The sequence below is a fragment of the Tamandua tetradactyla genome, chromosome 19 (genome assembly GCF_023851605.1).
Source record: "Tamandua tetradactyla isolate mTamTet1 chromosome 19, mTamTet1.pri, whole genome shotgun sequence".
Lineage (NCBI taxonomy): Eukaryota > Metazoa > Chordata > Mammalia > Pilosa > Myrmecophagidae > Tamandua > Tamandua tetradactyla.
In genome coordinates, this window is record NC_135345.1 from 672125 (window position 1) to 814711 (window position 142587).

General features: G+C 44.2%; 1 protein-coding gene and 4 pseudogenes across 1 annotated transcript; 1 reads left to right on the forward strand and 4 right to left on the reverse strand.

Moving 5' to 3' along the window:
- Positions 1 to 6717: 6717 nt before the first annotated feature.
- RNF212 (ring finger protein 212) lies at positions 6718 to 91025 on the reverse strand. The gene is made up of 11 exons (XM_077136198.1): positions 90838 to 91025; positions 86607 to 86668; positions 61368 to 61442; positions 37174 to 37230; positions 35502 to 35560; positions 20588 to 20640; positions 20433 to 20493; positions 18952 to 18997; positions 13220 to 13283; positions 8436 to 8508; positions 6718 to 7115 (listed from the first exon to the last, which is right to left on the reverse strand). Exons 1-11 carry the CDS (start codon positions 90944 to 90946, stop codon positions 6911 to 6913), a joined length of 864 nt encoding a protein of 287 aa, XP_076992313.1. The 5' UTR covers positions 90947 to 91025; the 3' UTR covers positions 6718 to 6910.
- LOC143663778 (U2 spliceosomal RNA) lies at positions 21011 to 21189 on the reverse strand (annotated as a pseudogene).
- On the forward strand, positions 61892 to 63398 carry LOC143663437 (nucleolar and spindle-associated protein 1 pseudogene; annotated as a pseudogene).
- A 34142-nt stretch (positions 91026 to 125167) lies between the features above and the next one.
- On the reverse strand, positions 125168 to 127273 carry LOC143663438 (E3 SUMO-protein ligase PIAS2 pseudogene; annotated as a pseudogene).
- A 3659-nt stretch (positions 127274 to 130932) lies between these two features.
- LOC143663439 (SRR1-like protein pseudogene) lies at positions 130933 to 131935 on the reverse strand (annotated as a pseudogene).
- Between the last annotated feature and the right edge of the window lie 10652 nt (positions 131936 to 142587).

Sequence of the window (142587 nt, forward strand, 5' to 3'; positions counted from 1 at the left end):
CCATGTAATATATTACACAGTTATAGACGAAATGAGATTGAAAAGTGACCCTTAAGAACGGACAGCCCTGCCCCACACGCCCACCCCCAGGGGACAGGCCAAGCCCTGACCGGTGCCATGGGTGTTCCGGCCGGTGCACGGACTCTTCTCGTGGCCTCCGTGTCTGTGGGCCACTGCTGCTGGCCCGTCACAGGAGGTGAGCTTTGGGAGGGGCCATCTCACCGGGGCTGTGCCCCACCACACACCAGCCAGGATTTGTTCAGTAGCTCCTGGGTGCATTTACATGGACTTGAGGTGGACAGAGGGAACAGCAGCTGGCGTTTCAGAAGAGGCACATGACCATGAACGCAGTGAGATGTGAGTGGATGGGAAGGTTGTGTCCGTGTCTGAGATCGTGGTGCCTGGAGTGCCGCCGGAGAGGTAGGAGAAGGTGGGAGGAGACAGAGGCCCAGGCCTCGGCTCCGCGGGAAGCTTCCCCACGTTCGCGAACACGGGCTACCGTCGACGCTGGCCTTGGGTGCGTGGTCTCCACATTCCACACCGCGTTTTGTCCAGGCCCCATTGCTGCCGGGAGCCTGCTCCCGTCTGGAGTCAGTGATCAGGTCAGAAAGCCAACGGCACGTGGGCCCCTCCCCACTGTCTTAGCTCCTGTGAACCGAGCCCCTGAGCCTCACCCTCTCGGCCAGGTTTACTCAGTCGTCTCCTTCGCCGGCTTGGGCTTTCCAGACGCCATGGCAGCAGGAAGGAGTCCAGCTCGTCAGCAAACAGCCACCGCCCTGGATCCAGGCAGGACGGAAGGCTTGGGCCTGCTGCCCTCTAGCGCGCCACAGCAGCGCTGCAGCCGCACAGCTGCTCCTCCAGGCGCTCCAGGAGCCCCGTGCCCCGAGGACCCACCATCCAGGGCGCCAGGCGCTCCAGGTGCCCCGAGGACCCACCCTCCAGGGCGCCAGGTGTCGTGCCCGTGCATGGCCAGCGCTAAGGCGCCCACCCGCAGGGACCGTGGGGTCACGTCTCCCCAGCGGCTGAGGAGGCCAAGGCTGAGGCCAGGCTGGAGGCTGAGGTCACAGGGCCCGCGAGGGGAGGGCTGGCTGAGCGTCAGATGGGAACTTGGGGGCACGACAGGCAGCGATGGCCACGGACCAGCTTCCACTGCAACAGCGCCAGGTGTGCCGCAGACCCCCTCCGCGGCGATGCTGGTGGACAGAACGACCCGGTGTTAACAGCCTGGAAATGGTCCACAGGACAAAGGGCAGCTGGAGAAACATGAGTCCAAGGAAACCCAACACAGTCTGGCAGGAAGAGCCTGCGGCACCTGAGCCAGGACGGCACCCTCTCTCCGGGCAGGGGTGGTGGCTGCCCTGCTGCTGCACCCAGGTGGAGCTGTGGGCAAACACGAGGGGTGTCATCGCCTCTGCTGCCCAGCCCCCTTGTGCCGACCCGGGCTCTACTCTGGGGGCCCCACTCTCTGCCCCACTTGCCCTCAGGGAGAGCAGCCCATCAGACGGCTCTATTCAAATCTCTTCCCAAAGAAAAAGTATTTTTGCCACAGACCCTGGGGCGCCGGAAAGAGGGGAGCTGGGAGGAGCTCCCGGGGTCAGGGCACATCTCAAACCCCGACCGCAGGACTACCGCTCCAATCCAGGAGAATTAGTCTGTTGAGGAGTTTATGTCCCAGGAGTAAACAGAGCAATCTGCTGGAACTAGGGGAGTTGAACAGCTGCATGTGGTGAGAGAGAGTGGAAGAGCTGGAGCCACTGCTGTCCCCGGGGGGCTGGGGACCCAGGCCACCCCCCATGTCTCCACCAGGACAGTCCAGCCAGCAAACAGACAAGAGAAAATAACAAATCCCAGGGTGGGGACAAGGACCTGGTGCTACTATGATACAGCATCTACAATGTCCAGTTTATGACAAAGAATGACCAGACATGCAAAGAAACAGGAAAGCAGGACCGTGCCACTGGAGGAAAATGCAGACAACCCAAACTGCGCATAAGAGCAAGCAGATGCCCAGGTCATCAGACAGAGCCTACAAAGCGTCCACTGTGAGTGTTCAAGAACGGAAGGGGCCACAGTTAGAGAAGACAAGGAAGGTGGTGGCCAGGTCAGACAGAGCACAGCAGCGAGGAGACAGAAATGACAGCAGAGAACCAAAAGGAGGCCCTGGAGTTGAGAAGCAGCACTGCTGAGACGAGAGCCTCCCTCGGGTGGAAAAGCATCGGCTTTGAGCCAGCGGAAGAACCAGGCCCGTGCGGACACCCAGGCAGCAGTCACGAAAGGGGGCTGCAAGAAGGTCGAAGCCAGAGCGGCTTGGCATGGCGCCAGGGCTGCTACGGTCACAGCTCACGAGCACGTGGCAGCAAGCAGACATCACAGCGACAGGGAGCCGGGCTGCACGCGGGAGACGGCTCCAGGGCACGTCCCCACCGGCCACCCGGCTGCCTCCCTCGCAGCCCCCGTCTCCGCGCCTCCCCCGTGTGGGAGCCCTGGGCCCTGTAGCTGGGTCTTGGCTATTCTTTTTTTTTAACTTTCATTTCTTAAAAAATAAACTTTCATGTAAACAGTTTTAGGGCATAAGAGCACATAGTTAATGGAATGAAGTTTGGAAACAGAAAAATGCCAGGTGGAAAAAAAAATGTAATGAACTCAACGGCGCTGATGCATTTCGGGCGCCGGTGCGCTGAACGGCCCCCACCTTCAGTGAGGCCCACCCTCGGCCCTGCCCTGCATGGACCGGCCACGTGCCACCTGTGACAGTAACGCTTCGGGGGGCGGGCCTTGCCTCTTAACACTTTTTATTTCCACACAACTTGCACTTTCCTACACTACCCATCTGTGCCCCGGACCTGAGGTTTCTCGGCTGAATTTGGGCTTTCATCCCCCAACTTAGGAAAGAACGTTCCGACCTGACACTGCGTGTCAGCCAAAGCCTGGACAGTGTGGTCACCCTTCCACAAAGCAGGGTTTATGCAATCATTTGGATATTTAATTAACATTTCACCTTCTCAATAAAAATATAAGGAAATGAAAAAGATGTGCTGTTGTTAGTGATAACAATTGAGATAGAAGAGAAATTATTCCAGGTGCTGAATGTGGCAGATGTTGAGCCTGTCAGATGCTCACCAGTCTCAGACCAGCTTCAGTGCCCAATTGTGAGAAAACAACAAAAGTCAAGAACATGAAATGCTAATAGTATCAAAATTTCTGTCTAAAAAAGCAAGGTGATGTGGTAGAGAAATAGCAAGATTTTCAAATTATCAATTGAATTATGGCTCGACAATCAATTACCATCCCCCACGCCCCGCAAATCCAGCGCCCCAGCACAGAGAGCAGACTGCCCAGGAGGCGAGAGGCGAGAGAACACAATCCTTGGAATTTTTCTTGAAAATTAAAAGCCCACAGGTCCTACTGCATCGGTTTTCCATCTGACTCCCTCAGACCCCTTCACAAAACCACTGTCAGCAACTCCATGTTCCCAATCTCAAAATCAAGTTTTCCGCTGCTGAACGCACAGTGATGAAAACAAGAGAATTAGAGTTTAAGGTAAGAAATTATTTAAGAAATTGACATATATCATCTATTTCACATTTAGTCCACCTTTAATCATTTGAAACAATCTTGTGTTCATTATATAACACTCAAATGGAAAGCAGTGCACACTATCATTAAGGGTTTTATAACATTTTTAACTTTCTGGGAACGGAACCAACTTATAAAATGCACACCTACTGTGCTACTCTGAAACTTAGGAACCCAGAAAGGCCAGGTTCTTTCCCTGATCCAGTCTTGTGGGGGCAGCCCTGTTGTTCAGGGTGGGTGCGCTGACTGCACTGTTTCCATGGAGATGTGACCCACCCACTCCAGGTGGGCCCTGACTAGTTGACTGGGGGCTCAGGAGAGGGAAAGGGCTCAGAAGCCATACAGACACAGGCGTCTGGAGGTGCGTGGAGTGCCGACAGAGAGCGCAGACACCCAGACATGGATGCGTGCAGACGCAGGACCCGGCAGACGTTGCTGTGTACCTTCCCAGGAGATGCTCACAGGCCAGCAGGTCCGCGGAATGACAGGCCGTTGGAAACCAGAAGCTGGGAGAGGATGCAGACTCCAGCCACGTGCCTTCCCATGTGACAGACATCAGCCTTTCTTTGGAGTCAAGGTATCTGTGCTGGTTTGAAAGACTTACGTACTCTAGAAAAGCCATGTTTTAGTCCACATCAATCTTGTGGGAACACGGTTTCTTCTAATCCCTATTCAGTACTAGAGGTTGGAAACCTGGTTATCTCCATGGAGATGTGACTCAATCAATTGTGGGGGTTAAACTTGACTAGACGGAGATGGGTCCCCACTCATTATGTGGGTCTTGATTAGTTTACTGGAATCCTATAAAAAAAAGAGACATTTCAGAGAGAGTTCCTTGTGAGAATAAGAAGAGAGCCACAGAACCACGAAAGGATGACGGGAGAACCAGAGTCCACCAGGTTCTGGACTTTTAGAGACGAAGAGGCCACAGGGGAGCTTCGTGCAGCAAGAGGCCGGGAGAGAAAGCCAGCAGACGTCGCCATGTGCTTTTCCTGCCGAGAAAGAAGCCCCGACTGTGTTCGCCATGCGCCTTCTCACTTGAGAGAGAAAACCTGAACTTCATCGGCTTTTCTGAACCAAGGTACCTTTTCCTGGATGCCTTAGACTGGACATTTCTATAGACTTGCTTTAATTGGGATATTTTCTTAGCCTTAGAACTGTCAACTAGCAACTAGTTAAATTCCCCTGTTTAAAAGCCGTTCCATTTCTAGAATATCGCATTCTGACAGCTAGCAAACTAGAACACCATCTTTCTCTGGATGCCTTAACTTGGACATTTTGAAGACCCTAGAACTGTAAACTTGAGACTTAATAAATCTCCTGTATAAAAATGTTCCATTTCTGGTATATAGCATTCCGACAGCTTTAGCAAATTAAACTTCTACCCATCAGGAGGGTTCTCGTACCCAATGTCAGCACACATTTCTGAAGCCACAAGCACGCGCAGTGGGGCAGCCTGTGCATGTGCCGTGCACCTTCTGGAAGGAGGGTTCCTTCCTGCCCAGCATTCCTGGGACTGGTGCGGCGTCCCGAGCACCTAGTGGGGACGACCTGGGAGGCCAGGTGTGGTGGCAGGTGGACTCGGACAGGTCACATCACCTTGAATGAGCGCTTGAAGGAGCAGCTGCTGGGCCTCAGGCCTAAGTTCTATGGGGTGGGGGGGCAGTCCTCTCTGTAAGACTGGCCTGAGAGAGAAAACAGAGAGGTTCTGTGCCCACTCTTAGGTAAACACAGCATATGGGAGTCCAAAGAACCAGACAAGTGTCGTCCTGGGGAGCGGGGGCCTGGACCCTGGTCTGGGACATAAGCGAGGTGGCCCTGTCTCAGCACAGGACACCGGGAGGCTGGTCTCTGCAGGGAAGGGCTGCACCTGGGGGAACCTCACCTGCAGTACTGGCCCAGGACAGATGTTTCTCTGAAAAAGAGACAGGGTCCTGAACGCCCAGCAGGGGACCTGCGCCTTCCAGAGGGTGGGCGCCGAGACACGAGGCTGCAGTGGGGGGCTGCACCTAGTGACTTTCCACTTCACGGCACCACCTGGCTGCACAGCACGAGGACAGGCGCGTGGGGACATGACAGGCGCGTGGGGACAGGACAGGCGCGTGGGGACAGGACAGGCGCGTGGGGACAGGACAGGTGTGTGGAGACAGGACAGGTGTGTGCGGACAGGACAGGTGTGGGGGACAGGACAGGCTCATGGGGGTAGGACAGGCACATGGGGGGACAGGACAGGTGTGTGCGGACAGGACAGGTGTGTGTGGACAGGACAGGCATGGGGTAGGACAGGTGTGTGGGGACATGACAGGCATGTGCGGACAGGACAGGTATGGGGGACAGGACAGGTGCGTGGGGACATGACAGGCATGTGCGGACAGGACAGGTATAGGGGGACAGGACAGGTGTGTGCAGACAGGACAGGTGTGTGCAGACAGGACAGGTATGGGGGACAGGACAGGTGTGTGCACACAGGACAGGTATGGGGGGACAGGACAGGTGTGTGTGGACAGGACAGGTATGTGTGGACAGGACAGGCATGGGGGGGTAGGACAGGCGTGTGGGGACATGACAGGCATGTGCGGACAGGACAGTGATGGGGACAGGACAGGTGTGTGCAGACAGGACAGGTGTGTGCAGACAGGACAGGTATGGGGGACAGGACAGTTGTGTGCAGACAGGACAGGTATGGGGGGACAGGACAGGCATGTGGGGACAGGCATGGTGGTGGGCCCGGCGTGCCGGGAGTTTTAGAGAAGGACTACAGTATCAAGAAGAGTGAATTTTCTAATATGTTGCAGACGCGCTGTGCCAGGGAATCGGGAAGAGACTTCCTTCAGTCACATTCCTTATTTCATCAAGGAGAAACCGTATCAGTGTTTTCTGTCTCGCATGTGTCGCTGGGCTGGCTGAAGAGCCGGAGGAGGGGGCCGAGCCCGCGGGCAGGCTCGTCCTGCCCCCACAGGTGCCACACGGCCTGGAGGCGCAGCGCGGGGCAGTCACCACAAAGGACACTAACTCGGCCTCTCAAAGGACTGCAGAAAATCTTACACTTTCTGAGAACATGAGAACAAAACGTCCAGTAGAAAATAAGTTGGGAATAGAATTAGCTTAAATATATATATTTATAAAGACTCAGATGCCACATTAATCTTTAGAGTATTATTAATTCTTATTTTAAGTCATAATGTAAAAACTCACAGTGAGTATAAAATCAAGTAATCCTTATTTTCTAAACTACTAACAGAATGCTCACACAAGCAGCTCTGAGAACGCTCACAGCGGTGTGCCTGGTGTAAGGCACGGTCCTCCGAGAGGTTTCCCAAGCAAAGCGTCCACTTCACAGGTCAGCAGAGCACTTGCCCAAGTGCTGCCTTTGCAGGAGGCCCGGGATGCTGAGGGGCTGCCTGGCCCCCGGGGCCTGGGGGGGATAGACTGGTTGGGGCCCCAGAGAGCTGGGTGTGTCCGCTCTGGCCGCTCGGCTGGGTGCCTGGGAAGCTGGCATGTGTGGCGGCCCCTTGTAGGCGGCCTGCAGGGACGGTAACCTAGGACAGAGTCATCACACAAAACCATTAACACCTGCAGACGCCTGTGGCTGCGGGATAGTTCGAGCTGGGCTACTTTTAGTTTTAAGGCATGTCCTGAGACCTCAGCAGCCCTGTGCGGTGGGGTTCTCCTGGGCACCTTTCCTTGGACCAGACCCTGCAAGGATGGGTCCTTTGCTTCCTGTCGCCTCCAGACTCACCCTTACCTTCTGGGCCAGCGCTGCTGCCCTCCCACCTGCTGACCCTCAATAGGGCTGTCCAGGCTGCCAAATCCTCATCAGGCATCCCACTCGGGCTGCCTCCAAGCCCCTCCAGGACGGCTTTTCTACCTGTAGACTGGACCTCTCCATTCATCCACTGTGACAAAACCAAACTCATCCTCTCCCTGACAGACCCTCTCTGCTTGTGTGATCATCCAATCCTGGGATGCAGGCACCCCACGCAGCCACCACTTGAGGGGCAGGGGCCTGAAACCACAGGAGCTGCCAGAGTCAGTGGGCCAGGCTGGCATCCATTGGGCTGGGGTGGAGGAGGGTGGCCTAAGGGATGGCCGAGGGCTGGGAGAGCTGGCCTCACACTGCAGGCCAGGAGCTACCAGGGGACAGCAGCTAGGGACTGACAGGGCCTCTGAGTGCCTGAGGAGCTCTGCATACAAAACCATCCAGTGTAGGCCCAAACGTGTGGCAGAGAAGGCAGGGGCCACCCAAATGTCTAAGAATCAGAGCACAGGGAAGTAAATCACGGCCTGCTCCAGGGGTCAGCAAACATGGCCCTCCACCTGCTTTTATTCGCATGGGCAGGCACAGGGAACCGAACCCAGGTCTCCAGCATAGCAGGTGAGAACTCTGCCTTGGAGCCACCGTGACCCCCATACCCCATTTTTGAACACTAAGCTTCCTTGGGACACAGCCATGCCCACGTGCTCACACGCTGGCTGCTTGTGTAGCACCACGACAGAGCTGAGCAGCTGTGACAGAGGCTGTATAGCCACGATACCCAGGACATTTACCTTCTCAGCCTTTACAGAAATGTACAAGGGGCTGCCTCCTGGCCTTCCTGTGATAAAATATCACGAAGCCCATAAATGGATTTTTAGTTTTTGGTAATAAGAAAAGTGCCTAATTCATATTTTAGCTTTAGAAGAAGGAAAATAAAAAGTATTACAATATAATCTTACCCCCAAAATATAAAGACAGGATTAAAAAAGAAACCGATTAAGGTTTCTACAGTTAATTGTTTCTGGGGAGGGGCAGGCAGAGCGTAAGCTGCCCGTGTTCTGACCCCCGGGCCTTCTCGAGAAGCAGGGGTGGGTGGTGCTACCTGAGCGCCGTGGGTGTGCTCGAGGGAACGGGCATCAGTCCCGGGTGCTGGGGGCCGCGGGAGGAGACGCTTCCTGTGGGGCAGAGGTTAGAAATCACGCTGGTCACTCACACATCATGGAACAGCCCTGGTGCGTCTCTGCACACACACACACCGTCACGGCAGGACGGGGTAGCCTCGGCAGCTCCGAACCCCCCACCCCAGTGTCTGCACCGCCAGACTCCACCGCCTCCGACACCTCGGAAACAGACAACACAGCAGGGGCTTCACAGCCACCTGCTCGTCCTTCCCCCTTATGCACCCTGGAAACTTAAAAAGCATGGAAAGCGTCACAACTAACTGCCAGTCTGTCCCTCGGGCCTGGAGCTGGGAATGGAGCAGTCTAGTGGCTTCTCAGCGGACACAGGGGCTCCGGGCTGCCTGGGCCTGGCCTGGCCTCCCCCGGGGGCAGCAGGGAACACATCTTTTCCCACTGGGCTGTGGGCACAGCGGCTCCTGGGAGAACCACGGAAGCGTGCGGGTGGGCACCGTGGGCCCGCAGGCTCTGCTCCCACGGCGAGGTCTTCACCCCCCGGGCTTCTGTTCCTTGCTGTACTCTGGGTTAACAGGAAGACTCTTTAAAAAAGTCACAGTCCTTTTCCATCCGTCAGTCACACTGCAGGAGAGACTGGAGTAGACTGCTTGTCTTCATACCAGAACTGCCTCGTGCAGGTTCACAGAGCAGAGAATTCTGACAGAACAGAGGCAGGGCATGGAGGGAAGAAAAGCACGTGGGGCACCGGCTTCCGGGCCCACACGGGTTAGGGCCCTACATACTCTTTCAAATCCTCCCCCTTTTATGACTGAAGACCCTGAATCAGAGAGGGTGAGCGGCATTTCCCAGGCAGCCGACCTAAGGCACAAAACCACACATGTCCAGTTCCCAGCCATCTGGACCTTCCCGTCCCAGAGCCCGCTGCCAAAAGCAGACGGCGAGGGACAGAGGCCCCGCGGAGGGAGCAGGCAGGAACCAGGCTGGCGACGAGGTGTGCAGAGATGCTGTGTCAGGACCCAGGAGACAGGAGAGGGCACATGAGCCACGGCCAGCGTCAGGGACAAGCAGCAAGCATCCCCGGCCTGCCTGGTCTCGCTGGCCTAGCCACACTCACCTACAGGCTGCGTCACTACGAGGAACACGGAGGGTCCCTGCCACCTACAACAGCACTGGGCGTGAAGCGCCAGCACAATGCCCCCCCAATTCTGCAGGGGACCAGACCTTCGGTTGACCTTCTCCCTCTGTCCCCCTGGCAACCTGAGAAGGACGGCAAGACAACCTGGTTGCATGGCAACAGCGCTGAAGGTAAAAACAACCCCTGGCCGGGAAGGCCATCTGGGGGGCTCTGGCTGTGGCCCGCCAAGCTGGGCATGTTTGTGACCGCCCAGTGCCCTGAGCGGTGCGGACGTCACAGAGGGTGCCGGCCGTGGGGCAGGCAGCCTCACACACAGCACGGGTGTCCCCTCCACCCAACGGCCTGGCAGGGGACCTGTGAAAGCCCTGTGGGTCTGTAGGTGACCCAGGCAGGCTCCTGGAAGGGCCCCTGCTGTAGACCTGGCTCAGCAGGCACAGCGTGAACAAGGATGTGCCGCTCAGCTGGCACGCTTTCCTATTTACTCTCTGACAGTCTGTGTGTAAAACTATTCTCGTCTGTGGACAGAGGAGGGCCCTGGAGGGCAACAGCACGTCCAAGGTCAGGGGCAGTGCTGTGAGAGGCCACCACATGGCCATGGGTCCCGGACCCCAGGGGCCAGGCGCTGTTATTCCATGACCCAAGATCAGCGCTTGGGTCCAGGAGTGTCTGACCACTTCCTGCAGACCCCATCCTGCAGGAAGTAACCTGGGAGAGGACAGCGGCCCAGAGCTCTAGGCCAGGCGCTGGAGAGGAGCCTGAGGTCGCCCTTCAGCCACAGGGGATGCTCAGCAGTCTCCATGCAGCACGCCAATGCCAGTTCGTGTGCTGTGGGAGGGTCTGCATTGGAAAATTTTAAATAAAAGCATTATGACACTGAGAGGGAGTTACGTCTCACTATCCAGGTAGGAAATGGATGTTATCTGTGGCAACACACTTTCCACTGTGGGGCTGCGACCATACTACTCGGAAGCAACTGCAACTGGAGAGGACATGAGAGACAGCAGAGCAGCAAGCGCCTCCACCAAAGCTACTGCACTGGAGGGGTGTCCCCATCAGCTCTTTGGGTGCTGGGATCCAGTGCAGCCCCAGGGAAGAGCGGGCAGAAGTGGCCGCGCAGCTCGGTGAGCACCAGTGAATTTACCCCGTGCAGCGGCAGGGACCTGGATGAAACGCTCAAGTCCTAGCAATGCGAATTATCTGCACGGACCGGAGGGGAACAGGAAATGTCCTCAGACCTATAACAAGTAGAAGAGTCACTCATGAGAAACCCCCACCGACAAAAGTCCCAGGACCACAAGCTCCACTGGTGAGTCCCACCAACTGTTTTAGGAAATATTAACACCAACCTTTCTCAAACTTGCCCAAGAAACTGAAGAGAAGGGAACATTCCCACCCCTAATCTATGAGGCTGCCATGCCCCTGACACCAAAGCCAGATAAAGACAGCCCAAAAAGGAGATTACAGACCAGTATTCCTTATGAAATACGGATGGAAAATCCTCAACAAAACACTGGCAACAAAATCCAGCACTACATTTAAAAGATGATATGCCATGACCAAGTGGAATTTACTCTAGGAAAGCAAGGATGGTTCAACACAAGAAAATCAATCAGTGTAATAGATATACTAGAATGAAAGGGAGAAGCCACAGGATCATCTCAATTGATGCAGAAAACATTTCAAAAATCCAACATCCTTACATAATAAAAATATTCTGAAAACTAGGAATAGTAGGGAACTTCCTCAATAAAGGGCATATGAGAAAAACCTGCAGCAAATACCACACATCATGGTGAAAAACTGAAAGCATTTCCCCTACAATTAGCACCAAGACAAGGATGCCCGTTGTCACCACTGTACTAGAAGTTTTAGCCAGAGCAATCAGACATGAAAAATAAAACAAAAGACAACCAAATTGGAAACCTATTCTTAGTCACAGGTGACATGAGCTCATGTATAAAAATGAAAGAATTTACAAGAAAGCTGTAAGAGATAAAAAGTGAACTCAGCAAGTGTCAGTGTACACAAAAAATGCACAAAAAAGCAGCTGAGTTTCTATATACTGGAAATTAATGATCTGTGAAGAAAATTAAGAAAACAATTCAATTTACAGTAATATCAAAAAGAATAAAATACCTATGAATCAGTTTAATCAAGGCGTTGAAAGACATGTTCACTGAAATCTACAACACTTATGAAAGAAATTAAAGAAGACCTAAATAAATGGGAAGACATCCCATGCTCACGGATGTTAGACTTAAAATGTCAGTATTACCTAAACCAATCTACAAATCAATGCAATTCCTATAAAAATTCTTGCAGTCTTTTTTTGCAAAGTGGAAAAGTTGATCCTCAGGTTCACATGGAATTGCAAAGGGCTGTGAATAGCTTAAACAATCTTGCAAAAGAGCAAAGTTGGAGGAATAATAAAAACCTTGAATAATGGTGCAAGGACAGGCTCATAGACCAATGGAACAGAACTGGAAACCAGGAAGTAAACCCAACTACTGATTTTTAATTGATCTGACATCGAGCCAAATTCCCGACCCTGGCCCTAGAAGCTGGCCTCTCCGTATATAAATATACACAGATGTATGTATATTTCCATAATTTAAAAAAAGAAATTAAAGATATAATGACAATGAAATGCAATATGTAGTACTGATGGACTGAAGGATGGAGGAGAAAAGGCTCAAAAGGACATTACTGGGAAAGAAAAACTGGAATACAGAAAGTAAGCTTTGCATCAACACTTAATTTCTTGACCTGGATGATTCTTTGTTTGCAAGAAACATACATGGAAGCACTACATGCTTATGAAATATAATCTGTGCAACCTGCTCTTAAACACTCAGAAGATGGACAGATGATGGCTACACAGACAGGTACACAGATGGCTGGACGGAAGGACACGGCAAAGGTGGCAAAGCGTTAAAACTGATGGATCTGGGTGTCTGTGGGGGGAGGGTGCTATAGTTCTCTGTATGGGGCTTGTACTATTTTTGGAACTGTCTCATAATTGTGAAATTATTTCAGAAACATATTACCTACAAAGGAATGAGATCAGGCTGCTGGGATTGCTCCTCAGGAGCCACAGGAGGCCCGCAGGATGGTAAGCAGTGCCCTTTGACTGCTGCGGGGCTCACTCGCAGCCAAGCCTGCGCACGCCCCTGCGGCCAGAGTGACAGGAAGGCCATCTCAGGGATGCCCACCAGTTGCTGCCCTCTGAAGCAATTAGGATATGAATCTTGGCAAGAATAAACACACGTCCGAGATGTGAGATACAAGAAGCAACGGCAAGAAGGAAAATAGAAAAGCTTATGAGTTAAGGATGTACAGGCACCGTCATAAATACAAAGACGTCCACAGAGACACTGAGGCAGAGATCCCAGGGGTGCCTGGGGGGCAGGCAGCGCCTGGCGAAGTGGACACAGAGGGAAAGCAGAGCCACAGACGGGAAGCACTCAGGAAAGCCATCCCCGTGCCAGCAGTGCCGTGCCAAGGGCACACAGGGTTCTGCTCTGGCTTTGTTGCTAAGTCCAACAGCTTCGAAGAGAACCTTACTTTTACAGGAATATATTTTATATGTGCCTCCACTTTGGGGATTTTACTCACCCATGCGTCCATCCTGAGGGGGACTGATCAAAGAGATTCTCGCGGGGCCAGCCGCTGTCTCAGGCTAAGTCACGTGGAAAGAAAACAATAGGTGAAATTGAAGAGCTGCCATCTATGAGAAGAAGCAGGTCATTCTTTACCATGCTGGCTTGAGCTAGCTGCAGCCTTCATGCCCACACCCACTCCTGCCTTGGGGGTCAGGGGCTTGGTTCCTGCCCTCCCCATGGGAGTGAAAGCTCACTAGGCAGGGCCGGCCGGCCAAGGCCACCTGAGTGTTGCTGAGAATTTCAGAACAGAACTGGAGTTCCCGACCGAAGTCAGACATTTAAAGACTCTGAGTAAAACCTCCTCATCAGGTTTCACGATTCCTGCCACAGTAAGACACCGGTGCCGAAGGCCACGGACACGGGGCGGTGCTGACAGTGACCGGGACTGTGAGTGGGCTGGGCGGCCTGAGCACAACAATCCGGGGGCATGGGGCGCTCGCCCAGGCTGGAGCCGACTCCATTCCCTCCATCCGGTCACCCCCACGGCCACACCCGGGTCTGGCATCTTTCCCCGGCTGCTGCCCACACCTGGCCCTCTTCCTGGCCAGACCCTCCAGTAACCGCGCTCCTTCTGAAATGCCGGTTCCCAGCGCCCACCCCGAAGGCCCTTCGGCCCTGCAGGGAGACTCTGACCCTCCACCTCTCTGCCCCTCCGGTCCTTGCACTCTCCCACCCAGCTCCGGGACCGCCCTCTGCACCCTGGCCTGCCCCTGGGCCCACACTCCCCAGCAAGGCCTTGGTGGAACCCAGACGCCCTTCAACCCATGCTGGCACGTAAGCAGTCATGTGGATGCAAAACTTCACCCAAGGGTTCTGAGTGGTCTTGCTGTGAGCCTGGGGCCACGCTGCTAAAGCTGCACTGCTTGACGGTCCAACATCAGCACTCACAGATGAGCCCTGCCATGCGGCACTCTCCCCAGCCCTTCACAAGCTCCCACACCCCCTTTTCTCCACCATTCACTTCAAGCTGATGCCCTCAATACACGCCAGCCAGCCAGGGCCTCCTGCAAGCCCACCCTCTGCATGCTGCCCTCCAAAGATGGGAGAGGCCACTCCGCTCTCAGCAGCAGGCACCATGCTTGTAGAGCCTAGCACTAGTCATCCCTTTCTGGACGATTCCCATGAGCTGGCATGCTTTGTTTTTTAAGCATGGGCAGGCACCAGGAATTGAATCTGGGTCTCTGGCATGGCAGATGAGATTTCTGCCAATGAGCCACCGTTGCACCACCCTGGCCTGCTTTTAATTAGTTCATCGTAACAGAAGTGTTCCTGCCCTCACATCCCGTCTAGCTAGTTTCATTTCACTTGTCACTTCCTGTCCATGTCAGAAGGCCTGGCCAGCCATGCCCATCCCAGGGGCTCCTCCTTTGCAGCTAATGGCCAGGTACCCAGGGGAGCTGCTGTCCACTGGGCATGCAGAACACAGCAGACAGGCCCTGGACAGTGACCACCGTCAGTGCAGTATGTGCCTTGACCGCTCACACCAGCCTGGACACTGGACGGTGCCCACCCTCCGGGCCGCAGTGCGGTGTGCACTGCCTGCTCACGTCCCAGCCGCTCCTGTCCATCTCCAACAGCTGCCTTCTGCCTGGCGCCCACTTCCAGGCTCCTCTCCAACCTGCTCTCTTATCACCCCTGGATTTGTAAAGTTTATGTTGACTTCAATAACTTGATACATTTTAAACTTTACAACAGAGAAAAATTATGTCCACGAAGTGCAGATAAAAATTACTAATGTACGTACAGGACTGGTTAAATCTCCTCTCACCTTAGCTGCTGCTAAGGAGGAACTTCTGTTTCTTGAGCAAGTTCCTGAGCCCTCTGGGGAGAATCCCCCACGGGTGACGAGGCCCACATGCCTGGGTTTCCAAGTCACACCAGGGTAACTGCTCGAACTGCTGCTGGTGGCAGGGCCCGGGCAGGGCCTGCGGAAAAGGCCCTGTGCAGGGACGCAGTGGGGGAAGGGCTGGAAGGTGAGCCTGAGGGCTGGGGATCGCCCTCACTGCCTTCAGATTCCGTTCTAATTTGCTGAGACTGCCAGAATGTGATACACTAGAGATGGGATGGCTTTTATAAAGAGAATTTATTTAGTTAAAAATTTACAGTTCCTTGGAGGAAAGGCTTATACCTGGGTTTCTCTGTCGCATGGGAAGGGAAACGGTGATGTCCCTTGGGCCTCTCTCCCAGCTTCTGGGTTCCAGCGGTTTTCCTGGAGGCGATTCCCTTCTGCATCTCCAAATTCTGCACTCCATCTCTCTTCTGACTCCTCCTTTTAAGCCTCCAGCTAAGTAAGTTAATGGCCACTCATTGTGGAAGGCACTTCCCTTAGCTGACCGCAGATATAATCAGTCAATAGGTAAATTTAAGTCCATAGCAAGAGGACAACTGGGCACCATCACATGGCCAAGTTGACAGCTGAACCTAACTACTACAGCTTCCAGTTTGGGCCTCTTGGAATAAGACATTCTGTCTAGAATGGACCACGGGAGGGGCACAGTCATTGGAGCACATTTTGGGAGTTACCATCTAGGATTTGGGGATGTGAACTGGACTCAGGAGTCCAATGGCTGCCCGAGTCCCACCTTCAGAGCACGTTTTGCACTTATGCCAGGCAGAGGGTTCGAAGTGGTGAAGAGCAAGACCAGATGCTCTCCAACACCAGGAGCCAGAGGCACTTGGGGTGACCCCAAAGTCAGGGGTTGCTTTGGGGAGAGTGGACATGCAACAAAAGAACAAGCTCTGAGATGATACCACACAGCCAGCTTCTGACTCAGTCTCAAGATGTATCCTTAATGCACAACAGACCTCCCCACGTTCTCTCTTCCTACTGGCACCCTCTCAGATGTTTCCATAAAGGCGGTGGCCACTCTGCAAACCCCCTCTGCCCTCAGCAGCCAGCTGCCGTCCCACCCCACCCCAATACCTCCGTGACTGCGTGCAGCCAGCAGACGGAATGGGCATGGGTCACAGGACAGGACTGACGTGCAACTTATTTTTGTCTCTGTGAAAACTTGTTCAGTGGAGAACGTTTCCCCATGCCAGAGAATAAAAGTTCTGGCTAGATCCATGACTCTCCTGAGTAGAGGAAAAACCGAAAGACTGTGACGTGGGCAAGGAGCTCATGGGGTACTCTGCCAACAGCAGGCAGTGTCTGAAAGCCTTCGGGGGTCCTGGATTCTGGGGGCGGGGGGCTGTGTCTTTTTCTCGAAACTCCTTTACAGAAAATGGTGGCCACATAGAGTTTCTCGTCCACAAAGCGCCAAGCGAGCTTTGACATTGACCACCTCCGGGGTGGGGGCTGCTTTTGCATGTGTCCGCACCCCTCCAGCATTCCTGACGCTACAGCATTCCAGATGCTATAGCAGGTGTGCTCTTTGGATTCTCCTTGGAACCTGGTTTTACATTTTACTGGCTTCCTTCATTAATGAATGAGTTAAATGAAATCTGTGACAAGTGTTCACTTACGTGTGTAAGTTTTAGAAAACTACCCACAATGCCAGTCACCTGTACAAAGTGCAAAGTCCTGTGCTCACTTAAGAGCCTGTGGACGTCATGCGGCCAGACCTGCCTGCTCACCTCCATTTCTGCCTTCACCTGAAGATGGGCCTTCTCTGCCCCCTGGCTTGAACCTGTCACTGGTGGCCGCCTGCAGGCAGGATGGTGCAGGGCTCTGCTGAGTCACCGCTCCCAGGCGCTGGAGTCTTCCGGGGCCCATACCAGCAGGCAGGCACGGCCCCTTCGGGTCAGGCTGCCTGCACCTCACCCCAACAGAAGCCCTCTTGAGCCCCACTAAGGCACCCACACAACCCTCGCATCATGCAGCCCTTCCAGGGGGTACTTGGACTCTTTCCTCTGGGGGTACTTGGACTCTTTCCTCTGCGCAGCAGCTTGCAGTACCTGACCTGCCGGTCAGAGAGTGGGACCCCTGCTCCCCGTGCCTGCAGCTGCTGTGTAGACACAGGTGTCACCCTGACACCTGCTCACTCCACCGCATCAGGGAGAAGCACCCCCCTCAGGGAAACCTTGCCATACCCCACTCGAAGGGGGCAAATGGTTCTCGATATTTTCTTTAAAAATGTACACTTTGATCTAGCCCACTGCCTTCTTTTGATCAGTTTTACTGGAAACACCACGGCCACTTGTCTCCGCCCTGTGCATGGGGCGTTCGCACATCAACAGCTCAGCTAAGCAGCTGACACAAAGCTGTCTGGCCAGCAGTCTGCAGCGTCCCTTTACAGAAAGCTTTTGCTGACTTGTGGTCTAGCGCTCACTTGGAATTTCAAAACAATGATCAGCTTCCTGGTCTCGCCCTGTGATTTCCAATGCAACCCCTCGTGGTGGTGACTTGTCTGGCTGGCCGGTCTTCAGTGTCCCTCTCCTACTCCAAGTGTGTGCATTTTCAAGGAAACTGGGCAGTTGCCCATTGCACCAGGTGCAGGGATGTCACCAATACTTCCCAGCCTCTAATGAGGCCACATGTGGACCCCACACCAGGTCCTGGCTGGCCCTGAGGGGCAGACAAAGGCAAGGGGAGCACCCCAGCAGCCTGTGAGCTTCCAGAGGGCTCTCCAGAAAGGCTGCTGCATGGAGGTTGAGGGTAGGGGCTGTGTCCAGGGGTGCCCTCCTGGCGTGACAAGGGGTGTATCCCATTTGGAGGTTCCTGGACTGGCCTGACCTGGACCTGGGGTGGGTATGGTGTGGACGCAGAGTGGGAGAGGTGAGTGGGTGGGGAGGCGATGGATGGCAGAGGCGGTGAGTGGGCAGGAGGGGTGTAAACAGCAGGGGTGGGGGAGTGGGCAGGAAGGGTCTGGACCCTGGCCACTGAGGACGGGCATCCCCCATCTGCAAAGCTTTCAGGAGCTCTTCGCTCCTGTTACATATTTAAGTCTGACCCCCTTCCCCGAGACTCTAGGCTCTGGTGATGCCTCTGGAAACCAGCCTGCTACTCCTGGACGAGCCTGTGAAACAGCGTCCATCCTGGCTCCCAGGATGACAGACTGACCTCGTCTTACGAAATGCCTGAGCAGTGTGGCTACAATGCCATCAACTGCAGTGCGACCCTAAAGGAGAATATGGATTAAATGTGCAACTACAGCCAAGTGTGCACAAATGAGCCCTTCCCTGGTGCTAAGAGCACAGTCCCCTGCTGTTCCTGCACTGGGCAGAGAGCTCACCCTGCGGTGGTCTCTCTGTAGGCGCCCTCCCACCCCACCTGCACTGGGCGTGGGTGCCCAAGGCCCCCCTCCCCCTCCCTGCTGGAGACCGTGGGCTCCTCTGGTCTTGTCTTCTGCAGCTGGAGCTGTCCGCCTGCAGCTTTCCCAACCGTCCTTCACTTTCTGACCTACTTCTTTTTCTGGGCTGCAGGGCTTTGTTCTGATGTCCTTCGACAAGACTGTGGTTGCTGCTCAGGACACAGGTGTCCGGAGACACTCTGCCCCGCTCCACCCGAGGCACGGCGCTTGCCTCAGCCCCGCCAATGCCCAGGTGCCCGGCCCGCTCAGGTAGAATGGAGGTACCCGCGACACCACGCGGACCAGGCTGAGCCCTCCCCCAGCTCACTGGCCCGCCAGTGGTGAGGCCAAGCAGACAGGGTCCTGGCGAAGGCATGGGCATGCTGCCAGAGCTGAGGACAATTATAAACACCAGGTTTCTGGTTTCTGGGAAAGAGGAAATGGCTGTACTTACTTTTCTCATCGGGGAAGGAGTAAGGTCAGCTTCCATCAACTCCACTCTGTTAAACAGCGAAAGACGTTAATCGAACGGGGCCTTGTCTATAATGAAAGGACACGGCTCTAAGCACATCTGTACATAACAAGGTCATCTGTAGTCACCCCAAGTCTCTGCTTTCAGGACACTGCTAGGCCAGGCCGGAGGGCTGTGCTGTCACGCTGTGGAACACAGCACATCGGGTCCCTGCCTGCCTCCGTCCTCAAACCCTCTACTGGTAACCCATTGTCTTTGACCTTAAACGCAAACTTCTCTGCACAGCCCAGAAACTGTTCACTCTGTCTGACCCGACTCTTGACCCTCAGCCTTTCCCAGCCCTGCCCTCCTCACCTGAGCCCCCCTTTCTCAATAGCCCATTTTATGGGACAGTCCAGCACCCTCACTGCCCAGAAGAAGGACCACGGGGGCCTGGCCCACCAGTGCTCAGCAAGTGTGAGCGCCTCAGTTAATTAGCACAAAGCCTGGTGGGGAGAAAAAGGGCAGAAAGAGGAACACGGACCGGGGAAGAAAGGGAGAGCTCTGAGCTCCCGAGTGCAGGTGCAGCGTAGAGGGGCTGGGGTCAGATGGAGGGCAGAGGGACAGCAGGGATCCCACTGACCACCACCAATACCTGCCTCAGGGGCTGCAGTTGGGACCTTTGGCTCCAAGCGACTACAACCCAAGACATTCTAAGAAGGAACAAAAAGGGGGAACGCGCCGGCTCCACAGCGGAAAGCTCCACAGACGGGCCTCCTCTGCTCGGGCTGGATCAGGGCCGCACGGTGCGGCCAGCACAGGCTCTCACTGTCCTTTCCTCTGCCTTGGATCGTTTCTGGGCTGGCCTTCTAACAGAGCAGGTCCCCGGGCCAGCTTGGCTGTCCTCAGAGCCAGTGGTCTCAGAGAAAAGTCAGACCCTCGTCTCTGCAGCTCCAGCAAGTTCCAGTAGGGACCACGCAAATGCCCCCAGGACGGCTGGGTGCTCTGGTGGCCCCCGAGCCTTGCCAGGAGAGGGGAGGCTGACCCAACACAGGGAACCGATGTCCACCCTGCCACTCTCAGCCACTGAGCCAGGCCACCTCACTCCACAGGCACTTGAGAGCTCACACACACGTGTCCATGTGATGTGCAGGCAGCCCCCCTTTCTTTCCTCAGCTTCCCTTCTACCCTGAGAAGTAAGGTAGCACCTGCTCCGTCCCCTCTGAGTCCTGGAAGATGCTACCCAAGCAGCTCTGCTTTCCCTATTCCACTCCTCCTGTCTCAAGGGGGCTGGAGCTACTGCTCATGAGTGGGCACTTTTTGACTGCAGCGTGGAATGTTCCATGAATCTCTGCATGTTTGGGTTCCTTAGGCTCAGGGTTCTGATGAGAAGTGAAATGCAGGAGAGTCCAAAGGAAGGACTTGGGATTACAGACGCTGGAGCAAGGGTTTCATAACAAAGAGCAGCCCCTCGGCGCACTCACCTTTCAGATGCTGACAACTCAGGTGGTGAGAAGAGATATCCATTTGACTTTGCGGAAGGAGCTACAATACAAAAACTTAACGTTAGGTATTATTTAGTGTATTTCAGCAGCATATATCTTTAAATTCCTTCCCTTTTAGGCATTATTTTACTTACTTGAAACTGAGGTTTTTATTGTGTTGAAAGTTGTTTGCTGCAATGATCTCATACTAAACAGATGGAGAAAAAGTATTGAATTAAACCATAAGAATTTACTTTCAACTAATTCATTTCAACTAAAAGTATAAGACGACTCTGAAAGAGCTGGATGTGTTTTATCACGCTTTCGTAAGGGCACTGCACATGGACCACTTCTCCAAACTGTTCTATGAGTCCGACCGCCGTGGCCCTCCCCACCTCAAAAACAAACTGACATTCATTACTGGTTCTTGAAAATGCAACTGTGGGTGGATAAATAGCCATTTGTGGTATAAAATGAAGTCAGGACAGCAGGAGATGCTAGGTTGTTAATCAATTTTTAAAAGTCATTGAATGAAGTACCATCACGGAAAAGCTACTTGGCCGTTTTTGTTTGTTGGTTCGTTTTGCACCATTCCTAGAGGTGCAGCTGATGCGTGAAGTGGATGGAGCAAGCTCCTATTCCATCTCCCTGCTCCAAAAACCATTTAATATATTATCCTTCGGCAGAGGACGATCAGATATTAAACTGGTAAGAACAGACACTACACTTCATCTTAGCCAAAAGGTCACGAAGCCGTAGTTGGTCATTTTTCAAAGTCTAGGAAAGTCCTGGGTCTACCTCCATGACGCAGCGAGTAATGGAGCCGCTGGTAGCAGAGGCCCCTGGCCTGAGGTCCACGGTTGGATTTCCAGCTCAGCACCTTTCTGCATCACCCAGAAGCGTCCTGCCCTGGGGGCCTCACCTCTGAGCTCCTTCTGGTCGAGGTGTGTGTCCTTGCCTGAGTCCCAGCTGGGGGCCCCTCTTTTGTAGGATGCCACACGAGGCAGACCGAGCAGAGTGGAGGAGATAACGCTGGGCTGCGAGCCCAGCACCCTGAGCTCCTGTCTACTCTGGCACAGAGTGGACTGCGAACGATGCACCCAAGACAAAAACTGTCCAGGCCCTCAGGAGCCCAGCTTGGGGACGGAACTGGCCCAGAGCAGGCACCATGCAACAGTCCTGAGTTAATGTTAATGTTAATGTTAATGCCAGGACAGCCTGGCACCCTGTCCCACTCACACTGTTTTTTCACTTACCTCTTAATTTTCTCTGATATGCAAAAAAGTTTTTAATTTTTATGAAGGCCATTTTATCTGCTTTTTTTTTTGTTGCTGTTTGTACTTTCATAGTAAAACCTAAAAACCTATTGGTTACTACAGGGGACTGAAGATATTTTCCTGTTTTATAGTATTAGCTCTTCTATTCAGGTACATTTTTGTACAGGATGAGTGGTAGGGGTCCACATTCACTCTTTCGCTTGTGGGACTTCCATTTGTCCCCATGTATTGAAGAGACTATTATTTCTCCATTGAAGGAAGCTGGACACTTGTCAAATGTCCACTGGCCATAGATGGGTGGTTTTATTTCTGGATTCTCAATTCTATTTCTATGGTCTACGTCTATCCTTCTGCCAGCACCAACTGCTCTAATCAATGGCTAAGTGTACGAAAGATGTGCCACATCACCAGCCTTTATGGAAATGCAAACGAGACTGTAGAGAGCAAATGTGTAGTAAGTTTTGAAATCAGGAGGTATGAGTTCTCCAATTTTGTTCTTTTTCAAGGTAGTTTGGCTATTCAGGGCTGTTTGCAATTTGAATTTGAGATCAGCTGTTTTATTTCCGCAAGAAAAAAAAGCTTCTACGATTTTGACAGGGATTGAACTGGATTTGTAGATCACTTTTGGCAGTATTGATGATATCTTAACAGTATTAAGTTTTCCAATACATGAACGTGGGATGTTGTGCCAGTTTGAATCTGCTGTGTACCTCCAGAGGGCCATGTTCTTTAATCCTCATTCAATATTGCTTTTTGATTACCCATGGAGATGTGACCCACCTAATTGTGGGTGGTAACATTTGATTAGGTGGTTTCCATGGAGATGTGTCTCCACCCATTCAAGGTGGGGCTGCTTACTGGAGCCCTTTAAGAAGGAACCATTTTGGAAAAAGCTTCAGTGACGACAGAGCCCACGCAGCCAGAGACCTTTGGAGATAAAGAAGGCAAATGCCCCTGGGGAGCTTCATGGAACAAGAAGCCTGGAGAGAAAGCTAGCAGACGTTGCCACGTTCACCATGTGCCTTTCCAATTGAGAGAGAAACCTTGAACTTCATCAGCCTTTCCTGAGTGAAGGTAACCTCTTGTTGGTACCTTAATTTGGACATTTTCATGGCTTTAGAACTGTTAACTTGCAACTTAGTAAATTCCCCTTTCTAAAAGCTGTTCTGCTTCTGGTATATCGCATTCTGGTAGCTTGAAAACTAGAATAGATGTCTTTCCATTTATTTAGATTTTCTTTAAGTTTGTAGTTTTCAGAATACAAGTCTTTCACCTTTTTGGTTAAATTTACTCCTAGGTAGTTGTTCTTTTTAATGCTATCGTAAATAGAATTGTTTTCTTGATCTCTTTTACAGAGTGTTCCTTACGGGTGCATAGAAAGCCCACAGACTTCTGCATGCTTATTTTGTATCCTGCAACTTGGCTGAATTTGTTTATTACTTCTAGTAGCTTTCTTGAGGATCCTTTGGGATTTTCTAGATAGAGAACCATGTCATCTGTGAATAGGGATGATTTTACTTCTTCCTTTCTAATTTGGATGCCTTCTGTTTCTTTCTCTTGCTGGACTGCTCTGGCTGGAACGTCCCGTGCATTGAATACCAGGGTGTAATGGTGTGGACGCTTTAACGACCCCAGAAGATCACGCTCTCAAAGCTAAGACGTTCCTGTGGGTGTAGACCGACTGGGAGTTCTGAGAGGTTATTTCAGAAAAGACATGCCAGGTGGACCTTAATCCTCTTACTGGAGTCCTTTATAAGAGGATGAAATTCAGAGAGGACACAGAAGAAGTACAGAGGCAAAAAGACAGAATCTGAGAGAAAGCCCCAGAAACAGAGAGGAAGCCAGAGATGGAAGCAATGAAACCTGGAAGGGAGGCAGAGTCCAGCTGCTGCTGCGTGTGCCTGGCCATGGGGCAGAGGGGACGAGCATCCTGGCTGCCGGCCTTCAGAAAGAAGGTACAATGATGATAATGCCTTCATTTGGACATTTTCAGGGCCTCAGAACTGGAAGCTTGTAAACAAATAAATTCCTTTTGTTAAAAGCCAGTCCAAATTGGTATGTTGGCATTTCAGTGTCAATAGGCATCCTTGTCTTCTTGCTGATCTTTGGGGGAAAGCTTTTAGAATTTAACCATTGAGTTTATTTGCTGTGGTAATTATCATAGTTTCATAAATTCCCTTTATCATGTTGAAGAAGTTCCTCTCTATTCCCAGTTTTCTGAGTGTTTTATCATGAAAGGAATACAGATGTTGTCAAATGCTGTTTCTCCATCAATTGAACATGTTTTTTTCTGTCATTCATATTAAAGTATATTACATCGATTTTCTTATGTTGACACATCCTTGCATTCCTGGAATAAATCTTACCTGGTAGTGGTGTATAATCCTCTTAATATACTGTTGGATTTGGTTTGCTAGCATGTTGTTGAGGACTTTTACATCTATACTCATAAGGGATACAGGTCTGTAACTTTTTTATGTGCTGTGTTTATCTGCCTTTGGCCTCACAGAATGAGTTAGGAAGTAATCCCTCCTCTTCTATTTTTTGAAGAGTTTGAGAAGGATTGGTGTTAAATCTTCAAATGTCTGACAGAATTCAGCAGTGAAACCTTCTAGGATTGGGCTATTCTTTGTAGGGAGGTTTTTAATTACTGACTCAATTGCTTTACTTGCTATAGGTCTGTTGAGATGTTCTACTTCTTCTTGCATCAGATTAATTTCTATGTTTCGAATAATTTGTCCATTTCATATAGGTTTTTGAATTTCTTGGCATATAATGTTCATAGCAGCCTCTTATAATCCTTTTTATTTCTGTAAGGTTGGTAGTAATGGCCCTACTCCACTCTCCTGCTTTTAGCTGTGTCCCCTGTGCTCTTCATTTTAAGTCTGGTTAAAGGTTTGTAAATTTTATTTTTTCAAAATAACCCACAACCTTTTCCTTTATTGATTTGCTCTATTGTTTTTCTTTTTCATTTCATTTATCTTTGTGTTAATCTTTACTGTTTCTTTCCTTCTACTAATTTTGGGTTTAGTTTATTCTTTTCGTTATAGCTTCTTTATGTATGAAGTTAGATTACCAATTTGTGATCTTTCTTCTTTTCTAATATAGGCATTTGGAGCTATACATTCCCCTCCGAGCACTGACTTCACAACATCCTGTAAGGTTTTGTTTTTTTTTTCATTTCCCTCATGATTTCTTCTAGGACCCACTGGATATTTAATTTCTACATATCTGTGAAATTTCCAGTTTTATCTTTATTATTTTCTATCTTTATTTCTCTGTGGTCTGAGAGGACACTCTGTATGATTTCAATATTTACAACTTAATTGAGACTTGATTTGTGGCCTAAAATGACCTAGCCTCGAAAATGTTCCACGTGACCGTGAGCTCTGCTACTGTCACACGGCGTGTTCTCCACAGGTCTAAGAGGTAAACTGGCACCAGTGCTGTGAGACCCCCCATTTCCTCCCTGATATTCTCTTTAGATGTTTCAACAATCACTAAAAGCATACTGACGTCTCCAACTATTATTGCAGAAATGTCTTTTTCTCCCTTCAATTCTGTCCGTTTGCAGCATACATTTTGGGGTTCTATAGTGACATGTATATATGTTTATAGTTATTTTATCTTCCTGCTGGATTAAACTTTTTATTGATATATAATATCCACCTATGTCTTATATAATCTTTTTTTTTAGAATGTCATTTTTTTATTAATTAAAAAAAATTAACTAACACAACATTTAGAAATCATTCCATTCTACATATGCAATCAGTAATTCTTAATATCATCACATAGATGTATGATCATCATTTCTTAGTACATATGCATCGATTTAGAAAAAGAAAGCAAGACAACAGAAAAAGAAATAAAATGATAATATAGAGAAAAAATAAAAATAAAAATAAAAAATACAAAAATATACAAGAAAAAAAACCAACTATAGCTCAGATGCAGCTTCATTCAGTGTTTTAACATAATTACATTACAATTAGGTAGTATTGTGCTGTCCATTTTTTTTTTTTTTAGAAATCATACCATTCTACATATGCAATCAGTAATTCTTAACATCATCACATAGATGCATGATCATCGTTTCTTAGTACATTTTGTCGGTTTAGAAGAACTAGCAATATAACCGAAAAAGATATAGAATGTTAATATAGAGAAAAAAAATAAAAGTAATAATAGTAAGAACAAAACAAAACAAAACAAAACAAAAACCTATAGCTTGGATGCAGCTTCATTCAGTGTTTTAACATGATTACTTTACAATTAGGTATTATTGTGCTGTCCATTTTTGAGTTTTTGTATCTAGTCCTGTTGCACAGTCTGTATCCCATCAGCTCCAATTACCCATTATCTTACCCTGTTTCTAACTCCTGCTGAACTCTGTTACCAATGACATATTCCAAGTTTATTCTCGAGTGTCGATTCACATCATTGGGACCATACAGTATTTGTCTTTTAGTTTTTGGCTAGACTCACTCAGCATAATGTTCTCTAGGTCCATCCATGTTATTACATGCTTCATAAGTTTATCCTGCCTTAAAGCTGCATAATATTCCATCATATGTATATACCACAGTTTGTTTAGCCACTCGTCTGTTGATGGACATTTTGGCTGTTTCCATCTCTTTGCAATTGTAAATAACGCTGCTATAAACATTGGTGTGCAAATGTCCATTTGAGTTTTTGCCCTTAATTCCTTTGAGTAGATTCCCAGCAATGGTATTGCTGGGTCGTATGGCAATTCTATATTCAGCTTTTTGAGGAACCGCCAAACTGCCTTCCACAGTGGTTGCACCATTTGACATTCCCACCAACAGTGGATAAGTGTGCCTCTTTCTCCGCATCCTCTCCAGCACTTGTCATTTTCTGTTTTGTTGATAATGGCCATTCTGGTGGGTGTGAGATGATATCTCATTGTGGTTTTGATTTGCATTTCTCTAATGGCCAGGGACATTGAGCATCTCTTCATGTGCCTTTTGGCCATTTGTATTTCCTCCTCTGAGAGGTGTCTATTCAACTCTTTTTCCCATTTTGTAATTGGGTTGGCTGTCTTTTTGTTGTTGAGTTGAACAATCTCATTATAAATTCTGGATACTAGACCTTTATCTGATATGTTGTTTCCAAACATTGTCTCCCATTGTGTAGGCTGTCTTTCTACTTTCTTGATGAAGTTCTTTGATGCACAAAAGTGTTTAATTTTGAGGAGTTCCCATTTATTTATTTCCTTCTTCAGTGCTCTTGCTTTAGGTTTAAGGTCCATAAAATTGCCTCCAATTGTAAGATTCATAAGATATCTCCCTACATTTTCCACTAAATGTTTTATGGTCTTAGACCTAATGTTTAGATCTTTGATCCATTATGAGTTAACTTTTGTGTAGGGTGTGAGATATGGGTCTTCTTTCATTCTTTTGCATATGGATATCCAGTTCTCTAGGCACCATTTGTTGAAGGGACTGTTCTGTCCCAGGTGAGTTGGCTTGACTGCCTTATCAAAGATCAAATGTCCATAGATGAGAGGGTCTATATCTGAGCACTCTATTCGATTCCATTGGTCGATATATCTATCTTTATGCCAATACCATGCTGTTTTGACCAATGTGGCTTCATAATATGCCTTAAAGTCAGGCAGTGCAAGACCTCCAGCTTCGTTTTTTCCCCTCAAGATGTTTTTAGTAATTCGGGGCACCCTGCCCTTCCAGATAAATTTGCTTATTGGTTTTTCTATTTCTGAAAAATAAGTTGTTGGGATTTTGATTGGTATTGCATTGAATCTGTAGATCAATTTAGGTAGGATTGACATCTTAACTATATTTAGTCTTCCAATCCATGAACACGGTATGCCCTTCCATCTATTTAGGTCTTCTGTGATTTCTTTTAGCAGTTTTTTGTAGTTTTCTTTATATAGGTTTTTTGTCTCTTTAGTTAAATTTATTCCTAGGTATTTTATTCTTTTAGTTGCAATTGTAAATGGGATTCGTTTCTTGATTTCCCCCTCCGCTTGTTCATTGCTAGTGTATAGAAATGCTACATATTTTTGAATGTTGATCTTGTAACCTGCTACTTTGCTGTACTCATTTATTAGCTCTAGTAGTTTTGTTGTGGATTTTTCCGGGTTTTCGACGTATAGTATATCGTCTGCAAACAGTGATAGTTTTACTTCTTCCTTTCCTATTTTGATGCCTTGTATTTCTTTTTCTTGTCTAATTGCTCTGGCTAGAACCTCCAACACAATGTTGAATAACAGTGGTGATAGTGGACATCCTTGTCTTGTTCCTGATCTTAGGGCGAAAATTTTCAATTTTTCCCCATTGAGGATGATATTAGCTGTGGGTTTTTCATATATTCCCTCTATCATTTTAAGGAAGTTCCCTTGTATTCCTATCCTTTGAAGTGTTTTCAACAGGAAAGGATGTTGAATCTTGTCAAATGCCTTCTCTGCATCAATTGAGATGATCATGTGATTTTTCTGCTTTGATTTGTTGATATGGTGTATTACATTAATTGATTTTCTTATGTTGAACCATCCTTGCATACCTGGGATGAATCCTACTTGGTCATGATGTATAATTCTTTTAATGTGTTGTTGGATACGATTTGCTAGAATTTTATTGAGGATTTTTGCATCTATATTCATTAGAGAGATTGGTCTTTTGTTTTCTTTTTTTGTAATATCTTTGCCTGGTTTTGGTATGAGGGTGATGTTGGCTTCATAGAATGAATTAGGTAGTTTTCCCTCCGCTTCGATTTTTTTGAAGAGTTTGAGGAGAGTTGGTACTAATTCTTTCTGGAATGTTTGATAGAATTCAGATGTGAAGCCGTCTGGTCCTGGACTTTTCTTTTTAGGAAGCTTTTGAATGACTGATTCAATTTCTTTACTTGTGATTGGTTTGTTGAGGTCATCTATGTCTTCTTGAGTCAAAGTTGGTTGTTCATGTCTTTCCAGGAACCCGTCCATTTCATCTAAATTGTTGTATTTATTAGCGTAAAGTTGTTCATAGTATCCTGTTATTACCTCCTTTATTTCTGTGAGGTCAGTAGTTATGTCTCCTCTTCCATTTCTGATCTTATTTATTTGCATCCTCTCTCTTCTTCTTTTTGTCAATCTTGCTAAGGGCCCATCAATCTTATTGATTTTCTCATAGAACCAACTTCTGGTCTTGTTGATTTTCTCTATTGTTTTCATGTTTTCAATTTCATTTATTTCTGCTCTAATCTGTTATTTCTTTCCTTTTGCTTGCTTTGGGATTAGTTTGCTGTTTTCTCCAGTTCTTCCAAATGGATAGTTAATTCCTGAATTTTTGCCTTTTCTTCTTTTCTGATATAGGCATTTAGGGCAATAAATTTCCCTCTTAGCACTGCCTTTGCTGTGTCCCATAAGTTTTGATATGTTGTGTTTTCATTTTCATTCGCCTCGAGGTATTTGCTAATTTCTCTAGCAATTTCTTCTTTGACCCACTCGTTGTTTAGGAGTGTGTTGTTGAGCCTCCACGTATTTGTGAATTTTCTGGCACTCCGCCTATTATTGATTTCCAACTTCATTCCTTTATGATCCAAGAAAGTGTTGTGTATGATTTCAATCTTTTTAAATTTGTTAAGACTTGCTTTGTGACCCAGCATATGGTCAATCTTTGAGAATGATCCATGAGCACTTGAGAAAAAGGTGTATCCTGCTGTTGTGGGATTTAATGTCCTATAAATGTCTGTTAAGTCTAGCTCATTTATAGTAATATTCAGATCCTCTATTTCTTTATTGATCCTCTGTCTAGATGTTCTGTCCATTGATGAGAGTGGTGAATTGAAGTCTCCAACTATTATGGTATATGAGTCTATTTCCCTTTTCAGTGTTTGCAGTGTATTCCTCACGTATTTTGGGGCATTCTGGTTCGGTGCGTAAATATTTATGATTGTTATATCTTCTTGTTTAATTGTTCCTTTTAGTAGTATATAGTGTCCTTCTTTGTCTCTTTTAACTGCTTTACATTTGAAGTCTAATTTGTTGGATATTAGTGTAGCCACTCCTGCTCTTTTCTGGTTGTTATTTGCATGAAATATCTTTTCCCAACCTTTCACTTTCAACCTATGTTTATCTTTGGGTCTAAGATGTGTTTCCTGTAGACAGCATATAGAAGGATCCTGTTTTTTAATCCATTCTGCCAATCTATGTCTTTTGATTGGGGAATTCAGTCCATTGACATTTAGTGTTATTACTGTTTGGATAATATTTTCCTCTAACATTTTGCCTTTTGTATTATATATATCATATCTGATTTTCCTTCTTTCTACACTCTTCTCCATACCTCTCTCTTCTGTCTTTTTGTATCTGACTCTAGTGCTCCCTTTAGTATTTCTTGCAGAGCTGGTCTCTTGGTCACAAATTCTCTCAGTGACTTTTTGTCTGAGAATGTTTTAATTTCTCCCTCATTTTTGAAGGATAATTTTGCTGGATATAGGAGTCTTGGTTGGCAGTTTTTCTCTTTTAGTAATTTAAATATATCATCCCACTGTCTTCTAGCTTCCATGGTTTCTGCTGAGAAATCTACACAGTCTTATTGGGTTTCCCTTGTATGTGATGGATTGTTTTTCTCTTGCTGCTTTCAAGATCCTCTCTTTCTCTTTGACCTCTGACATTCTAACTAGTAAGTGTCTTGGAGAACGCCTATTTGGGTCTAATCTCTTTGGGGTGCGCTGCACTTCTTGGATCTGTAATTTTAGGTCTTTCATAAGAGTTGGGAAATTTTCAGTGATAATTTCTTCCATTAGTTTTTCTCCTCTTTTTCCCTTCTCTTCTCCTTCTGGGACACCCACAACACGTATATTTGTGCGGTTCATATTGTCCTTGAGTTCCCTGATACCCTGTTCAAATTTTTCCATTCTTTTCCTGATATTTTCTGTTTCTTTTTGGAATTCAGATGTTTCATCCTCCAAATCACTAATTCTATCTTCTGTCTCTTTAAATCTATCATTGTAGGTATCCATTGTTTTTTCCATCTTTTCTACTTTATCCTTCACTTCCATAAGTTCTGTGATTTGTTTTTTCAGTTTTTCTATTTCTTCTTTATGTTCAGCCCATGTCCTCTTCATGTCCTCCCTCAATTTATCGATTTCATTTTTGAAGAGGTTTTCCATTTCTGTTCGTATATTCAGCATTAGTTGTCTCAGCTCTTGTATCTCATTTGGACTATTGGTTTGTTCCTTTGACTGGGCCATATTATCAATCTTCTGAGCGTGGACAGTTATCTTCTGCTGCTGGCGTCTGGGCATTTAGTCAGATTTCCCTGGGTGTCGGACCCAACAAGGTTGTAAGATTTTTCTGTGAAATCTCTGGGTTCTGTTTTTCTTATCCTGCCCAGTAGGTGGCGCTCGTGGCACATGTCTGTCCGCGGGTCCCACCAGCAAAAGGTGCTGTGGGCCCTCCAACCCCGGAAAACTCCCGCCGTCCGGGAGGTCCGCCAGCCGAAGCGGCCTGAAAGAGTGCCAGCCGGCCCGGGGTCTGAACGCGGGGAGGGTCGCCGGCCGCCGCAGCCCGGGAAAGCGCCCATCCGAATTTCCTAGTCCGCCCGGGGCGTCAAGCTTGGCGGGAGGGCGCCAGCCGCAGCGGCCCGCCTGGGAGAGTGCACGTTCCCGGGGAGTCACGGGTTTGGAAGGGCCCCCCCCCGTCGCCGTTCTCCGCGGCCTGGGGATTTCCGATCCAATTCTCTCAGTTGGTCTGGGGGGCCGCGCGTGGTGTGGGCGCCAGCCGCTGCGGTTTGAGGGGACCGCCTGTCCAATTCTCCCAGCCGGCCGGGGAAGGGGGAAGGGAGTGACTCCGGCCGCTTGCCACCCCGCCCGGTGAAGCCCGCGCCCCTCGGCGATCTCACCAGAGCGGGTTCTCTCAGCCAGCCAACCGTTCCAGGATGGGGTACGCTGTCTTTTTTTATCTCTGTCGTGGCTTTGGGAGCTGTTCTGTATCGTTTCTACTCCCCTAGTAGCTGTCCTGGAGGAGAAACTAAGATCCGCGCGTCTTACTAAGCCGCCATCTTCTCCGGAAGTCTTATACAATCTTTTTTGACTTAAACTCTATTTTGTCTGACAATAATATTTTGTCTGGCAATAATATGCCACTCCACTTTCTTTTTTAAATTTCCAAGTACATTTCAACAAGTAGTTAGGTGACAGTTCCACAATTTTTCATTTTTTTGTCTTTATATAGTTACTATGTTAGATGACATCTTTATCTATTGTATGGCCTTTGATATAGGTTTTAATTTTACATATTTGCCTGTTAAATCATATGGAAGCAGTTCCAAACCCAAAGTACAATAATACAGGGTTTTATATTTACAGATGCAGTTACCTTTAGCAATGTTCTTTATTTTTTATTATGCCTTCAGGTTACTGTCTAGTGCTTCTTTTGTTTCAGCCTGGAGGCCTTCTTTTAGCATATCTCATAGGGCAGCTTTCCTGGTAATGGATTCTTTCAACTTTTATCGTAAATGTCTTAATGTCTTCTTCATTTTCTTTTTTTTAACATGGGCAGGCACCGGGAATTGAACCCGGGTCCTCGGGCATGGCAGGCAAGCACTCTTACCTGCTGAGCCACCGTGGCCCACCCTTCTTCTTCATTTTTGAAGGATAATTTTGCCAGACAGAGAATTCCTGGTTGGCAGTTTTCCTCTTTAAAGACTTTCAATATGTCTTTCCACTGTCTTCTGGCCTCCACAGTTTCTGGTGAGAAATCTGCCCCAAAACTTATGGGGCTCCACTGTATGTGACAAGTAGCTGCTGTATTGCTGCTTTTAGAATCTCCTCTGTATCTTCAGATTTTGATATTTTTGACATGTCTTGGTGTAGAACTCTTAAGAGTCTATCCTGCGTGGAGTTCTTTGTACTTCCTGGATGTATGTATTCATGTCCTTCATCAGATTGGGAAGTTTCAGCCATCTTTTCTTCAAAGACTTTTCCTACCCCTTCCTCTGCTGTGCCCTCCTGGAACTCCAGGGACACGCACTGGCCTGACGGTGTCCCACAGGTCTCTCAGGTTCTGTTCATTTTTCTTCACGATTTTTTTCCTTCTGCTCCTAGCACTGAATAATTTCAATCATCATACCTTCATGTTTGCTGGTCCTTTCTTCTGCCTTTTCAAATCTGCTGCTGAATCCCTCTAGCTAGCTTATTTTTCTTCCAATCACTGTACCTTATAGCTTCAAAATTTGTTTGGTTCCTTTTTATAACTTCTTTTTATTTTGTTCAGACAGAGTTTTCTTAATTTCCTTTAGTTCTTGGTATATAGATTACATTAGCTCGAAATATTAGATCTAAATATTTAAAAAATATTTAAAACAGGCGATTTAAAGTCTTTGATAAACAGTTACAAAGCATGAGCTTCTCTAGTGATGATTTATGGCAAATTCTTTTCCTCCCTGTGAATGGGCCTTATTTTCCTGTCTCTTTATGTATTTTGTAGAGATTTTTTTGTTGAGTTTTAGACATACTGTGTATTACATTGTTATAATCCAGCTCTCCTATTCCTTTGGGTTTGTTAGTATTTAAAAAAATTCTTGTTGAGGGCTGGAGCAAAGTTTTCCACATTATTTTTGCACCCAAATAGAGAATGGAAAAAGAAAAGAGAAAAAAGGGGGAGAAATTACAGTCTTTTTAATACTTCTCTCCTTCTTTTGCCTGAGGAGGGCCGGAACGACGGCTGCCCTCAGAGCAGGCCCCCAGAGATCTAAAGCAGCTGGTCAAAAGCAGTCATCAGTGATCAGACCATAAACCCCCGTACCTCTGGACTCTGGAGGATTAGGTCCTTGCAACCCACCCTGGCACCAGCAACCTGCCCCAGTAATCTGGGCTGGTGGGTCCACTTCTGCCTGTGAGGGGGCTGGGGGCTGCGGTGTGGGAGCCTCTGCGGGAACAGTAAAATTCACCGGTATTTACAATTTATCAGCCTCTGCATCCACTTCTTTCTTGAATGCCACAATGTTCCATCAGACTCCAGAATTCCAAAATAGTCGATTCAGGCAGTTCCTGCAGATCACAGTTGCTAAGTGGTGGGAGTGATTCCTGGAGCTTCCTACTCTGCCATAGGCCCATTGTGGTAGTTAGATTTCAGTGTCAACTTGGCCAGGTGAAGGTACCTAGTTCTGTTGCTGTGGACATGAGCCAACAGTATGTGAACCTCATCTGTTCCTGATTACATCTGCAGTTGGCTAGGAGGCATGCCTGCTGCAATGAATGATGTTGATTTAATTGGCTGGTGCTTAAATGAGAGAGCGCAACATAGCACAGCCTAAGCAGCTCAGCACACCTCATCTCAGCACTCACAGCTCAGCCCAGGCCTGTGGAGGTGCAGAAAGAAATCACCCCGGGGAAAGTTGTTGGAACCCAGAGGCCTGGAGAGAAGACCAGCAGAGATCGTCCTGTGCCTTCCCACGTAAGAAAGAACCTCAGTTGAAAGTTAGCTGCCTTTCCTCTGAAGAACTAACGCAATAAATCCCCTTTTATTAAAAGTCAGTCTGTCTACGGTGTGTTGCATTCAGGCAGCCAGCAAACTAGAAAACCCATAGTTCTTTGTAGGTACTCATTTCATTGTATTTATTTTAACAACCCTTTAAAAATGTTAAAGTGATTCTCAGTTTTGCTGAGGTAGATCTCAGTTTTGCAGTTTGCTGACCCCTAGAAAACATTGTTCACAGAATAAGCACACAGAAACTCTTGTAATCCCACATAACAACGGTGGAAACAGCCTTTTATCCCAGACAGAGGCCAGCTCCACCCTAAAGCAAAGACCGGGAAGCAGGACCACGAACCCAGCGACAGTGTGTCCACAGGCTCTCCTTCCGCCTTGGCTCCAGCACTGCCCATGCTCTACTCACTGCAGGGCGGAATGCTCACGGGATATCCTGGCCCAGGGCGGGGCATCACTGCTGCGACTTTCAAGTTCAGACTCGACCTTGGACCCACCAAATCTGGACTTCGGGATCTTGAACACGTTAAAAATGTTCAGCTCAACATTTTATAAAATGTAAGACCTCACTGACTCCTCAAGATGCTCTGTATTTATGCAGCACTATATTAACTGAACTATGGCATGTTACTGATTCCAAATTTCAGAGATATTTGATGGAAAAAACCAAAAAGCCCATTCAAAACAGATGCAATATGGAGAAGCATTGATTAGCTAAAATGGACAAGTGAGTATTGAAGTATCTAGATTTTCTGGATATTGGAACTAAATACTTTCAGTCACTGGATAACCATTTTTGGTTATCTTTAGCAATTTTTGATGTCTTTCTAAAACACATCCCCTACTCACTGTAGTGCCGTTATAATGAAAGCATTCTGAACATATCAACCCTTCCAGAAATGGCTAAACTTCCTGGTGGTTTTAAAGTGGCTGAGGGGTGTGTGGTGCTCTCTCTCCCACCCTCCCTCTCTGTCCCCTCCAGGTCTGCTAGCCCCCCTCTCGCTACCTTGTTAATCACTGGAGGTCCTACCCACCCTCAAAAGGCTCCTCTCGCGTTCCTCCCCTTCAGCTTTCTCTCAGCACTTTGACTCTGATCCGTTTCTAGTAAATGAAAATGCTGTTTTCTGCTGGCTCGGTGCGTGGCCAAGGCTGCGTTTGCAGTAAGCTCTTAGGTGCCCATCATCTCAGGTCTGCTGCCACTGAAGATGACATGTTTCACCTGGACTGACAGTGGTCCAGACCACGTGGTGCGACAGACATCCCAGGCTCCATGGCAGCCGCTCATGCTGCTTGCTTTGTGCCCCTGCTGCCCCACGTGCCCGAGGAGGACCTCACCTCTGCAGCTGTTCCATCTGGAGCACTGACCTCCTGAGGGCCTCCTCCAACCGCGAGATCTAAACATCATAAATGGTTCCAGTTATCAGGACAGACTACGTGAAGGAGCGGTTTAAAGAAGTCATCCTGGCCCTCTGAACTTCTTAAACCACACGTCAGTGTGTGACATCAAAGTTGCCCCCAGGCTGTTTATAATAAATTCACATCGAGCTCAACACCTGAAGCATTGAGGCAAGTGGCCTTCGGCCCCCTCGATGCCAAGCACACTCAACCTCCTGCTCGAGATGTCCTGTGCCTCTAAGACCTGCAAGGAGGAGCTGCATGAGCTTCACCTGCCAGGGGTTTATTACAGCAAATAAAACAGGCCCCAGTGTCTCAGAGGTATAAAGGCCTAATACACAGGCTCAGCGTAACTCGAGCAGGTTTGGGTGCTGGCTCTGCGGGGGGCACTCCCTTAGTTCTAATGGTCTCCCGACCATGGCCCTATCCACTGAACAGGGCTGACAGCATCTCCCTGCTGTGCCTGCTGTGGGCAGTGAAAAGACCCTGACATAAAGCGCCTGGCCAAGGCCTGGCACGCGGTACAGAGCCCCAGGAGAACAACACGCAAAGGACATCTGCAGGCTTCCAGGCCACAGCAGTGGGGCAGGGCTGGCAGTGGGGGGCTGGATTAAACTGCAGCTGTGACAGGAAGGGCCGGGACAGAGCAGTGACTTGTCTCCTCCCGGGAACTCTCTCTGCTGCAGGCCCTCCCATTCTGGGCTGGCCTCAAGGATGCTGAGGGGACGGGGCAGGTGGACTGTGGCAGTCAGAAGAGGGGTGGCCACAAACCCCTGGCCCAGCCACCCAGCCCCTCACAGAAGGGGCTCCAGCAGGATTCTGGGGCTCCAAACCTGTCTCCTTAGCTTTTCATATTCCAAATCCTTCAAATTTCTCACACACAAAAAGAGCTTTTATTTAAAAAACAAGCAAGCAAAGGCTGGCTGAACATAGAAGAACCCCACTTGTCCTGGCAATGAGCACACACAGAGCAGAGCAGCTCTGTGGGCTACCACCTCCCCAGCCTTCCCACCTAAGCTCCACTCGCCCCCCTTGGCTGTCCACTCGCCCCCCCACAGAACAGTCCAATCCGAGCCCGGGAATCAAGGCAGGAATGAGCATTGAGGGGGCCAAAGGCACTTGCCTCAATGCTTCAGGTGTTGCGCTCGATGTGAATTTATTATAAACAGCCTGGGGGCAACTTCGATGTTACACACTGACGTGTGTTTAAGAAGTTTAAAGGGTTGGGAAAAAATTTTGTTTCCCTCTTCTAGTTTGAAAATCAAGTTCGGAAACTATTTCATAGCACAAATGAAGAGGCATTTCTAATTTTCTTTTGCAATGACTGGCCAGAGCAGACCGCAAAGCTACAAAGTAAGATAAAGTATAAAGTAAGTTTTAGCTGTAATGATGGGTCCACATTCCAAATAACTAAATCTCAGCATTCCCCACGGCAAAACTGCACGCAGGTCACCAGACTGCAGGGGAAGACCCCATCGGGTCACGCCGCAACTGGGCCAACCCCAGGCAGATATTGTACAAGCAGGCCTCGTGGGTCAGGGTTAGATACCAAGTCTGCCATTTAAATCAAAAGGTCAGAAAATTCAAGATGCAATAAATCAGCCAGATTTACCTTTTCTCTATAGAAGGCTAACAATCTCTTCCTGTGGTTTTCTTGAAATTCTGAAACCTGAGAAGAGAGCACACTTCAGTGGCCGACACTGCATGTCCCCTGCCTGTCATGGAAGAAGCAGTGTGCCCCGTTCTACAGATCCTGTCCCTGACCCCAGTTGTCGGTCCCACAGCAGCAGGAGCTACCTGGCCACCAGCTTCCCAGCACCCGCCCAGAGGAGAGGTCCAGGCCTCGTTCACTGAGTGAGGAGGCTCAGTGCAAATAAAGCAGGGCGTACTTGCTCGACATGGGACCTCACCAAATGCCCGTGCCTGTTTCCGTCTCCCCGCTGGGGGGCTAGAGAGGGGCTCCTGACCCACACAGGTCAACGAGGGCACGCTGTCTTTGGCAACAGTGACTGGCTTATGCAATGGCCTCCTGACCAAACAGTGCCCACCTGAAAACACTGCTGGAGCTGACTGAGGGACCCCACCTGAGCAGTCGGCTCCTCCCACCACAGGAGCCCACATCCTGCTTCTGCTCTGTATGCAAATTCGAATTAGGTTTCTAAGAGTGCCAAAGTAATTAAAACAGTGTTATATTCAGAAGAGGAAGGAGCTATTTCATGTAAATTCTCAGGTCATGAAACTTACCCTCTTACTACTGGGTAGCTTCCTAAGCCCCAATCTCACTATTCTCTGCCCACGCGCCACCGCTTGTGCCCTGCGGCTGACAAGGGCTGAATGCTAACACCCTACACACCTCTCACCCACCTCACTCCAACCCGAAGGCGGCTTGTAAATCCTACGCACTAAGGAACAGACTGCATCTGCGTGCTCTCTGGTCCAGCGCACAAGACTGCCCAAAGAGCCCCAGAACGCCCATTTCTTCCTCTGGCAGCAGTGCACTGCGATGTCTCTGAAGGAGGATGCTGCAGGTAACGACACCATCCCAGGAGACAAAGCAACCCCACCTGCACATGACCCGGAGCCTCCTGACTTCTCCATTTCCACAATTACTTCAGAGCTCTCAGGGTCTCTGGACACTAAGTTGTACCTCGCTTCTTGATGAAGCCCTTTCCCCTCTGCTAAACCAAAGTGCACACATCCGAGGGGAATGGGATGACAGAGAGGCCACTGCTGCCACTGAGAAGGGGCCCTAGACTGGGGAAGGAGGGCACAAAAGGACTCTGCTCCCAGGAAACCTTTCGCGGCTGGACCACACCTTCCCGACGCCTGTCCCCACCAGGTGAGGAACTTTCACTCATCCTTCAAACCTGCTCAGATGTGACTTCCGTCACCCAGCCTTTCAGCAGTGCCCTAGCAGAAACAGCTGCTCCTTTTGCCAGGGGAGGGACACGTGGGGACTGGACCTGCAGCTCCTGCCCTTTTCCTTAACAAGACTGCTCCCCTGGAGTTGGGGGACACTGCCCAGGTCCCAGCTCTGGACTGGTGGAGCTCGTCCACTTTAGGACTGGGACCAGGGAGGGATTTGCTCGTTTCCCTGTGGCAGACCTTACAGGCAGGCAGCCACCTGGGTAAGTGCCGAACTTTCCCTCAAGAGGGCATCCGAGTTCTGGACCTCAGGCAGGTGCAGCCAGGAGATCTGAAGTCACACTCCCCAGCTGCCTCTGACAATAAGGAGACTGATGGCTTGGTCCCCGCAGCCTGCCTCTCACGTTTCCTTTCTCAATGGGTTCCATGCTTGAGTGGGAAGAAGGAAGGGTTATGTGCTGATTCTAAAACCATGACATCTTGGTGCAGGCTCCAGGCCCTGAGAACAAAAAGCACTAGCATCTGGAGGCACTCACGAGAGTGAAGTTTCTGGTGCAGTGCAGGAGCGTGGCGTGTGCCCATGCCTCCGTGTGCACACGGGGACTTGACACTTGACCCTGGGGCCATTGCAGCTCAGCAAGACTCAGACAGGAAGAGCCCAGGGCAGCGTGCAGGCAGCACAGACGGGTCGGCTCCACGCATGCTGCTTTCTTCCACACTGGGACCTGGATGCCTCTGACCGAGTGCCTTCCAGTTGGCTAAGGGTTCACTGGGCAAAACTCAGAAGAGGATGTCAGCTTCACAGACTGGAGACTCTGGCTTTAGCCTTGGAAACACAGATACTATTAATGAAACCAAACCATACCTAACAAGGGAATAGGAATCTTTATTTTAGAGACTCCCTCCTGTTGGAATGAGATGGAAAACATGAAATTATTACAAAACCTAAAGGCCAAGTAAGCAAAAAGGCTGAACTTAGATTAGGGTCCCTGGGCCAGGCCTGCTGAGACTCAAGAGCCGAGTCTGCCTGCTCTGGTCAGGAAACGGTAGGTGAATGGAAAGAGAATGGGGGCAGTGAGGCTGAGTGGACTGGACAGAGCACTGTCCTTGGCGGACATGTGGCCTGGAGAGGCGTGGGGAGGGCGCCCCGACGTCGTCTACACACCACACACGCCAGCTGACCTGCTCTCCCCTTCCCCACAAATGATGCCGTGTGAGCATCTGCACGCTGACGCATGCACCTTCACTCACTGGGACCAGTGTGTGGGCTGCAGATGCAGGGGTGTCGGGCCCTCCAGGGCAGACCAGAAACAGAAAAGGAGGCATTTCCGGATCGTAGAAAAGCGATCAGGAACAAGGAACATTTTACATTCTTCTAAGCTAGATAGATCTGAAAGGGTGACTACACAGTCACATTGTAAAAGTTATGTCTTTACACAATCATCTTCAAGAAACAAGGCTACTGGGACACAGCTCTACAGTTTCAGGTACTTCCCTCTAGCCACTCCAATACACCATAAACTAAAAACGGATAGCTATATAATGCATAAAAATAACCTCCAGGATAACTTCTCGACTCTGTCTGAAATCTCTCAGCCACTGACACTTCATTTTGTCTCATCTTTCTCTTCCCCCTTTTGGTTGAGAAGGTTTTCTCAACCCCCTGATGCTGAGTCCCAGCTCATTCCAGGATTTCTGTTCCACGTTGCCAGGAAGGTCCACACCCCTGGGAGTCATGTACCATGAAGAGGGGGAGGGCAGTGAGTTCACGTGTTGTGTTGGCTGAGAGAGAGAGGCCACATCTGAGCAACAAAAGAGGTTCTTTTGGGGGTGACTCTTAGGCCTAATTTTAAGTAGGCTTAGCCTATCCTTTGTGGGGATAAGTTTCATTGGGGCGAATCCCAAGATTGAGGGCTCAGCCTATTGATTGGATTATCCCCTGCTTGTGAGAATATCAGAAATTCTTCAAATGGGGAAGTTGAGTATTTCCCCCTTTCGCCCCGTTCCACCAAGGGGACTTTGGAAATTCTTTTTTATTCACTGTTCAAATCACTCTGGGATTTATTAGAGCATCACACTAACCTGGACAAACCAACAAAATCTCATACCCTATTCAAGGTTCCATTTATTTATAGTGTTCAAGTAAACTGATCATACAAGTTAAATTAGGAAATGCACTTGACAAAATATAAATTTTGCACCAAGTAAACATTTCTCCCTTTATTCTCACACAAAAGTTGAAGTTTTAAAGTATGAATGACCATCTCACTGTCAGCACCCTGCAGTACTGACACTTCCTTGTTTCTCCTCGTGCACAAACATCTTTTACTTTGCACATTTAGTCACTAAATTGTACTCTTCAGACATTCCTAGATTATACCATCTCAGTCTTTATTGCTTGTCTTTCCTTCCAGTTTCCTATGTGCTCCCAGCCCTTCTCCTTCTACCATTCTCACATTCAGCTTCATTCAGTGTACTTACATTATTGTGCTATAATCAAGTAGTATTATACTATTCATTTCTGAATTTTTACAAAAATCCTGTTGCACAATGTGTATCCCTTCAGTTCTAGTTACCCAATCTCTACCCTATTTCTATCTCCTGATAAACTGTGTTCTTAAATGAAATTCTCCAAGTTCAGTCATTAATGTAAGTTCATATCAGTGAGACCACACAGTATTTTTCCTTTTGTTTCTGGCTAATTTCACTCAGCAAAATGTCTTTGAGATCCATCCATGTTGTTTCCTGTTTCATGACTTTATTCTGTCTTACAGCTACGTAATATTCCATCATATGCATATATGACAGCTTGCTTAGCTGTGGATGGACATTTGGGCTGTTTCCACCTCTTGGCAATTGTAAATCATGCTGCTGTAAACATGGCAAATGTGTAAATGTCTGTTTGTGTCCTTACCCTTGTGTCCTCTGAATATAACAGATACCTAGCAATGGTATTGCCGGATCCTCTGGCAATTCTATATTTAGCTTTTTGAGGAACCGCTAAACTACCTTCCACAGCAGTTGTACCATTTGACATTCCCACCAGCAGTAAATAAGTATGCCTCTTTCTCCACATCCTCTCCAGCACTTGTCTTCTGTTTTGTTGATAATGGCCATTCTGGTGGGTGTGAGATGATATCTCATTGTGGTTTTGATTTGCATTTCCCTAATAGCCAGGCAAGCTGAGGATCTTTTCATGTACCTTTTGGCCATTTGTATTTACTCTTCTGAGATTCCACACCTCACTAAGCTTCATCTTGCCTTCTCCTTTTCATCTTTTAAAACCTGTGTGGCAGGGCCTCCTAATAGCCTTTAAAAAAAATTTTTTTTTAATTGTATAATGTAACATATATACAAAGCAAAGAAAGAAAAAAGTAATAGTTTTCAAAGCACTCTTCAACAAGCAGTTACAGGACAGATCCCAGAATCTGTCATGAGCTACTATACCATCATCTTAGATTTTTTTCCTTCTAGCTGCTCCAAAACATGGGCGGCTAGAAGGAATCAATATTTTATTACAATCAACTTTTTTTCTTTTCTGAGTGTAAAAAACAATATATATACAAAAAAAAGCAATAAATTTCAAAGCACTGCACAACAATTAGTTGAAGAACAGATCTCAGAGTTTGGTATGGATTACAATTCCACCATTTTAGGTTTCTACTTCTAGCTCCTCTAACATACTGGACACTAAAAGAAATATCAATATAATGATTCAGCAATCACATTGAGAAAGACCAAAGATGATGGTGGAATTATACAGAGAAGGTAAGGTTTAAAAAGTGAATGTGATTTTTAAGCCCTTTTTAAACCCTACCTTCTCTGTATAATTCCACCATCATCTTTGGTCTTTCTCACACTCTTTAGGGTTTAGGGGTATTTGGGCTATGCCCATTCTAACTTTTCACATTGGAAGGGCTGTCAATAAAATGGTGTAGTGAGGTGGAATTAGCTGATGTTCTGGAGAGGCTCGGCCCTCTAGGTTTCAGGACTTATCTAGTTCAGGGACCCATGTGGAGGTTTTAGGTTTCTGGAAAGTGACCCTAGTGCATGGAACCTTTGTAGAATCTTATATATTGCCCTAGGTGTTCTTTAGGATTGGCTGGAATGGTTTTGGTTGGGGTTTGGCAAGTTATGATAGGTAGCAATGTCTAACTGAAGCTTGCATAAGAGTGACCTCCACAGTAGCCTCTTGACTATATCAGAACTCTCTCAGATACTGATACTTTATTAACTATAATTCTTTCCCCCCTTTTGATCATGATGGAATTCTTGATCCCATGGTGCCAGGGCTGGATTCATCCCTGGGTGTCATCTTTCAGGCTGCCAGGGAGATTTTCACCCCTGGATGTCATGTCCCACATCGGGGAGTGGGGTGGGCAAGGATTTCACTTGCAGACTTGGGCTTCGAGAGTGAGGCCGCATCTGAGCAACAAAAAAGGTCTTCCAGAGGTAACTCTTAGGCATGTATAAGAGTAAAGCTAAGCTTCACACACTTTGTTAATTGTTATTTACAAATACTCCATATCCACCAACCACAGACAGAGCCCTTGCTCCATGCTTGGTGAACTCTAACATGTTTCCTGTCTCTGGAGATCTCCTGTTTCTAGACATCTAAGTGACTTCATGCATATTTTGTCCTTACGTATCTTGGTTATTTCATTGAGGATGTTTTCAAGATTCTTCCATGCTGCATCTTCTCAGAACTTCCTTCTAATGGCAGGATAACATTCCACTGTGTGTATATATCACATTTTGTTTATTCACTCACTTGCTGATGGTCATTTGGGTTGTTTCCACCTTCTGAGTATTACGAATAATGTTGCTATAATCACTGGGGAACAAGTATCTGTTTGAGACCCTGTTTTCACTTTTCTTGGGTAGATATTTGGAAGTGGAATTTGCCAGGTCATTTAGTAACTGTATATTTAACTTTCTGAAGAACTGCCACACTGCTTTCCATCATGGATGCATCATTTTATCTTCCCACCAATAATGTACTAGTACATTATTTAGTAATGTATAGTAATATATATATATTAAGTAATAATACAATTATTATATTTATATATAAGTATATATAATTTAGTAATTATATTACTAAATAATGTACTAGTATCTTCTCTAAAACTTATTTCCTGATTTTTAAAAGTGATAGCCATCCTCATGGGTGTTAAGATGCTGAGGATCTTTTCACATGTTTATTGACCACTTGTTTATCTTAGAGAAAATGTCTACTCAAAACCTGAGCCAATTATTTTTTAATTCAACATAACAACATACAAACACATTCTTACCATATGATCATTCCATTCTTGATATATAAGCAATAACTCACAATGTCATCACATAGTTGTACAACCATCATCATGATCATTTCTTAGAACATTTGCATCAATTCAGATAAAGAATTAAAGATCAATTGTCCATAGATGAGAGGGTCTATACCTGAACCCTATTTGATTCCATTGGTCAATATATCTATCTTTATGCCATTACCATGCTGTTGTGACCACTGTAGCTTCATAATATGCCTTAAAGTCAGGTAACGTGAGACCTCCAACTCCAAAACAAAATTCACACATACCATACCCCTTACCCCTCCCTTTCATTGATCACTAGCATTTCAATCTAGTAAATTTATTTTAACATTTGTTCCCCCTATTATTTATTTATTTTTAATCCAGATGTTTTACTAGTCTGTCAATAAGGTAGATAAAAGGAGCATCAGACACGGTTTTCACAATCACACAGTCACACTGCAAAAGCTGTATCATTATACAATCATCCTCAAGAAACATGGCTACTGGAACACAGTACCTGAGCCAATTTTTAAATTGAGTTTTTTTGTTGTTGTTGAGTTGTAGCAACTGTCTATAGTCTAGATTTTAAGCCCATATCTAATATATGGCTTGTAATCATCTTCCGCCATTATGTAGGTTGTATTTTCACTTTCTTCATAATTTCCTTTGATGCACAAGTTTTTCATTTGGATGAGGCTGAATTTATCGATTGTTTCTTTCGGTGACTGTGCTTTTGTTATCACATCTAAGAACCCATCACTATCAGGTCATGAAGATCTGCCCTTATGTTGTCTTCTAAGGGTTTTATGATTTTAGGTGTTATATTTGTCCCTGATTCATTTTGAGTTAATTTTTGCATGTGGGATGAGGAATGGAGATCTAATTTCACTCTTTTTGTATGTGTATATCATCTTCCCAACATCATTTGTTGAAATGACTATTCTTTCCTCATCGCATATACATTGGTCTATCGGTCTGTATTTACCCCAGTTCACAGTGTCTTGATTTCTGTAGCTTTGTAGTACAATTTGAAGATGGGCCATTTGAGTTCTGTAGCTTTACTCATTTCAAAACTGTTTTGGCTGTTTGGGGTTCCTTGCAGTTCCATATGAATTTGAGGATCATCTATTCCATTTCTGCAAGAAGGCTGCTGGGATTTTGATAGAGACTGCACTGAATTTATAGGTCACTTTGGGTAATACTGACTTCTTAACAATACTGAGTTCTCTGATCCATAAACATGACATTATCTTCCCATTTATCTAGTCTTTAATTTCTTTCATCAGTGTTTTGTAGCGTGTAGTATACACATCTTTTACATCCTTAACTAGATTTATTTCTAATACTTTATTCTTTTTTTCCCCAAGATTATACCACCTTTATTGTCAATCTTTCCTTCTGATTTCATTTGTGCCCCCAGGCCTCCTCCCTCTATCATTCTCACATTCAGCTTCATTCAGTGTTCTAACATTATTGTATTACAGTTAGGTAGTATTGTGTTATCCATTTCTGAATTTTTACAATCAGTCCTGTTGTACAGTCTGTATCCCTTCAGCTCCAATTACCCAATATCTACCGTATTTCTATTTCTTGATGGTCTCTGTTACCAACTGAAATTCTCCAAGTTCATTTGCTAATGTCAGTTCATATCAGCGAGATCATAACAGTATTTGTCCTTTTGCTTTTGGCTAATCTCACTCAGCATAATGTCCCTTAAGGTCCACCCATGTTGCTACAAACGTCATGACTTTATTCTGTCTTACAGCTGCATAATATTCCATCATATATATATATACCACAGCTTGCTTAGTCACTTGTCTGTTGATGGACATTTTGGTTGTTTCCATCTCGTGGCAATTGTAAATAATGCTGCTATAAAACACTGGTGTGCAAATGTCCATTTGTATTCTTGCCCTCGTGTCTTATGAGTAGATAACTAGTAATGGTATTGCTGGATCATATGGCAATTCTATACTTAGCTTCCTGAGGAACCACCAAACTGCCTCCCACAGCGGTTGTACCATTTGACATTCCCACCAACAGTGGATAAATGTGCCTCTTTCTCCACATCCTCTCCAGCACTTGTCATTTCCTGTTTTATTGATAATGGCCATTCTGGTGGGTGTGAGATGATATCTCATTGTGGTTTTGATTTGCATTTCCCTAACAGCCAGGGAAGTTGAGCGTCTTTTCATCTGTCTTTTGGTCACTTATGTTTCCTCTTCTGAGAAGTGTCTGTTCATGTCTTTTGCCCATTTTGTAATTGAGTTGTCTGTCTTTTTGCTGTTGAGTTGAACAATCTCTTTATATATTCTGGATACTAGACCTTTATCTGATATATCATTTCCAAAGGTTGTCTCCCATTGTGTAGGGTGTCTTTTTACTTTTGTGACGAAGATCTTTGATGCGCAAAAGTATTTAATTTTGAGGAGTTCACATTTACTTCTTTCTTCAATACTTGTGCTTTGGGTGTAAGATCTAGGAAACCACCTCTTATTATAAGATTGATAAGATAATTCCCTGCATTTTCTTCTAAAAGTTTTATGGTCTTAGATCTAATGTTTAGGTCTTTGATCCATTTTGAGTTAATTTTTGTATAGGGTGTGAGATATGGGTCTTCTTTCATTCTTTTGCATGTGGATATTCAGTTCTTTAGGCACCATTTATTGACGAGACTGTTCTGTCCCAGGTGAGCTGGCTTGACTGCCTTATCAAAGATGAATTGTTCATAGATAAGAGGGTCTATATCTGAACACTCTATTCGATTCCATTGGTCAATATATCTATCTTTATGCCAGCACCATGCTGTTTTAACCACTGTAGTTTCATAATATGCCTTAAAGTTAGGTAGCGTGAGGCCTCCAACTTCAATTTTCTTTCTCAGGATATTTTTAGCTATTTGGGGCAGTCTGCCCCTCCAGATAAATTTGGTTATTGGTTTGTCTATTTCTGAAAAGTAAGATTTTGGGATTTTAAAGTATTGCATTGAATCTGTAAATCAATTTAGGTAGAACTGATATGTTAATTATATTTAGTCTTCCAATCCATGAACATGGTATGCCCTTCCATTTATTTAGGTCTTCTGTGATTTCTTGTGGCAACTTCTTGTAGTTTTCTTCATACAGGTCTTTTGTATTTTTAGTTAAGTTTATTTCTGTGTTAGTTAGATTTAGTTGTCAACTTGGCCAGGTGAGCATACCTAGTCTTGTTGCTGCAGACATAAGCCAATGGTACGTGAACCTCATCTGTTGCTAATTACATCTGCAATCGGCTAGGAGGCGTGTCTGCTGCAATGAGTGACGTTTGACTTAATTGGCTGGTGCTTAAATGAGATATCGCAATGTAGCACAGCTAAGCAGCTCGGCATTCCTCATCTCAGCACTTGCCGCTCAGCCCAGGCCTTTGGAGATGCAGAAAGAAGTCACCCTGGGGAAAGTTGTTGGAACCCAGGGGCCTGGAGAGAAGACCAGCAGAGACCATCCTGTGCCTTCCACGTAAGAAAGAACCTCAGTGGAAAGTTAGCTGCCTTTCCTCTGAAGAACAAACAAAATAAATCCCCTTTTATTAAAAGCCAATCTGTCTCTGGTGTGTTGCATTCCGGCAGCTAGCAAACTAGAACAATTCCTAAATATTTATTCCTTTGGTTGCAAATGTAAATGGATTTTTTTCTTGATTTCCCCCTCAGATTGTACATGACTACTGTATAGAAACACTACAGAGTGTTCAGTGTTGATCATGTAACCTGACACTTTGCTGTACTCATTTATTAGCTCTAGTAGTTTTGCTGTGGATTTTTCAGGGTTTTCGACATATAGTATCATATCATCTGCAAACAGTGAGAGTTTTACTTCTTCCCTTCCAATTTGGATGTCTTGTGTTTCTTCTTCTTGTCTAATTGCTTTGACTAGAACTTCCAACACAATGTTGAGTAACAGTGGTGATAGTGGACATCCTTATCTTGTTCCTGATCTTAGGGGGAAGGTTTTCAGTTTTTCCCTGTTGAAGATGATGTTGGTTGTGGGCTTTTCATATATTCCCTTTATCGCGTTGAGAAAGTTGCCTTCTATTCCTATCCTTTGAAGTGTTTTCAACAAGAAAGGATGTTGAATTTTGTCAAATGCCTTTTCTGCATCAATTGAGATGATTATGTGGTTTTTCTGCTTTGATTTGTTGATATGGTGTATTACATTAATTGATTTTCTTATGTTGAACCATCCTTGCATACCTGGGATGAATCCTACTTGGTCATGGTGTATAACTTTTTTTAATGTGCTGCTGGATTCGATTTGCAAGAATTTTGTTGAGGCTTTGCATCTATATTCATTAGAGAGATTGGTCTGTAGTTTTCCTTTCTTGTAATACTATTGTCTGGCTTTAGTATGAGGGTGATGTTGGCTTTGTAGAGTGAGTTAGGCAGCTTTCCCTCCTCTTCAATTTTTTTGAGGAGTTTGAGCAGGATTGGTACTAACCCTTTCTTGAATGTTTGGTAGAATTCACATGTGAAGCCATCTGCTCCTGGACTTTTCTTTTGGGGGAGCTTCTTAATGACTGATTCAATTTCTTTACTCATGATTGGTTTGTTGAGGTCATCTATTTCTTCTCAAGTCAATGTTGGCTGTTCATGCCTTTCTAGGAAGTTGTCCATTTAATCTACATTATCTAGCTTATTAGCATAAAGTTGCTCATAGTATCCTCTCATTACTTTCTTTATTTTTGTGGGGTCAGTGGTTATCTCTCCTCTTCCATTTCTGACTTTATTTATTTGCATCCTCTCTCTTCTTTTTGTCAACCTCACTAAGGGTCCATCAATCTTACTGATTTTCTCACAGAACCAATTTCTGGTTTTGGTGATTTTCTTGATTGTTTTCATGTTCTCAATTTCATTTATTTCTGCTGTAATCTACAATATTTCTTTCCTTTTGTTTGCTTTGGGGTTTATTTGCTGTTCATTCTCTAGTTCTTCCAAGTGGACAGTAAATTCCTCAATTTTTGCTCTTCTTTTTTGATATACGCATTTAGGGCAATAAATTCCCTCTTAGCATTACCTTTGAAGAATCCCATAAATTTTGATAAGTTGTGTTTTCCTTTTCATTTGCCTCGAGATATTTACTGATTTCTCTAGTAATTTCTTCCTTGACACACTGGTTGTTTAAGAGTATGTTGTTGAGCCTCCATATGTTTGTGAATTTTCTGGCCCTCTGCCTATTGTTGATTTCCAGCTTCATTCTGTGATGATCTGAGAAAGTGTTTTGTAAGATTTCAATCTTTTTAAATTTATTGAGACTTGCTTTGTGACCTAGCATATGTTCTATCCTTGAGAGTGATCCATGAGCACTTGAGAAAAAGGTGTATCCTGCTGTTGTGGGGTGTAATGTTCTAAGCATGTCTGTTAAGACTAGCTCATTTACTGTAGTATTCAAATTCTCTGTGTCCTTATTGATTCTCTATCTAGATGTTCTGTCCATTGATGAGAATGGGGAATTGAAATTGCCAACTACTATGGTAGATGTCTCTATTTCTCTTTTCAGTGTTTGCCTCATGAATTTTGGAGCATTCTGGCTCAGCGGATAAACATTTATGATTGTTATGTCTTCCTGCTGAATTGTTGCTTTTATTACTACACAGTGTCCTTCTTGTCTATTTTAACTGTTTTACATTTGAAGCTTAATTTGTTGGATACTAATATAGCTACTCCTGCTCTTTTCTGATTGTTGTTTGCATGGAATATTTTTTCCTAACCTTTCACTTTCAACCTATGTTTGTCCTTGGGTCTAAGATGTATTTCCTGTAGATAACATATAGACAGGTCCTGTTTTTTAATCCATTCTGCCAGTCTATGTATTTTGGTTGGTGAGTTTAATTCACTAATATTTAGTGTTATTACTATATGGGCAGTACTTTCTTCCATCATTTTGCCTTTTGGATTTTATATGTCATATCTAATTTCTCTTCTTTTTACTTTTACTGATAGTCTTCATTTCTATACTCTTCTCCACACCGCTCTCTCCCATCTTTTCTTATCTGTCTCTAGTGCTCCCTTTGATATTTCTTGCAGAGCCAGTCTCTTGGTCACAAATCCTCTCAGTGAATTTTTGTCTGCAAATGTTTTAATTTCCCCCTCATTTTTGAAGGACAATTTTGGTGGATATAGAATTCTTGGTTGGCAGTTTTTCTCCCACTGTCTTCTTACCTCCATGGTTTCTGCTGAGAAATTTATGCATATCTTACTGGGCTTCCCCTGCATGTGATGGATTGTTTTTCTCTTGCTGCTGTCAAGAATCTCTCTTTCTCTGTGACATCGGACATTCTGATTAGTAAGTGTCTTGGAGTATGTCTATTTGCATCTATTCTATTTGGGGTAAGCTGCACTGCTTGGATCTGTAATTTTAAGCCTTTTATAAGAGTTGGGAAGTTTTCAGTGATAATTTCCTCTGTTAGTTTTTCTCCTCCTTTTCCCTTCTCTTCTCCTTCAGGACACCCACAACACATATATTCATGAGCTTCATGTTGTCATTCAATTCCCTGAGTCCCTGCTCATATTTTTCCATTCTTTTCCCTATATTTTCTTTTGCTTGTCGGATTTCAGATGTCCCATCCTCCAGTTCACCATCTCATCTTCTGCCTCTTGAAATCTGACATTGTAGGTTTCCACAGTTTTTTTCATCTCTTCTCCTGCGGCTTTCATTCCCGTAAGTTCTGTGATTAGTTTTTTCAGACTTTCAATTTCTTCTTTTTGTTCACTCCTTGCCTTCTTTATATCCTCCCTCAATTCACTGATTTGATTTTTGATGAGGTTTTCCATGCCTGTTTGAACATCCTGAATTGTTTCAACTCCTGTATCTCATTTGAATTGTTGGTTTGTTCCTTTGACTGGGCCATATCTTCATTTTTCCTAGTATGATTTGTTATTTTTTGCTGGCATCTAGGCATTTAATTACCTCAATTAGTTTATTCTGGAGATTGTTTTCACTTTTATTTTCTTAGGACTTTCTTGCTGGATGACTTTGTTGTCTATCTGTTCTTTGACATTCAGTTCAGCTTATTGTAGTCCTCTAACTTAGGTTTTGTTCAATTGATCTGAATTTTTCAGTTCTTGTCTTTTTGTTTCTTGCCCTGCCTGTACGGTGCCTTTCCCCCACCCCTTAGAAGGGTCTACTTAGGTGTTACAGACCCCAGTCAGATTTTCCCAGACCAAACTGGTCACCTCTCAGGAAGAAAGAGTCATCTGTCAGTTTTCCCTGAGGGTGAGACCCAGTAGATTAAAAGGCTTTCCTATGAAGTCTTTGGACTCTGATTTTCCTATCCTGCCCAGTATGTGGTGCTTTTCTGCCTGCAGGTCCCACCAGTATAAAGTGATGTGGTACCTTTAACTTCAGCAGACTCTCCCTGCTGGGGCATGGTGGAGACAGAGGAGAGGTTGTAGGCTGGCTTTAATCGCTTTCCTTTTCCAGACCCTGGGGTTTGACTTCCTTGAGTGAGGGATTCCACCTGAGCTGGACCCCACCCCTCTCCTGGGGTAGGCACAGGCTTCAGAGAAGCTCTCAAAAAAGCCTCTTTTTGCCTATGCCTGGGGCAGTGGAGCCCGAGAAGCCTTGCAGCTGTATCCAAATAGTAATCAGTCCATAGAAACACAGCCACGAAAGAGAAAAAGAAAAATTCTTTTCAGAGCAGGACCCTGTTCCTCGGGTTTGACAGACAAGAACTTATGCTGGTACACTGTTTTGTTTATCTCCAGGTCCTATGTGCCCTCTCCTTTCCTGCAGGGCCCAGACCTTTTCAGATCCAAAAAAAAAACCTGCTTTTTTTTTTCTTTTTTTTCTTTTTTCCTTCTTCCGTCAGCCACCCCTGGTCCCTCTGCACCGGGGCAAAAACCAGCGACCTTGGCTTTTACTCAAGGTTCTGCTGAGCTGGGGGCCTATTTTTAGTGGTCAGAATTTGTGAATTATTTCCATAATTAGCGTTTGGTTGTACTCAGCCTCTGCTGCTAGTAAAGTCCCTTTCCCTTCCTTCTGGGAAGCAGCCTGTGAGGGAGGGGTGCTGGCCACCGCAGCTTGGGGAACTCACGGTTCTGGGTGGGCTCGCAGCCGGTCCAGCTGGTCCAGAATGGGGTACTGGTCTGTACCCCTGGTGTGTCTGGTCACTGACGTGGCTCCAACAGTTGTTCTGTATTGTTCCTGGCTATTTACTAGCTGTTCTGGAGGATGAACTAAATCCTACACCTCGCTAAGAAGCCATCTTGTATCAGACCAATACTTTATTCTTTAAGATGCTATTGTAAATGGAATTGTTTCCTTAATTTCTTTGAATTTTTAAATTGATTGTAGATAGCACAATAGATTTCTCTGTGTTGATCTTGTACCCTGATATTTGGATTTTTAAATTGATTGTAGATAGCACAATAGGTTTCTTTGCGTTGATCTTGTACCCTCATATTTTGCTGAAATAATTTATTATTTATTAGGACCCCTTTGGATTTTAAGAACATAAGCTTTATCAAAATAGTTTCACTTCTTCCTTTCAAATTTGGATACCTTTTGTATACTTTTCTCCCTTATTTTCTCTGGCTAGATCTTCTACTACAATATTCAATAGAAGTCCCGAAAGTGGGCATCTTTGTCTTGTTCTTCAACTTAAGGGGAAGGTTTCAAGTCTCTCACCATTAAGTATGATATTAGCTGAGGACTTTTCATAAATATCCTTTATCGTGTTTAGAAAGTTCCCTTCTATTCCTAGTTTTCTTAGTGCTTTTTTTCTTATCAAGGTACTTGATTTTATCAAATGCTTCTTTTGTATCTATTAAAATAATCACGTGGTTTTCCCCTTCACTCTATTTATATGGCACAGTACATTGATTTTCATATATTGCATTTCTGGATTAACCCCAGATGAATAATCTTTTTAATATGCTGTATGTTTAGTTTGCTAGTATTCTGTTTCATTCTTGCATCCATACTAATAAGGGAAATGGGCCTGAAATTTTATTTTCTTGTGCTATCTTAATCTGCCTTTTGTATTAGGGTAATGCTGACCTCAGACAATGAGTAGGGTGTAATCCCTCCCCTTCTATTTTTGGAAGGATTTGAGAAGGAATGCTATTAGCTCTTTCTTATGTCTTTGGTAGAATTTAACAAGTAAACTATCTGGTCCTAGACTTTTCTTTGGTGGAAGGTTTTTATTATGGATTCAATAGCTGTACCTCTTACATGGTTTGTTTTCAGGTTTTCTATTTCTTCTCGAGTCAATTTAGGTAATTCAGGTGTTTCCAGGATTCTTTCCTAGATTTTATCTAGATTTTCTTATAGACAGTTTCATTTCTGTAATGTCAGTAACAATAACATTTTAATTTCTGATATTAGTTATTTGCATCCTTTATCTTTCTCTTTGGCCATCTAGGCTAAAAAGTTTGTCTATTTGACTGATTTTTTCAAAGATCTAACTTTTTGCTTTGCTGATTCTTTCCAGTGTTTTTCTATTCTCCATACCATTTATCTCCACTCTCTTTATGTCTTTATCTGTTAGACCTAGTTCATTTATCATATCATTCAAGTTCTCTGTTTCTAGACTGATCCTGTCTAGATGTTCTATTGATGAGAGTGGTGTATTGAAGTCTCCATTATTATTAGAGTCACCTATTTCTCCCTTCAGTTTTTTCTGAAAACAGTTTTATTGGAATACATTCACATGGAACAATCTATTCAAATTATACAATCAATGACTCACAGTATAATCAGAGTTGTGCATTCACCACGGCAATCAATTTTAGAACATTTTCATTACTCTAAAATAGGAAAAACCCATACTCTTTATCCACCCCAGGCCCCATTACTGACCCTTAGCATTGATGTGGTAATTTGTTACAGTAGCTTTTTCCCATGTACCACTCTATTATTAATTCCTTGTAATAGTGGCAAACATTTGGTCTGCTTCATGAAAGAACCTTCTTATTTGTTCTATGAATCACAGTCATCATCCATAACAGGATTCACTGTTTTACAATCTATGTTTGTTCTAGTTTGTACCTGTCGGAATGCAACACACCAGAGACAGATTGGCTTTTAATAAAAGGGGATTTATTTCGTTAGTTCTTCAGAGGAAAGGGAGCTAACTTTCAACTGAGGTTCTTTCTTATGTGGGAAGGCACAGGGTGATTTCTGCTGGCCTTCTCTCCACTCCAGACCTCTGGTTTCCAACCACTTTTCCTGGGGTGATTCCTTTCTGCACCTCCAAAGGCCTGGGCTGAGATGCGAGTGCTGAGATGAGGTATGCTGAGCTGCTTGGGCTGGGCTACACTGCGCTCTCTCATTTAAGCACCAGCCAATTAAATCAAATATCATTCATTGCAGCAGGCATGCCTCCTAGCTGACTGATGTAATCAACAACAGATGAGGTTCACGTACCATTGGCTCATGTCCACAGCAATAGATCTAGGAACCTTCACCTGGCCAAGTTGACGACTGACTCTAACTACCACACTGTTTTACCCTTTAGGTTTCTTTCCAGTGACATGATGTCCCTAAACTTCCCCCTTTCAACCACAATCACAAGTAGTATTCAGTGTTCTTAATTACACTCACCATTATGGGCTACCATCACCTCCATCCATTTACAAACATTTACATCCAACCTAATTAAAAATTCTGCATAAATTAAGCAGCCTCTCTACATTCTCTACCCTCATTCTATCTTCTGGCAAGCTACTTTTAAGATTTTAACTCCATGAGTTGACTTATTGTAAACAGTTCATGTTAATGAGATCACAGAACATTTGTCCTTTTGTGTCTGACTTATTTCACTCAACCTAATGGCCTCAAGGTTCATGCATTTTGTTGCATGCATCATTACTTCATTTGAATAATATTCAATTGTATGTATATACCACACTTTATTTATCCATTCATCAGTTGATGGACACTTGGGTTGTTTCCATCTTTTGGAAACTGTGAATAACGCCGTTATGAATATTGGTGTGGAAATGTCTGTTTGCACTCCTGCTTTCAATTCTTCTGAGTATATACCTAATAGTGGGATTACTGGATCATGTGGCTGTTCTATACTTAGCTTCATGAGGAACTGCCAAATTGTCTTCCATAGCAGCTGCACCATTTCGCATTCCCACCATCAGTGAATGAGTTTTCTATTTCTCCACAACCTCTCCAACATGCGTAAGTTTTCTGTTTACTAATAGTGACCACTCTAGTAGGTGTGAAATATCTCATTATGGTTTTGAGCTAGAGAAGTTGCACCTACTGCCATGTGCTTTTTAGACCTCTGTTTTTCCTCTTCAGAAAAATGTCTATTCAAGTCTTTTGTCCATTTTGAAACTGGGTTGTCTTTTTATTGAGTCTCCCTTCCTTTTGGCAGTGTTTACCTCATATATTTTGGGGCACCCTAGTTAGGTGCGTAAGTATTTATGGTTCTTATTTCTTCTTAATGGACTGCCCCTTTTACTAACAGATAGTGTCCTTCTTTGTCTCTTATACCAGTTCTGCATTTAAAGTCTATTTTGCCTGATATTAGTATAGTTATCCCAGTTCTTTTCTGGTTACTGTTTGCCAGGAACATATTTTTCCAAACTTTCATTTTCACCTACTTGTGACCTTGGGTCAAAGGTGAGTTTCCTGTAGACAGAATATAGAAGGATCATACTTTTCTTTTTGTTTCTTTTTTTTTGCAGGAACAGACTCTGGGAATTGAACTCAGGTCTCTGGCATGGCAGGTGAGAATTCTGCCACTGAGCCACCATCGCACCACCCTTTTTTTTGTTTTTGTTTTTTTTAGTTGTTTTTGGGGATCATACTTTTTAAATCCATTCTGCCCATCCATGCCTTTAGATTGGGGAGTTTTACTCCATTAACATTCAATGATATATTATATAGCCAGTACTTAATTCAACCATTTTGTCCTTTGGTTTTACATGCCATATCTTATTTTTGTCTCTCCTTTTACCCTTTTAGTTACCATTACTGATAATCTTCATTTCTACACTCTCCTTCAAATCTCTCTACTGTCTTCCTTCCAGCCTGCAGAACTCCCTTTAGTACTTCCAGTAGGGCAGGTCTCTTGTTAACGAACTTCATTAGTTTCCATTTATCTGTGAATATTTTCAACTATCCCTCACTTTTGAAGGACAGTTTTCTGGATAAAGAATCTTTAGCTGGCAGTTTTCCCTTTCAGCACCTTAAAATATATCATCCTACTGCCTTCTCTCCTCCATAGTTTCTGATGAGAAATTGACATTTAGCCTTGTTGCATTTCCCTTGTATATGCTGAAGCACTTTTCTCTCTCTGCTTTCAAGATTCTCTCCCTATCTCTGGTGTTTGCCTTTCTGATCAGTATGTGTCTCAGAGTAGGTCTATTAGGACTTATTCTGTCTGGAGTATGTCAGGCTCCTTGAACACATACACATACATGAACGTATACATATATTATATCCTTTTTAATAGTTGGAAATTTTTCGGCCATTATTTCCTCAAATATTTTTCTCCCTCTTTTCCCTTATATTCTTCCTGGGGACACCTAAAATGTATATTTTTGCTGGTTTGAAAGTGTTATGTATCCCAGAAAAGCCATGTTCTCATAATCTTAATCTAATCCTGTGGAAAAAAACCTATTGTTTAGGGTAGGACCTTTTGATTAGATTGTTGCCAGAGAGAGGCAACACACTCATTGTGGGCGCAACCTACTGATTAGATTATTTCCATGGAACTGTGGCCACCCCCCTCCTCCATTCAAGGTGGGTCTTAGTTTACTGAAGTCCTTAAAAGAGCTCATGGATAGAGAGAGAGCTCAGAGCTCAGACAGATGTAGCCAGGGGACAGACGCTGGGACATGGTAAGCTAAGAGATGAAATCCAGAATTGTCCCAGAAGGAGCTAAGGGAGGACCAACAGACACTTGGAATGCCACTGGTATCAGAGCCATTTGAAGCCAGAAGCTGAGGGAGAAGGACAACAGACATTGCCATGTGCCTTCCCATGTTTCCCCCATAGAGAAATCTCAGACCACATCACTAGTTCTTCAGAATCAAGGTATCTTTTACTGGATGCTTTGTTTGTATATTTTCACAGCCCTAGCACTGTATATTTGTAAATCACCTTTGGAAAAGCCAATTCATTTCTGCTTTACTGCAGTCCAGCAGCTTTATGCTTGTGAACTTTGTGCTGTCATTCAAATCCCTGAGACCCTGATCATTTTTTCCCATTAATTTATCTTTTGTTCTGTCCATAAGATTTCAACTCTCCTGTCTTCTAGCCCACTGATTCTTTCTTTTGCCTGTTCATATCTACGGTTGTGCCTATAGTATATTTTTAATCTGTTCTATTGTGTCTTTCATTCCCATCATTTGTTATATCTTTTTATGCTTTCAAATTCTAGTTTGTGCTCACGTACTGTCCTTTATCTCTTCAGACATCTCCCCCCTTCATCACCTTGCACTGATGTACAACGTTTGTTTGAACATCTTTGATGAGTTTCAAATTCTGTATTTCCTCTGAAGTTTTAATTTGTTCCTTTGCCTAGACCATATTTTCCTGTTTTTTAGTATGGCTTGCAGTTTTTTGCTGCTGTCTAGGTATCTGATTATCTTAATGAGTTTACTCTGGAGTTCAGTTTCTTTCTCTTGATTGGGATTTTCTTGTTGATTGTTAAGGCACTTATTTGACACTTGGTTCAATTTATCATAGACCTTTAGAATAGCCTGTTTAACTGGCCAGATTTTTCAGCTCTTATTCATCTGATTCTTGCTGTAGATATATGGTACAGTTTAAAGACTGCACTATTTGTGCAAACACTTTACCTCCAGGAGAAAGCGTCCTTTCCCCTGTTCCTTCTCTGGGAATGTCCGTCTGGTCTGTTTTTATTTGCCTCCATGTGTTTTTTAACACCCACACTGTTAAATAGTTCAATAGCTGCTATTGTCTGGAGGGCAAATTGTGGGAAGGGGGCACCCAGGAAAGTACTTTCTCAGGTCGGCATTTCCCAATCAAAACAGGGTCAGGAGCCCAGGAAGAAGGTACAGACTGGCTCCAACGTGCCCTGGAGAGGAGAATCGGAGGGACGTTGAGCTTCTCTGCGGCTCCCGGAACCTGGGCTTCCCCGCTCTGCCCAGCAGATGGCGCTCTCCACGGCCCTGGGATCCTCACCCACCCGCCCCTCCTGGGGGCGTGGCTGACTGGGGTGGAGGGGAGGGAGGACAGAGCCCCGCCCCGCTGCATCCGCTCCTGGGGAGAGCTGCCCCTCAGCAGACCGCCTCTTGCTGCCCTAAGAAGGCACAGCGTCTCTGCCCGTCTCCATCCTTCTCTGGGTGGGGCTGCCCTGCTTCAGCCCTGGATGGTGGAAACTGCAGCTGCCCTCAGGGCTGGGTCACAGTGTTCCAAATTCATTAATCAAAAGCCATGACTGGTGCTCGATACATACAGTGGGTTCTATTTTAAAATAAATGAATATATTTTTTCCCATATAACCTCTTTGTTGTTAACACTTTGCATTAATGGATACCTCTGTTAAAGTGATGAAAGAATATGAAAATTGTACTATTAACTATAGTCCATAGTTTACATTATGGTGCATTTTTTTTTTATTACATTAGGGTGTATTTTACTAATAAATATTTTTAATGCTCTCATGTTTAATTTCTAATAAACAGCAATAGATAAAGTCCAGGTAGATTCTTGCCGGCCACGCTGGAGACCCGGATTCAATTTCAGGTGCCTGACCATGTTTAAAAAAAAAAAAAAATCCAGGTAGAAAAGCTCTGTGGAGCCCATACTAAGACTGCACAGCAAGTCTGAGATAAGAACTGTGAGTTCTACAGCACAAACGCAAAACGGGGTAGGAAGTTTTAGATATTCCAGCCCATCCCGGTTGAAAAAGGGATTGGAGCTGACTAGGCGGAAACCCTGGCACCAGACTGGGTATTTAGAACAGGATGGACATCCTGGGGGAAGCAGGAGCCTAGGGCCCAGCTTCCGTCAGTGAATGCTCAAGCCAGTGACCAGCCACATTCCCAGCACTGTGACAGTGGCTGTGGCAGTGAGCCTGGATTCCAGGAGTGACTTGCCTCTTCCAAAAAGTTGGGGTTGAAGGTCATAGGTGGTGTGGGAACCTTGAGGGGCCAGCAAAGCTGTTCATGCTGAGTTCTGCCCTCTGGGCAGCAGTGGCTTCCAGCCTCCCACCAGCATCCACCAAGAAGTGAAGAGGCAGTGTACTTAACTGTGCTTTTTGCCTTCTGTGGCATGTTCCTTGTCTGAAGCATCACAGGCCTGGTGCAGATACTGGCCGTGGTTTTGGCCCTCTGTGCAGCAGCGACTCCAGGCCTCTCTGGGAGGACACCCCTCCTAGGGTGTGCTCCTGCCAAGAGAGCAGGGCCTTGTGATGCGGAGACCATTCTGGGAATTCCACTTTCTGACTCTGTTCCAGGAGCCGGCTGCCTGATTCCTGAATGCTACTGGTATAGGGCAAGAGCTGTGACGACTCTGTACACCCCACAAACGCACAAGAACCCACAGGTGGCAACGTTGGGCCCTGGGGACGCAGCAGTGAGTGAGGATGCAGGATGAAGGTGCTCAGTGCCGTGAGCCACTGGGCTGCAGCCAAGCCGAGCAGGCTGCAGGCAGGGGTGCTGGGCGTCCTTCAAGAGCAGCAATGAGAAAGGGCGTGTTCTCATCTGGGCCCAGCTCTGCCAACACTCTCTGGAGCTTCCCCACCTGACAAGTGATTCTAGGGCATGACCCCTGTTGAGCCTGGCGGGACTGTGGGGGCAGGCACAAAATGACAGGACAAACTGAGGCCAGTGAAACCGGGGGTTGATTTCAGGCCATTTCAGATCCTTCTGGGAGTTTGGTCAAAGAAGCAATGGCTGCCTGGAGAGCAGCCTCTCAGAAAAGGGAGACAAAGGTTGTGATGCCTGGCTAGCCATAGTCTGAGTGTGTAAGCCAGTGGGTCAAGAATATCCATGCTGGGGACGGTCAGGTGAGACCGATCTTCTGGCCACTGCTCTCCTGGGAAGGGTCTCGGCTGGTGGGTGCCTTCTGGTCACGCTCCCCATGCAGGCCTCCTCTCCACAGAGTGCAGGAGGGAGGTGGCCACTGTACCACGGCGCAGCTGCCAGCTGACAGCCAGCTACCAAAGGGTGCACACAGCAGGGACTGGACCACTTCCAGAGAGGGGAAGGAAAGGCAGGCTGGAGGCTGGAGGAAGGAGGCCTCCTCACCCTCCCTGACCACATCCCTGTCCACCTGAGGACCTGGGCCTCCGTGCGCAAGTGCAGACGGTCAGATGCATGACGTGCAATCTGGGTGGCAGGGAGCTGTCATCAGAGATTTCAGGGTCCTGATGTTCAACACCGGAAGCTGGGGTCGGGGGGAGTGTGCAAAAGGGCAAGAAGTGAGGGGGAGAGAGGGAAGGGCATGACGTGGAGCCCCCTATGTTTTTACTGATCCAAAACATCTCCTTGGATCCAAAACAAGTGACAGTTACAACACAACTTCACAACTTCGCGCATGGCAACTCACCAAAGGAACGTCCAAGCAATACTTTCCGTGTTCCTGTGAGCCCCAGAACACACACGAGCAGAAAGTGGTGTGTACACGGCGCACTGGGGCATGAAGAAAACATGGCCTTATCTGGTTGTCCTTACACCAGCAGTCAGCACTGGCTAACGGGTTTTTGGCACCAATGTGCTTTCTGCTGATATTTCCACCTGACAGCATTTATGACGTGTGACCGTGCATGCCTCGCACAACATGGAGGGATTAAATCTGACTCTGGTGAATATAAATACACAAGGAGAAATATCTGACCGTTTAGATTTGAGCACATTTGAAAAATTAAAGGCATAAAATGTTAAAATACACAGACACGGAAAGGTATCTCCCTGGTTTGTTTCCTGGCTCAACTTGCTCAGCTCCTGATTCGAGTGGGTTGGTCAGTATTCCATCATTTCTACCCTGAGAGCCCAAGAGGCGACAGAGAGAAAACCTGAGAGAGCGAGCAGCATCACGAGAGTAATGGGAGAGTGTCTGGGGAGGCGAGCACAGTACTGAATGTTGTCCCAGGGTCAGAAAAACAACGACTAAAAGAGGGATGTGAGGTCTGGTGTCTGAAGGTCCTGGTGACCATCAGAACGAACCATTTCAACAAGAAATCTGTTGCCATGAATCCAGAGGGCTCTGTCCTGGGAGGTCCTTTCCAAACCCAAAATCTAAAGTGGACTTCCCTCTGGAAGCAAAACAGTGGGGGGTCTTGACCAAATGACTGAGAACTGAACCAAGACAACCTTTTTTTTTTCCTTTTTACATGGGCAGGCACCAGGAATGGAACCTGGTCTCTGGCATGGCAGGTGAGAATTCTGTCACTGAGCCACTGTCGCACCACCCAAGACAATTTTTAAGATGTGTGGTTTCAGTATGACACCAAAAGTTCAAACAACCACCACAAAATAAATAAAATGTCTCATCATCCAGAAAATGAAATCAATCCACAGGACAGAATGGAGTATTTCCAATCATCTATCTGAGAAGGGGCTGGTATTCATAACATGCAAAACGCATGGGCTGAGATAATTTACCCTGGGTCTTAAATGACTCTGATGGGCAGACAGGAGCCAACCTGAGGATAAAACACCAGGCCCACCACTCACCTGGGAGGTTTCTTTCGAATACTTCTTACACAGGCCATCTATGCCCATGAAGAATGCTTGAATATCTGAGTCAGTCTGAAAAGAAAAAGAAATGGATTGCTCACCTTTACTGCTTCCACTAAATGACGCTGGTTAAAAAAACGTACTCCAAGCTTTAGAACTGGAAAACCACACATGCACAAACCAAGAGCATTGGTACAGTGTCTCTAAGATGCACTGGGAGGGTTCATACTTGCTTATCAGGATGGTCACACATCCTGCTTCCCCAACCAGTTGTGGCAAGTGAGGGACACAGCCACCTCCTCTAAGGCCTGTGCAGGGCAGTGTTTTTTATCTACCATGTGGAGGTAGAATGGCCTGGCAGGTGACTGAGCCCCTCTGGCCAAGGCTACCCAGCCTTACCCAGCTTTCCTTCAGTGAATGCCCAGAGCACAGGACACATTACCAGGCTCATAACCAGGGGTGACACAAGCCGGTTAGCACAATGTGCCACTAGTCACAAGTTAAAAGTCACTTGTAGTTTTGAACTGTGCTGTAGGGAGTGCTGACTGAGACTGCCTGGTCGTCTGGTTTGCAGATCGCGATGACCGTCCCCTCCCTAGAGGAGCTGGACTCCTTCAAGTACAGTGACCTGCAGAACCTGGCCAAGAGTCTGGGCCTCCAGGCTAACCTGAGGGCAGACAAATTGTTAAAAGCCTTGAAAGCCCACCTTAAACATGAAGCAAGAAAAGAAAATGAGAATCAGGATGAAAATCAAACTTCTACATGCTCTTGTGATGAGACTGAGATGCAGATTAGCACTCAAGAACCAACTGAAAGCAAGAGGGTTAGCTATACCAGCAAAAAGAGGCGCAAGACATTCCAAGGGCATCCTGCCTCCAAGCAGGATCATTCAGAGATGAAAATAAGTGATGCCACTGAATTTCAGAATCAGGAGCAGGAGGAAAACCAGACTCTCGAAACGGTTGCAGAGGCTCCTCCAGATGAGAGCCAAGGAGATGAGAATGGAGTATCCATGGAAAAAAGTGAAATAAATGATTTAAGTAATAAAGATTCAAAGCTACCTTCAGAAAGAAAGAAGTCTCTCTATACTGATGTTTTTTTCAAACCGAGAAAAAATAAGAAACCTGGTAGCAATACTCCAAACTTTAAGAAGCTTCATGAGGCTCGTTTTAAGGAAATGGAGTCCACTGATCAATATATGGAGAGAAAAAAGAAACATTTTGAAGAACACAACAATTCATTTAATGAATTAAAGAAGCAGCCCATCAATAAGGGAGTGGTCGTGACTCCAGTTCCTCCAAGAGAAAAACCATCTCTGGCTTACACTCCCGTCAGCCAGCAGTGCTCACATCAGTCTCTCACCGCTGCAAGTCAGAGCATCTTGTGTTCAAAGCGGTCACTCAAGCCCTCTGCTCTCTCAGCAACCAAAATGAATGTCAGATTTTCAGCTGCTACTAAAGATAATGATCAAGACTGCAGCCAGAAAGTCTCCACATATGATCATTTCTGGGAGTACCCCAAAAGGCCAGACTGTGCTCGGGACACACAAGTTAAAGGTTAAAGAACACCAAGGGGGATTTGGCTGCTGTCATGAGCCCACTCAGGTTGACAGCTGAGGCAATGCAGACCCCAGTCACCAGTAAGAAACCAGTGTTTGACTTCAAAGCAAGCTTGTCTCGTCCCCTCAACTATGAGCCACACAAAGGAAAGCTGAAACCGTGGGGACAGTCTAAAGAAAATAACTCTCTGAATGAACATTTAAACAGTTAGCCTCCACAAGAAGACTTACAAACAACCTCGTCTCCAGACCAGGGAAGAGCAACGGAAGAAGCATGAACAAAAACGAAAGGAGAAGAAAGCGAAAGTTTTGGGAGCTCGAAGAGGCCTCCTTGGGTCTACAGATCAATGATGTTTTAACATTCTGTAAATACTCTTTTATTCCGAACATTTCTTTCTTTTGTAAATATTTTTGTATTGTCTTCCCTACTTGAGTCAAAAGACCTTTTTCTGCTCCTAACTTTTAAAATAATCTGTGTAGTGTCTGTGGGCTCTTCACCTGCTATACCGCTGAGAAGATACTAAGAACTTGAAGCTAACAAATATCTTTACCTACCTCATAGTACACCTCAGTTTTCTAATAAGATCTACCCTACAGATTGCTGACCTAGATTTTTAATGTGCTGACCTAGATTTTTAATGTAAAGGTCCCTCTGCTGGTTCTAATATTAACAGAATGCATACCTCTTCTAGGCAAAAGCGTTTATCTAATCTCAGCTAATTATACCACAAGCATCAGTAGAAATTTAACAAGTTAAGAATAGGGGAAGGTGAGATAGAAAGGCCACCTCTTCATCTAAACTGGAGACTGTACTAATCTTAATCTTAAAACAAAATTCTATGGCCCATTTTAGCCTTCCTTTTTTGAAAATAAAAGATGCAGGGACATATGGAAATTGGAGGTTTGCTACTTTAAGGATTACTATGCTCTGTCAAGATAGCCTCTTATTCATTTAATTAAAAAGACTACAGTTGCATAGCATCATATTCATGTCTGTTGCACCTCAGTGCGCTTCTGAGTTTCATAGTGCTTTTGATTTTCATAAATAATTTTTTTTCTCATTTTGGTCAAAAAAAAAAAAGTCACTTGCAATGGGGGAAGCAACCCAGATGAACAGATAAACAAAACATGGCCTGACCACCCAATGAAGAGTACTCAGTCATAAAGAGAAATGAAGGTCTGGCACAGGCTACGACATGGGCAAAACCTTGAAGACATCATATTGAGTGAAACAAGCGAGATACAAAAGGACAGTATATGTGGTATCTAGACTAGGTAAGTCCAGAGGGGCAGAAAGCAGAGTGGTGGCTACCAGGGCTGGGGTGGGGGACATTACTGCTTAACGGGCTGGAGTTTCCGTTTGCGATGATGTGATAACAAAGTTCTGATAACAGTGCTGATGGTTATACATTTTTGGGAATACACAATGCCACTGAATTGTATATTTATATGGCAAATTTTAAGTTATATATATTTTACTATGATGAAAATCATTTAAAAAGCAAGCATCTCACTGTTTGCAGATGACATGACTGGGACATATAGAAGGTCCCAAAAAACTTACAGCAAAGGTACCAGAGTTAATAAACAAGTTCAGCAAAGTGGCGGGCTACAAGTTCAACATGCAAAAATCAGTGGGATTTCTATACACTACCAATGAGCAATCTGAGAAGGAAATCAAGAAAAAATTCCACTTACAATACCAACTAAAAGAATCAAATATCTAAGAACAAATTTAACCAAGGACGTTAAGGACCTACACACAAAACTATGAAACATGGCTAAAAGAAAGTAGGGAAGACGTAAATAAATGGAAGGACATATGTGTTCATGGATTGGAAGATTTAATATAGTTAAGATGTCAATTCCACCCAAAACTGATTTATAGATTTAACACAATACCCATCAAAATCCCAACAACTTACTTTGCAGAAATAGAAAAACAATAATCAAATTTACTTGGAAGGGCAAAGTGACCTGAATAGCTAAAAACATCTTGAAAATGAAAAATTAAGTTGAAGGTCTCACTTCCTGACTTTAAAGCATATTACAAAGGTACAGTTGTCCAAACAGCATTTATTGGCATAAATATAGATATATTGACCAACGGAATCAAATTGAGAGTTCAGAAATAGACGCTCAGATTAATGGTCGACTGATTTTTGGTAAGGTGACCAAGTCCACTCACCTGGGACAGAGCAGTCTCTCCAATAAATGGTGCTGGGAGAATGAAAGAAGATCCCTATTTTACACCTTACACAATAATTAACTCAAAATGGATGAAAGACTTAAACATTATAGCTAAGACCATAAAACCCTTAGAAGAAAATGCAGGGAAATATCTTAAAGATCTTGTGGTAGGAGGTACTTTCCTAGACCTTACACCCAAAGTGAAAGAAGAAATACATAAATGGGATCTCCTCAAAACTGACTACTATGTGTGTAAAAGGACTTTGTAAAGAAAGTAAAAAGGCAGGCTACTCAATGGGCGAAAATATTCAGAAATCACATATCTGATAAGGGATTGTGCTGGTTTGAAACTGCTGTATACTCCAGAAAAGCCCTGTTCTTTAAACCTTATTTATTACTGTTGGGTGGGATCTTTTTATGCTTGATTAAGTAGTTTCCATGGAGATGTGGCCCACCTAATTGTGGGTGGGACCTCTGTCTCCACCCATTCAATGTGGGTTGCTTATTGGAGCCCTTTAAGAGGGAATCATTTTGGAAAAAGCTTCAGTGCTAACAGACAGAATGTTTGGAGAAACAGAAAGAAAATGCCCCCTGGGAAGCAATTTAGAAAGCTAGTGGCACATATGCCTTCCCAGATGAAAGGTTATCAGCCCTTTCTTAAGTCAAGGTAGCTTTTTCTGGATGCCTTAGTTTGGACATTTTTAAGGCCTTAGAACTGTAAACTTGTAACTTTAAAAATTCCCCTTATTAAAGTCAGCCCAATGTAGCCCACTGCATTTCCAGCAGCATTCACAAACTAAAACAGGGTTTAATGTTCCGAATTCATAAAGAGATCCTAAAACTCAACAACAAAAACACAAACAACCCAATAAAAAAAAATGGGCAAAAGACATGGACAGACGTGTTTCCAAAGAGGAAATACAAACAGCATATGAAAAGATGCTCAATTTTACTAGCTATTAGTGAAATGCAAATCAAAACCACAATGCAGTATCATCTCATACATACCAGAATGGCCATTACAAAAAAAAATAGAGAACTATAAATGCTAGAGAGAATGTGGAGAAACAGATAGTTATTCACTATTGGTGGGAAGGTAGAATGGTGCAGCCACTCTGGAAGGTAGTTTGGCGATTCCTCAGGAAGCTAAGCACATCACTGCCATGTGTTCTGGCAATCCCAATACCAGGCATACACTCAGAACTAAAATCTGGGACATGAATAGACATTTGCAACCAATGTTTATAGTGGCATTATTCATGACTGCCAATAAATGGAAACAGCCCAAATGTCCATCAACTGATGAGTGGATAATGAAACAGTGGTATAAAATATGATGGAATATTATGCAGATTTAAGACAGAATAAAGCTATGATGCATGTGATAATGTAGATGAACGGTGAGGACACTATATTGAGCAAAATAAGCCAGAAACGACAGGATAAATACTGTATGCTTTCACTAATATGAACTAACTATAATGAGTAAACTCTGAGAGTTAAAGTTGAGTGGACAGATTATCAGGAGCTAGAAAGAGGAGAGAGATTGGGCAATCGATGCATAAGGAGTGCAGAATGTTTAACAGGGCTGACTGGAGAGGTTTGGAAGCGGACTGCACAACACTGTGTGAGGGAAACAACCTTGTGTGATTCAGAAGGCTGTGCAGGAGAAGTCGAAAGAGAAAGGCCAGAGCAGAGCACATCACCAGAAGGAAAGCAGAGGGAAAAACTGGGACTGCACCACGTAGGGAAGCCTAGAGCAGGTTAAGGTGGTGGTTAACTGGACAAATCTAAGAAAGAACTTACATGAACTAGAACAAATGTACGTCAATGTTACAAGGTTTTAATAATAGGATAGTGTATTAGCTAGGATTCTCTACTGAAACAGAATCAGCAGGAAATATCCACAGATACAAAATTTATAAAAGTGTCTCATGTAACCACGGGAACATAGAGTCCAAAATCCGTAGTGCAGGCTGTGAAGCTGAGGACTCCAAAGGAGGGTCTGGATGAACTCCACAGGAGAGGCTTGCCGGATGAAGCAGGAATGGGGCCTGTCTCCTCTGAATCCTCCTTAAAAGCCTTCTGGTGATTAGATTAAGCAATGCTCATTGCAGAAGACACCCCCCCTGGCTGACTACAAATGCAATCAGCTGTGGATGCAGCTGACGTGATCATGATTTAATCCTATGAAATGTCATCATGGCAACAGACAGGCCAGCACTTGCCCAACCAGACAAACAGGTGCCACCACCTGGCCAAGTTGACACATGAACCTGACCAGGTCAGGCAGTATATGGGAAAGTATAATTAATCCAAACTAAGGCTTATAGTTAACAGTAATACTGTAATATTCTTTCATTAATTGTTACAAAGGCACTATACTAAAGCTAAGCATTAATAATACAGGATGTAATGGAACACACTTCACAGCAAATGGAGTGCGGGAATGGGCACATGCTCATGGAATTCTCTGGTCTTACCATGTTCCCCATCATCCAGAAGCAGCTGGATTGATAGAACAGTGGAACGGCCTTTTGAAAAGTCAATTATGGTGCCAACTAGGTGGCAATACCTTGAAGGGCTGGGGTAATGTTCTCCAGGAAGCTGTACATGTTCTGAATCAGCGTCTGCTGTATGGTGCTGTTTCTCCCATAGCCAGGATCCATGGGTCCAGGAACCAAGGGCTGGAAATGGGTGTGGCACCACTCACTATTACCCCTAGTGATCCACTAAGAAAATTTTTGCTTCCTGTCTCTGCAGCCCTGAGCTCTGCTGGTCTACAGGTTTTAGTTCCAAAATGGAGAGTGCTTCCTCCAGGAGAAACAACAATGATTTCACGGAACTGGAAGTTAAGACTGCCATCTGGTCACTTTGGACTACTTATGCCACTAGATCAACAAGCCAAGAAGGGGATTACATTATTGTCTTGGTTGACTGACCCTGACTATCATGGAAAAGTAGGACTGCAACTACATAATGGGGGTAAAGAAGAGTTTTCTTGGAATATAGGAGATCCCTTAGGGCATCTTTTAGTACTACCATGTCCTGTGATTAAAATCAATGGAAAACTACAACACAATCCAGGCAGGACTATCAATGGCTTTGAAAATTCAGGCATGAAGGTTTGGGTCACCCCACTCCTGGTACCAAATCTGTTCTACTTTGCTAGCTGCCAGAATGCAACACACCATAGACAGACTGGCTTTTAATAAAAGGGGATTTATTTTGTTAGTTCTTCAGAAGAAAGGCAGCTAACTTTCAACTGAGGTTCTTTCTTACGCGGGAAGGCACAAGGTGATCTCTGCTGGTCTTCTCTCCAGGCCTCTGGGTTCCAACATCTTTCCCCAGGGTGATTTCTTTCTGAATCTCCAAAGGACTAGGCTGAGCTGTGATTGCTGAGATGAGGTATGCTGAGCTGCTTGGTCTGTGCTACATTGCACTCTCTCATTTAAGTACCAGCCAACTAAGTCAAACATGTTTCACTGCAGCAGGTAGCCTCCTAGCTGACTGCAGATGTGATCAGCAACAGATGAGCTTCACATGCCATTGGCTTATGTCCACAGCAATAGAACTAGGCACCTTCACCTGGCCAAGCTGACAACTGAATCTAACCACCACATGTCCACCCCTTGTCAACTTGGCAACTACATGCATCAACTTAAAAATATTAAGGTGCAAAAAATTCTCTTCTAGCTGTGGACCTATGAATCTCAAAACAAGTTATCTGGTGCCAATATGCAAAGGACAACACAGGATACAGGTTTTCATTTCCATGGGGAGAAACTGGAAGGAACACAAGAGTCACAAGACCCAAACAGTTCTGAAAACCTGCAGGGCAAACGCCATGGGATTTCAAAGTCTGAAACTCATTTATCCTTCGGTTTAGAAAGTGGCAGTCCCACCCATTCCAAGGGCCTTTGCAGTGGCCCACCTCTTTCCAAATTAACCTCAGGGGACACTGAGGAGATCACCTTTTTCTCGGCTCCACTCTCTCCAGGCATCAGGGCCACCCCTGGGCTCTCTGCCACTTCCGGGGCACACACTCAACCCCTCCATGTGGTGGCAGCCAGGCTCTCCCCAGTCCCCAAGGAGCGTGCTATACTTCACAAAGGCCTGAGGCAGCACAATTCTTCCACTGCAACAAGACTGGAGACTCATCCTCTGCCCTGAGGGCAAACTCACCCTCTCCATGTATATGGGTGGGTCCACTCTCCTGGCCCGAGGTTTCTTGGCTTCAGACCCAAACTTCCATGGTTCTCATTCTGCAAACTCCAATTTGTCCTTTTTGTGTCCCTCTTTGTCCAGATTGGCAGTGGCTCCGTTTACACCAACAGTCTCTTCAAGCACTCCAGGACTTCTCCATCATTCTCTTCACAGTTCCTCCAAAATCTTCCCCTTATCCATCCAAAAAACTGGTCCAACATGACTGGTATTTGCAAACTGCAGCAGCACCCCACTTCTGTTATCAAATCTGTTTGAGTCTGCTAGCTGCCAGAATGCAACACACTAGAGATGGATTGGCTCTCAATAAAAGGGGATTTATTTACTTAACATATAGTTCTTCAGAGGAAAGGCAGCTAACTTTCAACTGAGGTTCTTTCTTACGTAGGAAGACATACGATGGCCTCTGCTGGCCTTCTCTCCAAGCCTCTGGGTTCCAACAACTTTCCACGGGGTGATTCCTTTCTGCATCTCCAAAGGCCTGGGCTGAGCTGCGAGTGCTGAGATGAGGTATGCTGAGCTGCTTGGGCTGTGCTACATTGAGTTCTCTCATTTAAGCACCAGCCAATTAAATCAAACACCATTCATTGCAGCAGGCACACCTCATAGCCAACAGCAGATGTAACGAGCAACAGATGAGGTTCATGTACCATTGACTCATGTCCACAGCAACAGAACTAGGTGCCTTCACCTGGCCAAGTTGACAACTGAATCTAACTACTATACAGCCCATCCATTTACCTGCTCATGCTCTCCAAATACCACTGAAATAATAACATTAAGCTTCAGAAAAAGGCACTGGATCAGTGGTAGAAAGCAGGAAAGGGTACCTTTATTTGGCCTGGACTCCTTTGACAATTTCTAGAAGATGTAATATATACGGGCTCAGTTTAAGGCAATGCTTAAGACTTAGTTTAAGTCTTGGCAAATGGAAGCCCTCACTCCTGAGGCCCAGAAAATTCCCAGGTCGGATAAGCAGGGCTTGGGGTGCCACAGGCAGCCCTGGAGCTCCTCATCAGCCCCAAAGGGAGACAGCTCAGCACCACTCCCCAGCCTCAAGGACACAGGTGAGGCAGGAGGCCAGGGAAGTGGGCTCTTCCAGACGGCCAGGCCCAGTGGAGGGGAAACCAGGCTGGGGTGAGGACAATGGTGGAGGGTCCTGCACACTCACCATGGTCCATACACCCCAGGGGCCTGAGCGGTATGCTGCAGGACAAGGATCACCAACCCAGCTCCCAGGCAGAGGCTCCAGCTTTGCACCCCCAGAAAGCAGGAGTAGCACTGGCACTGTGCCAGGAGGCTGAGGGGATGTCTGAGGGATGCAGATGTGAAAAGTGCATCAACAGTCTCTGATCTATACTACTATTTAAAACTACATTTAAAAACCTGAGCTGCACCTAGACGCAAGATGAATAGCCAGACAGGACCAGAAATGGAAGCAAAGGGAAGATGCTGCCATAGACGTATCAGGGTCCAAGGCCTGAAAGCAGAATGAAACTGTTAGGCACCCCAGAAAAGCCAAGTTTTTTTAATTCAATCTTGCTGGGACCGACCCAATGTTGGGTGGGAAATATGATTAGGTTGTTTCCATGGAGATGTGACCCAGCCCATTCAAGTTCTTAATCCTTTACGAGTCCTTTCTGGAGAGTATAAAAAACAGTACAATTCCAGGGAGCTTAGAAAACCCCCCCAGAGGAGATCTTCAGAGGGCCACTGAAACCAGAACCTCCTAGGTAGGAGAAAAGGACCACCAGATACTAACTTGTACTTTCCCATGACAGAGGAGCCCTGGATGCCAGCAGGCTTTCCTCAAAGAAGGTATATTTCTCTTGATGCCTTAATTTGGAAACTGTCATGGTCTTCGAACTACAAATTTGTAAACTAATAAATCATCATTGAAACCCATTTCTGATATGTTGTATTCCAGGAGCTTTAGTAAACCTAAACGGTAGCCATTGCAACTGGCATGAAATGGCATCTCATTGTGGTTTTTATTTGCATTTTCCTGATGGCTAATTTTTTGAAGGAGTTTGAGAAGAACTGTTGTTAGTTCTTCTATATACGCTTGGTAGAATTCAGCAGTGAAACTATCAGATCCTGGAATTTTCTTTATTCTTCCTGAATTTAGGTAATTTGTGTGTTGCTAGGAATTTCTCCATCTCATTTCAGTCTAATTTACTGGCATACAATTCTTACAGTGTTCTAAAATGAATTACATTTTATTCTTCCAAGCCATTATGCATGATCCGTGATAAAACATACACATAACACAAAATTTGAAAGCTTGTCAGGTCATGCTTATTTAATAAACACATGAAAGGTAAACTACATGATAATACTGTGAGGAGAAATCATGGTTTCATTTATTTTCATAAGAGGCAGGCTATAAGTACATGATGGAAAAGCTTAAAAGCCATCACCAAACTGTGCTAAAATCTAAGAGATTATGCAGGGAGAAAGCTGTGCAAATTCACCTTCTTACTCAGTATCAGATGGTAGGGGGGAAAAACAGTATTATTTCTTTAAACAGTCTGGCTTATATTCACACAAAATACATTTGAAAAATTGAACAAGTAAATATCTGTCCCTTCTTTATGATCAAATAACAATACCAACAAAGGAGATTCAAAAAAAAAAAATGAGATGAAACAAATCCAAATAAAAGTCAACATTGCTTGTGCTGGTTTGAAGCTGCTCTGTACCCCAGAAATAGCAGTGTTCTTTCAGTTCCTGTCCGGCAGACCTATCGTGGATGAGACCTCTTCGTTAGGTTATTTTAGTTGAGATGTGACCCAGCCCATTCAAGGCAGATTTTCTTATTTTTTTTTTCTCCAAGGTGGGTCTTAATTCTTAATTAGAGCCATTTATAAAAGGATAAAGGGCAGAGATTGTCCTGCAAACTCAGAGAAACCCCCAGAGAGAGACAGACAGCTCAGAGAGAAATGTCCAGAGGAGCTGGAGAGCCACTGGAATCAGAAACTGAAAGCAACAGAATCAGGGAGTGGTGGGCAGCAGACGCCAGCCATGAGACAGAGGGGCCCCAGATGCCAGCAGCTTGTCTTCAGAGAAAGTATCTTCCTCTCGATGCCTTAATTTTCACACTTGTAAACCAATAAATCTGCACTGTAAAAGTCAACCCATTTCTGGTTTACGCATTCTGATAGCTTAAGCAAACTGAAACATTGTCCAAAAGGTCCCGCAGGCTCTGTACATTTTTCATTTTCTTTCCTTTTCTTTTTGCTCCTCTGAATGGGTTATTTCAATTGTCTTCCAGTTTGTAGGCCATTTTTTTTTTTTTGCCTGCTCAAATCTTCTGAATCTGCCTAATGAGTTTTTCATTTCAATTAGTGTATTCTTCAGCTCCAGAATTGTTTGGGTCCTTTATTCAGACAATATTTTTCTAATTTACTTTTGTGCTTGGTCCATAGTTTCCTGCAGCCCACTGAAAATAGTTGATTTAATGTCTTTGACCAGTAGTTCCAAGGTATGAGCTCCTTCAGGGATGATTTCTGGCAAAATTTTTATTCCTACAAATGGGCCATATTTTCCTGCTTCTCTATGTTTTATAATTTTTGCGTTAAGAATTGGACATCCTGGGTATTATGTCATGGTAACTCTGGAAATCAAATTCTCTCATTCCTTAGGAATTATTAATATTTCTTGCTGAGGGCTGGAGCTATCAGTTTGTAACTTTTCCAAACATTTTTTGATCCCAAAAGAAAGGGGAGAAGAAAGTAATGTCTCCACCAATCTAAGACTTGCTACTTTAGCCTGGAGGGGTTGTAACACAGCTCAAAAGCAGTGATCAGCAATCAAATGCACAATCCTAATCTCTGGAGGAAAAGGGCCTTATCATCCACCCTGGCACCTGCAGGCCACATCAGGAAGGCAGGTTACACACGCCACAGCTGCCTGCCAGGAGGCTAGGCATTAGGGATAGTAGGTGCTGCTACAGAAAACATGAAACACACTGAAATTTACCAGCCACTTCATCCAGCTCTTCCCTGGAAAATGCAAACGTTCAACTAGACTCCAGAACTCCTGAATAACTGATTGAGATGGTTGCTTTGTGCAAACACTGACTCCAAGATTTCCTACCCCAGCAACCTCCCATAATCCTCTTCCAACAATTTCACCATATCCTTTACATCATACTCAATAGGACAAAAGAAAAAACTTACATTAATATCCTCTATATAGATGCAAAAATTCTGAAAAAGCAAGACTGTTTCTTTTATAACCCCTTCTTGTCCCTTTCGATACATTTCTGTACTTGAATTCAGTTTTCAGAGATTAAAATGACCAATCCTAGCTTCTTTTTCTCTGCATTTGTCTGGTCATCTTGTCCAAATTATCAATTCTTAATACATATCTTGCCTTTAAATAAGTAAAATATTTCTAACATTCTATAGAAAGTTATTGGCAAACAGATACCCAATAATACGTAAATATGGAGGCTAAAAAGGTTTTGATGAAACTAAGGAACCATTCCTAATACACAGTCTTAAGAACAGAAGTGGAATGGATGGACATTCAATCTTCATGATAAATGGTATTTATCAAAATCCAAAAGGTAATTTCACATTAAAGACCAAAGTACTAAAGCTATTTCCATCATCAGGAAATAAAATTAGAATACCTTCCATCAGCAGTATTTTTCAGCATTGTTTTTATTGTTCAGTCACATTTAAGGTAGTGGTATAAGTACTGGAAGAAACAAAATTATATTTATTTATACGTATTACTACTGTATGCCTAGAAAAACTAAGGGTCTAAAAATCTAAAAAGCCAGGGGAAACAATGAGCAAATTTGGTAAGGGGGTTGATTCAGGGAAAATAAAAAATAACCAGTAACTTTTTTTTATACTAGCAATAAACAGAAACATAAATAGGAAAATATATCCTATTCAAAGCAGTAACAAAAACTATAAAATACCCAAGAATAAATGTATTAAGAAAGACCCAAGACTTCTAAAGGCAACTAAAAATTTTTGTAGGACATAAACAAGACAAATCATACACAGGAGTGCTTAATATCACAAAAATGTGGATCTCTGCCAAGGAAAGTTGGCTCTTGCTATCTAAAGCCACGAAAACGTAGACTGCAGTAAATCTGCAGATGGATCCCTTTCTGAACTCACACAATCCACTATGAAAAATTTAACAGCCAAATGCAAATGGAATTCAATGCAGTATATCTTACGACTTATATTTGCTATGTATATTCTCAATATCAGAACTTAGAAAAGGAACAGATCTGAAGAACAAGAGATAGGTGTAAATTTAAGGTAATTCCAATCAGAATCCCAACGAAGATGTTTTTGAAAATGGGTAAAAAGCAATTTAAAGTCACTGTCTGAGTAAGAAATAATATTTTGAAAAAGAATGAGAACTTGACTTATCAGGTATCAGAACTTATTTTAAAATCTACTGCAATTCCCCCTGTCTAAGTGGACATGACTCCCAGGGGTGTGGACCTTCCTGGCAACGTGGGACAGAGATCCTAGAGTGAGCTGAGACTCAGCATCACGGATTGAGGAAAACCCTAGAATGAGCTGAGACTTAGCATCTAGGGATTGAGAAAACCTTCTCGACCAAAACGGGGAAGAGTGAAATGAGACAAAGCGCCAATGGCTAAGAGATTCCAAACAGAGTTCAGACGTTATCCTGGAGGTTATTCTTATGCATTAAGTAGATATCATCTTGTTATTCAAGATGTAATGGAGAGGCTGGAGGGAACTGCCTGAAAAATGTAGACCTGTGTTCCAGTAGCCATGCTTCTTGAGGATGACTGAATAATGATATAGCTTTCACAATGTGACTATGTGATTGTGAAAACCTTGCGTCTGATGCTCCTTTTATCTACCTTGTCAACAAACAAGTATAACATATGGAATAAAAATAAATAATAGTGGAACAAATGCTAAAAAAAAAAAAAATCTACTGTAATAAAAGAACGTTGTATTAGCACAGTGTGATGACTGGTTTAGGCAACTTGGCCAGGTGATGCCGGTCAGACAAGCACTGGCCTGTTACTATAAGGACATTTCCTGGTGGTTAATAAACCAGTAGGCTGTTTTATTAAGTCATCAGTCAGTTAGTTGATTCCATCTGTGACTGATTACATCTACTATAAACTAAGGCTATGTCTTGCACAAGGAGAGAATCCAATTAATTGAATTTAATCATATCAGATTAAACCTGGGAGAAGAGAGAATTTCCACTTCTTCAGCCAACTAGCCAGACTCTCCTGTAGAGTTCACCAAAGAACTTCATTGGAGTTGTGACCCCCATGACCTGCTCTATGGAATTTAGACTCTTATGTCCCCATGGTTGTGTGAGACACTTCTATAAACCTTGTATTTGCAAATATCTCCTGCTGGTTTTGTTTCTCTAGAGAATCCTGATTAATTCACACAGGAAATGAGAAACAGATCAGAGTCCAGAAGCAAATCCAAGTGTTTCTGAGAACCTAATAAAAAAGAAAGCATTGTCATTCGAGGGAAAGCGAGTGGTTTAATAAATAGCACTGGCATTACTGCTGTCCACCTGGAAGAGAACAGTCAGATCCCTATTCAACACTAAACAGAAAACGAACTCCAAATGGAAATAAAGATTCATGCCATAAAAGTCACAATAAACACTATTAGAAAAAAACTTTGTAAACTATTTGTATAACTTTGGAGTGGGTGAGCTTAGAAAAGGCAGGGAAGACAGATGCCATAAAACAGATAAAGACATATTTGATAATCTAAAATGAAAATGTTAAAAGGGGGGCAAAAGAAGCTATAAACACAATTGGAAAAATCGAGTGTGTGTGTGTGTGTGTGTGTGTGTGTACATAAATATCCATTCCATGGTTGTTCTAGTTTGCTAGCTGCTGGAATGCAATATACCAGAAACAGAATGGCTTTCAAAAAAGGGAAATTTAATAAGCAGCAAGTTTACAGTTGTAAGGCTGAGAAGATGTCCCAATTAAAACAAATCTATAGAAATGTCCAATCTAAGGCATCCAGGAAAAGATACCTTGATTCAAGAAGGCTGATGAAGTTCAGGGTGTCTCTCTCAAGTGAGAAGACACATGGTGAACACAGTCAGGGTTTCTCTCTCATCTGGAAGGGGACACGGCAATCGCCGTCATCTGCTAGCTTTCTCTCCTGGCTTCCGGTTTCATGAAGCTCCGGGGAAGTGTTTTCCTTCATTGTTTCCAAAGGTCCTTGGCTTGTGGACTGTCTGCTTCATGGTGCTGCAGCATTCCTTGTTCTCTCCGAATCTCTCTCATTCTCCAAAATGTTTCCTCTTTTATACCACTCCAGAAAATAATCAAGATCCACCCAAAAGGGTGGAGACATGCCGTCACCTAATACAGTTTAACAACCACTCTTGATTAAATCACATCTCCAGGGAGATAATCTGATTACAGTTTCAAACATACAGTATTGAATAGGGATTATTCTGCCTTTATGAATTGGGATTTAGATTAAAACATGGCTTTTCTAGGGGACATACATCTTTTCAAGCCAGCACAATGGTGAATATCTACTGAGCACCTTCTCCATGCAACTTTTAGTTAAGGAAGATACAGCAGTACACTGGTCTCAGGAAGCTTATGTTCTAAGTGGTGAAGACAGGTGTATTACCATAGGCAACTTTCCTAACAATCCCCAAATATCAGAGGCTTAATGTGGAGGACATTTGATTTTTACCCAAAGAACATTCCAGACAGTGGTCTGACGCTGCCTTCCTCCATCTGTGGCTCAGCTCTGCTAAGGCCTCAATATGGAGCCAGCAGAGGAAGGAGTGAGGGTGGAGGACTCCTGGAATGTTGCCTGCACCGTTCGGCCCCCCAAGTACCTTTCATCCACCAGCACACACAGCATGCCCATCAGGGGAAGGCAGGCCGGGAGACTGCATACAGCTGGGTGTCCAAGAAGAAAGGGAGAGCCCAGGAGACACTACCCACCCTTGCCAAAGCCTCTCATTCTGGTCATCCATTCCACACTTTTCCCCCAGTCAGTGTCCTTGTCAGTTTAGGTTTTCTGCGTAATATATGTTCTTTCCCCTGGGGTCTTAGTTTGATCCCACAAATTGTAAACTAGAAAGACAAGTACCATGTCCCCATCCCCAGTTTTAATTCCTTGGGTGCTCAAGCAAATACCATGAAATAGGACCGGTTAAACAATGGGAATTTATTTGCTCTTGGTTTGATGTTGGGAAAAGTCCAAATCAAGGCATCATCAAGGCAATGCATTCTGCCTGAAGACAGTGGCATTCCGGGGCTGGCTGCTGGACACTCTTGTACTTTAGCTTGTCATGGGGCAAGGCATGTAGCAGCATCTCCTAGTCTCTCCCTTCTCTTCCCGGTTCCACTGATGTTCAGCTTTTCCCGTGGCTTTCTCTCTCCACATAAATTTTCTTCTCTTATAAAGGTCTCCAGTAATAGGGTTAAGACCGTGCTGATTGAGGTGAGCTACACCCTAACTGAAGAAGCCACATCACAAGGTCCTGCCAACAATGGGTTCACATCCACAAAACCGGATTAAGGTTAAGAACGTGCTTTTCTGGGGTACACCATGACCCAATGTTTAGTGGTGAAGAGGGACAGAGCAACTGCAACAAACACTCCCACGGACAAAGGAGGAACAGGAGAAATCATGCAGGTCACAGTGGACAGCAGGCTTTCTGAAGGCCCCTCCTGGGGAGGGTCTGGGGAGCCTGCCACCCTGCTCCCTCGGAGGAACCCTCTTGTCTAACGCGCTCCGGACCCCTGATTCCACCGCTGGAAGACTTCTTCCTTGTCTCCTCTTCTTCAAGTCCCTCAGTTGAAACTGCATTAGGAAAAGTGCCCAGCTTAGGGCCTGTCCAACTTTCACAGCCAGGTTTCTCCTTGTACACATTTAGGGATCCATAGATTGTTTCAAAGTTTAAAGTTTTAGAGTCAGGTTTATCATTACAATTCTCTCAACAATAAATGAGGCTGCTGATCTATTTCTTTAGAGCCAGTTCCATGAGCCAGTAAAAACACACAAGATTCTTTCCTAGATATTGTTCTGAAGCCTTCTTTGCTTCCTTGATTATACCCTCACTAAACTAAATGAGGCATCAATAACTTTAGTTAGAAAAGTGATAGGATTATAGCAATGTCATGCTTAAAATATATAAAAAACAGAGTTCCATAAATCATCCTATTATTAACACCTTGCATTAGTGTCTACATTTGTTACAATTCATTAAACATTTTAATAATTGTACTATTAACTATAGCCCATCATTTACAATAGGGTTCATTGATTGTACAGTCCTATGTTTTTTCTTTTAATTTTTATTCTAGTAATGTATACATGTCCTAAAATGTCCCTTTTTAATCACACTGACACATATAATTCAGTGGTGTTAATTAAATTCATAATGTTGTAGTGCCATCACTATCATCCATCACCAAAGCCTTTCCAGTCAACCCAAACAGAAACTGTACAATTTAAGCATTAACATCCCATTCTCTACCTCCATCCGAACCCCTAGTAGCCTATATCCTAGAATAAAACTCCATGAGTTTCCGTATACTTACTTCATATCAGTGAGATTATATAGTATTTTTCCCTTTGGGTCTGACTTCTTTCACTCAGCATGATGTTTTCAAGGTTCATCCATGCTGTCTCATGAATCAGACATTCCTTTTTAATGCTGAACAATATTCCATTGTACGCACATACATTTCACTTATCCTTTCATCTGTTGATGGATAGTGGGTTCTTTCCATCTTTTGACAACTGTGAATAATGCTTCTATGAACATGGTGTGCAAATATCTGTTTGAGTTCCTGCTTTCAATTATTCTGAGTATATACCTAGTACCAGGAATGCCTGGTCATACAGTAATTCTATGCTTAACTTTTTGAGGAACTACCAAATTTTCTTCCACAGCAGCTGCACCATTTTACATTTCTACCAACAATGAGTGTTCTCTATTTCTACACATCTTCTCCAAGATTTGTACTTTTTTTTAAATAGTAACCATTCTAGTGGGTGTCAAATGACATTTCATTTTGGTTTTTTGATTTGTAGTTCCCTAATAACTAATAATGTTAGCATTTTTTCATGTACATTTTAGCCATTTCTATATCCTCTAGTAAAATGTCTGTTCAAGTCTTTTGCCCCCCTTTGTTTTTTCTTTTTTCTTTTTTCAGCATAGGCAGGCACAGGGAATCGAACCTTGGTCTCCGGCATGGCAGGTGAGAACTCTGCCACTGAGCCACAGTCGCACTGTCCTGCCCATTTTTTATTGTTGAGTTGTAGGACTTCTTTATATACTCTGGATATTGAACTCTTACTAGATACTTTTTTCCCCATATATCTTCTACCACTGAGAAGGTTCCTATATTAGCTAGGGTTCTCTCAAGAAACAGAATCAACAGGAAACACTGGCAAATATAAAATTTATAAAAGTGTCTCACCTGACCGCAGGAAGGCAGAGTCCAAAATCCGCAGGGCAGGCTGTGAAGCCGACGATTCCGATGGAGGGTCTGGACAAACTCCACAGGAGAGGCTCACCGGCCAAAGCAGGAATAGAGGAATAGAGGAACTGTCTCCTCTGAATCCTCCTTAAAAGGCTTTCAGTGATTAGACTAAGCATCACTCATTGCAGAAGACACTCCCCTTGGCTGTTTACAAATGGAATCAGCTGCGGATGCAGCTGGTGATCATGATCTAATCCTATGAAATGTCCTCATCCCAAAAGACAGGCCAGCACTTGCACAACAGGCCAGCACTTGCACAACCAGAGAAACAGGTACCACCACCTGGCCAAGTTGATTCATGAAGCTGACCATGACAGTTCCCTTTTCACTTTCATGATAAAATCCTTTGATGTGCAAAAGTTTTAAATTTTGATGTGGTCCTATTTATCCATTTTTTCTTTTGTCGCTTGTACTTTGAGTGTAAAGTCTAAGAAACCATTGTCTAACAGAAGATCCTGAGGATGCTTCCCTACATTTTCTTTTAGGAAATTTTATAGTCCTGGTTCTTATATTTAGGTCTTTGATCTACTTTGAGCTCATTTTTGTATATGGTGTGAAATAGGGCCCTCTTTCATTCTCTTGCATATGGATGTCCAGCTCTCCCAGCACCATCTTTTGAAGAGAGTCTTCTTTCCCAACCGAATGGCCTTGGCAGTCTTGTCATGTTATCAACTGGCCATAGGTGTGAGGGTCTATTTCTTACTCTCAATCAGATGCCACTGTTCTACGTGGCTAACCTCGTGCCAATACCATTCTGTTTTGACCACTGCAGTTTTGTCATAAGTTTCAAAGGCAGGAAGTGTGAGTCCTCCAACTTCAATCTTCTTTTTTCAGATAGTTTTGGCTATTCGAGATCCCCTGCCCTTCCAAATTAACCAGCTTTCCCATTTCTGCAAAACAGGCTGTTGGAATTTGTTTGGGGTTGCCTTGACTCTGTAAATAATTTTGGGTAGAACTGGTATTTTAACAATATTTAGTCTTTCATGAGCACAGAATGTCCTTCTATTTATTTAGATTATCTAGCAAAATTATGTAGTTTTCCATGTATAAGTCCTTTAATCCTTAAATTTATTCCTAGATATTTGATTCTTTCAGTCTCCACTGTAAATAGAAGTCTATTATTTTCTCCTGAAGGTGCTCATTATTAGTGTGCAGTTAACATTGCTGATTTTTGCATTTTGATCTTGTATCCTGCCACTTCACTGAACTCATATTTTTTATCTGTAGAAGCCTTTATGCAGTTTTTTCAGGATTTTCTAAGTATAGGATCGTGTCATCTGCAAATGGTAAAAGTTTTATTTCTTCCTTTCCAATTTGGTGCCTTTTATTTCCTTTTCTTGCCCAATTGCTCTGGCTAGAACTTCCAGAACAATGTCAAAGGACAGTGCTGACACGGGGCATCCTTGTCTTACACAAAATCTCCTAGGGAAAGCTTCTAGTCTTTCATCATAGAGCATACTATTAGCTGTGCACTTTTCATAATGCCCTTTATCATGTGTGGAAGAATCCTCATATTCCTATTTTTAAGTGGTTTCTTCAAGAAAGAATGCTGGATTTTGTCAAATGCTTTCTCTGCTTAAACTGAGATAATCATGGAGGTTTTTTTACTTATGTTGTATTAAGGTGGTCTATTACATTAATTTATTTATGTTGAATTACCCTTGCATACTGGGGATAAATCCCAGTTGATCATGGTGTATAATTCTTTCAATGTGCTATTGGATTTGGCTTGCTAGTATTTAGGATTTTCGCATCTATATTCATAAGGACAAATATCTATAATTTCCTTTTCCTGTAGTATCTTTATGTGGCTTTGGTATGAGGGTGATATTTGCCTCATAAAATGAGTTAGGTTGTGATCCTTCTTCAAGTTTTTGGAAGAGTTTGAGCAGGATTATATTAATTCTTAGAATGTTTGGTAAAATTCACCTCTGAAGCCATCTTGTCCTGTCCTTTTCCTTTTGGGGAGGTTTTTTATGACTAATTCAATCTCTTAACTCACAGTTAATCTGTTGAGATCTTCTATTTGGGGTATTTCTAGAAATTTGCCCATTTCTTCTGGGTAATTTGTTGGCATACAGTTGTTCATGATATCCTCTTATGATCCTTTGTACTTCTGTTGGGACAGTACTAATGGCCCTCTCTCATTTCTGACTTTATTTGCATCTTTTCTTTTTTTCCCTTGTGAGTTCAGCTAAAGGTATGTTGGTTTTGTAAATGTTCTATTATTTTTTCATTCTCTATTTCATCTCTTAATTTTTTAAAAAATTTTATTTATTTATTTACATGGGCAGGCACCAGGAGGTGAACCAAGGTCTCCAGCAGGGCAGGGTGAAACCTCTGCCTGCTTAGCCAGCAGCCCACCCCATCTCTAATTTTTAAACTTCTTTCTGCTTGCTTACTCTAGCTAAACTGCTAGCTAAATTCTTGCGCTATTCTGTGTGCTGTCAGGTTTCTGATATGATCTGCTCTTCTTCGTTAACGTAAGCATTCACGGCTCTATGTCCCTCTGAGCATTTTCTTCACTGAGTCTCATAAGTTTGGATATGTTGGGTTCTCATTTTAATTCCTCTCAATATAGTTACTGATTACCCTTGTGATTTCTTTTTCTGACTTACTGATTGTTAAAAAGTACGTGGTTTAACTTCCATATTTTTGTGGATTTTCCAGTTCTCCCTCTGTTATTCATTTCGAGCTTCATTCCATTGTGGCCAGAGAAGATGCTTTGTATAATTTCAATGTTTAAAAACACTGAGACATTTTTTGTGGCCCAACCTGTGGTCTGTCCAGAGAATGACCTATGTCTACTTGAGAAGAACGCATGTCTGGCTGTACCGACATACAATGTTCTGTACATGTCTGCAAGGTGAAGTTTAACAGATTATTCAAGTTTTGTTTCCTTATTGATTTTCTGTTCTAACAGATGGTCTATCTATTGGGATCATGATTTGAAGTCTCCAACTATCATTGCAGAGGTGTCTGTTTCTTCCTTCGATTTTAACAGGGTTTGCCTCTTGTATTTCAGAGTACCAAGGTTAAGTGTATAAATATTTGTGATACGCTATTTCTTTTTGATGGATTGCCCCTTTTGTTAATTTATAAATTAATAAAAGCTTGTATCTTGTAACAGCTTTTTTACTTAATGTCTATTTTGTCAAATATGTTAGCTACCCAAGATCTTTTTTTTTTGGTTACTATTTGCATGGATTATCTTTCTTTCATCCTTTCACTTTCATTCTACTTGTGTTATCTGCATCTAACATGAGTCTCCTGTAAATAACATATATCCATTCTGCCAATCTGTCTTTGGATTGGTATGGTAATTTGAAGTTGTATGTACCCCACCAAAAAGGATTTTCTTTCATGCCTGTGGGTATAAATCTATTGTAGATGAAAACTTTTGATTAGGTTATTTCAATTGAGATATGGCCCACTTCATTCAGGGTGGGTTTTAATCCTCTTATCACATTATAAGAGGATAAAAGACAGAAAAAAGCCCCCCTGGAGCAGCTGAGAGAGAGGACCACCGAAACTGGAAGCTAAAAGATATGAAACCCAGGAGAGAAGGACCAGCAGACATCACCAAGCGCCTTGCTATCTGACAGCGGGGCGAAGCTCACTGGCAGCCAGTCTTCAGAGAAGTTATCTTCCTGTCGATGGCTTAATTGGACATTTTTCACAGCCTCAAAACTGTAAACTTGTAAGTTAATAAATCCTCGTTGTAAAAGCCAACCCTTTCCTGGTATATTGCATTTTGCCAGCTTTAGTAAACCGAAACAACTGCGGAGTACAGTCTATTACTATTTAGTGTTATTACTGTAAAGGCAGTAGTTTACTTCACTCATTCTGTCCTCTGATTTTTATGTCATATCCTTTTCATCTCTTTTCCTTTACTGCAGCCTCCTTTTCTGCAGAGTTGATCTTTTGTGATGTATCTAATTTATCCCTCTGTCATTTCTGTTTCTATGCTTTAAAAACTTACTTTGTGGTTACCCTGGGGTTTTTTAATATCCAAATTACACCTATAACTTATTAATTTGAAAAGATACCAACTTAGCTTCAATAGCATACATGTTCTCTGCTCCCATATGCCTCCATTTCCCCTTTTTATTTTGTTTTTGTCCCACTCGCCTATTTTTCTGGGATGGCCAGTTTTTGTAGCTGAGGGCTGGAGCCGTCAATATGTAACCTTTCCTAACTACTTTTGCTTCCAAATGGGGAAGGGGAAGGAAAAGAGAGGGAAAAAATGGTACCGCTTCTGTAAGACTTTCCTGCTGGAACAACGGCCCCTCCAAGATCTGAAGTAGCTGTTCCAATGCAGTATCTGCAATCAGATCACACAACAGCAGAATGTGGAAGACTGGGTCACCTGGTACAGCAAGTCGGACCAGGGGTGACAGCCTCTGCACAGAGGGTAAAATTCACTGACACTTCCCAAAACGTACCTGTCTCTTCCTCCGGCTCTCCCCTGGGTACTGCACAGTGTTCCACTAGACCACAGGGTTCCAAAATAGTTGATTAAGATAGTTCCTGCCAGTTCAACAGTTGTTTTGGTGGAGGGACTGATTCCTGGTACTTTCTACACTGGCATCTTTCTGTAATCCACGAGCAGAGACGTCTTATTAAACATAATGTTCAGGCCATGGGAAACCGGTATCACAACTTGCTGTGTTTTATTGTACATAAAGAAAACAGGTCAGAATAGAAGCTATCAGAGGGAACTGCATTTAGTCAGGGAAGCACTGTTTTGGGAAACCTGTTTCACACATGTGCACATATGGATGCACGTGCATAAAGCATCAGCCGTGTCACAATATCACATGTGCTTCCCACTACATGTCATGATCGGCGGTACCACTGTGACAGCAGTCAGAGAAGGTGTGCTAGTGCGATACGAGAGGCCATGTGGGAAGAGTGAGGGTCAGGTGATGAGAAGCAGCAGCTTGGCTCACTGTAGAAGCAACAAGGAGGCCAGTGTCTCCGGATGGGACCCAAACAGCAGCCAGAGACCATGGTACGCTGCCTTCCAGGCTGTGAGAAGACCTCAGTTCTCATTCCTAGAAAGGGGGGATGCCATGAAGGAGCAAACGTGACTTCCTTTTAAACAGACCCTCCAGCTGCTGGGTGGAGGACAGATTCTAGCAAGGAGAAGTGAGCTCTAGAAGAACCGACCGTCAGGAGTCCAGCAGTGACAAGAGCTTGAACAAGGACAAGCACTGAGAGAGGAAGACACGGATTCTGAATGCAACATTCTGACGATTCAGAACACAGGGCCTGGGCAAAAGGGGAGTCAGGAACTACTTCGGTGATTCCAGCCAGAATGATTCACTCACTCTTTCTCTGTGACACACACTTATACACAGAGGACTGAACAAAAAAATACACATTTTCAAACACCCAAGGAACATTAACATTAAGCCACAATGAAAATTTCGATAATTAAAAAAGGAAACCATATAGCCATATTCCCTCACCACAATGACATAAAGCTAAAAATTAACCCCCAAGTTATAGTGAAGACAAAGTCTAACCACTCAGCAATTAAAGAATATTCTTCCAAAGAATTCTTGACTTAAAATGAAATAAAAACAATTAGACTACTTAGAACTAAGAAGTAATACTCAAAATGACTTAGAAAAGCAGTGCACAGAAAGAACCAATGATCACAAACACTGTAATTTGGAAACAAGAAAGAAAATTGATGAATCAACATGCAACTCAAGAAGCCAAAGAAAGGCTAAAGGAACCCTCTCCCCATTTCAAGCCCGAATGCTGTGAAAAAGGCTTGGGTTTACAGAGATGGGCAAGTAGAAGAAATAGGGACTGCCCATTGTGAGTTTAAACTGAATTTAAGGTGAGTTTAATGTTTAAACTGAGTTTAATGTGAGTTTAAATTGGCATGTCTGAAAGGGAATAAAGCAATTTCTAAATCTTTTGCCCTGACTTTTCCATTTTTAAGAATTTGTGCTTGTGAAATATTTCTATAAATATGCACAAATATTGGTGAAACATCTTCACTTTAAGACTCTTCAAAAATAGGGGAAAACTGAAGGAAAAAACACCCAAGTGTTCACTGATAGGAAAATAATGAAATACTATGCAGTCACTCAAAAAAAAAAGTGTGGTTGAGTCAAAAATAGAACATTGACTGAGAAAATATCATTTTTGTAAAAAGGTAAATAATTATAACACATACAAATTAGATACCAAACTACTGGCTGTTGTCATTTTTGGGAAAGAGGATTTGGGGCACCTTCAGATTTCACACTGATTTTTTTGTACTGTTTAAATTTTGTATAACTTTGTATTAAAATATAATTTTAAAAAGCAGTTATATTTTAAAATGTCAGATCAAATACACATTTTGGAGGCTAATCTCCAAGAGAACAATCATTTGTAACTAAGTAACTAAGCTTCCACCAAGTAACAAGATTAACTGATGCATTTTATAGATGGGAAAAAGGCATTGTTTTATGCTTACTGCCGCAGTAATCCATTTTAAACTTACTTGCTGAACAATCTTCTTAATTATATACAACTCTTATTTTAAAAAACCAGATCTTATCACCCTGTAAAGAAGTTCATATTGTACTAAAGAAATTTACCTAACCTCATTTCCATCTTCAGGTATATAGCACTATCTAACAAGCAAAGAATCCTGCCAAGCTATGGCTAAAACAGAAAGTTCTAAAAACTAAAAGGAAATACTACGGTGATTAATATTTAGATACTACAGATTCCAACTTACATGTTTTGAAAGTAAAACTGTGCGACAAGGAACTCTACAAATCAAGCATTCATCCTTTTTACCTATAAAATAAAAGCAATTTTTGTATTACACTGATTAGTGCTTTTAAATACATGTAAACACAGACTCTAAATTACAGTGGTTCTTCAACAAATATACAGGAATAGGTCTTGGACCTTTTCATTCATGTCCAGACAGTGGATGAGAATTGGGTATGGACACAGCTGAAGAGATCTATACAGCCAACAATTTCTTTCTGCTTTGCAAATAAGCTCCAAAATAGTGACCACAAGAATACTTAATTAAACTTAAATCTATTCCAGATATTTGGGGGGATTAGACTTTGTAGTGATATCGTAAACATTTTTAATTATTCAAAATGAAAACCGCTCCTCCACACCCACCCACCCACCAGAAAAAAACAAGTTTGTTCTGCCCCTTTCTGTCTCAGCCCACAGCACGGCAGGAGGCGTCCGAACACTCAGGGCAGAACACTCATTCACTCACTCAACAAACATGCTGCTCAGCTTCTGCCACACACAAGGCAAGCGCCGGCATCAAAGAGTGGAGAGGACAGTGGATCCAGCGAGCACCCGCACCAACCTCCGGACCTTCCCCCAGACCCAGAGCGATTGCTAGCCCCTACTTCTTCTCTCCATGAGATCCTAAGCAACCCCAGAAAACCTCGACCTTGCAGTTCCTCATCGCCTCTCACCCGGGACGGGGCCTGTGCTCACTTCCCACCCCGGAGCTACCTGAATCAGCTATTTTTAGGATGCCTGTGGTCTAGCGGAACGCCCTGGACAGAAGGCGATCATCCCAACGCTCAGAAGCCCTGCTCTTCCACGCCTCACGCTCTAGTCCAGTTAAGCGGCTCCCTCTTTGAGAGCAGCAACCCTCCTCTCTGGGCCTGCCGTCCTCTCACGCCTTCCAAGGGTCCCTTCTTCGCCACCCAGCCTGGGTCCCAGGACGGGCCACATGGGCACCACAGTTTCTTAGTTCCCTGTCCTTCCAGGGAGTACCCACAGGCGTGCTCAAACCGAGATAAGTCCATCGATCTGCTTTCCCCTCCTTTTGTGGTCTAATGCAGCCAATAAAGGGAAAAAAATCAATTAACTGAAAAGTGAATTTACAGATTCATAAATTCCAAAACTGCTGAGTCTTGAATGCAGTGCACTGAGAATCTCTCCACTCCTTCCTTCCTCCATTCCCCGTGGGGCGGCTGTTAAACAAACCCCTTTATCTTCTCTACAGAGGAAAAAGAAGCCCCCAGTCATGACCTACCTCAACGTCCCTGCTCTCTCCTCTGCTGACCTACACAGAACAACAGCCTCTTCCGTTGCCTTCCTGCCGTCTTGGGGGAAGGCGCCTTCTCTAGCCTGGTCCTTCATCTTGGTGCTCAGAATCATCTTGTACGCAGAGCACCTCGCATACAGAAGGCGCTAAACAATGGCACCCTTGTTGTGGAATGAGTGGATTCTAACACCTTTCCTCTCTTCCTACAGGATGTTCAAGGGTCCCCCATCCTAGCAATAGCTATCCCTACAGTATGCTGCTGCCGCTGTATTTCCCTCAAGTGCTGATTCTGCTGAAAGGACGGCCTGAAGCAGAGAAACCCCTCCTATGCACAGTCAATCAGAAGCAGGGAGTAAAAGAGCAGAGCTGAGTCGTAAAAACCTACAAGTTTTGTTGGGGGGAGGAAAGATTAAGAATATGACAGGGAATCATTTAATAGAAAAAAGAGTTGACATGATATATAAATAGCACTTACAATCAATTTTAAATACCCCTCCAATAAAAGGATGGGAAAGGACCTGAATAGGCAATCAGCAAAACTACAAACAACCAAGAAATATATGAAAAAAAATCAAGGTCACTAATAAAAGAGGTGCGAAGGGGGAGGAAAACAACCACTCACATAGGGACACTAGGGATAGGAAGCGGCACACTTTTCAGGAGGGCAGTTTGGCAATATGTGTCCATTTTAATGTGCATCCCCTCAGTCTAGCAATTCTACCTCAATGGATATATCTGAAGGAGAAAACCAAGTAAGTGAACATTTCATGCAGGGCTGTTCACTTAAGTGGTGTTTTAATAGCAATATATTTTAAAATTTAAGTGTATTTTAATAGAACAATTAAATTAAGCATGGCACTGTAATTAAAAGATGTACTATGCCATCTGAAAAATAATGATATGGATTTATTTTTAAAACTTTTCCCTTTTTGGTACAGATGTATTTTAATATAGAGAGACAGCCATATCCTATTAAGAACTAAAGTACACTGCTAAATATTATTCATGCAACGCCATTTTTGTTTCAAACCTCTCACCTCTGTGGAAAAGTCTGGAAGGAAATGTGTTGAAGCTCAACGAGGGCCTGTCTCTGAGCAGCGGATTTCTGGATAGCCCCCACCAGGGCCTCGCGCAGGCCCATCCCTCCTCACCAGTGCCGTGTGTCCTCGCACTCAGTGTGCTTCCAACAGCCACAGTCATCACCAGCCACCCGCCAACATTGGGCATGGCACAGAGCCCCTCCTCGGTGTCTTTCTGCACCCCAGCCCTAGGAACTGCTCCTGTCCCCTCCAACCAAACAACAGAACTGCAGGTCACTGTGGCCTGCGCATCCCTAAACCAGTGGATACTCGTCACCACCTTGGGGTCTTTGACTTCACTGGGATGCCTGGCTCACCAACAACTCTGTTTTCTTTTTCCCCAACAATCTTCACTTAACTTCTTTAAAAAATGCTCTACCCATGTTTGTCCACCAGCAGCCCTCACCTCACTTCAACATCTTCAATCATTATCTACCTGCTAATGGCTGGCCCAGCACATTGCTGATGTCTTCATTTCTAGACCCGGAGACTCAGCGGGCTCCCCTGCCTCTCCACTGGGACGGCTCTTGCAGGCATCTCAAGCAGTGCCCAAAGGTGAGCTCATCAGCCTCACACTCCATCCTGCTGCCCTGTCTCCAGCAAAAACCACAGTATTTACTTCTGCTAGTGAGGAACCCAGCTCCCCTCCTTGACTCCTCAGGTCTGCTGAATCTACCTAAATTCTCCCTAACACATCACATTTGTCCCTTTCCGCTGCTCCATCGTCCAGCTCCCCTTCAGCTCCCATGTGTTCTGTCGGCAACCTCTTCTGCCATTTCTACTTCCTCCCAAACTGTTCTTCACCTAGCAGCCAGAGAGGTCTTTTAAAACAATACACACTGGAGACTCAGCAATTCCGTTCCTAGGGTGGTACCCAACAGACACGTGTCCCTGTGCTCTCCCAAAGATGTGAACAAGAAGGTCCTAAGCAGCATTTCTGGTGACAGTCCCAAACTGAAAACAACCGAAATACCCATCAACGGCAGAACAGAAAGTATTTTAATGCATCGGAATACTATACAGCAGTGAAAAGCTAGCCGACTATAATCATATATAAATACATGGGTAAGTCTCATTAATATAACATTGCTCAACAAAACCCAGATACAGAGTCATGTTGTATTATCCCATTCACGTAACATTCAGCACAGTTTCAGCTAATCTAGACGGCTGGAAGTCAGGACAGTGGTCGTGGTGGGGGTGCCGATGGGAAGAAGGCAAAAGGAGCTTCTGAGTGCTGAAGTGCCACTTCTTAACCTGGGAGATGGATTCACAGAGAAGCTCACTTTGTAAAAACTCGTCATGCCTACACGTATGCTTTCTTCCTAAGCAGATCAACGGTTTCCCGCAGCCCGCGGGAACAGGGCCAGGCTCACGGTCCGGCGGGCTGTGGCTTACTCGGCGGGTCTCGGCCCCGGCTTCCCGGCAGCTCCTCCAGCGGCTCCGGCCTTGGCCTTCCTCCCCGAGGCACGCCGCCCCTTGCAGGCGGACTCCCGCACCCCTGGGGGCCCGGCTTCACCTTCGCCCGACCTGGGAGAACGCGCCAGTGTCCCCATTTACCGGCTGCCTTCCCAGCGCGGCAGGGAACGCGACCAGTCACCGCCACATTTCCCGGGCCAAGGCCAAGGCCAAGGACCGGCGGGCGGGCAGGCGCCCCGGCTCACGGAGCACAGCTTCCAACCGTCGTTCCCACTAAGTGCCCCGCCAGCCCGAGGAGCCGCTGACGGGCCCAATGGGACACGCTGACCTCCAGCCCGGGGACAGCCACCCAGAGGCCGCCCCCGGCCCGGCCGCCCCGCCCCGCCTCCGCTCCCTAAACGGCCCCACGGGGCCCCTGAGGCCCTCGCCCTACTGACCTTTGCCCAAGCAGCTGTGGCAATACACGTGCCCGCAGCTGGTGATGCTGAAACGCGAGGCGCTGCAGGGAGGCTGGAAGCAGCGATTACAGAACACCCAGCTCGCCATGCCCAGCCGGACGTCCCTGCTCTGGAGGCCGGAAACAGGACCGGACACAAAGGCGGGCAGCACACCCCCGCGCCTGCGCCCAGCCCCGCGCCTGCGCCCAGCCCCGCGCCTGCGCCCAGCCCCGCGCCTGCGCACACCCCCGCGCCTGCGCACACCCCCGCGTGTTGGGACGCACCAGTGTGAGAGGGAGAAAGGCCTGGCTTTGGTTTTCCTTCCCGTGGGTTGTTTCGGCTGAAGTACGGGGTGGAGGAGCACGCAGAAGAGAATCTGCCATCTGCCACCCCGCCTCGTCGTCCTCAGCTGTTCTGCCATGACCAGCCTGTGGGAGTGCGGCCCCCCTGGCGTCGTGCGCAGGAGGCTGCGGGTGCATGGCGGCCAGGCCTCAGGGCCCGGGCGGAGAGGCGGGCCGGGGCGGGCCTGGGGGGCAGCGGGGTGGGCGAGGGCGAGGGCTGGGGGCACTGGTGGGCCCGGTTGGGAGGGCCCGGTTGGGAGGGCCGCGGAAGAGCGGGGCCAGGGCGAGAGTACCTGGGAATGGGGTGCCAGGGCGGGTGGACCTGCGAATAGGGGTGCCAGGGCGGGTGGACCTGCGAATAGGGGTGCCAGGGCGGGTGGACCTGCGAATAGGGGTGCCAGGGCGGGTGGACCTGCGAATAGGGGGGCCAGGGCGGGTGGACCTGCGAATAGGGGTGCCAGGGCGGGTGGACCTGCGAATAGGGGTGCCAGGGCGGGTGGACCTGCGAAGCGGAAACTGAGCCCGAGGACCGGGGGCACCAGGACGGGAGGGACCAAGGCCCGCCAGGCCGAGAACCGGGGTGCGAGGACCCGGGGCACTGGCTGGACTGTCCAGTGAAGGTGGACCACAGCAGGGCAGAGGCGGCCGCTTGATCTCACGTGGCTGCACGAGGGAGCCGGACGTGGAAGAGACTGTTTCCCTGTTAAAAGTAATCGCTCCGTTGGAATTACCATCCGGGGAAGAGAGGGCAGGGGCCTTTGTACTGTCAGTGCAACTCCTTGGGAATGTAACTGTTTCAAAGTTAAAAGTTTAAAAAATTGGTGGAACTTACTTTTTATAAAGTTTACACTTTGGCTTGCTGCTCCCCACGCCCACCCCCACTGATTAGGAAGGGTGGCGTTTCCACCCGCGTTTACACGGGTCTAAAGCCCAGGGACGCCCTTGTGATCAAAACCTGGTCCAGGACAGCCTCTGCCCTTTTAGTGGTGTTGGAAAGCAGCTGCCCTGCTTATGGGGAAACGGGATGAGAAGGCAGAGATTCGGAGGGACCGTTCTGAGCCGTGGGCAGCAGCCACAGTGTGTTCCTCCACTGAGCCCTCGAAAGGTGGCTTGTCCCATCTGAGATTTGCCAGGAGTGTAAACATGCGTGGGGTCCCCAGAGGTAGTGTGAAAAAAGAATGTGACTCTGCCAAGACGTGTGTATTGATTACGTGTTAAAATAATTTTTTTGATATGTTGGGTTAAATAAAAATCACTAGGATTGATTTTACTTTTTTGTTTTCTTTTACCTTTTTCATGCAATTACCAGGAACTCTGAAATTACATATAGCACACATTTTATTTAAACTAATAATTAGGTCATGTGTGTATTCTGTCAAATTCAGAAACTACATTTTACATTAAAATGTTAAAATAACATTTTGTCAATAGTACAATGCTGATTAATTAGAAATTAATTTCAATTGTTGATGTGTTAGAGATCACTTAAAAGAAATGCAGATTTACGGTCATGTTTTGACCTAGTAACACAAGTATGCAAATTAGCTGTTAGTTCTTTGCCATTGTTATTAATTTTTTTTATTAATTAAAAAAATTAAAACATTTAGAAATCATTCCATTCTACATGTACAATCAGTAATTCTTAATATCATCACATAGTTGCATATTCATCATTTCTTAGTACATTTGAATCGATTTAGAAAAAGAAATAAAAAGACAACAGAATAAGAATTAAAACGATAATAGAGAGAAAAAAAAAACCTATACCTCACATGCAGCTTCATTCAATGTTTTAACATAATTGCATTACAGTTAGGTAGTATTGTGCTGTCCATTTCTGAGTTTTTATATCCAGTCCTGTTGCACAGTTTGTATCCCTTCAGCTCCAATTACCCCTTCTCTCTCTTTTTTTTTTAATTAACGGAAAAAAAGAAATTAACCCAACATTTAGAAATCATACCAAGCTTCTCAACTATAAAAGAAGTCCTTAAGGTATTTCATTTGGAAAAGCCCACCTGAGACAAGTATTAATGTTGGTGGGAAAGCCTAGCATAAAACTTTGCCATTGGTTTCTTCACCGGTCATTCAGAAGTTTTCTTCCTGGTTCTATAGTGAAGCGGAGGTTTAGTTTCTTGACATACTTCAGTATTTGACTGATTGATTGATTTTGTCCAGAGTACTTTATTTAGCTAAGTGTCAGAGAGGAAGAATCAACCTTAAAAAACACACATTTTGGTATAAAATATCCAGACTGATGTAATTACACATTTTCTTCTGCCTCCATTGGGCAAAGCAAGTATTTGTGTGGCCCATTGCCCAGCAGCGATGGGTTTTGATCGTGCGAGTCCTTAACCTGCTATCTGTCCAGCACCGGCACACCTTACTGAGTGATCACACCTGTCTTCACTTTAGTTTCAGACGAGTAAATGGTGGCTCAGAGACGACACTTGTAGAGTATTGACTGGTACAGAAAACGGGGTTTACTTCGAAGTCCACACGAGCCTAGGGGTGGCGTTTGTGTTGCTGAGAAGGTGTGTGGGAAGCAGTTAGTTGTCCATTCTATAGTTAATGCTTCTTAGGCTCAGACGCGCTGCTGCAGGCATTTGCCTGACACGGGATAAGAGGGTGAATGAGTCGCACGCCTCTTTCCTCGAGGAGCTCTCAGTCCAGCAGACAGAGGGACAGACGGCTGTCTCCACCCCTGTGTGTCTGCTCAGGGGAGAGGACCCCGGAGCACGCAGTTCACTCTCCGTGCTCCAGAGGCTTTGTCTCGGGCGGTGCTTTCCCGGCATGAAGAGGAACGAGGAGGTAAAATAGCTGAATAAGCACACTGACCCTCTGACAGTTTGTTCTTTGCTGCTGCATTTGCTCAACGAGGTGCTCGAGCTCGATCCTTTTCACTGCGTCAAAGTCATGTTCCCTAGCCGGGACATCCAGGTGGACCTGCTGTAGACAGACAGAGGAGAGAGCCATGATTTCAAAACAGCACGGTGCCCTCGCCTTCCTTTTCCCCGTTCTCCCCACTCCGCCCTGCCCCCTGCCTTGATGGACAGAGTTTTGGGTCCCTGAAGTTCTCCTCTGCTCTGTCGCTTTTTCTCACTGCTGCTCTATGCCCTCTCTGCCCAGCCGTTTTTCTTTGTAAAAATAATGCACTAAGTAGTAACCTGGACATCAAATTTGCTATTAGGCAAATGCCTTTGGCGTGACAAAATTTTGATTAATGGTCTTAGGACATTTGTATTTATAACTCATGCTGAAATAAAATTCTCATAGTCTATTCTCAACCCATTTAGAAAATAGCCCATCACCACCACTGTGTACGTGTTTCATTTATTAGAACTCCTTAAGCCACCCTTCAGTCTTGTTTTCAGGCCTCAGTAATCAAAGTTCTTTTACCTTTCCTCAGAGTTTTTATTTTCAAACCCTTTAATCAACTTCCTGGCTCTCCTTTGAACCCCTGCCAAACTCTCCCGCTCCCCCTTTCGTTGCTGTTGCCAGATGTGGACACGGGGCTTTCGTAAGTATCTGGCCAGTGCACCTGTGATGGCACTGCGCGCTACTGTCAGGCTTGGGACACGGGACTCGCACCCTCAGCTCACTCCTCCAGATGTCACGAGCGCTGTCGGGGTAGATTCTGAGCAGATGATGTGCTTGCCAGGTGAATGGGAAGTAAACGAATTTTCCTTGTGGGCCACATCACTTGAAAGCAATTCCTACAATTGGAGGATTTCTATAGTTCAACTTTATCAATCTCTGCTTTTTGTTTTTAAATACAAATTTCCCCTATATCATCCAGTAAAATTGTGCAAGTCCTAAAGAAGAATTCAAGTGGGCAAAAAACATGAGAATATATTTCGCCTTGCTTGTATCAGCGAAGGAAGAGCAGCCATAAAACATCCCTTGTTCTTTATCAGATTGGGAAAGAGTAAGGTGTACACAGAGGTACCGTGCAGAAATGTGCATTGCCTTGGCACTGTTGGGAAGACCAGCTTTGGAGAGTGACTTGACATGTGTCTAAAATTAGAATGCACATAAGCATTGACCCAGAGCGGTTCTACCTGCAGGCATTTACCCTTGGAAATTCAGTAGTGGACAAGGCTCTGTGCAAAACACACAGTTTGATGTCATTTATAATAGCAAAATTGCAGTTTTGAAATAACTTCAGTGCCTTTCAGTAGAGAATTAAATACATTTAGGCAAAGTGTTATTGGAGCTTTGTCTGCTCTTGAGGAAAGGTCCTTTTGCAGAGCAGTCCGTATCGTATCCTATTTTTGAAAAGCATAGTGTTTGATGAAGTATATGTGCTACTATATATATATATATATATATATATATTTGTGAGGGAACTATGGTAGTCATATTTGTGGGGGAACTTTGATTTTCTGCTTAGTATATTTCTGTTTTTGGAGTTTTATAAACAGGTATATATTATGCATAGTCAGAAAATACACTAAAGATTCTACATTTTTTTTAAAAAGTCTTTCAGTTTTGATTTGGAGAAAACAGAAGAATCTTGCCATGTTCCCAATTCTCTTTTGCTTGCTGCCTTTTTTCAGTGCTGTACACTAAATATATAAATATTTTATAAATGCTCGTTAATGAGTGCTTGCATCCTGTATTCAACACTTTTAAAACTTTGTAGGGATGCAGGGTGTGTTCATACTTAGCAAATGAAAGATTTTTTTAGAAACATAAAGAATGTTTACCTCATCATTGTAAGCTGTAAGAGTCACAAACGTTCCCGAACCTGGAGCGGATTTGAGGAAATCATGTCTGCCTCTGTCCCACCGCTGTGCCTTGAAAGTCCCTGTTTCAAAACATATAAGACTTTTCTCATACAGTAAACGTAAGGCAGAGTAATTGGTGGTTCTGCTCCTTATAGGACGTGCCTTTTCAGTTTCTCCGAATCACACCCTATGGAGGCAGGGAACAGCTCCCGTCCTGGTGCTAGAGTCGTGAGGGAGCGTCAGCTGATCTGCAATACAGAGGGGCCTTGAGTCTCTCGGTCCATTTCTTGCTGTGGTTGACCAAGCGACTTGGAAAATCACTCCACTGGTCTAAGCCTCAAGTTCCTGTTCAGAGAAATGGATGCCTCACAATTCCTGCCTAAGTCTCAAGAGTCGTGAGGGTTGTTGAAGGTAGGCTGGCAAAAGCTTTCCACCTGGAGTGGACACACCCCAAGCTCCTCGTGGGCTGGGATGAGCCCTTTTCTCACTGGCCTCCTGATCGTCCTTCTGCCTTCCCATAATTATCTTCTATCCTTCTGGCGGTATTCTAGTTTGGTACCTGCCGGAATGCAATATACTAGAAACGGAATGGCTTTTAAAAGGGGGAATTTAATGAGTTGCTAGTTTACAGTTCTAAGGCTAAGAAAATGTCCCAATTAAAACAAGTCTATAGAAATGTCCAATCAAAGGCATCCAGGGAAAGATACCTCGGTTCAAGAAGGCCAGTGAAGTCCAGGGTTTCTCTCTTGGCTGGAAGGGCACATGGCGAGCACAGCGTCATCTGCTAGATTTCTCTCCTGGCTTCCGGTTTCATGAAACTCCCTGGGAGGCATTTTCCCTCTTCATCTCCAAAAGTCGCTGTCTCGTGGGCTCTCTGATTCTTGTGGCTATGTCGTTCTTCTCTGCTCTCTGAATCACTTATTCTCCAAATGTTTCCTCTTTTATAGGACTTAAGAAACTAATCAAGTCCCACCCGAATGGGTGGAGACATGTCGTCACCTAATCCAGTTTAACAACCACTCTCGATTGAGTCACATCTCCAGGGATTAAACTTCAGAAATTAAAGTTTCTAACATACAATGCTGAATAGGGATTAGAAGAAACAGCTGCCTTTACAAAATGGAATTAGGATTAAAACATGGCTTTTTAAGGGGACATGCATCCTTTCAGACCAGCACAGACAGCATCCCTTCCTGAAGCAAAGGTGGAGTCCCGGCCTGGCCCCTGCTAACTGGGGATCACTGAGTCTCCTCTGCTTTTTGTCTTTAGATTCTGATCACCAGCCTGGGTCTTAGCTCCCCCCTTGTTGCCTAGAAAACTGCAGTGGAAGGAAAATGCAGCTGAAGTGGTTGTGCTTGTATTCCTCGCCCAGGACTCAGCTGAGAAATCAACCGCATTCCCTCATTTCATCTCGAGATGGTGTTGGAAGCTTTATTCCCTCATTCACCCAATCATTGGACGAGTATAAATGAGCACCTTCATGGAACAGTCCCTGATCAGAGAGCCTGGGGTACAGTCGTGAACAAAGCAGACTGTATCCCTGCCCCGTGGATCTTTCACACAGGCAAAAAACAGACAGGCAAGTCTCTGACATAATGTTGAGGTGTGAAAAATGCTCACGGTGGCACCTGTTTGTTACAAACTTAGGAGTTTATTGTGGTGACCACATTAATTAGACCTTTTTTTTGTTATGCCTTTAAAATTAAAAAATTTTGTGTGCGTACTTGTTTTTTTAACTTACTCCAAGGAGAACAGTGACTCTTTAGCAGCACTAGGACAGAATCGCACACTTACACCAGCCTGCACGTTTGCTCTTTTCCTATTTGTTTGAAGTGTGAGCCAAGCAGCACCAGTCTGCCACGAAGTTAACATTATGGAGATGCATAATCATTTCTTTTTTCTTTCAGTGCTTAGTGATGAAGGGGGTGCTACATTAGTGGTAGTACATTTCTGGTTTAACATAAATTAAGGCCATTTTCTAGTTGTGCAGGAATGCTGATGATTGAGTAACCTTTGATAATTGTTTAAGTATGTAATGTTAAGGTCAGGTTTATAAAAAGTCTGGGTCTTTGGAGGTAGGATTGAGGCTCGTGCTGGGGTCTCTGCAGCACCTTGTGGGAAAGTCAGGGAAAGCGTCTGCCGTCTGAGTGGGACCTGGGGACGTGAGGAGGGGGATGGACGTGTGTGCAAATGTATATCTGTATTTGTGTGTAAAGGTATGTGTTTCTGCATGTGTGAATGTATGTGTTGTGTGAATGTGTGCATGTGAACCTCTGTCTCTGTCTGAGTATATGTGTGTATAAATGTCCTTGAGTGTGTACATTTGCATGTGAATATGTGTAAAAGTATATATTTGTGTGCATATACATGTTTGTGTCTACATATGTGTGTCTGTGTTTGTGTGTGAATATATTTGTACATATGAACACGTGTGGGGGGTGCATGAGGGTTGTTTTACTTTCCTCGGTTGCTCAAGCAAATACTATGACATGGGTCAGGTTAAAAAATGGGAATTTACTCGCTCAGGGTTTGAGGCTGGGACAGGTGCAGGTTCAGGTGTCATCCAGGCGGTGCCCTCTTCCTGAGGACTGGTGTCCTGGGGCTGGCCGCCGGCCCTTGGTCCTGAGCTTGGCAGGGGCCAGGCACACGCGCCGCTCCTGGCCTCACCCTTCTCTTCCAGGTCCTTGAGTTCAGCCTCTTGCTTCCCTTGGCTCCCCGACCCCCCTGAACATCATTCTCGTACGGGACTCTGGTGACAGGAGTGAGGCCCCGTCCTGCCTGGTCTGGACCCCGCCTTGACTGAAGCAGCCTCGCAATGTCCTGCTGGCAGTGGCTCCACACCAGGGCTGGGCTCGGCTCAGGAACATGTTTTCCTGCGTGCACACAGCTCAGACCACCACAAAGGGTGTGTGCGTGCGTGTGCGTGTGTGAAGGTATGCATGCGTCTGTATATATGTTTTGTTTATATATACATGCCTGTGAATGCATATGTGTGTGAATGCACATGCAGGGGTGTGTGTACATGAATGTACCATGTACATGTACACTATGTATGAGTGCGTATTTGCGTGTATGTACATGTTTGTGCCCGTGTACATGGTGTGAAGGTGTGTGTGTGGATATGTGATGCCATATGTGTTGTCCGTGTTTGTGTATGTATGTGTGCATGTGTGCAAATATGTATGTGCATGTGTATATGTATGTAGTTACATGTATACTGTATACACGTATGCATGTGTGTATGTGTTTATGAGTGAATGTACATGAGTATGAATACATATATGTTTGTGCCGAAGATGTGTTAATGTATGTGTGTAAATGCATGTCTGTATTTCTGTGTATAAATATACTGTCTTTGCATGTGAGAATATGTGTGTGAATGAGTGTATGTGTGTGTGAAGGTGTATATAAACTGTATGAATGTAGATATATGTGTGTGAAAGTAAATGTGTCTACACATATTTTCATGTATTTATGCATGTGTGTGTATGTATATATGTCCATGTGTGAATGTCCATGTGTACATGTGTGTGTATGTGTGTTTTTGTGTATTTATTAATTTAGTAGTAATTACGTGCCCAGTGCTGTTCTGAGCAGTTAACACATGTATTATCTGCATCTTTATGACAACAACTTTAGGCAAGTAGATACTATTTTTACGATAGTTTTGCCTATGATGATCTAAGGTAGAGTGAGGGAAAGTGATGTGCCCAGGTCACAAAGCTAGCAAGTGGCGGAATCAGGGCTCCAGCGGAGGCAGAGCAGTGCCTTTTCCCTTAGCCACCTTATTATACTGTCTATATCAGAGAGAAGACCATTCTCCTCAAGAGTAAGCAGAAATGCAAATGTCCTGGGGCCACAGTGTACTGGGAATGCTGAGGAACAGCAGGGGCGTGAGGGCAGGGATGGCAGGGGCCAGACCACAAAGGAGCTGCAAGTCCCTTGTGCGGATTTGGGGAAGCCTTGGGTGGAGAAGTTAAGTTATTGTGCCTTTCCTTTATTAAAAAATATTTTTTATTAGACAAAGTGTGGGTTTACAGAAACATCAAGTAGAAAGTACAGAGCTCACCTATGCCTCCTCACACACGGTTCTCTCGTATTAACATTTTGCATTAGTGCAGCACCTTTGTACAATTCATGAAACAGCATATAATTATGCTACTAACTTCAGTGAACTGTTCAAATTAGGCTTCACTCCTTGTGTACAGCTCTGTGGGTTTGTGTGTCAGGGGGTTAAATTATGTATAACCTAAAATTTCCCTTTTTGAATATATAATTCAGTGGTGTTATTGCACACCCCCAAATTTGTGCCTCCATTCTCATCCATGGCCAAAACCTTTCCATAACACCAAATGGAAACTCTGTACAAATTAAGCATTAATTCCTCATTCCCTTTCCCCACTCGGCTCCTGGTACCCTGCATTCTAATTTCTCACTTTAAGAATATGCACATTTCATGTAAGTGATACCATAAAGTGTTTGTACTTTTGTGTCTGGCATATTTCACTCAACGTGATGCCTTCAGGGGAATCCATGGTGTAGAATGCACCAGGACTTCATTCCTTCTTATGGTCAAATAATGTCCCACTGTATGTAAATACCATGTACTACTTTTCCAGTCTTCTGTTGATGGACATATGGGCTGCTTCCACCTTTGGACAATTCTGAATAATGCTACTATGAACATCACTGTGCACATGTCTATTTGAGTCCTTATTTTTGGTCCTTCTGGAAATAACACTAGGAGTGGGATTACCAAGTCATATGGTAATTTTATATTTAGCTTTCTGAGCAACCACCATACTGATTTCCCCAGTGGCTCACCTTTTTCCTTCCCACCAACAATGCATGAGTATTCCTGCTTCTCCACATCCTTTCCAACACTTGTTATTTTCCTTTTTTTATTAGCAGTGTGTGTGAAGTTGTATCTCATGGTTTTGATTTGCATTTCCCTGATTGCTGACGACTTTGACAATCTTTTCATATGCTTTTCAGCTATTCATTATCTTCTTTGGAGAAATGTCCACTCAAGTCTTTCCCCTACTTTTAAGTTGGCCTATGTGTCTTTTTGTTACCAAGTTGTAGAGGTTCTTTATATATTCTGGATATTAAACCCTTATTAGTTTATGGTTTCCAAAAATTTTCTCCCATTCTGTAAGAGAAAATTCCATTGTCTGTTCACTTTCTTGATAAAGTCCTTTGATCACAAAAGACTTCAATTTGAATGAAGTACATGTATCAATTGTTTCTTTCATTTCCTGCACTTAAAAAAATTATTTATTAATTAAAAAAATAAAGAAACAAAATAAAACAACATACATAATCACTAATTCACAATATCATCACTTAGTTGCATATTCATCATTTCTTAGAACATTTGCATTAATTCAGAAAAAGAAATAAAAAGACAATAGAAAAAGAAATAAAACGAACACAGGAAAGAAAAAAAAAAAGATTATACCTACCATACTCCTTACCCCTTGCTTTCATTGATCACTAGCATTTCAAACTAAATTTATTTTAACATTTGTTCCCCCTATTATTTATTTTTATTCCATATATTCTACTCCTTTGTTGACAAGGTAAATAAAAGGAGCATCAGACACAAGGTTTTCACAATCACACAGTCACACTGTGAAAGCTGTATCATTATTCAATCATCCTCAAGAAACATGGCTACTGGAACACAGCTCTACATTTTCAGGCAGTTCCCTCCAGCCTCTCCATAACATCTTGAATAACAAGATGATATCTACTTGATGCATAAGAATAACCTCCAGGATAACCTCTCTCTGTTTGAGAATCTCTCAGCCACTGACACTTTGTCTCATTTCCCTCTTCCCCCTTTTGGTCGAGAAGGTTTCTCAATCCCTTGATGCGAAGTCTCAGGTCATTCTAGGGTTTTTCTCAATCCCTTGATGCTGAGTCTCCGTTCATTCCAAGATCTCTGTCCCACGTTGCCAGGAAGGTCCACACCCCTGGGAGTCATGTCCTACATAGAGAGGGGTAGGGTGGTGAGACTGCTCGTGTTGGCTGAGAGAGAGAGGCCACATCTGAGCAACAAAAGAGGCTCTCTTGGGGGTGACTCTTAGAACTAAATTTTAAGTAGACTTGACCTATTCTTTGTGGGGTTAAGTTTCATATGAACAAACCCCAAGACTGGGGGCTCTGCCTATAGCTTTGGTTGTCCACACTGCTTGTGAGAATATCAAGAATTCAACTTGAGAAAGTTGAATTTCTCCCCGTTCTCACCACTCCCCGAAGGGGGCTTTGCAGATACTTTTCCACTCACTGATCGAATCACTCTGGGATTCATCGGGGCATCACTCTAGACAAACCAGCAAAATCTCATATCCTACCTGAGATTCCAAGTACTTATGGCATTCAATCAAACTATCTACATAAGTTATATTAAGAAATGAACTAGTCAAAATATAAATTTTGTAACAAATAAACATTTTTTTGCTTTAGTCTCACACAGAAGGTGACATTTTAAAATATTAATTACCATCTATTTTCAGTACCCTGCAATAATGACATTCCTTTGTTCTTCCTCATGCAAAAACATTTTTAAAATTGTACCTTGTACATTTCAATATTATTATACACTCTAGGCATTCCTAGATTATACCATCTCAATCTTTAACATGTATCTTTCTTTCTGATTTCATTTATGTCCCTAGCCCTCCTCCCTCTATCATTCTCACATGCAGGTTCATTCAGTGTTTTAACATAATTACATTAGTTAGGTAGTATTGTGTTGTCCATTTCTGAGTTTTTGTATCCAGTCCTGTTGCAGGGTCTGTATCTCTTCAGCTCCAATTACCCAATATCTTACCCTATTTCTATCTCCTGATGGTCTCTGTTACGAACAAAATATTCCAAGTTTATTCACTAATGTCAGTACATATCAATGAGACCATACAGTATTTGTCCTTTAGTTTTTGGCTAGTCTCACTCAGCATAATGTTCTCAAGGTCCATCCATGTTTTTATATACTTCATTAGTTTATTCTGTCTTAAAGCTGCATAAAATTCCATTGTATGTATATATCACAGTTTGTTTAGCCACTCGTCTGTTGATGGACATTTTGGCTGTTTCCATCTCCTTGCAATTGTAGGTAATGCTGCTATAAACATTGGTGTGCAAATGTCCGTTTGTGTCTTTGCCCTTAAGTCCTCTGAGTAGATACCCAGCAATGGTATTGCTGGGTTGTATGGCAATTCTATATTCAGCTTTTTGAGGAACCGCCAAATTGCCTTCCACAGCGGTTGCACCATTTTACATTCCCACCAACAGTGGATAAGTGTGCCTCTTTCTTCACATCCTCTCCAGCACTTGTCATTTTCTGTTTTGTTGATAATGGCCATTCTGGCGGGTGTGAGATGATATCTCATTGTGGTTTTGATTTGCATTTCTCTAATGGCCAGGGACATTGAGCATCTCTTCATGTGCCTTTTTGCCATTTGTATTTCCTCTTCTGAGAAGTGTCTGTTCAAGTCTTTTTCCCATTTTGTAATTGGATTGGCTGTCTTTTTGTTGTTGAGTTGAACAATCTATTTATAAATTCTGGATACTAGACCTTTATCTGATATGTCGTTTCCAAATATTGTCTCCCATTGTGTAGGCTGTCTTTTTACTTTCTTGATGAAATTCTTTGATGCACAAAAGTGTTTAATTTTGAGGAGCTCCCATTTATTTATTTCCTTCTTCAGTGCTCTTGCTTTAGTAGTAAGGTTCATAAAACCGCCTCTAATTATAAGATTTATAAGATATTTCCCTACATTTTCCTCTAACTGTTTTATGGTCTTAGACCTGATGTTTAGATCTTTGATCCATTTTGCGGTAACTTTTGTATAGGGTGTGAGATACAGGTCCTCTTTCATTCTTTTGCATATGGATATCCAGTTCTCTAGGCACTGTTTATTGAAGAGACTGTTCAGTCTCAGGTGAGTTGGCTTGACTGCCTTATCAAAGCTCAAATGTCCATAGATGAGAGGGTCTATATCTGAGCACTCTATTCGATTCCATTGGTCAATATATCTATCTTTATGCCAGTACCATGTTGTTTTGACCACTGTGGTTTCATAATATGCCTTAAAGTCAGGCACTGTGAGACCTCCAGCTTCGTTTTTTTTCCTCAAGATACTTTTAGCAATTCAGGGCACCCTGCCCTTCCAGATAAATTTGCTTATTGGTTTTTCTATTTCTGAAAAGTAAGTTGTTGGGATTTTGATTGGTATTGCGTTGAATCTGTAAATCAATTTAGGTAGAATTGACATCTTAACTATATTTAGTCTTCCAATCCATGAACACGGTATGCCCTTCCATCTATTTAGGTCTGCTGTGATTTCTTTTAACAGTTTCTTGTAGTTTTCTTTGTATAGGTCTTTTGTCTCTTTAGTTAAATTTATTCCTAGGTATTTTATTCTTTTAGTTGCAATTGTAAATGGAATTCGTTTCTTGATTTCCCCCTCAGCTTGTTCATTACTAGTGTATAGAGACACTACAGATTTTTGAATGTTGATCTTGTAACCTGCCACTTTGCTGTACTCGTTTATTAGCTCTAGTAGTTTTGCTGTGGATTTTTCAGGGTTTTCGACATATAGTATCATATCATCTGCAAACAGTGATAGTTTTACTTCTTCCTTTCCAATTTTGATGCCTTGTATTTCTTTTTCTTGTCTAATTGCTCTGGCTAGAACCTCCAACACGATGTTGAATAACAGTGGTGATAGTGGACATCCTTGTCTTGTTCCTGATCTTAGGGGGAAGTTTTCAGTTTTTCCCCATTGAGAACGATATTAGCTGTGGGTTTTTCATATATTCCCTTTATAATTTTAAGGAAATTCCCTTGTATTCCTTTCCTTTGAAGTGTTTTCAACAGGAAAGGATGTTGAATCTTGTCAAATGCCTTCTCTGCATCAATTGAGATGATCATGTGATTTTTCTGCTTTGATTTGTGGATATGGTGTATTACATTAATTGATTTTCTTATGTTGAACCATCCTTGCATACCTGGGATGAATCCTACTTGGTCATGATGTATAATTCTTTTAATGTGTTGCTGGATTCGATTTGCTAGAATTTTGTTGAGGATTTTTGCATCTATATTCATTAGAGAGATTGGTCTGTAGATCTCTTTTTTTGTAATATCTTTGCCTGGTTTTGGTATGAGGGTGATGTTACTTCATAGAATGAATTAGGTAGCTGTTCTAGTTTGCTAGCTAATGGAAATCAACACACCAGAGACGGATTGGCTTTTAATAAAAGGGGATTTAGTTTGTTGGTTCTTCAGAGGAAAGGCAGCTAACTTTCCACTGAGGTTCTTTCTTACGTGGAAGGCACAAGATGGTCTCTGCTGGTCTTCTCTCCAGGCCCCTGGGTTCCAACAACTTTCCCTGGGGTGACTTCTTTCTGCATCTCCAAAGGCCTGGGCTGAGCTGCTAGTGCTGAGATGAGGAATGCTGAGCTGCTTAGCAGTGCTACGTTGCAATCTCTCATTTAAGCACCAGCCAGTTAAGTCAAACATCACTCATTGCAGCAGACACACCTCCTAGCTGACTGCAGATGTAATTGGTAACAGATGAGGTTCACGTACCATTGGCTTATGTCTGCAGCAACAAGACTAGGTATGCTCACCTGGTCAAGTTGACAACTGAATCTAACCAACACAGTAGCTTTCCCTCCACTTCAGTTTTTTTAAAGAGTTTGAGCAGGATTCGTACTAATTCTTTCTGGAATGTTTGGTAGAATTCACATGTGAAGCCATCTGGTCCTAGACTTTTCTTTTTGGGGAGCTTTTTAATGACTGATTCAATTTCTTTAGTTGTGATTGGTTTGTTGAGGTCATCTATTTCTTCTTGAGTCAAAGTTGGTTGTTCATGCCTTTCTAGGAAGTTGTCCATTTCATCTACATTGTTGTGTTTATTGGCATAAAGTTGTTCATAGTATCCTGTTATTACCTCCTTTATTTCTGTGGGGTCAGTGGTTATGTCTCCTCTTCCATTTCTGATCTGATTTATTTGCATCCTCTCTCTTCTTTTTGTCAATCTTGCTAAGGGCCCATCAATCTTATTTATTTTCTCATAGAACCAACTTCTGGTTTTATTGATTTTCTCAATTGTTTTCATGTTCTCAATTTCATTTATTTCTGCTCTAATCTTTGTTATTTCTTTCCTTTTGCTTGCTTTGGGGTTAGTTCGCTGTTCTTTCTCCAGTTCTTCCAAGTGGACAGTTAATTCCTGTATTTTTGCCCTTTCTTCTTTTTTGATATAGGTATTTATGGCAATAAATTTCCCTCTTAGCACTGCCTTTGCTGCATCCCATAAGTTTTGATATGTTGTGTTTTCATTTTCATTTGCCTCAAGATATTTACTGATTTCTCTTGTAATTTCTTCCTTGACCCACTGGTTGTTTAAGAATGTGTTGTTGAGCCTCCGCATATTTGTGAGTTTTCTGGCGCTTTGCCTATTATTGAGTTCCAACTTCATTCCCTTATGATCTGAGAAAGTTTTTTGTATGATTTCAATCTTTTTAAATTTGTTGAGACTTGCTTTGTGACCCAGCATATGGTCTATCTTTGAGAATGATCCATGAGCACTTGAGAAAAAAGTGTATCCTGCTGTTGTGGGGTGTAATGTCCTATCAATGTCTGTTAAGTCTAGCTCATTTATTGTAATATTCAAATTCTATTTCTTTATTGATCCTCTATCTAGATATTCTGTCCATTAATGAGAGTGGGGAATTGAAGTTTCCAACTATTATGTGTCTATTTCCCTTTTCAGTGTTTGCAGTATTTGTCTCATGTATTTTGTGGCATTCTGGTTCGGTGCATAAATACTTATGATTGTTATGTCTTCAGGTTGAATTGTTCCTTTTATTAGTAGATAGTATCCTTCTTTGTCTCTTTTAACTGTTTTACATTTGAAGTCTAATTTGTTGGATATTAGTATAGCTACTCCTGCTGTTTTCTGGTTGTTACTTGCATGAAATATCTTTTCCCAACCTTTCACTTTCAACCTATGTTTATCTTTGGGTCTAAGATGTGTTTCCTGTAGACAGCATATAGAAGGATCCTGTTTTTTAATCCATTCTACCAGTCTATGTCTTTTGATTGGGGAGTTCTATCCATTAACATTTAGTGTTATTACTGTTTGGATAGTACTTTCCTCTACCATTTTGCCTTTTGTATTTTATATGTCATATCTAAGTTTTCTTCTTTCTACACTCTTCTCCACACCTCTCTTCTGTCTTTTCGTATCTGTCTCTAGTGCTCCCTTTAGTATTTCTTGCAGATCTGGTCTCTTGGTCACAAATTCTCTCAGTGATTTTTTGTCTGAAAATGTTGTAATTTCTCCCTCATTTTTGAAGGACAATTTTGCTGGGTATAGAATTCTTGGTAGGCAGTTTTTCTCTTTTAGTAACTTAAATATATCATCCCACTGTCTTCTCACCTCCATGGTTTCTGCTGAGAAATCTACACATAGTCTTATTGGGTTTCCCTTGTATGTGATGGATTGCTTTTCTCTTGCTGCTTTCAAGATCCTCTCTTTCTCTTGACTTCTGACATTCTGACTAGTAAGTGTCTTGGAGAACGTCTGTTTGGATCTATTCTCTTTGGGGTGTGCTGCACTTCTTGGATATATAATTTGAGGTCTTTCATAAGAGTTGGGAAATTTTCAGTGATAATTTCTTCCATTAGTTTTTCTCCTCCTTTTCCCTTCTCTTCTCTTCCGGGATACCCACAATACGTGTATTTGTGCACTTCATATTATCATTCAGTTCCCTGAGTCCCTGCTCATATTTTTCCATTTTTTTCCCTATAGTTTCTGTATCTTGTCGGATTTCAGATGTTCCATCCTCCAGTTCACTAATCCTAACCTCTGTCTCTTGAAATCTACCATTGTAGGTTTCCATTGTTTTTTTCATCTCTTCTACTGTACCTTTCATCCCCATAAGTTCCGTGATTTGGTTTTTCAGACTTTCCATTTCTTCTTTTTGTTCATTCCTTGCCTTCTTCATATCCTCCCTCAATTCACTGATTTGGTTTTTGATGAGGTTTTTCATGTCTGTTCGTATATTCTGTATTAGTTGTTTCAGCTCTTGTATCTCATTTGAACTATTGGTTTGTTCCTTTGACTGGGCCATATCTTCAATTTTCCTGGTGTGATTGTCATTTTTTGCTGGCATCTAGACATTTAATTACCTTAATTAGTTTATTCTGGAGATTGCTTTCACTTCTCTTACCTAGGGTTTTCTTGCTAGATGAATTTGTTGTCTATCTTTTCTTTTACCTTCAGTTCAGCTTTTTCTGGACCTCTAGCTTAGGTTTTGTTTAACAGAGGATAATTTTTCAGTTCTTGTTTTCTTGTTTCTTGCCCTGCTTGTATGGTGCCTTTTCCCTCCCCACCTTTAGGAGGGTCTATGTAGGTATTATAGACTCCAGCCGGGTTTTCCCAGACTAAACTGGCCTCCTATTGGGGGAAGGAGTCACCTGAGTCAGTTTTCCCTGAGGGTGAGACCCAGCAGGTTAAAAGACTTTCCTCTGAAGTCTCTGGGCTCTGTTTTTCTTATCCTGCCCAGTATGTGGCGCGTCTGCCTGCGGGTCCCACCAGCATAAGATGATGTGGTACCTTTAACTTTGGAAGACTCTCCCTGCTGGGGGCATGGTGGAGACAGAGGAGAGGTTGTAGGCTGGTTTTAATGGCTTCAAATTGCCAAGCCCTGGGGTCTGAATTCCTTGAGGGAGGGATTCCACCTCAGTTGGGCTTCACCCCTCCCCTGGGGAAGGCACAGGTGGGAGACAGCCCTGAAAGCAGCCCGTTTCTGCCTATACCTGGGGCAGTTGCAGCCCGAGAAGTCCCATCACTGAATCCAGAGGTTGCCAAGTCTCTGTAGAAACACAGCCACTAAAGCCTCTGTTTCCTCTCCTTTCCTCTTTTTCCATGAGCCCAGTGAGCGACCTCTGCCTTGACCAGGTTTAGAGTCTCTTTCCTTTCCCTCTGGGAAGCTACCTGTGGGGGAGGGGCACTGGCCGCCAGCCGTCGCGGCTTCGGGAACTCACCTTTTTGGGGAGGCTTGCAGCCAGTCCAGCTGGTCCAGACTGGGGTGCACTGTGTGTCCGGTCACTGACGTGGCTCCAGGAGCTGTTTTGTACTGTTTCTGGTTATTTAGTAGTTGTTCTGGAGGATGAACTAAAATGCGCACGTTGCTAAGCCGCCATCTTGGCTCCTCCTCCTCATTTCTTGCACTTTTGATGTTAAGTCTAAGAAACCACCGCCTAACACAAAATCTTGAAGACACTTCCCTATGTTTTCTTCTAGGCATTTTATAGTTTTTGTTCTTATATCTAGGTCTTTGACCCATTTTGAGTTAATTTTTCGATATGGTGTGAGTTAGGGATTCACCTTCATTCTTTGCACATGGATATCTAGTCCTTCCAGCACCATTCAATAGAAAGTGTGTTCTTTCCTCTCTGAGTGGGCTTAGCACTTTGTCAGAAAACAGAATTCTCAATCTGATTCCTGTATGCCTGTCCTTATGCCTTATTACTGTAGCTTTGAAATAAGTTTTAAAGTCAGGAAGTGTGAGTCCTCCAACTGTGTTCTTTTTTTAAGATGGTTTTGGTTATTTGGGGCTTACTCTTCTGTATAAATTTGGTGATTGGTTTTTCCATTTCTTTGAGGAATTCAGTTAGAATTTTGATCAGAATTGTGTTGAATCTGTGTATCATTTTGGGTAGAATTGGTATCGTAACAATATTTAATCTTCTAATCCATGAGCACAGAATGTCCTTCTGTTTATTTAGGTGTTTCTTGAGCTTCTTTCAGCCATGTGTTATAGTTACCCATGTACAACTCCTTAGCAGCTGTGCTAGTTTGAAACTGTTATGTACCCCCAGAAAAGCCATTTTCTTTCAACCCTGATCCAGTCTTGTGGGGCCAGACCTATTGTTTATACCTATTGTCTAACCTTTGATTAGATTGTTTCCGTGGAGACTGACCTACCCAATTGTGGTGTGGCCCTTGATTAGATAGAGATGTGACTCCACCCATTTGAGGTGGATCTTGATTAGTTCACTGGGTCTTTTAAAAGGGGAAACTTTTGGAGAAACCTCGGATGCAGATGCAGACACAGACGTTTGGAAATGCAGAAACCCCAGGAGACGCCGGGAGCTGTAAGAGCCTAGAGAAGCTAGGCATGAACCAGAGCCGGCACAGACGTAGACGTTGAGAGAGGCTTGGAGTGTCAACAGAGAGAGCAGATGCCTAGACACAGACGTTTGGAGATGCAGGACCCAGCGGACGTTGCTACGTGCCTTCCCATGAGAAGCTGAGTAAGCCATAACCCAGAGCTGTGTCCTAGAGGGGCTAAGTGAAGACCCACAGATGCCTAGAGAGGAAACCAGTGACCTCAGAGCAGGGGAACCAGGAAGAAGGACCAACAGACACCAGCCATGTGCCTTCCCAGCTGACAGACATTGGCCGTTTTTGAGTCAAGGTATTTTTCTCTGGATGCCTCAGTTTGTACATTTTTATGGCCTTAGCATTGTGACCTTGTAATTTAATACACCCCCTTTATAAAAGCCATTCCTTTCTGGTATATTGCATTCTGGTAGCATTAACAAACTTAAATAGCTTCCTTGATTAAATTTATTCCTAGATATTTGATTATTCTCTCCCATTGTAAATGGCATTTTTTTCCCCAGTTTCCCCTTTGGATTATTCATTACTAGTGTATAGAAACATTATTGATTTCTGCATGTTAATCTTGTACTCTTCCACTTTGCTGAATTCATTTATTAGTTCTGGTAGCTTTGTCATGAATTTTTCTGGATTCTCTATAGGATCAAGTTACTTGTGAATATGGAGAGTTTTCTCTCTCCCTTTTCTATTTGGTTATCTTTTATTTCTCTTATTGTCTGACTGCTCTGGTTTGGACTTAGAGTGCTGACAGTGGGCATTCTTCTCTTGTTCCTTATATTAGGGGGAAAGCTTTCATTCTTTCATTGTGGTGTATGATATTAGCTATGGTTTTTTTTAATATATGCTTTATCATATTAAGGATATTTCCTTCAATTCCTTGTTTTTGGAGTGTTTTATCAGGAATTTGTGCTGAATTTTGTTAAATGCTCTTTCTGCATCAGTTGAAATGATCATTTGGTTTTCCTTCGTTCTATTAATGCAGTGTATTACATTGACTGAATTATGTTGAACCACACTTGTCTACCTGGGATGAAACCTGCTTGATCATGGCACAGAATTCTTTAAATGGGCTGTTGGATTTGGTTTGCTAGTATTTTATTGAGAATTTTTGGGTCTGTATTCATGAGGGAATATTTGCTTGTGATATTTTTGTCTGGCTTTGGTAGTAGAGTGATGCTGGCCTCATAGAACGAGTTAGGAAGTATTCCTTCCTGTTCAGTTTCTTGGAAGAGTTTGAGCAGGATTTGTGTAACTTCTTTCTGGTTTGTTTAGTAAAATTCACCTGTGAACATCTGGCTCTGGGCTTTTCTTTGCTGGCTGTTTTTCGTGATCACTGTATCAGTCCCTTCACTTGCTGTGGTCTAACGAGGTCTGTTTCCTCTAGAGTCAGTGTAGAAATTTTTTTTTTTTCTCCCAGAAATTCCCCCATTTCATCCAGGTTCTTTATTGTGTGGCATGTGGTGGTTTACAGGGTCTTCTTATTTTCCTTTTTAATTCTCTGGGGTTTGTAGAATGTACCCTCTTTCATTTGTGATTTTAGTTATTTGTGTCCTCTTTTTTCTTTGTCTGTCTAACTGGCTTTTTTCAATTTTTATTTTATTGATCTTCTCAAAGAATCAACATTTGGTTTTATTGGTATGCTGGTTTGAAAGGAAGTATGCCCTCTAGAAAAGCCATGTTTTAATCAAAATCCCATTTCATAAAGGTAGAATAATCCCTATTCAATACTGTATGTTTGAAACTGTAATCAGATCATCTCCCTTGAGATGTGATTTAGTCAAGGGTGGTTGTTAAACTGGATTAGGGGACGACATGTCTCCACCCATTTGGGTGGGTCTTGATTGGTTTATTGGAGTCCTATAAAAGAGGAAGCATTTTGGAGAATGAGATTCAGAGAGAGCAGAGCAGAATGACATAGCCACAAGAAGCAGAGTCCACCAGCCAGTGACCTTTGGAGATGAAAAAGGAAAACGCCTCCTGGGGAGCTTCATGAAACAGGAAGCCAGGAGAGAAAGCTAGCAGATGATGCCGTGTTCGCCATGTGCCCTTCCAGATGAGAGAGAAACCCTGACTGTGTTTGCCATGTGCCTTCTCACTTGAGAGAGAAACCCTGAACTTTATTGGCCTTCTTGAACCAAGGTATCTTTCCCTGGATGCCTTTGATTGAACTTTTTCTATAGACTTGTTTTAATTGGGACATTTTCTCAGCCTTAGAAGTGTAAACTAGCAACTCATTAAATTCCCCCTTTTAAAAGCCATTCCGTTTCTGGTATATTGCATTCCGGCAGCTAGCAAACTAGAACACCCAGCCTCTAACAGACTTCCAAAATGGTCACACCTCCTGTGTGAGCTCCAGCCCTGGTTTGGCTGGGAATTACTGACAAACAAGTGCTAACAGAGACCTCCAGTGCAAACCTTAGCAACTACAAAATCTTAGATGGGCAAGGGAAGTCAACTTTCAAAATAACCTTATCAGGGTAATCAAATGCTGAGAAACCAACAACAACAACAAATCACAAACCACATGAAGATGCAAGAAGATATGGCCCAGCCAAATGACCAAATTAAAAAGCTGGAGGAGACAATAGAATTTGGAACAACCGATCAAAGATGTTCAAATAAATCTACATAAATTCATTGGTTTGGCTAAAGACATGCAGGATATCAAGAAGACTATAGAAGAGTATAAAGAAGAATTTTAAAGACTACATAGAAAAATAACAGACATTATGGAAATAGAAGACACTACATGAAATTAAAAATATACTGGAGACACAAAACAGCAGATGTGAATAGGCAAAAGAAAGAATCAGCAAGCTAAGAAGACAGATCAACTGAATTCAAAGCGACAAAAGAACAAATGGAGAAAAAAAATGAAAAAATTTGAGCAGGGTCTCAGGGAAATGACCAAAAACACAAAGCGCACAAACATATGCATCTGAGGGCCCCAGAAAAGGAAGAGAAGGAAAAAGGACCAGGAAGAATGCTCAAGGAAATAATGTCTAAAAATTTCCAACCCTTACAGAAGACATAAATATGCAAATCCGAGAAGGTCTGTGTACTCCAAACAGAATAAATCCAAATAGTCATACTCTAAGGCACATAGTAATCAGACCGTCAAATGTCGAAGAGGAGAAAATTCTGAAAACAGCAAAAGAAAAATAGAGTCTTACAAAGGAAGCCCAACTTATGTAAGTGCTCTCATCAGACACTGTGGAGGCAAGAAGGCTGCGGTGCAATGTATCTAAGATATTGAAAGAGAAAAATTGCCAGCCAAGAATTCTCTATCCATCAAAGCTGTGCTTTAAATGCGAGGAAGAGAATAAAAAGAAACAACAGAAAGGTGAGGAGACTTGATCTTGGGTTTGCCCCTGTGAAACATTCCTGCAAAGGATGGGCTAAGCCAACTTAAAATTAGGCCTCAGAGTCACCCCCGAGAACCTCTTGTTGCTCAGATGTGTCCGCGCTCTCTCAGCCAACATGACAGGTGAACTCACTGCCCTCCGCCTCTGCGAGGGACACGACTCCCAGGAGTGTAAATCTCCCTGGCAACTTGGGACAGAAATCCCAGGATGAACCAGAACCCAGCATCAAGGGATTGAGAAAGCCTTTGTAACCAAAAGGGGGAAGAGAGAAATGAGAAAAAATAAAGTGTCAGTGGCTGAGAAATTCCAAACAGAGTCGAGAGGTTATCCTGGAGGTTATTCTTACACAATATAGATATCCCTTTTTAGTTTATGGTGTATTGGAGTGGCTGTTGAGCTGTGTTCCAGCAACACTGATACTTGAAAATAATTATATAACGATATAGCTTTTACAATGTAACTGGGTGATTGTGAAAACCTTGTGTCTGATGCGCCTTTTATCCAGGGTATGGGAGGTGAGTAAAAAATATGGATAAAAAAATAAATAATGGGGGGGGCAAAGGTTAAAATAAGTTGGGTAGATGGAAATGAGAGGAGGGGGTATGGCCATGGTATGTATGAGTTTTTTCTTTTTTCTTTTTATTTATTTTCCTAGAGTGATGTAAATGTTCTAGAAAATGGACATGGTGATGAATACTCAACTATGTGATGATACTGTGAGCCGTTGACGGTACACCAGGTATGGAATGTTTGTGGGTTAAGGTTTATCAATACAAATATTTTTAATGTAATAAGGAGATAATAGATTTTAAAGGAGATAATTAATTTAACCCTCACAACCCGTTTCTACCCATGAAAAAGAACTTTGTTTAAAAAAAACTTTTAATTTTAAACTTTTGTTGTTTTATAGAAGTGGGCAGAAGAAACAGAGCCTAGAAAAAAGATGTTATTATAAACATAAGGTTATATTTATAAAATGTACTATAATCAAATATTTACAAATGTTTATTATATCTAAAATCTATGACTGTTTGCAAAGAGATATGCTACAAAAATAAATATATCTTCAAGATTTACTATTCACAAAGGAGTAAATATTCTTATTATTTAAGTGAAAAGATCATGTATTCTTTATTTTTTCTAATATTTTCTTTCTATTTAAAAAATGTTACTATAGAAATGTCTATTGCTAGATTTTTGAAAGGTTTTCTTATTTTTCTTTCTCATGACTATCTAATCATTTCTATCTTTAATGTTATTATTTACTTCTTTGTACTTAAGTTCATTTATTTTGTTGGAATTTTATTGAATTCTTCTATGAACAATTTATACATTTATTTTCAATGTGATATTTGTGAAGAAATGTATAAAGGACCTTAATAATATCTCTGTTATTCTGATTGTATCCTATCTGCTTTTGTATATAAAGTACTGTCATTCAGTTCTAAATATTTTGTAATTTGAAGTGATTTCCTTTCTAATGCTTGAGTTATTTTGGTTACATTTTTGAAGTCTTCAAACAAATTAATCTTTCATATTTTATATTTATACTATTTTTTTAAATAGCATGTGTCATACTAATAAAACTGATTTTTAAAAATTTATTGAGGTTTATTTGTGTTTATACTGTCAAATTAATGAAGTGTTTATGTGTAAATAAAATGTACGTTATCAAAGAAAATGAAGGAGAGTTTAAAATATTCACAGATAAGCAGAAGCTGAGAGAGTTCATTAATAAGAGACTAGCTCTGTGACAACTACTGAAGCAAGTTCTGCCAGCTGAAAAGGAAAGAAAGGAGAGAGAGGTCTGGAGGGGGGTACAGAATTGGAGAGTACTGGTAAGGATAAAAAGAGAGGAGAAAAAATGGATCTGACAAATAAAAACCAAAGGATAAGATGCTTGAATCAAGAGCTGCCTTTACAGTAATAACTTTGAATGTTAATGGATTAAACTCCCCAATCAAAAGACATTGCCAATCTGTCTCGACAGATTAAAAATATGATCCATCTATATGCTTGAGTAAAAAATATGTGGATTAAAAAATATGATACATCTATATGCTGTTTGTGGGAGATTCATTTATTTATTTATTTATTTTAATTTTTATTAATAAAATCAATCAACGTACAATATGAACATTCTTTTTTTTCCATCACATAGTTGTATATTCATCATCATGATCATTTCTTAGAATGTTTGCATCAATTCAAAACAAGAAAACAGAAAAATATTCATACACACCATACCCCTTACCCCTCCCTTTCATCGAGCATTTTCAATCTAAATTTATTTTAACATTTGTTCCCCCTATTTTTTTTTATTCCGTATATTCTACTGATCTGTTGACAAGGTAGATAAAAGGAGCATCAGACACAAGGTTTTCACAATCACCCAGTCACACTGTGAAAGCTACACCATTATACAATCATCACCAAGAAACATGGCTACTGGAACACAGCTCTACATTTTCAGGCAGTTCCCTCCAGCCTCTCCATTACATCTTGACTAACAAGGTGATATCTACTTAATGCGTAAGAATAACCTCCAGGATAAACTCTTGACTCTGTTTGGAATCTCTCAGCCATTGACAATTTATTTTGTCTCATTTTGCTCTTCCCCTTTTTGGTCGAGAAGTTTTTCTCAATCCCTTGATGCTGAGTCTCAGCTCATTCTAGGGTTTCTGTCCCACGTAAGTCCACACCCCTGGGAGTCGTGTCCCACGTAGACAGGGGGAGGGCAGTGAGTTTGCTTGTTGTGGTGGCTGAGAGAGAGAGAGGCCACATCTGAGCAACAAAAAAGGCTCTCTTGGGGGTAACTCTTAGGCTTAAATTTTAAGTAGGCTTGACCTATCCTTTATGGGGTTAAATTTCATATGAACAAACCCCAAGACTGGGGGTTCAGCCTATTACTTTGGTTGTCTGCGCTGCTTGTGAGAATATCAAGAATTCAACTTGGGGAAGTTGAATTTTCCCCCTTTCTCACCATTCCCTGAAGGGTGGGTGCAAATACTTTGCAAATACTTTTTTATTCACTGTTCAAATCACTCTAGGATTTATTGGGGCATCACTTTGGACAACCAACAAAATCTTATCCCTACTCAAGTTTCCATGTACTTATGGTGTTCAATTAAGCTGTCTACATAAGTTATATTAGGAAATGCACTAGTCAAATATAAATTTTGTACCAAATAAACATTTTTTGCTTTAGTTTCACACATAAGTTAAAAATTTAAAATATTAATTACCATCTATTTTCAGCATCCTGCAGTAATGACATTCTTTTGTTCTTCCTCATGCAAAAACATTTTTTTTAATTTGTACATTTAGTCACTATCATTATACACTCTAGGCAATCCTAGACTATACCATCTCAGTCTTTATCGTTCATCTTTCTTTCTGATTTCATTTGCGCCCCAGCCCTCCTCCCTCTATCATTCTCACATTCAGCATCATTCAGTGTTTTAACATAATTGTATTACAGTTAGGTAGTATTGTGCTGTCCATTTCTGAGTTTTTACATTCAGTCTTGTTGCACAATCTGCATCCCTTCAGCCCCAATTACCCAATATCTGCCCTATTTCTATCTCCTGATGGTCTCTGTTACCAATGAAATTCACAGGAGACTCATTTAGGCCCAAAGATACAAATAGTTTGAAAATGAAAGTATGGAGAAAGATATTCCACACAAGTAATAATCAAAAAAAAAAAGCTGGGGCAGTGTTCTAGTTTGCTAGCTGTCAGAATGCAATATACCAGAAATGGAATGCCTTTTAAAAAGGGAAATTTAGTGAGTTGCTAGTTTACAGTTCTAAGGCTAAGAAAATGTCCCAATTAAAACAAGTCTACAGAAATGTCCAATCTAAGGCATCCAGGGAAAGATACCTTGGTTCAAGAAGGCCGATGAAGTTCAGGGTTTCTCTCTCATCCGAGAAAGCACATGGCAAACACAGTCACAGTTTCTCCCTTGGCTGGAAGGGCACGTGGCAAACAGGGTGTCACCTGCTAGCTTCTCCTGGTTTCCTGTTTCATGAAGCGCCCCAGGAGGCGTTTTCCTTCTTCATCTCCAAATCACTGGCTGATGGAGTCTCTGCTTCGTGGTACTGCAGCATTCTTTGCTCTCTCTGAATCTCCTTCATTCTCCAAAATGTTTCGTCTTTTATGTGACTCCAGAAACTTATCAAGACCCACCTAAATGGGTGGGGACATGTCGTCACCTAATCCAGCTTAACAACCACTCTTGATTAAATCACATCTCCAAGGAGATGATCTAATTACAGTTTCAAACATACAGTACTGAATAGGGATTATTCTCTTTATGAAATGGGATTTTGATTGAAACGTGGCTTTTCTAGGGTACATGCATCCTTTCAAACCAGCACAGGTAGCTATGCTAGTATAAAAAATAATAAACTTTAAATGCAAAAATATTGTGACATAAAAGGACACTGTATGTCAATAAAAGGGGAATTCATCAAGAAGAAATAACAATCATAAATATTTATGCTCCAAAGTACATGAGGAGCCCCAAAGTACATGAGGCAAAATTGAAGAGAGTAATAGATCAATCTATGATAATGGTGGGAGTCTTCAACACACCACTCTCTCAAATAGGTCGTCTGAACAGAGGACCAATAAAGAAACAGAGACCGAAACAATGTGATAAAGATATTAGACCTAAGGATATATATAGAATGTTGCACCCCAAAACAGCAGGATATACATTCTTTTCAAATTCTCATGGAATATTCTCCAAGGATAGACCATATGCTGGGGCACAAAACAGTCTTAATAAATACTGAAATTATGCACAGCACTTTGATCATAATGAAATGAAGCTGGAAACTAATAACATGGTGAACTGGAAAATATACAAATATATGGAGGTTTAAAAAAAACATGCTCTTACTAATACTGGGTCAAAGAAGAAATTACAAGATGAATCAGTACATGCCTGGAGACAAATGAAAATGAGAACACAATATATTGAAACTTATGGAATGCGGTGAAGGCAGGGTTGAGAGGGAAATATATAGTCTGAAGTGCCTATGTTAAAAAGGAAGAAAGAGGGTGCACGATGGTTCAGGGTAGAGTGCTCCCCTGACGTTCCGGAGACCCGGGTTCATTTCCTGGCCCATGCACCATCACCTCCAAATAAAAAGGAAGAAAGAGCTAAAACCAACAATCTAACTGAACAACTGAAGAAACTGGAGAAAGAACAGCAAGCTAATCCCAAAGCAAACAGAAGGAAGGAAATAACAAAGATTAGAGCAGAAATTAATGAAATGAAGAATTAAAAAAACAAGAGAGAAAACCAGTAAAGCCAAAAGTTGATTCTTTGAGAAGATAAATAAAATCGACAAACCATTAGCTAGACTGACAAAGATGAAAAGAAGCTGCAGATAGATAAAATTAGAAACAAGCATGGCGGGCACTACCACAGACCCCAGAGAAATTAAAAAGGTCATAAGCAATTACTATCAATAACTGTATGCCAACAAATTAGACGACTTTAGATGAGATGGACAACTTCCTAGAAAGACCCGAACAACCTACACTGACTCAAGAAGAAACAGAAGGTCTCAAGAAACCAATTACATATAAAGAGATTGAATCAGCCATCAAAAACCTGTGATTGTTAGGTTCTGGTACCAACTTGGCCAAATGATGATGCCCAGTTGTCTGGTCAGGCAAGCCCTGGTCTGACCATTGCCGCAAAGATATTTCCTGCCTGATTGATCAAATCATCAGTCAGTTGATTGCATCTGTGGCTGATTATATCTGCGATCAACTAAGGTATGCCTCCCACACGGGGAGAATCCAATCAGTTGAAGGCTTTTAAGGAAGAAGAGAGACTCTTTTACTGCTTCTTCAGCCAGGGAGCCTCTTCTGTGGAGTTCGTCCAGACCCTTTGTTGGAGCGGCCAGCTTCACGCCTGCCCTGAGGATTTTGGATTCTTCCATTCTCATGGTTGTGTGAGACACCGTTATAAATCTCATATTTATAGATCTCTTCAGTTGGTTCTGTTTCTCTAGAGAACCTTGACTAACAAACATAACTTGGTACCAGGAGTGGTTCTTCAGAACAGGATCTTAACAATGGATTTTTACAACGGTTTTCTACTCTGATTAGATTCAAAGTCATGAATGACTGTTTCCTATAATGAAGGTAGCACTGGCAGTCCACAGGGTGAGTTAGCAAAAGAGATACTCAAAATGTCACCATTAAATTCTGACTCATGGGCTGTTGCTAATGGTTTGGATAGTCAGGGCCTTGGAAGGAGCATGATTGGAAAATTGGTGACAAAGAGGTTTGGAGGAGAGATGTGTGGATAGACATTTCTGAGTGGGCTAAAAACACGAACATATTTGTGTCCCATGTGAATGCTCACCAGAGGGTGACTTCAGCAGAGGAAGGTTTTAATAATCAGGTGGATAAGATGATTGTTCTGTGGATCTAAATCATCCTCTTTCCTCAGCCACTCCTGCCATTGCCCAGTGGCAGTGAACAAAGTGGGCACGGTGGTAGGCATGGCGACTGTGCATGGGCTCAACAGCATGGACTTCTACTCAACCAAGGCTGACCTGCCACTGCTGAGTGCCCAAACTGCCAGTAGCTGAGACCCACACTCAGTTCCCAATATGGCACCATTCCCTGAGGTGATCAGCCTGCTACCTGGTGGCAGGTTGATTACATTGGACCACTCCCTTCATGGAAGGACAGCAATTTGTTTTAACTGGAATAAACGATACTCCTGATATGGGTTTGCATTCTGTGTACACAGTGCTTCTGAAAAAAGTGCCATACATGGATTTACAGAATGCCTTATCCACTGTCATGTTATTCCACACAGCATTGCTTCAGATCAAGGAACCCACCTCACAGCACGTGAAGTGCAGAGATGGGCACATGCTCATGGAATTCTCCTGTCTCACCATGTTCCCATCATCCAAAGGCAGCTGGGTTGATAGAACGGCGGAATGGCTTTTTGAAGACCCAGTTATACTGCCAACTAGGTGGCGATCCCTTGCAAGCCTGGGGCAGTGTTCTCAGGAGTCTATGTGTACTCTGAATCAGCACCTACTCTATGGTACGTTTCTCCCGTAGCCAGGATTCACAGGTCCAGGAATCAAGGGATGAAAACGAGAGTGGCATCACTATCACCTGATCCACCAGGACAATTTTTGCTTCCTGTCCTTAAACTCTTCTGGTCTACAGGTCTCCCAAAGAAGGAGCGCTCCTACCAGGAGACGCAGCAATGATTCCATTGAACTGAAAGTTAAAGCTGCCACATGGCTACTTTCGGCTTCTCATGACCCTGAATCAACAGGCACGAAGGGGGATCACTGTTCTGTCTGGAGTGGTTGACCCTGACTATCAAGGTGAACTAGGACTGCAACTACACCACGGAGGTACAGAGTTTTCCTGGAATGCAGGAGATCCCCTCAGGCATCTCTTAGCTGCCCTGCCCAGTGATTAACGTTAATGGAAAACTGCAACAGTCCAATCCAGGCAAGACTCCCAATAGCCCAGAAACTTCAGGAATGAAGGTCTGGGTCACCCCACCCAGCAGAGAAGCAGGGCAGCTGCACTGCTTGCTGAGGTAAAGGGAGCACGGAATGGGGAGTGGAAGAAGGAAGTGATAAATACGAGCTACGACCACGTGATCAGTTACAGAATTGAGCACTGTGATTGTATGGCTATTTCCTTCCTGCTTTGCTATGAATATGTTTGCATTTGTACATAAGCAAATATCTTGTTTTCCACTTATAATGTGATATAAGTTGTATTGTTCCTGTTATAGTATTTAAGTCATTGGATATGAAGTTTAAGAGTGGATGTTATCTAAGGACTTGTGCCCTATTCTGGAGAGATGTGCATTTCTGCTTGTATGCCAGACAGTTGAGTGTTGTTAGGCCAAACATATGACTGTTATTGTGTTCTATTTGGAAATTAAAGATGGTTCTAGGTGATGTGTATAGCTGCCAAGTTCACAAGGGGTGGACTGTGATAGTTGGGTTCTGGTGTCGATGTGGCCAAATGTCTATGCCCAGTTGTCTGGTCAGGCAAGTACAGGCCTGGCCGTGGCTGCAAGGGCATTTCATGGCTGGTGCATTAAATCATCTGTCAGTTGATTGCATCTGCGGCTGATTCTATCTGTGATCAACTAAGGCACGTCTCCCATAATGAGATGATGCAATCAGTTGAAAGCGTTTAAGGAAGAAGAGAGACTTTTTCACTGCCTCTTCACCCAGCGAGACTCTCCTGTGGAGTTCGTCCAGACTCTTCATCAGAGCTGCCAGCTTCACAGCCTGCCCTACAGATTCTGGACTCTTCATTCCCGTGGTTGCATGAGACCCCTTTATAAATCTCATTTTCACAGATCTCTCCTGTTGGTTCTGTTTCTCTAGAGAATCCTGACTAATAGACCTACTGTGCAAGTTTGAAGCTATTATGTACCCCAGAACAGTCTTGTCCTTTAATCCTCATTCAGTATTGCTGGGTGGGAGCTTTTCTGTTGTTTCCATGGAGAAATGCCCCACCCAGTTGTGGGTGGTCACTTTTGATTAGATGTTTTCCATTCAAGGTGGAGTTACTTAGTGGAACTCTTTAAGAGGGAAGCATTTTGGAAAAAGCTTTGGAGCCACCAGAACTGACACAGCCAACAGAAAGGACAGAGCCCCGGGGAAGCCACTGAAGAAGCCTGGAGAGAAAGCTAGAGGACACTGTCATGTGCCTTTCCAGCTGAGAGAGAAACCCTGAACATCATCAGCCTCCTTGAACCAAAGTATCTTTCCCTGGATGCCTTAATTTGAACATTTTAATAGCCATGCAAACTCCCCTTTATTTTAATTTGAACAAATAAATATATTTTAAAGAAATGGTTTGAGGCAGAAGAGCAGAAAGCAAGGTATCTAGGGGAAGGATGATTTATAACTGAGTGGGGGTGACACACCCCACGAAGCAGACCAGGTGTAACGGTAATGACGGCCCGGGGAGCCCGGCATCCAAGCACCTGTTGTGGGCCCTGACTCACACGTAAGGATGGAGGGTGGATGTCCTGCAAACAGTCCTGGCAGACCAACACCGAACCACATCTCACTGAAACTCCCACTTTTTCAAAGCCTTTATGTTTCTGGTATATTGCATTCAGGCAGCTTGCAAACGAAAACACTGATCAACAAAGAAAACCCCAGGACAGTATGGCTTCACCAGCAATTCTTACCAAGCATTCCAAGAAAAATTAATACCATTCCCGCTCAAACCCTTGCAAAAATTGAAGAAGAGGGAACACTACCTAACTCATTCTATGAAGAAAACTACAAAACATTGCTAAAAAAAAATCAACGAAGACCTGGATAAATGAAAAGGCCCGTTCCTTGCTCATAATACAAGAAAAGAAATCTTCAGAACAATCTCTCTAGTGAATATAGATGGAAAAATCCTTAACAAAATACTTTCAAATAGAATCCAACAGTTTCTTAAAAGAATCATATGCCACCAAGTGGGTTTTATTCCACTGATGCAAAATTGATTCAACACAAGAAAACAAATTAAATAGGAAAACCATATGATTGTCTCAATTGATGCGGGAAGAGCATTTGACAAAACTCAGCATCCCTTCATGATAAAAACACTTCAAAAAGTAGGAATCAATGGAAAGTTCCTCCACATGATAAAGGACATACATGAAAAACCTACAGCTAACATTATACTCCATGGTGAGAGACGCAAAGTTTCCCTCTAAGATAAGGAGAAGGCAAGGGTGCCCATCGTCACCACTGCACTCCCATCAGCTGGAAGTTTTAGAGCAATTATGCAAGAAAAAGAAATAAAAGACATTTAAATTCAAAAGGAAGAAGTTAGGCTGCCACATTTGAAGATTTCATAATTCTATGTTTAGAAAGTCCAGAAAAAAACCACAGCAAATCTACTTGAGCTAATATGTGAGTTCAGCAAAGTGGCAAGATACAAGATCAAACACAAAGATCAGTGGTGTCTCTATACACTAATAATGAGCTATCTGAGGAGGTAATCAGGAAAACAATTCCATTTACAGGAGCACCTGAAAGAATGAAATGATCTAGGAGTGAACTTAACCAAGGATGCAAAGAACTTGTACATAGAAAACTACAAAACGTTGCTAAAAGAAATCAACGAAGACCTGGATAAGTGAAAAGGCGTTCCTTGCTCGTGTATTGGAAGGCTGACTGTCCTTAGTACGCACATGTCCCCTTCTCCAAAATGACTGGTTCACACTGCCTCTACCCTCCTGGGCCTCTCTGGTCCACCCCTCCCTCCCACTTCCCGGATGGTTACCTCGTCGTACGTGGAAACGTCTGGCAGGTTCTCCACGTTCCCTCGACCAAGAGTCCCAGCTCCCTGAACTTGCTCATGCTTTCTGCCCTCCTTTACTGGAATGCTGGCGTGTCCCTGTTCAGAAGGAGGCTGGCCCCTCTCCCCACCCTTCCCTAACCCTTTGGTCTCATCGCTGTCCCCACACTCACCCCTTCTGGGCTGCTCCGTCAGCACGCAACCTGTTCTAGCATTCTAGAGTCCCTCCCTCGTCTACGTCCTGTAAGATGTTAGTGTGCAGGAGACATGTTTTATTCTTTCTTGAGGTCTTCAGGGCCTGACACAAAGGCGAGGGCAAAGTGTAGAGCTTCAAAAAAATATATATTTTTTTACATGGGCAGGCACCGGGAATCGAACCCGGGTCCTCAGGCATGGCAGACAAGCATTCTTACCTGCTGAGCTACCGTGGCCCACCCCCCCCAAAAAAAATTTTTTTGTGTGTGTGCTATATGGCAGGGTCACATTATTTCTCCATGTGAGTGCCCCATTATTGCAGCACCGTTTGTCGAAGTTTTGTTTGTTTGTTTTGCTTGTTTATTTGTTTGTTTGAGAAGTGCATGGACCTGGTATTGAACCCGGGTCTCCCGCATGGCAGGCCACAATGCTACCACTGAGCCGCCCTCACACACCCTCACACATGAACGACAGTGTGTCCTACAGTGCATGTTCCATAAACGTTTCTGAATGTTCAGTGCTGGTTTGGCCCCTGCTCCTGGTCGAAAATGGTTGCTTTCCTGGCGTGTTCCCTGGAGTTATCAGAATGGGAAAGGTTCATTTCTGCTGGCTCTGGCCACGATCTGCCAGCCTGCATGTCCCCCAGCTGGGAGGGGAGAGGGGGTGTCCTGGCCAGCACCTGCCACCAGAGGGTAGAAGAGACGCTTTGCCCATAGGCTGAGTAAGCCTTGGAGGCCGAGCCACTCTGGACATAACTTCTCAGTAGGTCACGACACAGTAATAAAACAATCCAGCGACAAAAATGCATCCACACAGGACATGGCCACCGACACAACGAGCCTTGTCATGTTTGTCACCACATGCCAAGAGAGCCAGCAGGCTCCACTGTTCAAGTACGGCAACTTGAGCCAGGGCACGGTGCCTCAGTTTCCCCATCAGGAAACCAAAGATGATACTAGTGGTGACGATTCAGTGAGTTGATATTTGTAAACTACTTAATTCAGAGCTTAGCATGTAGTAAGCTCTGTGTACATGGCTGATAAATAAGCCCTTGCATTAACAGTGGGTTTTTAATTTGCAAAGTGATTTTTTTTGAATATTTTCATAATTTTATTGCTGTATATTAAACAAAAAATTTTAACTGGTTTGTAGAATCCATCCAGTAACATGAAATTGAAATCCATCTCTTAAGAAGACAGATAAAGTTATGGCTGAATATATCTATGCTCAGGGTACAGCATGAGTAAGAAAAATCCTTGCATGTCATCTGGTTCTTGCTGCAGTCATCTGCATTCATCTCTCAGAAAGCAAAAGAATCCATTTGACATTTCGATAAATACCAAAGAAACTGCCAAAAAAAAATAAGTTCCACGGACCGGAGACCCAAGAAAGGCCAGTTTTGATGAATGATTCCTAGAATCGAGAGTCCTCTTCAGTCCAATGAGATGACATCGGGAATCTTACTTCCACTGCTGGTTATGACCCTGTCTCACTCCTGCTGCTGGATGAACCAACATGAGCACTGCTTTCACTGGGGCTAGTGGTGGTGACAGACAAACTGGTGAGACTATCCAAAACATAGGAGGACAGTACTGGGGACCAACTGGAATAAGGGAAAGAAAGAAAATCCAAACCTGGCAAATCTGACGACATGCCTGATATTGGCATGTGCTGGAACGGTCCTGGGTCGTCTGTTAACGAAGGCGGGACAGCAGCAGGATCAGTCGAAGTCACGCTGGGCCCCCTTACAGCAGATGGCGGATACACGAGAACCCCTTGGCTTGGGCTGCTTTGTGTTTCTGACCTAAAGATGCACTTCCTTTTGGCAGGAGGGTCTTCCTCTCCCTCAGAAGAGCTTTCTGTTGTTAGATCAACTGCATCCGCTTCTTCCTGTTTGCCTCAGTGGCTACAGTCGCTGAGCATGGCTTACTGAGGACAGTAGACGTTTCCAGCTTTGTACGCGGTTGGCTGGATACTTTCATAGCTTCTTTCTTCAGCTCATTGGACACCAAGAACCATCTTCTTGGGGTTTGATCTCATCCACATCAGATCAGTCATTGAGAATTCCCATAAAAAGCCCGTCTAATATTGAACTTTCATAGGCAGCCTTTTCGTCACACACAGGACAAACCCAGGTGGGCTTCTTCTCATTCATTTGTAGATAAAGGGCAGCATCAAGACACGGCAAGTCTGTACGTGTCACTGCACAGCATGGGATTGTCAGTCTCATTTTCCCTAAAGGACACAACAAGGATACCCGAAGGCTAGTTGTAGCAATCTCACTCTCAGGATCTGCAGTAAGTTTTTCTTTTAATCAGTGCTCTGGAAGGATCAGGGTTTCTAATACCTTTCATTTTTGACCTCTGTAATAACATGGCTGATGTGAGCTGTCATACAAGATATACAGACATGGAGTAATTCTTTCCAATTTCTGATGCCCATGAAATGGAAATCTGATTTGGCACAGCTGAAGATAACCTAACTAAAGATGTAATATTCACGGGGCAGCCAGGGCGTTTCTGTTCAATCCCATTTTTAGGAGGTGGTGCATAGCCAGGCAAAGGAAATAGCTTCCCATTTACTTTTATACATAAACTATTAGAATACTTATCTTCCTGAGGGCAACTTGTCTCAGCCGGGCAACGTCTCAACTGAACTTGGACTGCATAGTCTCTCCTACCACCTGGCAAAAAATCCCTTGAAATGCGTATCTCTCTAACTTGTTGCGGTGTCAGAGCAAAAATAAACTTCCCTTGAAATCGCTGGATACTGCTTTGAACTAACCTCGTGGCTTGATGAGAACATCAAGGAGGTCATAAAAGGGCAGGTTTTTTAACTGCACATCAGGACGGGCAGGAGGAACTGGGGGAGACGGCCGCTGCATCTCAGATGTGGGTTTCGTATCTCGAAGAACAGAACCAACAGGAGAAGACAGTGAGTGAGATGCAACTGAAGTGGAAGGGAATGGATGGGTTCCAGCCATGGCCAAGTCAGGTTCCACAGGTGATGAGCTACCATCCAAAGTGAAAACTGATGATTTTTTTGTGGATAAATCAGAAAAGTCCTTCAGAAGTCCGTGGGTTTCAGCGTCTATACAACTCTCTGATTTTAATCTGAACAGCAGGGCTGCAGCCACTCTTCAGTAAATGCAAAGCCCTCATCAGAAGGTCATGTTTGCATCCATTTTTATTCCGTCTAGCAATGCCTAGTAATACTTGGAATTCAGACACCCTAAAACTAAAAACCATATTCCTCAAGTCCTCGAAATCCACTATTTTATACGACTGGCGGGCGCTGCCGCTGCTACTGCCACAGCCCCCGCCACCCCCACGGCCGCTGCCGCCAAGTGATTCTGACTGCATGCTTTTGTTTGGTCTGCAACCCTGAATGCACACCTGTAGAGTAGGCACCACAGTTTCCTCAGGCTTCTACAACAAAATACTACTACTGGTGGCTTATAACAACAGTAAGGTATTGTCTCACAATCCTAGAGGCTAGAAGTCTGAAATCTCAGAGGAGACTCTCTCCCCTCTCCTTAGCTTCTGGTGGTTTACCATATGCCTTGGGCTTTCGTCTCTGCCTCTCTCATCACCTGGCCTCTCCCCTGTATCTGTCTGTCCAATTCTTCCTTCATTACAAGAACAACGGGCACGTTGGATTAAGACCTGCCCTAACCCAGTTTTGCCTTTTCTTGACAAGTACCATTTGGAAGACACTGTTTCCAAATAAGTCCACATTCGAAGGACCAGGACTTAGGACTTAATCTTGTCTTTTGGGGGACACAATTCAATCCAAAGTAGTAGGAGTAATACCCAATCCACAGATAAGGACCAAGGCCTGAAGAGGCTAAGAAACTTACTGATAACCATCCAGTTAATAAATAGCACAGCCAGGATTAAATCTGGGGGGGCCTAGAAGCCTCCCAGACAGCATGGTCTCGTACATAGAAAATCCTAAAACCCATCCCCCAAAAAGCTAATAGAACTAGTCAATGAGTTCTAGGTTTCAGAATATAACATCAATATAGAAAAATCAGTTGTACATTTATACATTTGCAATGAATAACCTGAAAGGGAAATTAAGAAAACAATTCCAATCACAATAACACAAAAAATGGTAAAACATAAGCGAAGAATTTATAAAATATTAGCACTGAATTTAAGAAAAGACATGCGAGACTTATACCCTGAAAACTACACATGATTAAAGGTCTAAATAAATGGCAAAACATCCCATATTAATGGATCAGAACACTAAACGTTGTTAAGAAGGTAGTATTCGAGAGAGGGTCCAAGACAGCGGCTTAGCGAGTGTGGGATTTAGTTCCTCCTCCAGAGCAGCAAGTAAATAGCCAGGGACAGTACAGAACAACTGCGGGGGCCACATCAGTGACCGGACACACAGCGTACCCCAGTCTGGACCAGCTGGACTGGCGGCGAGCCTCCCCAGAACCGTAAGCCCCCAAGCCTGGAGGCCAGGGCCCCTCCCCGACAGGCTGCTTCCCAGAGGGGAAAGGAAAGAGAGTTTACCAGCAGCAGGGGGTGAGCTCAACCAAGCTCCAATTGTGGAATTAATTAACAAATTCTGGCTACTAAAAATAGGCCCCCAGCTCAGCTGAACCTCAATAAAAGCTGAGGTTGCTGGTTTCTGCCCAGGCGCAGAGGGGGCAGCGTTGACAGGAAAAGAAAAAAACAAAAGAGGTTTTTTTTTTTATTATTAATTAAAGAAAAAAAAGAAATTAACACAACATTTAGAAATCATTCCATTCTACATATGCAATCAGTAATTCTTAACATCATCACATAGATGCATGATCATCATTTCTTAGTACATTTGCATCGATTTAGGAAAAGAACTAGCAAAACAACAGAAAAAGATATAGAATGCTAATATAGAGAAAAAATAAAAATAATAATAAAAAAAGACACAAACAAACAAACAAACACACAAAAAAACTATAGCGCAGATGCAGCTTCATTCAGTGTTTTAACATAATTACATTACAATTAGGTAGTATTGTGCTGTCCATTTTTGAGTTTTTGTATCTAGTCCTGTTGCACAGTCTGTATCCCTTCAGCTCCAATTACCCTTAAGGTGGACAAATTCACACTGGTTATCTGGGGTCTGGCTACACAGCCCATTTTCTTGGCCCCCAAGCATTCAGCCCTTAGAGGTCATGGATGCATCTCCTAGGCCAGTTAGGAATGAGGCTGACAGCTCAGTGTGGAGATGGGACAGACAGACTTGGGCTCCTCCAGATTCTAACACTTAGTATATGCTGACTTTCTCTTAGACCCATTTCTTCCCCTACTTCATAGGATGCACAGGGGGTTAAAAGTGAGTTAATGTTAATAACACTCAGGTGGTGTTTGTGTCAAAAGAGGCAGCCCACTATATGATTCGAGGTAGGCCATTAGCCTACATTTTAGCCAAATCTGTGTACTGCTATCTGAAGCCAAAGGCAACAGTGCTAACTAGCTGACTCACAGCCTGCAAACCTGGGTCACCTAGTCCAACTCTCGTTTCACAGATAAGCTTAGTGAGCCTAAGCATTTATTCAAAGTCACAAAGTAAGGAGTGGCACTTGGGATTGGAGTCTTTCTACTTAATCTAGTACACAAAAACAAAATTATAATGCATATTAGAATGTATAGATTATATATTTATATACTGTGTTTAACAAGGCAAGTATACTTTTATGCTTCTTTTTCCTTACCCAAGTCCTTCAAGGGCCACCTTCATTTTCACATCCTCTGGAGCACTGCCTCAGACATCCCAGTCTCCATGTTCCCAGAACTCCTCCGTTGGCACTTGGCATTCTGATTCCAGATAATCCTATAAACACATGTTTTGGCTCCCCTAATACATTTTAAATTCCACCAGGGCAGTAGCAGCCCACCAGAGTAGGCCATATGTTTTTCAGGGTATTAAAAGTTACCTACCTCTTCGGCAGTGAGGAGTTTAAATTTCAGCCAAGTGAGATAGGCGTGGAAAAGTAACTGATGATGGGGTCAAGGTTTCCAGTTCTGAAAGGAGTTTCAGATACCCTTGCCAGTTATCTTCAGATCTGTGATCCTAGGCTCCTCTCTAAACTTTCCCCATTGGTGATCACCTGGTTTAGTGCTTTGGGTCTTGGAGGCAGAGCTGCTCGTCAGTGAGTCACAGATTTTATAGTGGTGGCACATCTGGCATCTCACACTTAGGCCAAATCACCATCTTTGACATCACTTTGGGAACACCTTTCCTCCCTCCTCTGCCTCTCTCAGGTGCCTAGATGCAGCCTGGAGCACGGGAGAACATCGCCTATCTTACCCACACTGAGCGAAGGAAGGATTTCCAGTATGAGGCCATGCAGGAGCGACGAGAGGCTGAGAACATGGCTCAGAGGGGCATCGGTGTGGCGGCCAGCTCAGTGCCCATGAACTTTAAGGACCTTATTCAGACCAAGGCTGAGGAACACAACATCGTCTTCATGCCCGTCATTGGGAAGCGGCATGAAGGGAAGCAGCTCTATACCTTTGGCCGCATTGTAACCTACATTGACCGGGGAGTGGTGTTTGTCCAGGGGGAGAAGACATGGGTGCCCGCCTCCCTGCAGAGCCTGACTGACATGGCCAAGTAGACGGCCGAGGGCCAGGGCAGTCTGGAGGCTTGCGCCTAAGAGGGATGTTCAAACGCTTAAGAATAAAACACTACTTTAAATTATCTTTTAAAAGGTAACTTCTCTATTCAGGATTTACTCCATGTCACGCAGCATCACCAAGGAAGGATATACAACATAATTCTTTTTTTTTGCAGATTTTAAATGTGTAACTCTTCATAACAAATCCTCAAACACATGAATAACACAACAGTCAAGTTAAAATGTTTCCTGTTTTTATCACTGAAATTTGGTCCACTAGCAAAGAAAGGCCCTCTCCGCGAGTCCTCTACCTCGGCTGTCACCAGATACGTTACAGTGAGTTCACGTCAGCAGCTGAAGGACCCTTCGTCTTGTTCCTGATGATTTCAAGGTCCTCACAGTCCTGATAATCTGGTTCTTCCTGAAACACCCACGTATCCGTGGAGAGTAGTTTTAGCTTTTGTACAGGGAACCAATGGATGGAGGTATTGTTAAATATATCCATGTACTGTGATGTCTGAGGAAACTCAAGCTCCTCTAGTCCTTTTAAAATCTTGGCAATGTAGGGATAATTTTTCTGCAGAATCCTTGTCAGCAACCTTTCCTCAAGTCCTTTGAAACTGTTTCCAATGATGATCATCTTGGAAAGGGCATCTACTGACCAGTTACTCCATAAAAGATTGTTGTACAAAGCTGTCCCATAATGGAGCATGTAAAAGATGGTGGGATTGCCACAAATGCTCCGCTTTCCTTCCTCGTTCTCACTGAGAACGGCCACACCAAGGGCATTAAGAGTGGCAATTTCCAGTTGGCTAAACAATGGGTCGTATACCAAGCAGTGACTTCTGGGAATCTGGCACTTTTCCAGCAAGAGCAGCAAAAATGTTAGCTGGTTTCTAGCTATGATGCAGGTGGCAAAGTTTCCAATGCCATAACACACACACTTCCAATGGCAGGTCCCCACGACCAGAGTCTCTCTGGGGATGGAGTCAGGGGCCACATCTGACTCCTCTGGTGATGGGTCAAGATACAGGTTTCCAAGGGTGTCCGAAAGAGTGCCCACAGAGGTCTTCAGCTGTTCCAGATGTTTCCTAAGGCATCCACCAATGGTTTCTAGTGCTGAACTCCAGAAATCAGAGATAAGCAGATCCTCCCCGGCCTCCCGGAGGCGACGAAGCACTACTCCGCTGTCCGCCTCGGACTCTGTCTCCGGGCTCCCGGCCGCCACCTCCTTCCACCGCGGTCTCCGGGCTGCTGAGCACCTTCTACGTGGAGCCGCCGCCTGCCAGATATCGGTCGCCGCCGCCATTCCATATTCAGCTTTTTGAGGAACCGCCAAACTGCCTTCCACAGTGGTTGCACCATTTGACATTCCCACCAACAGTGGATAAGTGTGCCTCTTTCACCGCATCCTCTCCAGCACTTGTCATTTTCTGTTTTGTTGATAATGGCCATTCTGGTGGGTGTGAGATGATATCTCATTGTGGTTTTGATTTGCATTTCTCTAATGGCCAGGGACATTGAGCATCTCTTCATGTGCCTTTCGGCCATTTGTATTTCCTCTTCTGATAGGTGTCTGTTCAAGTCTTTTTCCCATTTTGTAATTGGGTTGGCTGTCTTTTTGTTGTTGAGTTGAACAATCTCTTTATAAATTCTGGATACTAGACCTTTATCTGATATGTCGTTTCCAAATATTGTCTCCCATTGTGTAGGCTGTCTTTCTACTTTCTTGATGATGGTATATTGCATTCCAGCAGCTAGCAAACCAGAACACCCTCCCTCAAGGAATTCAGACCCTAGGGTCTGGAAAACTGAAGTAATTAAAGCCAGCCTACAACCTCTCCTCTGTCTCAACCATGCCCCAGCAGGGAGAGTCTGCTGAAGATAAAGGCACCACATCACTTTATGGGTAGGATAGGAAAAACAAGCACCATAGACTGGGTAGGATAGGAAAAACAGAAAGTCTAGAGACTTCACAGGAAAGTCTGTCAACCTGCTGGGTTCCACCCTCAGGGAAAACTGACACAGGTAACTCTTCGTTTCTGAGAGAAGGACAGTTTGGTCTGGGAAAATCTGGCTTGGGTCTATAATATCTAAGTAGACCCTCCTAAGTGTGTGTGGGGGGGAAGGTAACATACAGGCAGGGCAAGAAACAAGAAAATGAGAACTGAAAAATTCTGCTCTGTTAAACAAAATCTAAGCTAGAGTTATAGAATAAGCTGAACTGAATGTCAAAGAACAGATAGACAACAAAGTCATCCAGCAAGAAAATCCTAGGTAAAAAAAGTGAAAATAATCTCCAGAATAAATTAAAGTAATTAAATATCTAGATGCCAGCAAAAAATAATGAATCATTCTAGGAAAATCAAAGATATGGTCTAGTCAAAGGAACAAACCAACAATTAAATGAGATACAGGAGTTGAAACAATTAATTCAGGATGTTTGAACAGACATGGAAAACCTCATCAAAAATTAAATCAATGACTTGAAGGTGGACATAAAGAAGGCAAGTGACGAACAAAAAGAAGAAATCAAAAGTCTGAAAAAACAAATCACAGAACTTATGGGAATGAAAGGCACAGTAGAAGAGATGAAAAAAACAATGGAAACCTACAATGTTAGATTTTGAGAGGCAGAAGACAGGATTAGTGAACTGGGGAGAATAGGATATCTGAAATCTGACAAACAGAAGAAATTATAGGGAAAAGAATGGAAAAATATGAGCAGGGACTCAGGAAATTAATGACAACATGAAGTGCATGAATATACGTGTTGTGGGTGTCCCCAAAGGAGAAGAGAAGGGAAAAGGAGGAGAAATACTAATGGAGGAAATTATCACTGAAAGTTTCCCAACTCTTATGAAAAACTTAAAATTACAGATCCAAGAAGATCCAAACAGAATAGATCCAAATAGATGTACTCCAAGACACTTACTAATCAGAATGTCAGATGTCAAAGAGAAAGAGAGAATTTTGAAAGCAGCAGGAGAAAAGCAATCCACCACATACAAGGGAAGCCCAAAAAGACTAACCATAGATTTCTCAGCAGAAACCATGGAGATGAGAAGACAGTGGTATGATATATTTAAGATACTGAAAGAGAAAAACTGCCAACCAAGAATTCTATATCCAGCAAAATTGTCCTTCAAAATGAGGGGAAATTAAAGCATTTTCAGACAAAAAAATCAGTGAGAGAATTTGTGCCCAAGAGACTAGCTCTGCAAGAAATACTAAAGGGAACCCTAGAGACAGATAGGAAAAGACAGCAGAGAGAGGTGTGGAAAAGAGTGTAGAAATGAAGACTATTAGTAAAGGTAAAAAGGAGAAAAATTAGATATGACAGAAAATCCAAAAGGCAATACAGTACAGTATTACTGTACTACCTGTACAGTAATTACACTAAATGTTAATGGAGTAAATTCCCCCATCAAAAACACAGACTGGCAGAATGGATTAAAAACAGGACCCATCTATATTCTGTCTACAGGAAACACATCATAGATCCAAGGATAAACACAGGTTGAAAGTGAAAGGTTGGGAAAAGATATTTCATGTAAATAACAATCAGAAAAGAGCAGGAGTAGTGTTCTAGTTTGCTAGCTGCCAAAATGCAACACACCAGAGACAGATTAGCATTTAATAAAAGCGGATTTATTTCGTTAGTTCTTCAGAGAAAAGGCAGATAACTTTCCACTGAGGTTCTTTCTTACATGGGAAGGCACAGGGTGATCTCTGCTGGCCTTCTCTCCAGGCCTCTGGGTTCCAACAACTTTCCCCGGGGTGATTTCTTTCTGCACCTCCACAGGCCTGGGCTGAGCTGTGAGTGCTGAGATGAGGTATGCTGAGCTGCTTAGGCTGTGCTATGTTGCGCTCTCTCATTTAAGCACCAGCCAGTTAAATCAACATCATTCATTGCAGCAGGCACGCCTCCTAGCCAAGTGCAGATGTAATCAGGAACAGATGAGGTTCATGTACCATCGGCTCATGGCCACAGCAACAGAACTAGGTGCCTTCACCTGGCCAAGTTGACAACTGAATCTAACTACCACAAGTAGCTATACTAATATCCAACAAATTAGACTTCAAATGTAAAACAATTCAAAGAGACAAAGAAGGATATTATGTATTATTAAAGGGAACAATTCAACAAGAAGACATAACAATCAATATTTATGCACTGAGCCGAAGTGCTCCAAAATATATGAGGCAAACACTAAAAACATGGAAAAGAGAAATAGACACATCTACCATAATAGTTGGAGACTTCAATTCCACACTCTCATCAATGGACAGAACATCTAGGCAGAGAATCAATAAAGAAACAGAGAATTTGAATAATACAATAAACTAGACTTAACAGACATTTGTAGAACATTACACCCCACAACAGCTTGATGCATCTTTTTTACAAGTGCTCATGGATCATTCTCAAGGACAGACTATATGCTGGGTCACAAAGCAAATCTCAATAAATTTAAAAAGATTGAAATCATACAGAACACTTTCTCAGATCATAAAGGAATGAAGTTGGAAATCAATAATAGACAGAGTGCCAGAAAATTCATAAATGTATGAAGGCTCAGCAACACACTCTTAAATAACCGGTGGGTCAAGGAAGAAATTACAAGGGAAATCAGTAAATATCTCGAGGAAAATGAAAATGAAAACAGTATATCAAAATTCATGGGATGCAGCAAAGGCAGTGCTAAGAGGGAAATTTATTGCCCTAAATGCCTATATCAAAAAAAGAAGAAAGGGCAAAAATTGAGGAATTAACTGTTCACTTGGAAGAAATATATATATAATATAAAATATATAATATAAAAATATATATAATGTGTTCAACTATAACTTCTCATTCACTAGTTCTTTCTCCAGCAATTTCTGACTAGCTATTTAAGCCACTGACCTCAGTTTTGTCATTTCATATCATTTTTCGTTTCCCAATACATCTGTTCACTTCTAATCATCCCTTGTTGGTTGGTCATTTTTATTTATTGCATCTGTTCAATATTATGCACCAGACAATTTCATTGCCAGGTGTAAAAATCTGTTGTTTTGAATTCTTCTGAATTTCAGTCCATTATAGGAACTCAAATGCTTGTTTATTTGGAGATCTTTTTGTTGCATTCACTGTCTGAATTCAATCAGCAGGATGCCTGAAGGGCTGCCAATTGGGGATTGGCAGATCTTTCCTCCAGAAAGGCTAGGCTTCTGCTTTTGCCTGTGGCAAGGGGCAGCACTGCCTGGGGCCTGTCCATCTCCCTTGAGGAGCCCTGCCCGTCCCAACGGCTCACTGGCTGTGGTCTGACCCCGGGTCTCCTGTGCTCCTGGCCAGCTCACTTTGTTTGCTTAATCCTGGAGGTTGGGGGAGGGCACGAGGGTGTGGGCAGGGTGCCCATGCAGAGGTAAGGATTCATTTTCGCCTCTGTGTGGAGCACATCCCCTGGGAGCGCCCGCAGGCAGGGAAGGCAGGGCCTGATTTGCATCTTCTCAGCATCCCTGTTGCAGCCTTAGAGGATTAGGAGGGCCCGGGGCTGGCTGTGAGCATTTAGCGCACCACTTAGCCGAGATGCCCCTCCCCGGCACGTCACATGGCTGCTGCTCCCCAGACCTGTCCTGTGCTCATGGCTGGCCAACTGGACCGTTCCCTGCTCTTCTACAGCAGTAGGGGCCATTGGTCACTCGTCCTTGGAAAGCTGGCTTCTGGGACTCCAGCTGCCCACAGCGCCCAGCCCAGAAGCCCCTCTAGACCAAGTGTGCTTATTTCTGGCCTGCGCAGGAGGCACGGACGTGGCCGGGCCCAGTGCCGGTGACCTCCCGTGGGTTACCGCAGGACGAGACAGGTTCTGAGACCTGGGCCTGTGTTCTCTGGGCAGCCTCACCCTCCTCAGGCCAAGACGTGCCGGACCTGCTGCTGTGAGGCTCCGACGCACCGCAGAGTGCACAAGTGGTGTCAGGCCAGCTGCGCGTTTGCTGCCCTTCGTCAGGTCAGACTGTGCACCTCGGACACCTGGGTTTGGGGGTCGTCCACCTTCCGCCCGGACCAGGGCAGCGGCCTCGCTCTCTCCTCCGCCAACCCCACCCCACATCCACTTCTAAAGCGCCCCATGGCACTTTAGGGCGCGTGCGCTGACCCGCTGTCTTTTCCCTGCCCAGAGCGCCCCATGGCACTTTAGGGCGTACGCTGACCCACTGCCTTTTCTCTGCCCAGGGCGCCCCATGGCACTTTAGGGCGTACGCTGACCCACTGCCTTTTCTCTGCCCAGAGCACCCCATGGCACTTTAGGGCGTACGCTGACCCACTGCCTTTTCTCTGCCCAGAGCGCCCCATGGCACTTTAGGGCGTGCGCTGACCCACTGCCTTTTCTCTGCCCAGAGCGCCCCATGGCACTTTAGGGCGTGCGCTGACCCACTGCCTTTTCTCTGCCCAGAGCGCCCCATGGCACTTTAGGGCGTACGCTGACCCACTGTCTTTTCTCTGCCCAGAGCGCCCCATGGCCCTTTAGGGCGTACGCTGACCCACTGCCTTTTCTCTGCCCAGACCGCCCCATGGCACTTTAGGGCGTACGCTGACCCACTGTCTTTTCTCTGCCCAGACCGCCCCATGGCACTTTAGGGCGTGCGCTGACCCACTGCCTTTTCTCTGCCCAGGGCGCCCCATGGCACTTTAGGGCGTGCGCTGACCCACTGCCTTTTCTCTGCCCAGGGCGCCCCATGGCACTTTAGGGCGTACGCTGACCCACTGCCTTTTCTCTGCCCAGAGCGCCCCATGGCCCTTTAGGGCGTACGCTGACCCACTGTCTTTTCTCTGCCCAGAGCGCCCCATGGCCCTTTAGGGCGTACGCTGACCCACTGTCTTTTCTCTGCCCAGAGCGCCCCATGGCACTTTAGGGCGTACGCTGACCCACTGTCTTTTCTCTGCCCAGAGCGCCCCATGGCACTTTAGGGCGTACGCTGACCCACTGTCTTTTCTCTGCCCAGAGCGCCCCATGGCACTTTAGGGCATACGCTGACCCACTGTCTTTTCTCTGCCCAGAGCGCCCCATGGCACTTTAGGGCATACGCTGACCCACTGTCTTTTCTCTGCCCAGAGCGCCCCATGGCACTTTAGGGCGTACGCTGACCCACTGTCTTTTCTCTGCCCAGAGCGCCCCATGGCACTTTAGGGCGTACGCTGACCCACTGTCTTTTCTCTGCCCAGAGCGCCCCATGGCACTTTAGGGCGTACGCTGACCCACTGTCTTTTCTCTGCCCAGAGCGCCCCATGGCACTTTAGGGCGTACGCTGACCCACTGTCTTTTCTCTGCCCAGAGCGCCCCATGGCACTTTAGGGCATACGCTGACCCACTGTCTTTTCTCTGCCCAGAGCGCCACCAGGCCCCTGGCCCTCATGCAGGCACTTCCCAGCCATTCTGAGCTGCCGCTGTCCCTCTGGGCTGGCCTTGGGCCACCTGGTGTCTCCAGCCTTTTCCCTGCCCAGACACTCACCACCCAGGCCTCCATCAGCTTATCCCGGCTCTTTCAGACCCCAGAGGGCACCTGACCACCACCTCATTCAGGCTCTTCCTGAGCCTCTGGCATCACAGCCCCTCGGCCCGAACTCCTCAGCCCCCAACTTGCCTATTTGACCATGTGTACCCCCTAGGCTTAGGGCTTTGGCACAGGCCTTGCTCGCGCCCGCTGAGGTCCAGCACCCTCTGGGTGGGCTCCAGCTGCTCCTGCCAAGGCATCCCCATATCAGCCTCTGCCCCCTTGGCCCACCCCTGCTGGCAGCACTGGTTGCACGGCCCCACATTCCCGGGGGCCAGGAAGGCGAGGGAGGTACACGTCTCCATGTCTTTTTCCAGCCTCTCTGCATTCTAACAGGGGACTAGATGTTTTGTGCACAGCCTGTCACGTCTGAATCCAGGCCAGCAGTCTTTGTCATCTGCCGGGAGGGTGTGGCCGTGTTTCGGGTTTAACTGTAACCCTCTCTGTGCTTCCGTGGTGCTTTCCAGTCTGTGCTCCCAGCGAGGCCCCCAGAACCCACCTTCCCTCACGTCCGCCGTGTCCCACACCCCACGTCCCGACATCTGTGGGCCTGGAATCTGGCTTTGCGGCCTGCGTCCCTCTGCTTTAGGGGTGCTGTGGACACTGATGGTCAGTCGTGTTGCTTGGTCTGTCCCTGTGGGGATTCCCCAGGTCCTGAGCTGACCACAGAGTCCTCAGAGAGGGTGACCCTGGGCTCTTTCAGGTTCCCTGGGCCATTGCCAACCCAGGAGACTTTAAGCGAGATTTTTACTTGGTGGTTAGGGCTCTACTTTACACTCAGATTTGTGCTTTATATTTAAGCATATATTTAGGAATTTTGAGGGGAAAGTGTATTTTTCTACTGTCTGCACATCCATGAGCCACGCAGAAACATACCTGCAGAGCCGGTGGTCTCCTGGCTGACCACGTGGCCACCTGAGGGGCAACCGCTCCCAGAAAGGTCCCCAGGTGGGGCTTGCTGCCCTCTGGCTGCGTGACTGAAGGCCAGGTCTGCAGGCCTGAAGGAGGGCTCCACTCCTGCACGCACAGGCTCACCTCCCCACACCTCCTCGGCACTGCACTACAGGTGCTCCTGCCACCGGGCGTCCTGGGGGGCCCTGGATCAGGCTGCCTGGCAGAGCCGGTCGCTCCCTCTACGAGTCCCTGCTGCCGGCTCTGAGCCCTGGCTGTGTGGCCTGCCCCAGCGTCCACCAGGCAGGTGGCCCCGCAGCCCAGGACCTCTGCTCACACCCACTGTCTGGGTTGGGGGTCCTGCATGACCCTTGCTGACGAACGGCCAGCCCAGCAAGGCGCCCCCACGCCCGCCCTCACCAGGAGGCACCATGTCCGAGGGGTCTCTGCCTTGTTCCCAGTGGACGTGCCCTACATCAAGGATGACAGTCTCTATGCCTGCACAGACAGGCCATCCCCTCCACAAGCACGGCCGCCTGTGCCCCCTGGGTCCTCCCTCAGCACGTGTCCAAGGAATTCCACAGGCGCCCACCTCCCCAACTGGGAGAGGAATGGCTCACAGAGGGCGGGCAGCATCAGGGAGAGAAGGTGCCGACAGCAGGTGGGAAGGGGCAGTGTGCCAGTGGGAGGGGCCCTGGGGATCTGGGACCAGGGGTCAGGCTCACACAGTGCCAATACCGGGGGCTCCCCAGCCACACGATCCTGAGGGGGTGGAGGTGGGGAGGACGGAGCCCCTGAGGGTGGGAATATGGAGCGCCTGAGGGCAGGTTGGAGGTTGAGGACAAACAGAGCCTCTGACATCCAGAATGATGGAGGCCAGTGGAGCCTGTTGGAAGGGCCTACAGAGAAAGGGGGAGAGGTTGGAAAATGTCGAGAGACAAAGCAAGATGGATCTTCCATAGCTAAGAGATTTCAAGTGGAGTTGGGGGGTCATTCTGTGGGTCACTCTTAGACAGGTCTTAGCCAGAGCTCACACCAGCTGCCACTATGTGCAAAGCCTCAAACGACAAGCGTCCTGAAAACCCAGGGACATCAAACACCAGAAACGAGCCACAAAGAACTCAGTAAACTATCCTGGAGGATAACTGGAGCACCCCAATATTCCCCAAACCATAAACAATGTATGTACTCCTTTTCTTTAAAAACTCTTGGCTTTCTCTCTCTAAGCCAAATCTTCAGATAAACTCACTGCCCTCCCCCCTCTTTCAGCCATGACTCCCATGGGTATAAGTCTCCCTGGCAACAGGGGACATGACTCCCTGGGATGAGCCTGGCGCTGGCATTGTAGGATTGACAATGCCTTGCTGACCAAAACGGGGAAGCGAAATTAAACAAAATAAAGTTTTAGTGGCTGAGAGATTTCAAATGGAGTTGAGAGGTCATTCTGGAGATTACTCTTATGCAAGCTTCAGCCAGATATTGCACATTGCTACAGTGTGCCAAGCTTCAACCAATAATATTCCTCAAACCCTTAAAGAATATCCTGGGCTCTATCTAAGACTCTAAAAATGGTCTACCTAGTAGGTTTATTTTTTTCAGAAACTTAAGGCCACCAGATTGTTCCTATGCCAGATAAGCCCTGAAACCCAGAGGTACCAGGCTCTCCAAAAATGTCATCCAGTTTCATTCCTCTACCCCACAAAACTGATACCCCTTTCCAGCATGAAGAAGTTAAAATGGTCATTGTTCAGCTATCCCTGAAGATTGAGAGAATAATCAAATGAGAGGAAATAGGTGCAACTGAGAAATTGGTATTTAACACATGGCTATGACTACTGACTTATTATATAGACATTCTTTTTTAGTTTATGGTGCAATTGAATAGCCAGAAGGAAATGCCTGAAATTGTTGAACTGTAATCCAGCAGCCTTGATCTTTGATAGTTATTGTATAACTATCTAGCTTTTATCCTATGACTGTGTGTTTTAGTTTGACAATGCTGTTAGACTGCAATATACCAGAAATGGGTTGGCTTTTAAAAAGAGATTTGTTAAATTGCAAGTTTCCAGTTCCAAAGCCATAAAAATGTCCAAACTAAGGCATCCAGAGAAAAATTTCTTGACCCAAGAAACACTAATGGATCCAGAACACCTCCGTCAGCTGGAAAGGCGCATGGCTGGTGTCTGCTGGCCCTTTGCCTTCTGGTTTCAAATAACTTCCCTGGAGGCATTTTCTTTCTGCATCTCCAAACATCCCTGTCTGTATCAGCTTTGAGCATTTTCCAAAGTGGTCCCTTCTTAAAAGATTGCAGTAAGTGGATTAAGACCCACCTTAATTGGGCAGAGACACATCTCCATGGAAACTCCTAATCAAAAGGTCCCACCCACAATTGAGTGAGTCACATCTCCATGGAAACAACTTAATCAAAAGGATCTGGACTTCTGGCAAGATGGCAGAATAAGGGAGGCTGAGGTCATCCCGGCTTCATTCAATACCAAGACAAAGGACTGAAAAATGACTGGGAGAGCAGTTCCAGTGTCTGAGTGATGAGATGGAGCCTCCCTCCCTGCTTAGGGAGACCTTGAATGAAAAAGCAGAGATATTGGGATGGAAAGAAGGGGTGAGTTAACTTCAACAGGACTGCAGCCTACCCCAGCCTACCCTAGCTTTGTGGGGCAGCCATTTCCTTCTATCTGTTCAACACTGTAAGCTGGAAACTTTTCATTAGATTATCTCCACAGAAATGTGATGCACCCAATTTGGGTATGACCTTTTGATTAGATGGAGATGTGGTTCCACCCACGCTGGGGTGGGTTTTGATTAGTTTACTGGAATCCTTTAAAAGAGGAAATATTTTGGAGAAACCTCATAAATGACAGAGCCAGCAAGAGAAACTTCAGAGCAGAGCTGACACAGATGCCCACACTTGGAGAAAAAGGCACAGATATCTGGAGATTCTTGGAGCCCAGCAGATGTCACCATGAGATGTTAAGCAAGCCAGAACCTGGAGTGAGCCAAGGGAAGCCAAGAGAGGAAAGCCAGCCCTAGCAGTCCTTGTCCTAGAATTCCTAGCTGGAGCAATTAGACAGGAGAAAGAAATAAAAGGCAACCAAATAGATAAGGAAGAAGCAAAACTTTCATTATTCACAGATGACATGATCCTATACTTGGAAAATCCTGAGAAATCCATGACAAAGCTACTCAAGTTAGTAAACAAATTTAGTGTAGTGGCAAGATATAAGATAAATGTACAAAAATCAGAAATTTTTCTACATACAAATAATGACTTAAATATGGAGACAATTAAGGAAAAAGTCTTTTCCAAATAGCCACAAAATAATCAAGTATTTAGGAATAAGCTGAACCAGGGAAGTAAAGGACCTGTGTGCAGAAAACTACAAAATATTGTTTAAAGACAATCTAAACAGATGGAAAGATATTGTGTGCTCATAGAGAGGAAGGTTGAATGTTGTTAAGATATCAGTCCTACCTAAATTGATCTATAGATTCAATGCAATACCAATCAAAATTCCCACA

Bases quoted from the DNA above. Each gene is read 5' to 3' on its own strand.
- RNF212 (XM_077136198.1), bottom strand. From the start codon at position 90,946: ATGGCGAGCTGGGTGTTCTGTAATCGCTGCTTCCAGCCTCCCTGCAGC. The intron at 86,669-90,837 runs GTCAGTAGGGCG...TTTATTTTATAG, and splicing joins CCACAGCTGCTTGGGCAAAG to GTAAAAAGGATGAATGCTTG. The intron at 7,116-8,435 runs GTAGCACCACCC...ACTCTGTCCTAG, and splicing joins AGCACACCCACGGCGCTCAG to GTTACCGTCCCTGCAGGCCG.